The 139,650-nt window shown below is 43.8% G+C and overlaps 7 protein-coding genes and 2 long non-coding RNA genes across 20 annotated transcripts in view; 7 read left to right on the top strand and 2 right to left on the bottom strand.

Moving 5' to 3' along the window:
• The window catches only part of LOC125324512, a 35,492-nt gene extending 16,385 nt beyond the window's left edge, over window positions 1-19,107 (top strand). Inside the window, exons 3-4 of one of the 2 annotated variants that reach the window (XR_007203013.1) lie at window positions 13,789-13,929; window positions 17,944-19,107. This is a non-coding gene — a long non-coding RNA (uncharacterized LOC125324512). Of the gene's footprint in view, window positions 1-13,788; window positions 13,930-17,943 lie in introns of those variants that run through there. The other variant, XR_007203012.1, reaches the window with a different exon arrangement.
• C4H12orf4 (chromosome 4 C12orf4 homolog) lies at window positions 13,656-33,042 on the bottom strand. Of its 3 annotated transcripts, none has more exons than XM_048300457.1 (14): window positions 32,960-33,042; window positions 31,588-31,782; window positions 31,176-31,321; window positions 29,910-30,091; window positions 28,694-28,793; window positions 28,493-28,614; window positions 27,178-27,284; window positions 25,418-25,615; window positions 24,065-24,193; window positions 22,955-23,023; window positions 21,264-21,466; window positions 16,180-16,237; window positions 14,874-14,941; window positions 13,656-13,906 (listed from the first exon to the last, which is right to left on the bottom strand). In XM_048300457.1, the coding sequence occupies exons 2-14, from the start codon at window positions 31,763-31,765 to the stop codon at window positions 13,814-13,816; spliced, it is 1,653 nt and encodes a 550-aa protein (XP_048156414.1). In that variant the 5' UTR covers window positions 31,766-31,782; window positions 32,960-33,042; the 3' UTR covers window positions 13,656-13,813. The 3 variants fall into 3 exon arrangements, with proteins under 3 accessions (XP_048156414.1, XP_048156416.1, XP_048156415.1); XM_048300459.1 differs by lacking the exon at window positions 32,960-33,042 and adding an exon at window positions 32,689-32,914; XM_048300458.1 differs by lacking the exon at window positions 32,960-33,042 and adding an exon at window positions 32,334-32,638.
• LOC125324511 lies at window positions 19,193-23,558 on the top strand. Its single transcript, XR_007203011.1, has 2 exons — window positions 19,193-20,649; window positions 21,288-23,558. It is a non-coding gene; the product is annotated as an uncharacterized LOC125324511 (long non-coding RNA).
• RAD51AP1 (RAD51 associated protein 1) lies at window positions 33,043-41,518 on the top strand. 3 transcript variants are annotated; one of them, XR_007203010.1, is made up of 10 exons: window positions 33,043-33,134; window positions 35,112-35,161; window positions 35,417-35,543; window positions 36,208-36,317; window positions 36,660-36,734; window positions 37,153-37,302; window positions 37,936-38,082; window positions 38,935-39,065; window positions 39,490-39,637; window positions 41,146-41,518. XR_007203010.1 is itself a non-coding variant. In XM_048300461.1 (9 exons), exons 1-8 carry the CDS (start codon window positions 33,115-33,117, stop codon window positions 39,060-39,062), a joined length of 807 nt encoding a protein of 268 aa, XP_048156418.1. In that variant the 5' UTR covers window positions 33,043-33,114; the 3' UTR covers window positions 39,063-39,065; window positions 41,146-41,518. The 3 variants fall into 3 exon arrangements, 2 of the variants coding, with proteins under 2 accessions (XP_048156418.1, XP_048156417.1); XM_048300461.1 differs by lacking the exon at window positions 39,490-39,637; XM_048300460.1 differs by lacking the exons at window positions 39,490-39,637; window positions 41,146-41,518 and having other exon boundaries at window positions 38,935-39,459.
• A 10,571-nt stretch (window positions 41,519-52,089) lies between these two features.
• Window positions 52,090-69,553, top strand: DYRK4 (dual specificity tyrosine phosphorylation regulated kinase 4). 2 transcript variants are annotated; one of them, XM_048300546.1, is made up of 14 exons: window positions 52,090-52,392; window positions 56,041-56,124; window positions 57,458-57,607; window positions 58,714-58,849; window positions 60,012-60,175; window positions 60,535-60,671; window positions 61,521-61,661; window positions 63,285-63,423; window positions 65,490-65,571; window positions 66,295-66,467; window positions 67,046-67,106; window positions 67,653-67,782; window positions 68,493-68,638; window positions 69,077-69,553. In XM_048300546.1, exons 1-14 carry the CDS (start codon window positions 52,369-52,371, stop codon window positions 69,301-69,303), a joined length of 1,794 nt encoding a protein of 597 aa, XP_048156503.1. In that variant the 5' UTR covers window positions 52,090-52,368; the 3' UTR covers window positions 69,304-69,553. The 2 variants fall into 2 exon arrangements, with proteins under 2 accessions (XP_048156503.1, XP_048156504.1); XM_048300547.1 differs by lacking the exon at window positions 56,041-56,124.
• An 11,467-nt stretch (window positions 69,554-81,020) lies between these two features.
• Window positions 81,021-101,287, top strand: LOC125324547 (killer cell lectin-like receptor subfamily B member 1F). Of its 3 annotated transcripts, none has more exons than XM_048300550.1 (10): window positions 81,021-81,549; window positions 83,943-84,011; window positions 92,162-92,260; window positions 93,524-93,589; window positions 95,844-95,930; window positions 97,014-97,109; window positions 98,550-98,609; window positions 99,230-99,318; window positions 99,933-100,042; window positions 100,589-101,287. In XM_048300550.1, exons 1-10 carry the CDS (start codon window positions 81,444-81,446, stop codon window positions 100,737-100,739), a joined length of 933 nt encoding a protein of 310 aa, XP_048156507.1. In that variant the 5' UTR covers window positions 81,021-81,443; the 3' UTR covers window positions 100,740-101,287. The 3 variants fall into 3 exon arrangements, with proteins under 3 accessions (XP_048156507.1, XP_048156505.1, XP_048156508.1); XM_048300548.1 differs by having other exon boundaries at window positions 99,176-99,318; XM_048300551.1 differs by lacking the exons at window positions 81,021-81,549; window positions 83,943-84,011 and adding an exon at window positions 90,232-90,751 and having other exon boundaries at window positions 99,176-99,318.
• On the top strand, window positions 86,416-89,067 carry LOC125324548 (C-type lectin domain family 5 member A-like). The gene is made up of 3 exons (XM_048300552.1): window positions 86,416-86,864; window positions 87,479-87,588; window positions 88,135-89,067. The coding sequence occupies exons 1-3, from the start codon at window positions 86,469-86,471 to the stop codon at window positions 88,283-88,285; spliced, it is 657 nt and encodes a 218-aa protein (XP_048156509.1). The 5' UTR covers window positions 86,416-86,468; the 3' UTR covers window positions 88,286-89,067.
• A 5,492-nt stretch (window positions 101,288-106,779) lies between the features above and the next one.
• LOC125325051 (C-type lectin domain family 2 member L-like) lies at window positions 106,780-115,608 on the top strand. 3 transcript variants are annotated; one of them, XM_048301736.1, is made up of 6 exons: window positions 106,780-106,866; window positions 109,027-109,216; window positions 110,577-110,660; window positions 111,459-111,643; window positions 112,341-112,441; window positions 114,058-115,608. In XM_048301736.1, exons 2-6 carry the CDS (start codon window positions 109,210-109,212, stop codon window positions 114,173-114,175), a joined length of 495 nt encoding a protein of 164 aa, XP_048157693.1. In that variant the 5' UTR covers window positions 106,780-106,866; window positions 109,027-109,209; the 3' UTR covers window positions 114,176-115,608. The 3 variants fall into 3 exon arrangements, with proteins under 3 accessions (XP_048157693.1, XP_048157691.1, XP_048157694.1); XM_048301734.1 differs by lacking the exons at window positions 106,780-106,866; window positions 109,027-109,216 and adding an exon at window positions 109,505-109,842; XM_048301737.1 differs by lacking the exons at window positions 106,780-106,866; window positions 109,027-109,216; window positions 111,459-111,643; window positions 112,341-112,441; window positions 114,058-115,608 and adding an exon at window positions 109,855-110,276.
• Window positions 115,609-115,874: 266 nt separating this feature from the next.
• On the bottom strand, window positions 115,875-125,420 carry LOC125325050 (killer cell lectin-like receptor subfamily F member 1). 2 transcript variants are annotated; one of them, XM_048301732.1, is made up of 7 exons: window positions 125,339-125,420; window positions 121,570-121,647; window positions 120,362-120,460; window positions 119,588-119,728; window positions 119,083-119,234; window positions 118,518-118,630; window positions 115,875-117,906 (listed from the first exon to the last, which is right to left on the bottom strand). In XM_048301732.1, the coding sequence occupies exons 1-7, from the start codon at window positions 125,418-125,420 to the stop codon at window positions 117,771-117,773; spliced, it is 801 nt and encodes a 266-aa protein (XP_048157689.1). In that variant the 3' UTR covers window positions 115,875-117,770. The 2 variants fall into 2 exon arrangements, with proteins under 2 accessions (XP_048157689.1, XP_048157690.1); XM_048301733.1 differs by having other exon boundaries at window positions 115,875-117,903.
• Between the last annotated feature and the right edge of the window lie 14,230 nt (window positions 125,421-139,650).

Genomic DNA, 139,650 nt, shown 5'->3' with positions numbered 1-139,650 from the left:
TATACAAATACTTTTGCCAGTATGTCTGTCAGCTTCTCATAGCACAGGCCTTGCCTGTGTCATTTGAGAAGCCTGCTAATGAGGAGACTACCTGGAAGCATAATTAAACTGAGCACACCCAGTGTGACAGTTTCATGTTAGCAGAGGTGTAATACGAGGCTTGGGACACTGCAGACTCCCCAGCACAAGCCCCTTGTGGTGAAGGGGAGCCCCTGGCAGCCCTGAGGCAGGTGAGCCGTCAGAGTCAGTGATGTATGTGAATATTGATTGCTCTCAGGAGACAGGCTCAGCTATAAAATAATTGGGAACCACAGATCTAGGCCCTGGCTTGTGACAGGTGACATTTCAAGGTCTCTGTGCCTTTGCTGAAGCTGAACTTGGACTATCACAGAATCACAGAATAACCTGAGCTAGAATGGATCCACTAGGATCATGCAAGTCCAACCCCTGGCTCTGCACAGGACACCCCAGCAGTCCCACCCTGTGCCTGAGAGCCTTGTCCAAACACTGCCTGAACTCTGGCAGGCTTGGGGTAATGGCTGAAGGAAGGATATCTTTTGCTGACAAAGAAAATCCTCAGATCCTTTTCTCTCCTGTGTTCTACTTCATTTGATGATTTTTCATCGATGCAAAGCAATATATAACTTTTAGGAAGGAATAATGCTAGTATTTTACACCCTCTTATCATAGCTGCAGTCTTCATGAGAGGCCAGCATCAGTGAGAAGCAAAGCCCAGAGTCCCTGTTACAAGCATGGAGCAATGATTTCCCAGTTTTTCTTATGCTGCAGTCTGAAACCAGCCCATTCCCAATGCACATGACTCCTAGTAACACTGCCTGATCTCAGAGCCATGACTGTCTGTAAAAACATGCATTGTAATATTTTCTTTATTTTCTTTATTCTTTATTTCTTTATTTATCCCCCTAGAGAACTTTATGAGCGTAATGGGTGCAGAGCTGGATTTCCATCCTCAGCTTTAATCACCCTTGCATCTTTATGTCTCATTTATCAGTTTTCTCAGAGCAAAGACAAGCTATGGGCTAAATGAGCTCCTCTAACTTTTGCTGGCACATCTGCCACTGCAGATTTCTCACAAGCTGTCCTGATGGCACATATTAAAGGAACACTTTGTGGGATGCGCTGTGTCTCATCCATTGATCCTAGAAGAAAAACCAAATGGTCAGACCAAAACAAACAAACAAACAAACAAGATAATTTCAGACAAGTCTATGGGATGCATTGTTTTGTCTTTTAGACAGCCCAGCTGGAAAGTGACTGCTGAGAGCCTTTGTGACCCAGGGGACAGCATTGCTCCGGCAGTTTCCTGTTGAGCAAGTCGATCTGACAGCATTCAGTATAGAAAGGGTGCACAGATTACTTGCTTGCAAAAAATCAGAACTTTCCTTGCCTGATCTGTAAACCAAATCAAATAGCTAAAACCTGTGATTTCACTGGGACGCCAGGTCCTTGTAAGACCAGGAGTCCTGGTGTCTGGCCCCAGACCAAATGTGTGCAGCTGGGAGATGAAGTGCATTCTGCAGTCTTGTACTGCTCAGCAATTCTGCATCAGAGCTGAAAAGAGTCTTTAACCATTCTCCAGCTGAATGTGTGGCCAGCAGGTTTCTGAGTTTTGTTTATTAACATCTGAACTGCCATGTAAATTCTGGAGCTTCTGATTCAATTAGGCGAGCCTTGTTTGCTCTAAAAGATGTCTCATTCTGCTTAAACTTGTCCTCTTGGCCCATGAAGTGACTGTTTCTAGAAAACACAATGTAACCTTCTGATTTTCAGGTAGCATGTTGTCCTGGCTTCATGTGCCCAGTGAAATTTGGAAGGGAGACACCAATAGCATTTGCAGTAAAATAAACCCAGTGAACTCCAAAATGGTAAAACTTTGCATCAGCAATCAAACTCTGCTTACTTGAACTCTTAAGACCTGGGATGACAGTGCTCACTGCCTAACTAAAGCAACAAGTTTTCATTGTCAGTATTTCAGCACCATATTAAAATAACCCCTCTTTGGAGCACAGCAGTTCAGATCCACTTTCAGATAGTCTAAGAAAAGTCCTGCAGCTGAGCAGTAACATGATATGGATGCAGAGCACATCTTTCAAAAAATGTGTGATGACTTAGGGTCCTAAGTTACATTTTCAAATCTGTTAAAAGTCTCTCCCTATTTTAAGGCCTGGAAAGAGCAATCCCTCATTCAAACACAGAAGGACGGACTAAAATTGCTCACCTTGCCTGTGAAGACCCAGGCTGGTGGTGGACAGTGGAGAAGGGAGATTTCCAGGTGATAAATCTGCCTGTTGTGGCAGGGCAGGTGTTGCAAACTCTGGACAAATTGCATAAAAATCTGTAAGCCCAGGTATGACCATGGAGCCCCGTCTGATCATCTTTAGGTTAATAGGGTTTGCTGCCCAGCATGGAGAGATTTGTAACACAGACACCACAACTGTTATGAATGAAATATGAATCACAATCTGAAAGCAGCAGAAAAATATAATAGAGCAAGGGTTGCAGGGCTGTATCAACACCCAAGAACCCCACAAAAACTGCAGAACTGGTAACACTGAGGAGGGTGTTGTTGGCATCAGGGCTAATTTGGATAGGGCCACAGAAGAGAAGATTAATCAGCAGAAGACCTGAGCTCTGCTAATAGGAGGATGACAAAAAGGGTTATAGCACACTGTATTTGTTATTTCTCTTCCCATTATCCAACAGAGAGGCAGATTTGTTGTCACACCAATCCCCAAAATGAATAAACGGGACAAGAGACAGCAACCTTGCCTAAGAGCCTTGGCAGCTGATGAGCTCTTGGAAGCAGAATCAAGCAAATTTTTGACCCAAAACTATCCCCTCATTGCAGCTGCTGACTCCTAAAGCATGTACAGGACCTGCTCAAACATGATTTGTCATCATCAGTCATGAGGAAGCCAAGATATTAACAGGGAACCTCCATTTTGTCACACACACAGAGGTCCTGGTTAGGCCACTCAGACACACCGGGGCAGGAGAGTGTGTAAATTTAACAGCTTAGTGTCATCTCAAATAATTATCTTCCCATTTCTGTACAGGGAAATCTCTCACTGAGATTTCACAAGCCAATTTCTTGCCGGCAAGCACAAATCACAGAACAGCTTCCTGCTATTTTCTTTTTGGAGGGAAGTGGGAAAAAGAATCTACTCCCACAGGAAACTTTGGAGGATTTAGGACTAGGTGGATGCTAGCTTGCTTGGAAAAAGATCTTGGTTTACTGCTTATTCATGCTGAACTCATTCTCTGCAGAGGGTACGTCAAGCACAGAGACAGTCAAATATGCCCATCTTTGTCTGCTGAGCTGGCCAGGTCTCCCTCTCCATGTCCCACAGAAATGGGAATGACTGAAAGAAAACAGAGTGGTGACTCCACAACGAACCTGTGGCTTCCCACCTGGTCCTGTGCCCACCAGCCCACATTGCTTCTCTCATCACCTCCTCAGCTGTTCCCACTCCACAGGGACAGGCAGTCCAAGGGTAAAAGGCCAAGCTGAAGAAAACAGAAGTGACAGCCACCACCCCCACAGGGATCTGCTTGGTGCTATTTATTAGAAGAGATGAATGACAAGGGACATGTTTAATTTGGTTTAAGTTTGTTTCATGCACAGTTTTCTCATTACAGGAGGAACAGGGACACTGCAGGAACAGGGATGCTAAATGCCACATTTAAATAACATTTTGAGTAGGAAAGCAAAAAACCCCCTTGTTTTTATTGTTGTTGGTGATGAGATTCTGTCCAATGGCCCAGCTGACCTCTGTGTGATTCCTGACCATAGAACTATTAATTGATTAGATTAAATGATGTAATCCACTAAAGAAGGTTAAAGGCAATTTCTGTCATTTGCCAGGTAACTGTGTCTTCCTTGTGTTGTGCACCATTAGCTCAGTTGAGGACTTTCTTTTGCATGTCAATTCTTCATCCATTGGTCTGGATCCTCCCTCATACTTCAAAGGAGAATTCTGAAACCTTTTGTGCTGTCATCTGAACTTTTTCCTGGGTTTTTCCAGTGTTTTTTTTTTCCTGTATGTCAGGCAACACCTGAAGGTCTAAAGCTTGTAATTCATCTTCGACAGCAGTTGTGATTTGTTGTCTAATTTCCATAGAAAGGATCCTGTTTTTGACATCTCCTCCTTTCTTCTTCTGCAACCCTCTTCCCATTCCCACTGCACTCTGTTCATTCTACGAGACCTTCACAGTTCCTGCAGAGAGCTGTTAGGGTTGCACCCTGTTGGCATCTTCTGTGCTTGAAGAAGGGAGGCATTTATGACACAGTGTTCCGAATTCTCCACAGAAGGATGACAGAATTACTTCCCTGATGATATCCAGGACCTTGTTCAAAAGCCATCCTTCCAAGGCAAACAGAAGTTTTTTCCCTTCGGTCAAAAATGCTCCAAACAGCTGAGCCATCCCTTGATCCTTCAGAAGCTGCTGAGTGATGGGAAATAATCCCTTCTCTCACCTCTTGAGCTCCTGGCCACCTTTGGTCTAATGCAGCCCAGTCTGTGGCTGTCCTGCCTCACCACAACTATGAATTTGGGTTCAGCTCTCTGCACCATGATCCCCAGCCTCTTCTCAAAGCAAAGCTGCTTCCCAATCAGTCAGTGCCCAGCCTGGACTATTGCCAGGAATAATGTATTCCCAGGGTCAAGGCTCTGCATTTCTTAATGCCAGGCTGCACAAGAGACCTGTCAACCCGTTATTTCAGCTTTTCAGGGTTCAGCTGGATGCCAGCCCTACCTTCATTGTATCAGCTTTTCATACAATTTATTGTTGCCAACTGCAGACTTCTGGAGTCCAGGAAAATAAACTAATCTGGGGGTAGTGATGGATCCTTCCTCAAATGCCAGCCACATTCATGCAGCATGTTGTTTCCACCTCTCCAAATGATTGTTCATTGTGATTTTGTTCTGTGTGGTCATTGCACATAGTAAAATACAAAAGTAACATACAATATCAAAAGAATGGATTGGGTGTCTGCCAGCAAAGACCTCATTCTTTAGCCTCATCTTTTAAACACTCATGTTTTTATCTGTGTATGATTTTAGATGTTTTCCTCATAATCCATGACTATACAATACACTTAAACGGACCTGAATATTCTCCCCAAGGCAGAGCCCAAAGACATTGTGAGTAAATCCAGTTTTAATCTGGTTGATTACAATGGTCATTGCATAATATTTCTAAAGCCTGCAAGTCTTATTTTCAGAAAAGAGCCCATCTCTCTGTGTCAAAATATCCTCTGCTTTCAGTGCATTGAGGAGACCTCAATATTGGGGCCATTTTTCTTGCTGGAGTCTGTGATCTGTTGAAGAGCTGACTGTGAGTAACTAGAACATCAGTACAAAAATCATGCAGGTTTGTGAGTTTCTCTGGTTCAAGGCTGTCTCCTTCCTTGCCTTGAAATGATAATTTCCAGTAGTCACTCTGAACAGTAGCAAATCTGAACCCAAAGCAAACATTTTGTATTTAAGGCTGCAGCCACCTTGTTATTTCTTCATCAGGAACCACAGTGTAAGGTATTTGTTGTGATGGTTTTTAACATATGGAAGATCAAGATCAGATTCCTAAAATATTCTGAAAAGCAGTTATAGCTTTAACAGTGACCGTGGTTAAATATAAAGCCTAAGTAATTTGTTCTATTAAAAAGCCCAAGTCTTATTTTTATCAAGTGATGTTATGAGGGCATGTTCTAAATCAGCCAAAAGCTCTTGTAGCTACAAGAGCTTCACTTCTGCAATTTTTAACAGCTCGGTTAAGTTGGTGCAGCTCCTTGTGCGTGTTGTTAGTACAGAATTCCTCCTCTGACACTGACCAGATCAGGCAGACTCCAGAAAATTAAACATTTGAAGAAGACAGGTGAAGAAAATGCAAGAGCTGAATAACAAGGTTGAGTTTGTTGCAAAGATGAGTCTCATTTAGACAGGGTCAGGTTGTGATGGGTGCACAGGACTAGGAAATAAACCCATACATTTCATGCAGTCATGCAACACTTCTGACATCTCTCTCCATGCTGTCCTGCACTTCTCCCTGTGCACAGGCCCAGTTTAGGATTACGCTGCTGCTGCTGCTGCTGCTGTGCAGCTATTCCAAGCATCCTTTCAGCAGAATGCTTATTCCACGCAGGATTAGAGAATGGTTTGTCTGATGCCCACTGGACAGGCGGTGTGGAGCAGGGTCAAGGCAAGCATGCAGCAGAGCTCTGAAATTTCCTTTTTGATCAAGCAAGGAGTGAGCATATGTTGGCAGATGGAATGTGTGCTCAGCTTACTTTAGTGGAGTTTCAGCACTGACCTTTTGCTGCATTCCTCCAGCAGCAGTAAAATGGTTCTGCTTAAGTAAACTGACATAGACCACGTGCAAACCCAGCTGTCTTCTTCAGCCCACCATTTCTCCTACTGTTACAAGAAGCCTGGAGGCTTGGGAATGTTGTAATTTAATGTGTAATAACCTCTCATGGAAATAATGTTGTGAAAATTAATGGTGCTCATGGCACAATAATCTCTACCTCGAGGAGCCAGTTTAAGGACTGGCCACAGGAGTGCACATTAATAGGTCCTGGGTTGCTGTACTTTATATTAAAAATCTTCCTGACACAAACAGGAAGTTAAAGGCTCTTACACCATCCCCAGCTTGGCCCATCCTTCCCTCTCTTTGACTGCTTTATGTTTTCCATCCCTTGTTTCTCTAAGTGTCTGGCAGGTCTGGCCATGTATGACCCCACTATAAAAATTAAGATGGATTATGCAGAAGTAGGTGATCCAGCAGGCCAGTTATTAGTGGGCAGAATGCTTCTCTAAAGAGCTACTTGTGACAGCATCATGAGTAAAAAGAAGAAAATACAAAAAAGACATGGCTCCAGCATGTATTGTACAAAGCATGCCCTTCCAAATTCTTGATGCCTTCATAGAATCATAGAATCCTTTGGGCTGGAAGTGACCTTTAAAGGCCATGTAGCCCAACCCCCCTGCAATGAGCAGGGACATCTTCAACAGATCAGGTTGCTCAGAGCCCTGCCCAGCCTGACCTTGAATGTTTCCAGGAATGGGGCATCCTCCATGTCTCTGGGCAACCTGTGCCAGTGTTTCACCACCCTCACAGCAAAGAATTTCTTCCTTCTATCTAATGTCAATCAACCCTCTTTTAATTTAAACCCACTGCCCTTTGTCCTGTCTCAACAGGCCCTGCTAAGAAATTTGTCCCTATCTCTCTTATAGAGCCCCTTTGAGTACTGAAAGGTCCCCCAAAGCCTTCTCTTCTCCAGGCTGAACAATCCCAGCTCTCTCAGCCTTTCCTGAGCAGAGCTGCTCCATCCTTCTGATTGCCTTGGTGTCCCTGCTCTGGACTGGCTCAACAGCTCCCTGTCCTTCCTGTGCTGTGACCCTGGGGCTGGGCCAGTTCTCGAGCTTGTCCAGGTCCCTCTGGATGGCATCCTGTCCTTCAGATGTGTCACTGCACCCTCAGCTTGGTGTCATCTGCAAACCTGCTGAGTGTGCAATCGATACCACTGTCCATGTCATTGATGATGACGTCAAAAATGACTTAGTCCCATTACAGACCCCTGGGGGACACCACTTCTCAGCCATCAGGATGTGCTGACTCACCTGCTGGGTCTCACACCCAGGCAAGGGGGCTGACTGTCGTCATCCATAAATACCTACCTGCTGTAAAATAATCATGGGGAGAAGAAAAACTAGAAAATGTTGTTATACTCTTGCAGCAAAAGATTTCCTACTGTAAGCAGAAGTAGGATATAAATGTGGTGTGTCCACTTTGCATGTAGCAACATCAGTTTGCATGACTTGCCCGTAATTTATGGACTGCTTGAAAGAAAGAACCACTTCCAATGGGCAGGGAGAAGTGCCCAAAATGGCTAAAAACACTTCCAAGATAACAACTGGTGGTCAGGCAGCGGTTTCCAAACAAGTACTCAACAGAAGCACTCACATCCTCTTGTGTAGCTGGTCAAGCTTGGGGCCAAGCTCCTGCCAATGACCCGCTGCAATTTCCATCTTTGGTTGGTGAGCGGGGAGAGAGATTCATTTCTCAAAAAAGGAGGCTTGGCTGGCCTGTGCTGGTAGGATTTCCGCTGTGGGAACAGGCATGGAGCACTCTGATAACTTGGGTGCTGCACACACGAGGAGTGGCGGAAGGAAGCAGCCCCTGTTTGTGGGGTCAGGCTATTTCTGCTGGGATTTAAAACTGCTCTTTGGAACAGAGTTGAAACAGCCACTATAAATGACTTGCATGAGAGAGTACAGAGCATTTCGGAGGATTATAATTTATGCCAGGCAGGAGCTGTTATGGTTCAGTTTAAGGAGCTTAAAATAAGACTTTTGGGAGACAACCAAACCAGCTTCAACTCTGGTAACTCCCCAGTTCAAGATACTCCTAAATTGATATGTACAGGGTCTGTTCCTGCCTGGGGGCCAAGGGCCTTGAATTCCTGTTGAAACCACTGGATCTCAAAGATGCTCTGATGATATTTGGCACTGTTAAGAATGAGCCAATGCCCATTAGGAAAGAGCTGATCGTGCCTTGGAGCATATGATTCTCTTTACCCCTCATCTAAACCTGAATTAATTGAACTGAAGGATTTCTTCCCCCAAGGCTTTGTCTTTCATGGAAAGTATCTCTTGAAGGAATGTAAAGTTTTTCTCCGTGAGATCCTCCTTTCTGCAGATTTAAAATCAATCAACTTATTAAGCCAATGGGAGATGAAGCACATCTGTCTGGACCCAGATGATCATCCACATGGTTCCCAAAGATGGAACAGAGGGAGGGAGAAATCAATCCATTTCAGCTGACCAAACAGAAAGGCAGACATGAAGCCCCGTCTTGCCATCTCCCAGGCAGCTTAAGAGTACTTTATAACACAAAGGCATAGCTGTATTCTCCTGTTATCCTGGAAATCACACACTGGGTATCAGTCCATTATCAGAGAAATGTTTGTACACTATGAGACTGATTTCTAAGTTTTTAGAAATACTGCTTTTCTAAATCTTCCCTCTTTTCCTTTGTTAGTTTTATCCCTGTTAGTTAAGTTGAAACTCTTATTGGAACATGCAGTCCAAACCCACCTCCTCTTTAGTCTTTACATCCTTTAAATATTCACAGATGGTTTTCATATTCCCTTTCAATTGCCATTTAGCCAGTGTTGCTCTGTGTGTATCTTTTCAAACTTAGCACCTTTGGAAGGGCACACAAGGCCAAATTCTGCTCTCAGTTACATCTCTGTAATTTTGGAGTAACTCAGCAAACTTGGTAGACATTGAATTGACACGAGCAACACACAGAGCAGAAGGTGAATGCCAAAATAAAAACCAGGAAGACAATCAAAACTAACATCACATCCTGCGGGCCACAGACTGCTCAACGTTGGTGCCTTTTCTATCATGGTATTTTTTGTTGCATTCCCAGTGGCTGGAGTGAAGATTAAGAAGCAGCTGTGAACTGCAACAGGCATCAGGAACATTCCAGTACCTACCATGGCTCCTCTGAGAAGGGAGATACAGCACATAATTGTGTGCTGGTCCATGCAGAGTGATTGCATGATTTAACACTGCCAGACTTTGAGGGGTTTTTCTATGTTACACAGAACATTTGATATTAGATACTTCGTATTTCTATGTCTGTGTTACAAACATGACACAATAACCTTGCTTTGTTCAGTGACTTTTTTTTCCTGTGGATATTGATAATTACTCCAGCAGAGAACATTTCTTCACCTTTTCTTAGCCCTGCACAGAGCTGGTTGAAAATACTGCTCTATGTCTGTTCTGAGAGCAGAGAAACTGGCCAATGAGACTGGAACTGAGCATCACATACTGAAGTCCACAGTCCATTTCCCAATTAAAAAAATATGTCACATGGAAAGTGTATGCCCAGAGGAAGTTTTGCTTGCTCAAGCTTTCTCATCTTCTCCAAGCTGCACTTGGCAGAGCTTGCAACACTGACTTCATATCCTAAATTGACTCATTTCCATGGCTTTTCTCTTATGGGGCCTTTATTATAAAGGGTGAACATTGCTTTTCTCCTTTTGTAGGTTATTCTGACAGAAATGTGAATGGAAAGAAAGAACTTTGAATCACCATTCTTTACCCAGAATCTGGCCTAACCTCCAAGAAATAACCTTTAAAAGAACTTGCTTCTAAATGTTGGGCTAAGATTACACCTTAGCATTTAAATGCTATTACATCATAAAGTCAAGCCCTTCAACTTACACAATCAGAAATAAAGCTGTTTGTCCTTATACATAACAATAATAATTTATTCTTCTAATTCTGTGGTCCCACAGGACAACAGTCCTGTGGTTGCTACTGACTTCTACCACATCCAGTATATAGTATGAAGTAATACATTTATTTTTATGCAGCACTGATGGTCTGTCCTGAGAGCTCCATGAGGCAAAGATACAGGAGGAGGACAGGCATCTCTTTACACAGCTGACCTGGTGTGAATACCAGGGAATAGCTCTGTATTTTTGGGTATAGCACTGGCAAAAAATAACAGTAAATGAGGCATGAAAGACTAATGCTCAAAATACTACACAAGCATAAATTAAACTTTCCTCTAATGAGGGGAAAATGAGGCACAGATGCAATAAACTGATCAATTTTTAAGCTCACAGAAATACCAGAACTGGGTTAGAACGTGCAATCTCAATCCTGACAGATGGAACTGGATGTTCTTTAAGGCCCCTTCCAACCCAAACTATTCCATGATAATTTCCTCCTTTACATTATACCCCTTCTCCATAATCACTGTCTGTGGCTTCATTCACCTCTCATACAGCAGGAAAAGTTATAAAATAACTCTTTCATCATTAAGATTTTGCTGTCCAGAGTGAATTGTTGCAGAAGAAAGGACCTTGGGTAGGACTCCCACCTGTTTGGGCAGTGCCACCTTCTAACAGTGACATTTCTGGCATTGCAGCAGGGTAGAGGCACCTGGCCAGGACAAGCTCTCTCCATGTGTTTAACTGCCTGCATTCTTCTCCTCCTGTTTGTCACCAGTTCCCACAGAAGCAGACATGGGTTGTAGAGCTGGTGACAAGAGGTGAAGGGCACCAAGTGATATCCTTGACAAATCCAGACTCTTGGCATTTTTTTCCTTGCAATAACCTCAGTTCAGGCTCTGTAAAGGGCACCTGCAGTTTACAGTGGTCTCCATGAGCAAGTTAAAAAAGGTAAACAATGGCATTTGCTCCTCACCTCTCCCAGTGGCAAGAATTTTTTATTCAATTCAAGCCATGCATATAATTTTGCACGACATTTTCAAGGCATTGAATGCTGTCACCCTTCCAAGGAATCTGCACTGCATATACAAATAGAAAACCTCATGCCCATTAAGTCATTTTCCTCTTAATCTTGAATAGCTTTTCATGACCGAAACAGGATTTCTAAGGCGGCTTTACACCATAAACTGCAGCCTGCATTCTACAGCTGTCAGGCACAGACTAAAGAGAAAGTACAGCTTAGGTCAGCCCATCTCTATATTCTGTTTTTCTCCAGACAGCTAAAAATCTGCTGTTAGCACCACTTCCTTGAGAACAGATATGAAAAAGGGGAATATTAAATGTTCTGTCATGGATCCTCCAGACAAAGATTCCCTTTGGCAGGCTTATTCAGCATTTACAAGGGTCACACTTCACCAAGTAGAATTAATAGTCTTCCCATACCATTCCTTCCACTTTGACTTTCCAAAACCTCATCACGAGAGCTTGTTTGTTCATTTCAGTATCAAAGACCAACTGGTTCTTCCGATGACAAGTTTAGATGCAATCTGCTGAGGATGGAAAACAAACATTCCAAAAATGAAAGGCAAAAAGCTGAGTTATTTTCCTAGAAATTAGTGGCAGTTTCACACAAGTGCTACTAAATTAAATGGAGTCTTCATGCTTTGGCAAACATACCAGACGTAATTTTTATTACCAAAGAGTCTAGAAGTATAAGCAAGATATTTGCTCAAGAATTGTTGGTGTTCCTTGTTGGTAGATTTACTGACTGAAGGAAAATATAAAACTAATATAAGTATGTAACACAGACCTTTTTCACACACAGATAAACCTTACAACTTCTAAAAAGGAATAGTTCTGCCACCACACCTTTCCCAGACAGAATAGTGTTAGAGCACTTGCTTTTCTGGGACCAGAGTTTGATTTCAGTTTAAGGCCAGCAATGTAAAATGAGCTGTAACAGGATTAATCCAGCTCCTTCTAGAGGAATTTACATCCTTCTTTTCTAGAACACCAAATTAGGTCACATTACTTGCATGATTCTTCTTTAGAAGCTGCTGGCAGAGGAAAAGAAAGTATTTGACAATTCAGCAAGAGATGTTTGCTGGGTCACTTACATGGCTTCTTGCAGCATGCAAGACTTGATAAAAATACTGAGTCTGTTAATTACACAGTGACTTTATAATCATCATGAAATGGTGAATATTCCTTAGGTTCTCCGTGAGAATTTTCAATTATGCAGCTTCCCCAAAGCAGAGCATTTCAATCTTCACATTTATTAAGCTAAATAACATTTTAGAAAACCACAATGAAGACAGAAAATAATTTGGGTCTTAATTGACTTCTAGGTTCTCCAATTTCCAAAAGTAGAATTTCAGCAGTACATAGGAAGAGGTTTCTGATTCAAAGCCAGCTCTGCCAGGATCCCCATGATTCCCACACAGAAGAACTGTGGATTTGGAAATCCCACCACCTGGAACCCTCACCCCCACAGCTGCTTTGCTGTGAGCCCAGTGACTCTGGCAATCCCAAGAATCCCAGTTCCAGACAGGACTTTCCCTGTGGCCATGAAAGGGCTGCTTCCAGCTCCCGAGTCCACAGCCGAGTTCCAAGATTGTCCATGATGCGGGAAAACTAGTTCCCACTGTCCCCCTTATCCCCCATCACTGGGATGCAGGGGTGGTTTGGTTGGGGTTTTTTTTTGACTGGATTCAAGTTTGTCCCAAGAAATTTCATAGTTGCATCTTGCGCTGTCTCCCTGGCATTTCTGATTAGTCATAAAATGTTAATAATGAACAAACAGCAAATTTTATCTGTACAACAGGGTCCAGAACACTTTAGTGTTCCTATAAAGTTGTTCATATGATAAACTTGTTAATGTGAAGTCTGGAAATAAAGCAAAAAGCAAACATAGTAAAAAAAAAAAAAAAAAAAACCAACAACTTAAAAATGCTAATTATTGTCAAAAGTGTATATTTTCTTGTAATTTGATTTTTGTTTTAAACACTTCCACGATCTACAAAATACAACAGGGTAAATGTTTGATTCAAGTCTTTCATTTTGTCGCAGTAAATGAGGCAGTAATACATTTTATTCTGTGGTCACTGTGACAAATTCCATTGGTTATTCTAAGGAGATAGCTGACATGCTCTGTATTATTTTAAAAGTCACTGAGAAAATTCAGAAAATGTTTGTAGAAGCCAGAAGACCCTGTTCCTACCATAAGCTCTCATTCCTACTACCTATGGATGAGAATTACTTATATATTTTTGTAGATTTCATACAAGTTACATTGAATGTCTTTCAGATAAAGGTGAGGAATTCAACATCAATCCTGTGCTGAAACAAAGCAAGAGGCAAAAATCAGCTGCTACCACCCAAGTACAAACAGCATTCATGTTTTATTACAACAACACAAGTCTTGAAATTGCAACAAATGCCGCTTTGGGGTTATCAATCCACAGGAAAGAGACATCATGTTCCAGAATCTCCTTAATCTCATCCTCTGCCAACAGGATACAGGTTAGTCCTCCACAGAAATCAGTGCTTGGAGGTCAGAGTCAGTGTGGAGGATACTCTGAAGATCTGTGGCAACATGTTACTCAGCTGGTAAAACATTTCCTCAGAAATTGTCTGGAAAAAAACCCAAAACACAGGTAAGGTTTGGCTTTTTGCTGTAGTTTGGAAGAATTAAGTCTCTCTCAACTTTGTTTCTTGGTATTTAAGATAATTGCTGCTGTTCAGAAGACAACAAAAATAATTTTCAAACTGTGTGTTATAATTCTATTGAATCCAGTTAAAAGGAAAAGATTGACCTAAAAAAATACTGGCTGTGTATTTATGTGACATATCCACGTATCCGTTTCCAGTAGATTTCTTGTTCCAGGGATTGATTATTTCTGCCAAATATAAGCAGGACAATGCTGCTTGTTATCTACAGGACTCCCGCTGTCTGCATTCCAGGATTAGATTCAACTTTGGAACTTATCTGTGGCTTCCTTCTTGCTCAGCAGCTTTCTACTTTGTCAAGAAATACATGTTACTCCTTTCCTAACATAACTCCGCTCTTAACTGCTTTTTAGGACAAACCTAGTGCTGACCCCCTTTGGAAAACTTCCTGTTTCTGAAGATCAGCTAGAACTCCAAATTAAATAATTTCAGAATCTAAATTAGAACCAACTTCAAATACCTGGAGTAATTAATGTTTTTGTGGAAGCATGACTGAACATTCTGCATTGCAGCTTTCCATGTTGTTAAACAATGAGTAATAAAACACCTTAAGTTATGTAATGCAAGGTTAGCCCATCTCCTCTGAGTAATTAACAGCAAAAAAGTCTCTTTTTCAAAGGTGATGCATTCACTATTTTTAAGTGAACTTCCCAGTTTGAAAGTTTAGCATCCTCTCAGAAACTACTACTGGGTATTAAAACATATAAACCCTCCCTTACTCCTCTTTTACAGGCAAGGAAACAAAACCAGATTGATTAATTTAAACTCACTCAAAAGGGCCAGGGAATAGCAAAAAAATCAAAACGAGATCTGCTGACATGACTTTTTACCAGCAGTCTCCTAGGTTGGAAATTACTTTGGTTTCACCTACCTGTGGTACCAGGAATTGTACAGTCCGAGAAATTCCTCCATCCCACGAGGCCATTTCCATCATGAAACCTAAAAAACCAGCACTGACACTGGATTACCTGTGCAATACCCCCCAGCAGTTACAGCATGTGCAAGCAGTGAGGGAGTTTTCACACACAAGTAGGGTTTGAACTGCCTTCATTAGGGATGTCCTCAATTGCCTTTAAATCAGACTTGGGCAATCTGAATGAAATGTAGAAAATCTAAAGAGGAGTTCTGCAGAATATCAACACTGAGGACAGAACAATGAGTCCTACTGTGCAGCCCAGTGAGACCCAGCAGAAGTGAGGGTTTCTCCAAACAGTGTATCAGGAGTTCTTTCCATGGCTTCCTTTCACTGAGAAACAGGGGTGACCTCAGTGTGGCCTTGCAGTGCCTGAAGGGAGCCCACAGGAAAGATACAGAGAGACTCTTGGCAAGGGCCTGGAGTGACAGGATAAGGGGAAATGGCTTCACACTGACAGAGAGCAGGTTTAGATTGGATGTGAGGAAGAAATGGTTCCCTGTGAGGGTGGTGAGGCCCTGGCACAGGTTGCCCAGAGAAGCTGTGGCTGCTCCATCCCTGGCACTGTCCAAGGCCAGGCTGGATGGGGTTCTGAGCAAGCTGGGATGGTGGGAGGTGTCTCTGCCCATGGCAGGGGCTTGGAATCTTTAAGGTGCCTTCCAAACCAAACAATTCTATGATGATTCTATAGGGAAAAAGCTCAGCACTCACTTATTGCTCAAGTGATGAACTACCAAAGGCCACAGGAATCCTCTTGTGGCAAATAAGGACACTCACAAAAATACTTGTGTAATAGAAGTGGATGACATAGATGACACATGCATTGTGAACTATTAAAAGTCAATTACAATAGGAAGAGGTTCTTCAAGCAGGTGGTTGAAAGTGACTGGCTCAACTATTTGAGTGCAGCACACAAAAATGCAGAAAGTAATACAACCACATGGAAAGACAGAAAACTATGCTGAGTCATGAGAACTATTTTTTCCTAATATCCAGCCTAAACGTGCTGTCACTGTGAAGCCATTCCCCCTTGTCCTGTCACTCCAGGCCCTTGCCAAGAGTCTCTCTCCATCGTTCCTGTGGGCTCCCTTCAGGCACTGCAAGGCCACAATGAGGTCACCCCAAAGCCTTCTCTTCTCCAGGCTGAACAATCCCAATTCTCCCAGGCTTTCCTCACAGCAGAGCTGCTTCAGCCCTTTAACGAGTTCATGTCCCTGCTCTGGACTGGCTCCAGCAGATCCCACTGAAGCATCCACTCCCATACCTTTGATGCATTTGAACACGAGCTCTGCCCTCTTCAGGCACCATGGAATGGTCATCTCCTAAAATGAAAAAATGAAAAGCCTTAATGCCCTATAAGATCTAACCAGCAAGAGTAGCAGGGAAATTATTAAAAGCAATACATTTTTTGCCCCAGAACATAATTTTCAAGCAGCATTAGGGACCCAGTTTTCAGAACATTCTAGGCAGGTGTGCACACCTTACAGGTGACTGTAAAAGCATTGCCACTCCTCATTGCTAGGAGAGCCAGTGTCAGGAAAATATTATACATCTTTAAGCTGTTGAATAAAAATGTTGTCGAGCCCACTGGAAACTGGGCTATTCAATTCCCCTGTGGAGCTCCAGAAAAGTCTAATATTCAACGGATAATTGTCAGGTTCATGCTTCAGCAAATCAAAGGCAGGCTCCCAACCATATCTTAACAGCATCATGATGACTCCTAGCTGTTCTTGATTTTGTTTAAGGTTTCTTGGCATACCCACAATCTTCAGTAAAATCTTCTCTCTAATACTGGAACTGGAAGAAGCCCTTCTTCCCTAAAGATGCATTTATGGTAAGAGTGAGAACAAACAAAATTCATCTTCATCTGATGAAGGAGTTTCAGATATCAACAGCCACCAAATCCTTACCTAGACTTAAATAGCAAAACATGACATGAAAACCACGGTGGTTAAAGATATGGCTACAAGCCTGGGCTAAGTAATTTAAGTTTAAAGTTCATGAAGCATTTTTTGGCTGTATGCTACAAAGCCAATAACATCGTGATGATGTAATTCTATCAGAGACAGAATGACTCACTGCAAATACTTCTCAGAAAGAAGAAAACAGTATTTTTTTCTGCTGTACTCTTCAACACGAAGATGAGCACTTTCTACTCTGAATATAGGAATATAGACATGGAAACCAATTTATCATTCTAGGTACCTTTTCCAGTTTAAGCTTTACATAATTTTCTATTCACTAAAGTCAGCCAGTCTCTATTTTGCAATGTCAAACACACAGTGCAATCTGTTCTTATCAAAGAGCTTAATTTCAGGATTAAAGGGAGTTATTTGAGAGGCAAGGTGATCTAAGAATGCCCAGTGATAACACAACTGATAAACTGAATGTGTGGCTTCATTAAACAACTACTGAAAGCCAAAGCTGCTCCTTAGGTGGGGGAACTCCTGCCACACCCCAAAAATATACTGTATGTTAAAAACAGGGTAAGTTGGAAATATCTTTTCTTAAAGCTTTCATTATGTGAATCACTGCACCCCTATGTGCTGCTTTTAGGGTATACACCACCTTAATCAGACAGAACAGTGCTGCTTTGTCCTTTTTTTGTTGTTGTGGTTGCTTTTTGGCTTTTTTAATTTTTAAGCATTCTGGAAGCAACACTTGGTGTTTATTATAAGTCATCTGCCCATGTGTGCTTTCTGTCACAAGTAATGTGTTTATTGTTGGTTCTGATCACTGCTTTGGCTTAGTAAAAAACAAGTGACTAAGAAGAGAAGTTCTCTCTCAGGAGCACCTTGAGCAATCAGTGATGGGAACTGAGCCTTACAAGGACTGATCAACACAGCAGGATATGACACCATTCCTTGGACTATTTTAGAGGAACAGAGAGGTTAAATTTTGTGGGCACTCAGGGAAATAACAGAATGTTGCTCCCTGCAAGCCACAAGAACTGAAGATGACGTAGTAGTGATTCAATTCTAATCCATCTTCACAAACATAAGTTCTCATGAATTCATCATGTTACCAGGAGCTTTCTCTGTTGTGGAAATGATGAAGGATCAGATAAGCACCAATTCAAAATACAGAGAAGGACATAAGAAAGCAAAAAAGCAAACAGCCAACCTCATAGGGTAAGTTTTGGATAACAGCATTCAAGAAAGTTAAAAAAAACCCACCTGGAACCTTGGGTGGTTTTCACTAGCAGAGACACTTCACCCCTTTTTAGGATGCAATCATTTTGTCAAATTAAGATTTCTTCCACTCATTTAGGAAAAATAAGGGGGAGGGGAAGACCAGCTTCACTGGTTAGAAAGATATGCTGCAACCCTTTTGATTTTATTTTCATTTAATTTGTGACAGTCTCACTACATGGGGCTGCTTAGGGCTTGGGCCTTTGCAGACCCATATCATAATCAGGTAATGGAAACAGTAAAGTCCATATATGTCATGTGGGAAAAAGATTTCAAACCAAATTTCAATGGGTAATTCATTAAGAATTAGCAAAGTGTCTAACTCACAGTGCATCTGTGCAAATCCTAAACACTGGATGAGCAGATATAAATTTAAAGGCAGGTAACACAGACGAGAGACATTTGAGTCAATACAGCCATCAATAACCTCTCTAAGGACATAAGCTCTGTTCATAAATATTTGTTACACAGTTTACACTCATTTCTACTTTTTTTAAAAATTATTTTTTCTTAAATTATGGCAATAGAGACAACTGGACTGAGATTACTGAAGGCAAAGAGTCACATTTTTGTCACTGTTGCTGTGTGGACAACAGCAATGGCTTCTAAGTTGAACCTACCAAGGGAGGGTGCCAGCTCTGGGATTTTTAGCAATGCCTTGCTGTTAGAGCCATTTCATTCCCCAGTTTATAGCAGATTCCAGTGATCAGACAGCAATACCTCATTTGTCCTGAATTCAAACTTGCCTGCTTTTGCCTTTCTCAGGTATCAAATCCAGTTTCTTTCCTTCATTTAATTTAATGATCAGAGCAGAGAGGTCCGTTTTGGTTGTTCTTACCATAAGAAAAATGAAGGAAAACAGAATTCCTGATTTTTTTTTTCATAGAAATAATAATGAAATCTAATGGCTTCATTGAGATTGATACAGTCAAACTGACAGAGAGGAGATTTTGATGGGATATAAGGAAGAAATTGTTCCCTGTGAGGGTGGGGAGGCCCTGGCACAGGTTGCCCAGAGAAGCTGTGGCTGCCCCATCCTTGGAAATATTCCAGGAAAGGTTGGATGGGGCTTGGAGCAAACTGGGACAGTGGAAGGTGTCCCTGCCCATGGGAGGGGACATGACTGGATGAGCTTTAAGGTCCCTTCCAACCCAAAGCAGTCTGTGATGCTGTGATTACTTTTGTGAGGTTGTAAACACCACTCTTCCATCTGCAGAAGGAGAAAACCTTTGGGAAAAGCACAGAGAACACTGCTAATGAATGCCTGTCCCAGGGCAGCAGGGAAACATCTCTGCAGCTGGGCTCCTGGTTAACCACCTCACAAAAATGTTCTTCCGTAGGTGGTAAATGCAGAGTCAGAACTGCGGCTGCCAAAGGCACCGAGTTCAGGGTAACTTTCAGAAATCTGTCATTCTTCACTTCTCCCTCAACAAGGAGTTACAGATTTGTGTGTTGCAAATCAGGTCAGCCAGCTGCCAAGCACTGTAATAAGCAACCTGCTAATGCAAGTCACACAAAGCAGTTGTGCCTAAACACACACTTATCCTCCATATCACCTTCCTCTTACTCTGCAAAGACTTACAACTTAATACAAAAGGTAAATTGTTTTACCAGGACCTTTTAAGAATCCAGCACTAGAGAAGATAATTCACTAGTTTCACACATCTCAAAGCATGTTGAACACTTGGTCGTGTGCTTCATTTGTAGTTTAAAATACAGATATGCAAACAGAAGCTAAAACTAACCAGGTTTAAAGGAAACAAAACTAGAAGAATAATATAATCAGGTGGCAACTTCATTAAGAAAAAAGTCAATATATTTAATAAATTTCTGAAACACAGCAACTGGGTCCCACAAGTGATCCAGGCTGCTGTCCTGCATGTTGATTACTTGCATTTGTGCCCCAAAAAAGGTCTCAATACAAAAGATGAAAAATTTCAGAAATCTCATCTGCTCCTAAAAGTCTACCTCTATGTACAGAAATATATCCTTTGGAAGCTTCATTATTGGGTGTTTTTACCTTTTTCATTGCTTGCTTTTCATGATAATAGACCCTGATCCTGCAAAATAGGATCACTTCTACTTTGTGTTCCAGTCAAATTCTGTTATAAAACCAGTCACTGTTAAAGGTAATACACTGGTGAGCCTTTTCCTTGCGGTGAGTCAACCACTTTCCACAAAGGAAAGGCAATATTGAATTTTTAAGTGAAAAATCAAAGGGTTATTTAAAAAAAAAGCCCTCCCACAGACTGTAATTATTACTGATACCCTTGCATGGATGACAGATTTATCTTCTTTTTCTCATTTCTTTAAGTTTACAGACTTTCCAGCTCTTCAGGATATGAGGCATATGGCTGTACTCCCTGCCCATCACTCCTTTCCCTGCCTTTCCACCCCCTTTTCTTCTCTGTAAGCCAGGTGTGCAAGAGAAAGGAGGCAGCCAATAGTTTTAAATTGCTGTGCACTGAGAAATGTTACAGCTAATTGAGAGACAAGCTCTGCATCAGAGTCCCACTACAGAACAGAATACAAAACTCAGCATAGTAAGTAAGAACACAAAGAGCATCAGCAATATGCCTCTTGCCCAGTCAGTATTTGGGGGGAATTAGAGAGGAAACAGGGACAGAAATTAGGCAGTGAAGGAGGAGACAATTCAAAGTAAAGGTGAAATTTGGTTGCTGCTGTGTAGGGCTGAGGTGGTAGAGGATGGTATTTAGATTTACAGAACTCTAAGCCAAGCTTTGCCAGTTCTGCTGCTCTCAAAACTTAGTTTTCATGTTTTATAGCTAATGACAGAAAAAGAGTGGGGATCCGGTATCACTACTGCTTCAGCAACTCTGAAGGTAGAGTTTCTAAGCAAGAGCTTCCAGTTGTGTAGTCCCATCTTTTATTGTACAGCTGCAGTGAGCTGGATCCAGGAAGTGAATGTTCTAAAAGGAGGGGTGGGAATAAAAACTTTGAGTGATACAGCTGGCTGAGATGTTTTTAATTGGTCCAGCTCCTTAATTTGGGTCACCAAGTAGATGCAAGTGCCACGTGGTGTGGCAGAAGCCTGTGAGTGAGAAAAACCACCCCCTTTGGCCTAAATCAGTATGAAACACAGCTTTTGCAAAAATCCAAGGATATTAAACCAGCCCAAATGTTTCTATTTACTTACTTCTGACATTTCATGCACCAGCAGGAGGGGAATGCTGATGGTGGTGATGTCGTGTGTGCAGCAGACCTTGAGGATGTTCCTGAGCCCCATGATGGCCGGGTCCCGGGCAGTCACGTTCACAGACCTGACATTGTCATCCACACACAGGTGAAAGGCAACGTGGATTTCTGAGAGGTTTGAGTGCCGTGTGATGTAGAACTCTCCTGCACAATGAGGCAAACCAGGAAGGTGAGAAATCAGGTAGTGATCTGTACTGAAATCCAATTGTTTGGCAATGTAAGAAAGAGGCAAATGCAAATATACAGCAGAGATGAGAACATACACAAGAGATGCAAAATCTCTTGGACTATCACTGTTTTACAACCACCCCACACTCCCTCCCCTGCTTTGATGGATTCCACTGGCATCATGGCCACATGGTGTAATAAACCATAACAGTGCCAGTACAGGATATGATCCCTATATAGCACAAAATAGAAAAACAAACCCAGAGGAGGTGCAATACTCAAAATACACAATGCAAGCACAGAATTGCAGACAGATGTGGGAGGCGGAAAGGCCAAAAAAGGATGGGTTCAAATAAAGGATGCACAGAGCCTGTGGAAAAAGATAGTGGGTTACATAACAACTGAGATATGGCACTAGAACACAAAGGGATCAGTGACTATTAGAATTTAAAATAATTCAGAGTAGTGGGAAGGTGAATTACAGAGTTGTCTGAAAAAAGTAACTAAGACATCTTATTGGGGGTATTTTTAATTTTGTTATTCATTTATCAAAGGTGAGGGGCAGTAAAATTCACATCTCTTCATCGTTCCTCTGCACTGGAGATTTAAAGTCTACAGTACAGTCAAGGGAAGAGCAGGTCTGCAATGCCCCCACTGTTTCAGTCAACAAATAAACATCTTCCTTCAAACCTATTCCCACTGGCCACTGAAGTTAAGATCTTTTCTTTGAACTGGAAGAGCTAGAGAATGGGTCTGTACTCCTTCTGGATGACTGCTAAGGAGGCAGAAATCCCCAGCAGTGACCATCTACAAGCAGTAACAGGCAGGCCACTGGTGCAAGACACACCTGGATTTGTCTGGTCCAAGATGATTTATAATCCACTGTCACTAACAATATTTAAGACAGTCAGGAAATCAATTTTAAGAAACCCTCATTCAACCACAGGTTGTATGGACTTAATCCCTCCCCCCTCCAACTGCATATACCTCTTCAAATTGCATAGCAGCTTTCCTTACTAAACATCACAATATACACAGAAGATACTTTCCCTGAGAGAGGAATTTCTCAAAGTTAAAAAATCCACTCAAAAATGCTTTTCTGTATCACAACAGTGATGTACATATAGCTATTTTCAAAAATAAAATCAGCTGTTAGTATTGAAGTTTCACCTTTTCCCCAAGATGCTCATAGATTTTTTTTTTCACCCTCAAATTCCAAAAGGAAATTTTAGGCAAAGAGAAGTGATTTGCCCCATGCCATGTGACGCAGTGGCAAAGCTGGGAATAGAAACCAGATGTCCTGACACCCAGTCCTCTGCCTCAGCCACAGGAACATCCTTCTCCTCTGATTGAGGTCAGCTTGGGTTCAGTTTGTAATTTGTGTTCCGACTTTAGAGCTAAAAATGTGCCATGTATGAAACACAATTTGCTTCAAGAAGAGGGGCTCAATGCCACACAACTCACCCGGCAAAATGTTTGACTGGTTCCGTTCGATATTCTTTAATTTATCTTCATTCCCACTGATTTTGTTTTCTGTGTATGAACACATGGAACAAGTATTAATCATATCCTCTATTAATTACACTTGGGCATGAAAAGGTTCATGTACTGATATGTGGCTTGAATTTTGACCATGAAGTTACCATAAAGTCCCCAAAAAGCAGGGGGATGGGTAGCATTGTTTTCTCTGTCTTCAACACATCCCAAACTGAATCTTACCTCAAATCACTGCCTTTCTTACCATCCTGTGATATTTCTTCATTTGGACAAAAGCAAACAAAATATTCTCAGAAATAACACGAAACTTTGGAAATTGCCCCCACAACCACATAGTATCTTGCTATTACTCTTTCAAGAATGTAATAAATTAAAATTAATTTGTTCCTAAGAGATTTACATAAATCAGCAGCATAAAACCAGCTTTCACCATTTCTCTCGAGATGCAGCAATATGCAGGTTCTCAAGGAAACTTGTTTTTCTGTGTACTCATATTTGTTCATGTTCCTGATGCATTTAAATCATGTAAGTAGCTCTTTGCAAGGAAAATAAAGTTTGATAATGTAGAATTGCACTGCCTTAATGTGGTCAGAGCATTTCCCAGCCATCTGTAAACACAACTGCAAGGAAAACCATTCACAAAGCTAAATACACATTTAGGCAATTTGGTATTCAGTTTTCAGCATTCACCTTAAAGGAAGGGAAAAAAACCATAAACTCCTTTTCTGCAATTTTTGAAGATTTACATGTAAATGGCAATAAAAAGGTAAAGACAGATAAAGTCTGTGCTGCTACAGGCAGTTTAGGAAGACAGAATAGCCTGATGTACTTCGCATGCTGTTAAAATGGGACTTTTATATGTTGATCTATTTTAAAGGATGTCTGTTATGGCAGCATAGACACCACCTGAACATCACATTCTCTCTGCGAATTTCATGCAGAGTTTCTTGATGAACCCAAACATTCCATTTCACAGATGAAATAACTGCAGAAGAGTGGCATCAACTTGCCCCTGCCCACAAACATCCAGCTGACCACTGTTCTATTTCAAGGAGGGTAATTTTGGTTGTCACTGACCATGGTGTCTTTTTGTCTTGCTGCTACGCTGTGCTCTGGCCTTAAGTACAACCTTCTGGACAATTTCAAGTTGTTCTTGGATTCCAGGAAAATGGAAATCCGTGCATTCTTGGCAAACGGTTGCGAAATCTAGGAAAAAAATAAGATTGAAATGCACATCCTGAGGTTGTGCTCAGTAACATTATGTAATTCTACTCTACCGATCAAGTAAATCCAGCTATAAAGGCAAACTCCCCAAAAGCAGATAAAGCCCTGCTGGACTTCTCTTCCAAAATTTATTGAGGATTATATTTGACAGATTGTGACATGGTCCCATACTTTCCCCTCTACTGTGGCTGCAGGATCTTGTTGATGGCTAGAAGATGCAATTTTGTGTTTAATGGTATTATTTAAATGTCTGTGTTCTCTCATTACCTAAAATTCAGCATGAAAACAAATCTCCTTTTGTTATTCATTAAAATATTTAAGCAGTTAAAAAAGTAACTGCAAAATAAGTACAAAATAATACTGTTACAATTAAACAACTTGGAAACCATCAACAGCACAAATGTAACTGCAGTTCTTCCTGGTACACTTCCCTCTCCTTCTTGCTACAAGCCTGATTCCAACTGTTTCCAGGAAATCTCAACCACCACAGAATATTTTTTTTATGCAAGCATAATGACAAATAATAGTCAAAAAAAGACATTCCAAGTGTGAGTATTTTGGTATTAAACTTCAGGATGGAGATGGGAAGGTCAAACAGGAATAAACACAAGTTTCATTGCTTAACCTTGATAGAAAACACCATCACAGTGCCCACTTACTCAAAAGACTTAAATGCACTTAAAATGGCTATTAATCAAACTTTCCAGCAGTAGGGAAGTAAAATTCCTATTGTTTATTTTTAATGGGATTCATTGAATCAAAAGTACATGGTATTTTTATACATTTACTTATCACTTTAAAATCTGAGCATATTTCTTTTCCATTTTTGCAAATAGGTTTCAGTGTGATAATCTGGTATTACAAAGTTAGAAGTTCCTATAATAAATTTGTCTCAGGCAGCAATATCAACATTTAATATGTTTGTTACTTATGTAACAACATAAGTATGTTCAATATGTTTGTTACTCAGACACAAAATGTAGGGAAGACATGAGAGATAACAGCAAAACACTGTCCCCCATCCTCACCCATATCTCTTTTTGCATTCGTTACCCTTTTGCAATACCATATCCAAAACATGAGTGTCTCCACTGAATTTTAATTTTACAAGGAATATTTTTCTGTGAGAGAAGACAGGGAGATTTTATTCTTATTTATTATTTTATTCATTTTCCCTGACATGATACATCCCTTTAGAGGGCTCACCTCTTTTGATTCCACTGTATGAGCTGATCCTGTTATCCACCAGTAACACCAGGCCACAGAGGGAAGTTGAGTAGAGGGACATTGCAGTCTGAAGCCTGTGGAGCTTCACCCCACTGCGGTGATTGCGCTTGTGTTTGCAGAAATCCAACATATCAGCTCTCAGCAGCCTCAGGTTGTGCATGGTCTTCAGCTGAGCTCCTGCACAAAGCACACGTGGCTTAATCCCAGTGGAAGACTAAACTCAGGACTCGGATTGAAATGCACAGGCACAAAGTGGTTCCCTAAAGATCTGTAAGGGAGCTGTAACCAGTAACACCCAGAGGAAGTTCTTAGCCACATATTCAGTTTTACAGACACATCAGCGATTTGCAAAGCAGCAATAAAAATGCACTGTTTTCACAAAGTGAGGCTTGTCCGTGCCAGAAACGAGCCTTGTTCCCATTGCAGAATCACTGAATTATTAAGGTTGGAAAAGACTCCCAAAATCAAGTCCAACCTGTGCCCAATCTCTACCTTGTCACCAGCCCAGAGCACTGAGTGCCATGTCCAGGCATTCCCTGGACACCTCCAGGGATGGGGACTCCAAACCTCCCTGGGCAGCCCCTTCCAACCCTTTCTGTGAAGAAATCCTTCCTGAGGAATATTGCAGGGGGCTAGGGATGAAATACTGATGTGTGGTGGTATATCCTTCCCCACCCTCCCCAGAACCACTCCACAAGCTCAGGAACTCTTGCTAGGCCTTGGCACTTGTGCAATGAGTTGGGTGGTGAGGCATCCCTAGGCCATCCCAGGAACTGCTGCATGGCTGAAGTGGGAGCAGTATGGAGGGGAAGGGATCATCAGTCAGCCCCTGACAGCCTGGAAACATCCCCTCCCTGACCCATGGCCCAAAGGGAACGGTACCATTGCTGATGGAGTTTTGGAAACTTCAGCAATTCAACCTGAGGATGAACATTTTCCAAATGACTCACGCCAATCATCTTATGACCCTATGGACAGTGGTCCTAAGGGATGTCCTTGGAGCTTTCCTGCACCACAGCAGGCTGCACCAGCATCTCCCTCTGACAGAGATGCCTCTCAGAGCTTGCAAACTCCCAAGTCGGTGATACTGGGAGGATTGTCACTGCCCATCTCTGCCTAAATCATTTAAATTTGATTATAATCCAATTTTCCTCTGTGTGTTTTATCTACATAATAATAGAGTGAACCTTGCCTTTGAACTTTTTTGCTCTTTTGCAAATTTGTATCAAACCTGCTTTGGCTGATGCCTTTGCTGGCATTTTTTAAGTGACCTAAACCACTTCGCTGGTGATTTTTTAAGTGACCTAAACCACTCCTTCACAACATAATGTGGTCAAAACAGCACAAGAAGACTCTACTGCACAAACAAAAAATATAAATTGCAAGTATCTATTCTGCTGTCAACTGATCGTGGGAAGTGAATTTAGTGAACACATTTTTCTACCAAATGTAAGAAAAGTTGAAGTATCATTTTTAGGCAATGTGTTTTGCTGTGAGTTTTTACATGAGTCACCCCATCAAAATGGATGAAAATTTGCTTCTAGAATGTTTTCCATTAAGCCTATTTCAGATACTGCTTGATACAGTTTATGCTGTTCTCTTACACATGTGAAAAACAAATACAAACCAGTTCCAAACTGTGTATTATACACATTGACAGTTAAATACTGTAAATAATGCATGCCTTGGATACATTATTTTATTACCAGCTGTTATTATGTTTGGTTTACTCCACTTACCTAAGTGAATAGTAAAGCTTTCTTCTAACAGCCTTTGCTCCTCATAGATTCTCCCATTTCCTTCCACAGATTCCCTCAGCTGGCTAGGCTGAACTTTAATTTCATCACTAAAATAATGAGACAAGTACCGAAAAGTTATCCTATTTTTTGTTCAAGACTAGCAACTTCGGGAAAGTTATCCCAAGTTTTCTCAGCTGGTCTGTGGAAACCAGGAGACCAAACCTATGAGCATGAGCTGCACTCATGTGAGGTTTCACCTTTACCTTCCTGGCAGCAGGAAAAGGAGACTCCACTGTTAGATTAGCATTACTTGGCTCATTTGTAAAGCATTCCAAGACTGAGAAATAAAAATAAGTCGCAATAGTTGTAACGTAATAAGAATGTAAGAATAAAAGGAAAACAAAAAGAATAGTCCTCAGCCTATTTACAGCAGCCAAAACCTTGTTTATGAAGTTACTAGATAAAGCATTTCTTTTGTTCTTCCCACACAAAATGGGAGGTTTAAAACCACCTTATCAAATGTTCCCCAGTGTTCAAACTACCAGAAAACATTTCAGATATCAGTTTTAATTTTTTTCCCTAAATTCAACTGTCTGGTAGTGATACAACAAATGTTGTTCCTAATACATGAAAGAACATCAGCATCTCTCCAATTTGTTTCTGCATTAGTGAGAACTTTCTCTGTTTTCAAAGTGCCTCACCTCCAAAGCTCTTTCATAAACTTGCAAGCAATTCTACTGATTGCAAATGCCTAGTAGCAATGTACTAGTGTTGAAAAATAAGGATCCTACCCAATTTACAAATTCTAATTTCCCTGCCATTTCCTCAAACAGAAAGCTTCTCATTCAACTCTCTCCACTAGTGTTCACACACAAAAGAATTCCATTGTTTTAGCTGTCCAGCGATATACACTTAGAAAAAAAAATTGTTACCATTTATTATGGTACCATTATTCTCCAGAACATGCTTAGGTGGTAACAGAATGCCCTGTGAAACAGGGAAAGACAGACATAGGAAATAAAGGCAAAATAGGAGGAAATTCCACTCAACTCAAGCTGTACTTTAGTGCATTACAACACTTTCTGGTACAGAGAGGTTGTAACACCACACAATGAAGAAACTCCTAAATTTAAACATATTTAATAATGATGGTCTATTTGCCTTTGATTTGCTTTGATTATCCTATTTAAATTATTAATAGATATTACCATATTCCTAAGAAATAGAACCATAGTATTCTATTTAAAAGATTATGTAAATACAAATCCATTGAACTATTACAGCTGGAATTAAGCATCACAGAGGAATTAAATACCTGACCGAGCTGTTGTTGGGATTCTTTAGGTCCTGATGAAGCTTTATCACCCACTCCTGATATTCCTGCTTCTGGATAGCAGTAGTCTGTTTTAATTCATTGGTCCATTTGTTCTCCAAATCCTGACAGGAGAGCAGTGATAATTTGAGTGGTGTGGGTGTTCTTTTTAAGGTGATTATGTGCATGACACATTCTAGTTACCTGCTGAGACTCAAAATGCTGAGCTGCTAAGGAATTCACATCCTGGTCAGTCAGTGATTTCCCAAGCTCCTGCATCACCTTATCCATTTCAGCTCCTTGCCTGAAAGAGAAGCAAACACAGATTTCAAAAGACTGGCAGAAGAAAATCCTCTGTTGTGATACAAAAACAAACTTGGTTGTTTGTTACTGATCACAGATTTAACAACGAATATCCACAAAACAAATTGGAATTAAGGGTCAGGGATTCAAGTCAGCTCCCGTGTAAACAGACCACTTACTCTAATTTGGGACAGTCTCAGCTGCCACCAGCATACGTTCCAACAGAGATACGATAAATTCCATCAGAGTCAATACACAGCTACGTCACACCTGAGCTCTACAACAGTACTGCTCTTTCTTCTGTATGCACACTTGAGAAGAGCCAATGAGCAGCAAAATGATTTGCTAACACCGTACTGGCAACATTTACCCCCAAACTAGAAATACGTACAATTCAGTCTGCTATGCACTGTGTAATGTGAGCTTAAACACACACAGCTCAAGAGGAATATTGCACTCAGAATGCTAAACCAGACCTTCTGAAATTACTCTGGCACAAAAAGAAAAATCCACATTCAATGTGTTCCCTCTTGTGGATAAAGGAGTCACCTGCAGCTATCCAAGCTTATTCCAGAACTTGGGATTCAGACTCAACACTTTCTGGAAACCAAAACCTATATTCTCCTCAGTCACTGAAAATAATAAAAGGCCATCAAAGTAATATAAGGTAGCTGATCCTAATGATATCATAGAATCATAGAATGGCTTGGGCTGGAAAGGACAGGAATGTTCATTTCATTCCAACTCCTGCCACAGGCAGGGACACCTTCCACCAGACCAGGTTGCTCCAAACCCCATCCAACCTGGCCTTGGACACTTCCAGGAATGGGGCAGTCACAGCTTCTCTGGGGATCCTGCACCAGGGCCTCACCACCTCTTGAGTAAATAATTTTTTCCTAATAGCCAATATCCAATCTAAATTTCCACTCTTTCAGTTTGAAACCATTCCCCCTCACCCTATCTCTACATGCTCTTGGGCCAGCCAAGTGTTGTATGACTTTGGGTTTACACAGACAAATACAAGCTACACACATCGTCCTATGAGTTTACACATCCAGTGGCAGGCACCCCTATTTAATAAGAGAGAGGAAAACCTAAATAATAAAAAAAGGAATACCTTTCCCGCAGTTTTTTCAGTTCCACATCCCTTTCACTTATTAATTCTGAGATGCTAACAAAATAATTGTGTTCCAAGTTTAACAGCATTTCAGAAGCTGGAGAATGGATCAGATCATGATAAACATCTGCAAAATCTTCATCCCAGCTGGTTTCTTCAGGTTTTGCATGTTCTAACGTTGTCTAAAGAAAATGTAAGAGATTTTAAAGTATAAGGTACCCCTTGGGACATATAAGAATCCCTCATAATGGTGGGGTAAAACCATGGGGGCCCACATTCAGCCTTTACCATACATAAATTATCTTGCCTAATTTAAGCTTTCTGTATTCTATAGCTTTCAATTTTCTCCTCTCCCGTTCTTTCTCTTTCAAAGCAACTAAAATCAGAATCATTAAGGTTTGGATTACAGTGAGGAATTACCAATTTTCACACAACACCAGCTTGGAAAGAACAGCAATGTCCACAACAATATTTGCACCTGATGAATTTTAGATAAAGCCCAAAACACCAGCTGTGCAAACATAAATGCTTTGCTAGAAAGGATGACTAACCTCTGATGTCACTAAACATATAATAAACAACAGTGATTTAAGAAAAGCTATTTTTATTGAACAAAGAATGGCCCAAGAATGCCAGTTTTGCAAGCTCTTTATGTAATTTTTCACATTTTTCTATATTCCATGAGAAGCAAACTCCATTCCTATAATCTTTTCCTTGAATTGTCATTCTTTTTTTTTCTTTGCTAGGACTCTACCAGTTCTTTTGCACTCCACTATTTTAAAGATCCCATGCAAAACTGGAGACACTATTCCAGCTAAAGCCTCATCCTTCCTAAATAATGTGAAATAGTCATATGAACTCAAAAAATGAACTGAAAAGTCTCTCTCAGCTATACACTTTCTCCTTCTAGCCTTAATTGCTATTACTGAGATTTAGGATAGGAGTATCACTTTATTACCTCTTGCTTTAATTGTAAGGCACTATAAGCCTTATGTCTATTTTTTGTTTGAGTATCAACTGTTGAATGAACAAACCATTTGCCTCTCCATTGTCTATCTTTTTACTCTATTAAATTCAAGAAAAACTTGACTAAGAACTTGTAGGATGAAGACTTGATGCTCACTTTCAGATAAAAAGAAAAAGCTGTAAGAATTGATCAGTAAAAGTGAATTTTAGTGTAACTTTTCATCTTCACAACTGTGGTTGTACACACACACACTCTCTCACAAAGCAAGCCTGAATATTAACTTTCCAGCCTCATTTTACCTCTTTATAAGCTTTAGCCCAAGTATCTGCCAGCTGGTTGATGTCTACTTTTCCCGATTTCACTGCTTCCAGAGCCACTTCAGCTTGTCTGTCATAATCTTTTATAGTTTCCTCTTCTACAAACTTGCTAAGAGATTGCTTCAGGTCTATGAAAACAAGAAGAAAATGGTCCATCAACAGAACATATCAGTAGTCACCCAGGAAACCTCTAAGTAAGGTTTTTCACCTGAAAACCTTTTCCTTGCTAGCACTTGCTAGCACTGACAGCAGTTTTCTCTGATGTTTTGCTGTTTAAAAAACAATTTTTTAAACACTGTTCTAGTAAAACACCCTTCTTTTGGTTTCTTAGAGCAAGCTGTAAGGTACTTGTGGACAAGGATTCATGAGATTAATTTAAGAAATCAATTCATACCATTTTCTACAAAGCATGGCAGATTGTGCAGAACCATCAGACGTCCGTGCAAATGACTGATATTCTCTTGCACTGGGAATTTGAGAGGCACAGTAAGCACCAAATGTTCATTTCCAGCACTGAATTTGTACACATAGTCTCTCTCCCTAGTGAAAGTCTTTCCTTTATTAGGCTTCATCCTCTTGAGTTTTTTCCCTACAATGGAAATAAAGTAACAAGAATTACATTCTTGCAAAATCAGCGGTAAAAAATGGTAATGAAAAACCATGGCTTTGGTAATAATTAACAGCCAAGAATACTTGACCTCCCCAAATTTTCATAGATACTCAGTTCTGACTTCCAAACACACGGAGCTGGAACTGAAGCATAAATACCAGTTTCCAAAATACTAAATACTTCTGAAATGCATTTGAGTGTGTCGATATATGAATTACTCTTAAAAATTACAGCATAAATGTCCTGACTTAAAAGCAGAACCAGGGCAGATGGGAACCCTGATAAACAGAAAAGTAACTGAAACACCTTGACTTTTGCCACGATGCCTCAAAAGCAGAAATCCTTCACAGTGCATAGAGGATTTTATTTCCTCCTTTCTGCAGGTGCTAGGCCTGGGGAGTGGGGGAGCAGATGTTTGCAACGATTTTTAGAAAGAGCTGATTTTGTCACGCTGTAACTTGTATTAAAAATAAACCAAGAGATATAAGGGGGCTGTGTAAAGAATGAAAACACAGGCTGGGAGCACATACCGGTGCTGGTATTTTTACCCTCCACTGGGCTCCTCCACTCGTTCACATCCCTCTGTTTTGAACATCACCTGCAAAGCTGGACACATTGCTTCAGCTGAACCCTGCCCCGTGCTGAACACCACAGCCCAGGGAGAAAAGAACCCAACAAAAATAAAAAATTCTATAGCAAAATTCATGGGTTTAGGGTCTGTAGGGTTTTTGGGTGGGTTTTCCTGTGAACAAACCTACATGTTGGGCACAGATGAAACAAGTCAGTCTCAAAAAATAACATCTCAGGACAAACAACATTGATGCGAGGCGGTGTCCCGGCCTCTCTGGGAGTGGGATTCAAAGGGAAATCCTGGGAAATACAAACCCGACCACGCTCTTTCTGCTGCTCCCCGATGCAGCGAGGAGGTGGGGAGGAAAGTGATGGAGAGAGAAAGGGGGACAAACCCCCTGTTCCAAAGTGGCACCTCCTGCTCTAGAAAACGCAGGCTCAAAGCCGGCAGGACACGGCCTGCGGGATCCCATCCGCCCCCTCCCCGCCCCGGGGAGCTCCCGGTGTCCGCGTTCCCTCCGCTGGAAGCGGCAGCACCCGCGGGCACAGGAAACCTCCCGGCCGCGCCCGTCCCGTCCCGGCTCACCTGGCTCCGGGCGGGCAGCCGCGGGTTAACCGGGCCGCGGGGAAGGGGGAGCCGGGATGTTCCGCCTTCCCCGTCATCGCAGCTGCGCGGCCGCAGCGGCGCATTCGGCGCTGCTCCCATGACGAGCGTGCCGAGCGGCGCCGGCGGCGGCGGGGATGGCGCGGCCGGCCAGGAGGTGCGTGTGCCGGGGCTGAGGGACTAGGGGTTCCCTCGATCCCCTCGGGGCCTCTGGGGGGTTCCAAGGTGGCCCCTTTCCCTTCCAGCGGAGCGGTCGTGATCAGTGGCACAGGGCCGCGTTGGAGGCCTGGCATTAGTGGTGTCCCTTAGGGTTCTGTCGTAGAATGGTTTGGGTTGGAAGGGACCTTAAAAACCTTTCAGTCCCAACCCCCTGCCATGGGCAGGGACACCTTCCACCATCCCAGCTTGCTCAGAGCCCCATCCAATCTGGCCTTGGACAGTGCCAGGGATGGGGCAGCCACAGCTTCTCTGGGCAACCTGTGCCAGGGCCTCCCCACCCTCACTGGGAAAAATTTCTTCCTCATATCCAATCTAAACCTGCTCTCTGTCAGTGTGAAGCCATTCCCCCTTGTCCTGTCACTGCAGGTCCTTGCCAAGAGTCTCTCTCCATCTTTCCTGTGGGCTCCCTTCAGGCACTGCAAGGCCACACTGAGGTCATCCCAAAGCCTTCTCTTCTCCAGGCTGAACAATCCCAGTTCCCTCAGCCTTTCCTCCCAGCAGAGCTGCTCCATCCCTCTGCTCCCCTTGGTGTCCCTGCTCTGGACTGGCTCCAGCAGCTCCCTGTCCTTCCTGTGCTGGGATCCCAGGGCTGGATGCAGCCCTGTGGGTGGGGTGATACTCAGCCCAGTGTTGTTTAAATTGCTCATCCCTGATTTGGATGAAGGGGTCAATGTCTCCTTAGCAGTTCACTGATGACACAGAGCAGGGAGGAGTGGCCGATACCCCGGAGTGCTGTGCAGCCCTTCAGAGGAACCTGAACAGGTTGCAGAGATGGGCAGAGAAGAATTGTCTAAAATTCAACAAAGGCAAGTCCTGCACCCGGGGAGGAATAACCCCAGGCACCCAGGGGAACCCCAGGAACCAGGAACCCCAGGCTGGAGGTGACCTGCTGGCCAGCAGCTCTGCTGAGAAGGCCCTGGAGGTCCTCGTGGACAACAGGCTGTCTGTGAGCCAGCAGTGACCTGAGGGACAAGAAGGCCAGGGCTGTCCTGGGGTGCACTGGGAAGAGCAGTGGCAGCAGGTCAGGAAGTGATCCTGCCCCTCTGCCCGGCCCTGGGAGGCACATGTGGAGTGCTGTGTCCAGTCCTGGCATCCTCAGGACAGGAGGGACAGGGAGCCCCTGGAGTGGGACCAGTGGAGGCTGGGGAGATGATTTAGTGCCTGAAACATCCCTGACAGGGAAAGGCTGAGGGAGCTGGGGCTGTTCAGCCTGGAGAGGAGCCCCAGCTGAGAGGGGCCCTCAGCCCTGTGTGTCCCTGTGTGCAGGGAGGGCTCCGAGCAGGGCCCAGGCTCTGCTCTGGGGGGCCCAGCCATGGCACCAGAGGAACGGGCAGGGACTGATCCCAGGAAGTTCCACCTGGACAGGAGGCAGAATTTCTGTCCTGTGCAGTGGCCGAGCACTGAACAGATTGTCCAGAGAGGGTGTGAAGTCTTTTAAAAAAAACCTACAGGCTACTCCTAATAACTCATTGTGTACAGTTGCACTGGTTATAGATTTATCTCTGCTCTGTGTGACCAGGGACAGGACCTGAGGGAACGGCTGGAGCTGTGCCAGAGAAGGGTTAGGGTGGATATCAGGAAAAGGTTCTTGCCCCCGGAGGGTGGTTGGGCACTGGAACAGGGAATGGTCACAGCCCCAAGGCTGCCAGAGCTCCAGGAGTGTTTGGACAAGAGTCTCAGGGATGCACAGAGTGGGATTGTTGGGTTGTCTGTGCAGGGCCAGGAGTTGGAGTGGATGATCCTTGTGGGTCTCCTCCAGCTCAGGATAACCCATGATTCCATGATTCTGTCCACTTTACATGTATTGCTTTTTTTCGTTGTAAAAAAAGATTTACCCAAAAATCAAGTGTTACCAAATCAAGATGCTCAGTCAGAAAGGATTAAGAGTGTATATTTTATGTTTTTTTTGCCACAGGAACAAGAAAGTTGTTGATTATTCTCAGTTTGGGGATTTGGAAGATGATGGTAAGTGGGACGTTCTCGTACAGCAAGAATTTGAAATCATTGCCTCTTACATAAAAGCACATGTAAAGGAGGTGTGTTGAATTTTCATTTTAAATACATTTAAAGATAGTGCAGTTGTAGTTGTTGTGTTCTTTTAAAATAGGATTAATTTCCAAAAAAGGTTATCTTGTTGTATTTTCAGTGTGCAATGGAACTTAAGTATGAAATCTAAGAATATAGGAAAACTCGTGAGAGCTTTTTGCTGTTTTCCAACAGATGAAGACTTTGCACCTTCAAGCAAAAAATCCAGAACACAGCTCAAGGAATCAAAGAAGGAGAAAAAAGAGAAGCAAAAAAAGCCCAAAGAAGTGACTGCATCACAGACCCAGCCACTTAGTAAAAGGTAAGAAATGTTGTGGTCAACTCCGTGTAAAACTGGATTTCAGTGAGAGTATTTGGGTTCAGTTTCTTTTCCCTTAGAGTTTTAAGCAGCTGAGAACAAACAAATAATTCATGACTGTAATAAATATTTTGAGCCTTACTGATGCACTTGCAAATAACTCTAAAAATTCTGAGTTTCTTATGGAGTTTCTTAGGGACTCCTAAACTGAGAAATATAAAGTTAAGTTTTGATTCCTTCCAAAAGAACATATATAAAGGAAGATACAAAGTCAATGTCAAGGATAAAGAGAAATCTAATTTTTATTAGTAGAGTTGTGTTTAAATATTACATTTTGGTGTGGCATTTCAAGCAAATGCAATCACTTTTCTTCCTGTAGTAATGCCAATTGATAGCTCATAGATACAGATATAGATATAGGTACAGATATATACACATACACAATGTTTTGCAATCATAATACTTTAGAATGCTTTAAAAATTAGTGTGTGCTTTGTCTAAATAATTTCAAAATGTAATATTTGTAACACAATATGCTATAAATATGTCTTGAAATATTAATCTCTTCACAAGTATCTGAATTTTAGAAAGTTCAGTGAGCCAGAAATAGGTCTGTAACACTCCTGTAATTGTTTTATTATTTAACATGTCGGCATTTTTTCCCCAGGTTATCCTTGGATGACAAACTTTATAAAAGAGATTTGGAAGTTGCCTTAGCCTTATCTGTCAAAGAAAAATCTGCAAATCCCCAAGAGGTGCAAAATTCAGAAGAACAAGGTTACTTTACATTTCCATGCAACACTCTTTATTTATATGCAGTGAATTTGAACATGGAAATTTATTTAACAGTGAAATAGATTGAAAATCATACTTTATTTCAAGATGTCATGACAAGAAAGTGAGAGTTTCTAGGTATTGCCAGTTTTCTTATGTTCTTGGGGTTTTTTTCCTGTGAGAAAAGTAACTCTTCTATAATATCTTCCAAATACATGCTTGGATTAGAGACAGATAAAAACTTTAGCTATTTTAATTTCTTAATATTTTTGCTTTTTAGGATGTGTTTTTTTTGTATAGTAATATTTCTTATATAGTAATTTTTTTTCCTGAATCTTAAAACAGGTAAGGATATTGAATCAGAAAATACAGAGAGGAGACCCCCTTTTTCCAACTGCAGTGTAGACAGTGAACGTTTAGGTAAGCTGTTCTCACACTCTTTTCAGAAAGAGCATTTAAGTAGCTTATCTCTTCTTTGTTTCCATTGGTTTCTTTTGTTTCCCTGATGTGGAAAAAAGAGTCTTTATCTTAAATAAAGGTTGAAGGACTTGTCAGTTCTTTTCAAAATTTGGTCCCAGTCTTAAAATGAGCAAACCCATGGATTGGTGGATTTTTGGTCTTCTTTTTGTTAGCTTGATTACAGATAAATGTTGATAAATTTGCCAATGAGAAAATAAAATGAGAATCACATGAAAACAAGTGTCAGTGGTATATTTTGGAATAGTATCACTTCAAATCACCAGAATGAATTCTGGGGACTCAAATACCAAGTTTTTTAAGAGGAGGAGAATAGATTTACTGTGAATTTGAGTTGATTGAACCACTTTCTGTTTCTTAGGTCTCAATCAGATTATGGATGATGATGCACCTGAGGGTGGTGGGAGGCAAAGGACAGCAGCATCCAAAGTTCCAGCACATCACAAGTCATTGGTGGTTGACAGTGATGACAGAGAACATGATCCTGACTCTGAGTCAGAGTCTGTACCCAGTAAGTTGTTCTTCACCAACACTCTCTCCTTAGATGTGCTTTGGATTTGATGCCTTATGTTTAGTTTGGATTTTTAGTGAAATTCATGCTGCTTTGAATGCATTTTCCCTTACTCCGCACTTAACTGAAGCGTTGTCCCCTCATACTCGTGACACCTCGGTTGCACGTTCACACTAAATTTAAACAATGGAGCTTATTCATCCCCAAACCAGCAAAATTTCACTGCTTCTCTGCATTTCTATGTCAGGAGAAATTTCTTCTGCCCTCCTTTTCCAGGAAAGTTTCATCTCTTTAAAGATCCTCTGTTCATTTTTCCAGTTGTTATCTGGGGTTTGTGTCAAAACAGTGACTCTGGAGTAGTAATCAGGTGTTGGAGCTTTCACCGTTGGCTTAGTTTAAGCTTATTTTAAAAAGCAGGTAGCCTCCCTTCTTTCCTTCCTCTGGTTCTCATCTCTTGGAAGAGCAATGTCTGTCATTCTGTAACAGGCAAGGTGTCTGTGTGAATATTTACTGCTTGAAGATGGGACAGTCTGGTACCATCCTCATCACTTCTGCTGGAGTCGTCTTTTGTCTTAAGTGGTGATTTCTCTGCTAAAGAGCATCTTTCTAAAGTAGTTTTACTTTCCATCCCAGTATCACCTGTAGCTTCTCCTTCCTGGATAACAGAACACAACTCTGAGCCAAGGCAGAAGGTGATGTCCAGTCCCTCAGAGGCAGCTGGGAGGCCTCTGCATGCATCAAGTCCTGTCACAGACAAAAAGCCTAAATGGACACCACCAGGTATGGGTGAGGTTGCAGCTATAGACACATACATGAGTTGACTTAAGCTTTTAGCAGTCTCTCCTAAAAGCAAACCAAAAAATAAACTATTCCAGGAAAATGTCTGCTCTTTATGTACCTTTTATAAAGATTTTCTTTGGACAGATTTAAAACAAAAAAGAAAGAAAGGAAGAAAAACTGTATCTGTGCTTCTTGCTTCTTTTACAGCATTATCCTTAACTCCTTTATCTGCATGTGGCTTATAAAATATTTCTCAAACTGTGGATCAGACCTTAATCAAAAGATCCTTTCATGTCCATTTCTCTCTTATGTAGAGCTTTCTTTATCTCTGGTATGTGCTAAATTATTATCTCTTCTAAACAAAAAATATTAGAAAAATGCTGGAGTATTTTAGCTGCTCTAGTAAAGCAAATGCTTAGAAGCTTTATTTTCTCAAGGTGTTTGACCATGCTGCTGCTGACTCCTGATTCTTTGATTTTTCTTCATATTTACTCTTCTTTTCTGTACATGGTTCTTTCTGTTTGGCTCCTTTCTCTCAAGTCCTCATTTCCCCGTTGGAGTTGTGTTCAGTGTTTCTCTGTGGAGTGCCTGAAAACGCCCAGGACACTGGGAACAGTTGCCCAGTGTTGCTGCAGTGTGTGAACCTGTGCCCCATTCCTGCTGCATTGGCTCCCAGAGGGATGAATCCCTGGTGACTGATTTCCATGTGCCTCTGTGGTTTGGACCTTCTTGCACTCTCTTTAGAATGCTGCTTCTGTCCTGCTGGGAAAACTATTAGAAGACAGCAGTCATATGATTCTTTTTCCCCTTTAAACTTCTAATACCTTCTTTTTGTTTTAAAATCATCTCCAGCTCCGTCAGGAAGCAGTAATGCCTCTGTGAAATGTGTTCCTGTTAAATCACCTACCCACTGCCTTAGACTTGGCCTCTCCAGACTGGCAAGAGTCAAACCTCTCCATCCCAGTGCTACCAGCAGTTAAATGGTCAGTGACAAAGTGCCACATGGAGGAAAAGACTGTGGAAAGGGTTTCGCTGATAAACAGAGGGTAGGCAGCATCCTGGCATCATCCATTTTGGAGGACTCTTGTTATGGATGTGTCTGATGTTAGGATGAGTTTTTATTCTGCAAATTGCTAGGAATCCTTAAGTGCTACTAAATAATAACATTATTTAATCAAGGTGACATTTTGGATACCAGCTTTTTGATGTATCATATTCAGAGATGTTGGTTTGTGATAATTTTAATTCTCTAGTACCTAAACACTTGGCATTAAAATGGTCTAGACAGCACTATGGCAGTACTCACGACAGGGAAGTGTTTTTTAGAATGTTGTATTTTTAAATAAAAACTAAAATAAAATACTTTATATAATCTAACTGTATTCTTTGAATGTATTAATTTTGAAGGTCACTTTAGATGTTGGTTGCAGTCTGGCAGATATTTTTGCCTGTGTATGCTCTTACTGGAAGTCAGCAGCATTAGTCAGGCTCAGACAGTGAGGAATTTTCCTTGGAGCTCCTGGGGCTTCATTGAGGACCATGATACCATGCTGAGGTAGGGGGTTTTGTAAAGCAGTGAAGTGATTGTTACTGATTAATGAAACTGAGCTGTTACTAATCCACAGTGTCAATAATTTCCTATCTAAGCGTATTGATTAGAGTGGATGGCAGCAGATCCATTTCTGCCCATATTACTCGTGACTCAGAGAATTGCATTAACAAAGGAATATCATAGAATCATGGAATGGCTGGGGTTGGAGGGCACCTGAAAGATCATATTGTTCCACTCCCCTGCCATGGCCAGGGACACCTGCCACTATTCCAGCTTGCTCAGAACCCCATCCAGCCTGGCCTTGGACAGTGCCAGGGATGGGGCAGCCACAGCTTCTCGGGGCAACCTTTGCCAGGGCCTCCCCACCCTCACAGGGAACCATTTCTTCCTCATATCCAATCTAAACCTGCTCTCTGTCAGTGTGAAGCCATTCCCCCTTGCCCTGTCACTCCAGGCCCTTGTCAAGAGTCTCTCTCCATCTTTCCTGTGGGCTCCCTTCAGGCACTGCAAGGCCACACTGAGGTCACCCCAAAGCCTTCTCTTCTCCAGGCTGAACAATCCCAATTCCCTCAGCCTTTCCTCACAGCAGAGCTGCTCCATCCCTCTGCTCCCCTTGGTGTCCCTGCTCTGGACTGGCTCCAGCAGCTCCCTGTCCTTCCTGTGCTGGGATCCCAGGGCTGGATGCAGCCCTGCAGGGGAGTCTCAGCAGAGCGGGGCAGAGGGGCAGAATCCCCCCTCCCCTGCTGCCCACGCTGGGGCTCAGCCCAGCTCAGGGGGTTCTGTCCCAACGCACACAGCCAAGGCAGGGCCAGCTCTCATCCACAGCACCCCTGAGTCCTTCTGCCAGGGCTGCTCCCTCTGCTCATCCCCAGCCTGGATTGATCCCAAGGGCTGTCCTGACCCTAGTGCAGCACCAGCACTTGGTCTTGCTAAATCCCATGAGATTCCCATGGGCCACTTCTGGAGCCTGTCCAGGTCCCTCTGGATGACATCCCACCCTTCAGGTGTAATCTGTGCCTTTGCAAAGCCTTCTGTTAATGGTTTCACTGATTCCTTGCAGGTTGGTTGTCTGTTTGCTCTTGATGCATTATCAATCAGGTTATCATAAGGCAAGGATCACTGTTTCAGCTTTCATTATTTCTGAAGAAAACAGAATTTAGTTTTGATTCAGAAACTCTTAAATGTGTGATTACTTCCTTCTGTAATTCAAAAGGTCCAAAACCTTCGTTTCCCAGGTCTATATTGGTTATTCTCAGATATTCTGTTAATGTGAAAATCTGTATCTCTAAAGTGGCTAAAAAATAAAGATGTATCTTAATGCTTATACAGAGACATGGGATTTAATAAGAGAAACAGATCTTTTCCCGTTATTTTTCTAATAGAAACAAAAATGCACAGATGCCATTTCCTGAGATCAGTTGCATCAGGAATTCCATAAACTGCTCTTTAACTTTTGACAGATAGATTGAGTGTAATTTGCTCTAAGCAGATAAATTTATTCTGTCTTTCAGGTCAGATCACTTTTGTTGTCCCTTCGTTCGTTAACCCAGCAGACTCGAAGTGTATCAGTGCAAACCACAATGATGAAAACAGGATGTTACCACTTCTGGTGACCCTCTGTGCAAAACCCTACTCTTTGCATTTAAAACACTTTGTCCTGCTGCTTACAAAGAATTTCTGGTCTGTGTCCACTCAGGTGTGACATCATTCTCTTGAGAGGAAGCCAAATAGCTGTGATGAAAAAAAAAAAAAGAACTTCTTTGAGTTGAGGCTGTTTCTGCTCTGTCCTCACACCCCCAATATTTACAACACGTGTACATTTAAATGAAGACTTTGAGCATGAGTTGTTCCTGTACATTTGGGATATTAAAAGACTGAAATTTATTTTTACTGCATTTTGTATTTTTCCCCATTGTTTGTTTTTTGTCTAAATTGCTTTTGAATGTAATTCTCTCAAAAGTTTAAGATTATTTTTTTTTCTAGCCTTGACTGAATAAGGAAGGACTTAACTGGCCTTGAATGTAAGTGAATCTGTATGTTCCTCAGTGTATCAAAGCTCTGTTTAATGCTCAGACATCTCAACTCCTCTCACCAAATTCTTTTTCATACTGACAGCCCTTGGGGACAATTACAATACTGCAATGTACAAAGAAATCATAAGAAATTAGAACTGATTGAAACCCAGATGACACTTATCTGCTTGGTGGTAGACCGTCTTGTAGAGCCAAAGATGACAGATTCTGTTTGCCTCCTTGAACAGATGAGAGATTTACTTGGGTGTTACACATTTTTTTACTTCCAGTAAATCTGTGTAAATCTTGCTTTCATTTTATTATCTTTGCAGGATTCATTAACCTGAAGATTCTAAAGAGTTATAATCAGGCAGTTTTTTCAGAAATACCTTGTGAACCCCATCCCAGCATAAAGGTTAGTAGATAGGTGCATATTTTTTAGAATGTTAAAAGCCTGCAACTATGTAGGAAGTCAACATTAGGGGGCATAATAACCTCAAGTTATCATTCCAGTGCAGTAGAGCTATGTGGCTATCACTTGTATTTGCAAAGTGTTTGCGTATCAAAGGGTCAGATGACAAGTGTGAGCAAAATATCAAGAACAGAAAAACAAAAAGAAATTTAATAAGCCTTAACCATCTTAACTTTTGTCAAGTATTATCAACAACACAGCCTCACCCTAATACGTTTTCATAGATCACTGACTTATAATATTAGTAGGTATTTCTTGCATTATTTAATTCAGTTATAAGCTTTAACATGTAGTTCTTTTCCAGATGTTTGCTATAACTTTTCTCGAACGTTAAGTCAGCCCCTTCCTGGGTAAAAGTCATGTTTATGCAATTTGTGAGTGTGGTTCAGCTGCTTCAGAGTCTCTGTCATGGTTTCATAGGAACAGAGTTGCCTGTAAGTCAAAAAATGTAAGAATGGGCAAATCTTACTCAGCCCTGTGAGGCACAGCTGCAGTGCTGTGTCCAGCTCTGGGCTCCTCAGGACAGGAGGGACAGGGAACTCCTGGAGAGGGACCAGAGGAGGCTGGGGAGATGATTTAGGGCCTGGAGCATCCCTGACAGGGAAAGGCTGAGGGAGCTGGGGCTGTCCAGCCTGGAGAGGAGCCCCAGCTGAGAGGGGCCCTCAGCCCTGTGTGTCCCTGTGTGCAGGGAGGGCTCCGAGCAGGGCCCAGGCTCTGCTCTGGGGGGCCCAGCCATGGCACCAGAGGAACGGGCAGGGACTGATCCCAGGAAGTTCCACCTGGACAGGAGGCAGAACTTCTGTCCTGTGCAGTGACCGAGCCTTGAACAGATTATCCAGAGAGGGTGTGGAGTCTCCCTCACTGGGGATATTCCAGGACAGTCTGGACACAATCCTGTGCCCTGTGCTCTGGGATGGCCCTGCTGGAGCAGGGAGGTGGCACCAGCTGCCCCACTGTGGTCCCTTCCAGCCTGACCCTTTCCGTGATTCTGTGGTCTTCCCCAGCGTTCCTAAGTCAGGAAAAGAGCTGCATTCAGGACAACCAAAGTTAGGAGAACTGCATAGACCTCAGAAGCTGGAGGCAGAAATTGAAGTCCCCAGGAACTTAGAATGCCATAGTGCTTCCCTGTATTGAAAATAGGCAGCATTTGGCCACTGTTGTCAGGAAAAATTTCTTCACAGAAAGGATGATTAGACATTGGAATGGGCTGCACAGGGAGGTGGTGGAGTCACTGTCCCTGTGAGGGTGGGGAGGCCCTGGCACAGGCTGCCCCGAGAAGCTGTGGCTGCCCCATCCCTGGCAGTGTCCAAGGCCAGGCTGGATGGGGCTCTGAGCAAGCTGGGATGGTGGAAGGTGTCCCTGCCTATGGCAGGGGGTTGGAACTGGATGGGCTTTAAGATCCCTTCCAACTCAAACCGTTCCATGCTTCTATGATTCTATGATTATTGTGATGAACCTGCTCTGTCCTCACACACATGGATACAGTGTTTTAGTACACATCACCATCCTCACAGGGAGGAGTTTCTTCGTAATATCCAATCTAAGCTCTGTCAGTTTTAAGCCTTTCCCCCTTGTCCTGTCACTCTATGCCCTTGTAAATAATCTTTGATAACATCTAGAAGTCCTGCAGTGATTTTAGGTAGAACTCAATTCCCTTGTAAGAGGTGTTCCCTTTGGCTGTGTTCACATGGCTGTGCAGATGTAACCATGAAGCCACTGCCAGGCTTTGGGAAGGCAAGCCAGCTGTTTTTCTTGAGAGAAAGATCATTAAGTGCAAAATTTTTAGCTCATTTTCCTGCCATGTGGATGGGTTCTGGTGCTCTGGTGCCCCCACCCATTCCACCTGCCCTTTTACCTGCCCAAAGTCTGCTCTAGGAAGACTGAATCTTGCCCATGAATCAAATGCAGATGAGATGTATTTACCCAGAGTTGGCTGCGTTTAGGCTACCTGCAGAGGAACTGCAAATGTGGAGAGCTGCCAAAGGTCCTGGAAACATTCAAATCAGCAAGAGAGTTATGTAGCCCTGAATAGTTTGGAAGTGATCATTTTAAGAAGAATCATGGTCTGTAGGAGATTTGTTTTCCACTTCTGATTTGGAGGGTTGTGCCTAGAATAAAGTCTGATTCTCCTCATCCATAACCTTCGTGCCCTGTATCTTCACTAGCTCCAGTGAGGTTGCAAAAATAAGTGATAATGGAGAATACATTCCCTGCTGAGCTGTGTCCCCTTTGGAACTTGTCTGAGATCAGCTCCTCCTTCCCCTTTCCTCATTTGCTTTGATTCATCTTTCTTGCCAAAGAAATTTGGAGGCAGATTTTTCCAGCTGGTCCCAAAAGAGTGGGGAGGTGTGTTATTGAAGTTGATGGGAAGCATTCTGTTCTCCACACATCACAGCCTGTTCGTGAGTGGGAACACTGCCTAACTCCCAAATTTTCATCCGTATCATTCCTGAGACATGTTATGCAGCACATCCTGCAGTAGCTACTCTCTACACTCTTCATTTCTTCTGTGCAAAGGAAAAGATGGATTTATGAGCAAATTTTGGTTTTGTTAACATGTGATATGATGTATTACTCTCCTGATGATGACATTATTTTGCACTCTGTAGCTGAACATGCAGCGAGGTCTTACACAGAGTGTAAAGTGAGTGTTGTTGTGCAAAGTGTGAGATAAGACTGTGGCAACACACCTGAAAACACAGGGCTGGTGTGGTGAGAGTGACACTGCAGTATCACTGTCACAGAACTGTTTAGATTTGAAGCCACTGCTTGAGATCATCTACTTTAATTCTAATTATTCTTTGTATCGTAATGTGTATGAAACAGTTCTCCTTTGAAATCTCCCTAATATTCTGAGAATTTATAATGCACATTAACAGGGTACTATTAAAGTATTTTTTACAAATAATAGGAAAGCTCTTTTAATAAATACACATTTCTCCTGAGACACTACTGGGGGATGATTTCTGACAAATTCCTCCTCCCCAAAGAGAAAGTGAGGCAAAATATATACTTGAAATCTACTATTTAATTCATGATAGCAATACACATGTGCCAGGCATGGATGTTTTGGCACACTTATCTTCAATACATTGAGATGACTGTATTAAAACTCAGCATATGTAGATACTGAGATAGATACCTGAAAGGTAAGTCCTGTGAGGAGTGGCTGAGGGTGTTTAGCCTGGAGAAAAGGAGGCCAAGCACGTTATTCAAGACATAACATGTGAAGTGCAGACAGCAGCCTGAATCCTAGGGGTTTCCAGTGCTCTCCACTGGCTGGGGATAGGAAGAAGTGGACAGCAGTAAGCCACTGCACCAAGCATGCACCTGCATTCCTGATATGCCCAAGTGCCTGCAGCATTCCTGAAAACTGGCTTTTGGCCTGTGCAGCTAAATGTAGGCATCTTGCAAGAGCTAAAAGTAGATTTCAGCAGAAGGCAGTCCAGCCTCCCTAAATAAAATCCCTGGGCTTCACATACAGCCCTTGCAAGAAGACAGAACCATCCAAAACACTCAGAGCTGGTCTAGAGGAAAATGAAGGCACAGGGATGTGCCTGGAAGTTGCATTCTGCCTTTCCATATTTCCACCTAATCAATAGACCTGTTTTTAATTGTACTCAAAAATTCAGGAATAGTACTGTCCTTAACTTTTTTTTTAGTAGGAGCCTTGTAATTGTAGTTGTGATGACTGAGGTTATAAGTGAAGTGAGGTTTGGAGACAATTAAATGGTTCACTGGCACTTTCATGTCAAATTGATTTTCCTCCTGTGCGGAAAAGCTGAGAGAACTGGGGTTGTTCAGCCTGGAGAAGGGAAGGCTTTGGGGTGACCTCAGTGTGGCCTTGCAGTGCCTGAAGGGAGCCCACAGGAAAGATGGAGAGAGACTCTTGGCAAGGGCCTGGAGTGACAGGACAAGGGGCAATGGCTTCACACTGACAGAGAGCAGGTTTAGATTGGATATGAGGCAGAAACGGTTCCCTGTGAGGGTGGAGAGGCCCTGGCACAGGTTGCCCAGAGAAGCTGTGGCTGCCCCATCCCTGGCAGTGTCCAAGGCCAGGCTGGATGGGGCTCTGAGCAAGCTGGGATGGTGGAAGGTGTCCCTGCCCATGGCAGTGAGGTTGGAACTGGATGATCTGTAAGGTCCCTTCCAACCCAGGCCAATCTATGATTCCCTGATTAAAAAAGAAAAGCCAATTTGAAGATTTGTTTTCTCTTTCTTTTATTCCAGACCCACTGTGGCCTTATTGTTTTAAGGCTGGCATTGCTCTTCTGATTTGTAAAAATTATTCTTTCACTTTAGTAGAGTTTGTGTCTGCATTTTTTCTGCTTTTTTGTTTGAGACATGAATTGCTTTGTTATTCTCATAAGAAAAGTAAAGAAAATAATGAATTGAGACTAAGCATTAGATATATTTCCCGATGGAGTCTGTCTGGAATACTTAAATAAAAGACTGCCGAGGTCTGTTCCTTTAATATTCCAAGCTGCTCCAGCTGCAGGCATTTTGCTGATGGAATATCTAAGGGGTCCATAGAGGATTAGGGTGTAAACAGAGACAGGACTACCTAGAAACACTCATTCCAAGATTGCCAAGAGTTCTGAGTGCTAAGAGGGAGCTGTGAGGGTGGTGCTGAGGGGCACTGTTGGGATTCTCAATAACACTCGAATTACCTTGGATTTACCCTCATTAGACAGTTCACGTTTAGAGCAGGTGAGCTAAAGCTACAGCTGTGTCTTTGAAAAAGAATTAAAAAACAGAAGGAAGGAAAGCAAAGCAAATGAGGCACCCCAAGGGATGGGTTTGCAGTGCTGCTGAGCCTAATTGACAAACATGTTGTTCTGGTGTAAAGTCCTCAAAGATTTCATAGAGCATCAGCTTCCCAGGTCAGCTCAATTTGGTTTCTGTCAGTGCTGGGGAACATGGTAAAACAACCTGGGACTTTATTCCAGCCAGCTCACCCTAAAAATCATCAATCAGCCCCGGCTTTTATTCACAGAGGGGCACAGTTGGATCAGATTAACTGCAGTGTCAGGTTTAAATCACAAAGAGAACAATTTAATGGAGACAGATTTAAAACATGGAGCTCTGTCATTATGGGAAAAGCAAGAAAGGAGCAGTGAGAGCTGCTGTGATTTCAGCTTCTTCAGTAACTCTTGTTTACAAGTGAGAAGAAATAAGAGAGTCCAGCCTAAGGTAATAATGGTTGGCATTTTTTTTTTGTTGTTTGATGTACAAATGTTTGTATTAGGTTGTGACGTACCTGTTGTGAGGAACTGAAAATAAACAGAAAGAAGATAGTTTGGTCCGTTGTAGCATCTGCCATCAATTCCATATGATATTCTTATTGTATTAACCATTATTTAAATTTCTTTGGAGAAGTAGAATTAAGATAGTCTCATTCTTGAGACTGTCCTATGCAGAGCCAGGATTTGGGCTTCAATGATCTTTGTGGGTCCTTTCCACCTCAGGATATTCTATGAATCTATGATTCTATGGTGGCAAATTTTAATGAAAGCAGTATCATTATTATTGCTGCTAAGATAAGAAATTAACATTTCTAAGCTACAGGAGTATCTTACGGATTTCTGCATAAATAGTAAGCAAATAATTAACTTATAGAATCTCAGAGTACCTAGGGTTCTACAGAAGATTTCAGATTAACCTTTTGGTTTAAATGAAAGGCTTTGTGCTATATTAAAAATGTATGTTTATTGTAGACAGCTGGTCTATTTTTTATTTTAGAGAAAAAAAAAAAGATGCTCTGTAGAAATCCCAGTGAGTTGCATTACTCTGAAATCAAAAGTTCTACATTATTAAAGAGTGTGTTTCTAAGCTTAAAACTGCCATTTGATGCTTTTTGTTTTAAATTACTTTCTGGAGAAGAATCACTGAGGGGTCACTCATTGCTGAGCTACTGATTTCATACAGTGTAACCCCTCTGAAGTGATGAGGTTGAGAAATGATTTCCCTGGTTTTCCTCCTCAGAGGGCATTATTTAGGACGCATATCTGAATGCACAGGTGAATGTGTGATGTCAGTAGGATTTGGGGAGGTATTTAGTAACTGTAATTATGAACTCCAGAAGGACTGAGAGGCCTTGGTTCTGCTGGATTGGCCTCTCCAGCTTCCACTCCCAGGCAGCACAGGGATAACCAGGTGCTCCCCGAGTTTCACTTGCAAATGGGTAGAAACGGAGCTCTTTCTTGAATGAAAGTTCTTGCAAAACTTTCAGGGCTTGACAAGCAAGCCAAAAATCCTTTTCCATCATGATAATGATCTTACCAGGCCTAGCATTGCCGGCGGGGCCAGGGAGGGGATTGTCCCACTCTGCTCTGGGCTGAGTTGGTCTCACTTTGAATATTGTGTGTGGTTTTGGGTGCTGCAATATAAGAAAGACCTAAAGCTTTTAGAGAGTGTCCAAAGTAGGGTTTTAGAGATGGTGAAGGGCCTGGAGGGGAAGCCACACGAGGAGCAGCTGAGGGCACTGGGTCTGTTCAGCTGGAGAGGAGGAGACTGAGGTCAGAGCTCACAGCAGTTCTGCAGCTTCCTCACCCGGGGAAGGGGAGGGGCAGGCCCTGATCTCTGCTCTGTGTGACCAGGGACAGGACCTGAGGGAACGGCTGGAGCTGTGTCAGGGGAAGGGTAGGGTGGATATCAGGAAAAGGTCCTTCCCCCAGAGGGTGGTGGGGCATTGAACAGGCTCCCCCAGGAATGGTCAGAGCCCCAAGGCTGCCAGAGCTCCAGGAGTGTTTGGACATGGCTCTCAGGGATGCACAGAGTGGGATTGTTAGGGTGTCTGTGCAGGGCCAGGAGTTGGAGTGGATGATCCTTGTGGGTCCCTTAAAGCTCAGGATATTCGATGATTCTATGATATATTTGCCTATCAAATTTTGGGGGGTTTTTTTGCCTATGACTTTTCATCTGTGCACCCCACTCGATTTAAATCAGCTTATCTGGTTCATGCCCAATTCCTGCTTTTCATGTGATTCCTCTCCAGTTTGTGAATCCAGGAATAACCACATTTCCTGTTCTTGGAATAGTCCTGAGAACAGATTGATGCATTAGAAGAACCAGTTGGAGGACTGATTTCTGGGCTGTCACTTCTTTGCCCAGTCTGTTTTCTAGAAATGATGATGTCGCTGAGGTCCTTTTGGCTTTATACAGTCAGAGAGCTGTTTGGAAAATCCCCATGTACCCAAATTCTATTTGAATTCAGTCAAGGACACTTATTCAGATGTTAGGAACGACCCCAAAAGATTCTGGCAATTACATCCTTAGCAACACAGTGCCTTAATTCCCTCCTAAGTAAAATTGCATTCATGATTCTTACCCAGATTTTGAGCACATTTAGAACAAACAGTGTTGTATTTTTTTTTCTTGTTTGCTAGGAGAAAGAACAGATCTTAACTGTGATAGGAATTGTTAATAAACTTTAAAGAGCCAATTTACTGGCAACTAATTTAAATGTTAGAATCTTGACTTTACCCTATCCCAAGCTTTTGCACTCTTCTGTGGAAGAAACATTCTAAGGGAGCCAGAATCCATGACTGGCTTTTCTATTTCTATCAGGCTTGGACTGATTGGTTCATTGGGTGGGTTCTTTGCCCAAATAAATGTGTGCAAAACCTTAAATCAACCATTCCCTTTGCACTGAGTTTGCAAAAGGCAAAAAACCTAGTTCCTATGCTTTATTAGAGCACATAGAGCAGGAGTGGTTGTCAACACCACTCACATTGCTTCAGGGAATCTGGTATTTATCTTCCCTGGTTCAGCCTGCAGTGGCACCTTTGGACATTCCCTGTGGCACTGCTCGAGCCTGGATGGATGCCACAGCACAGCACTGAGACAGGGCTCAGTTCATTGTTCCTTTGTGTCTTTTGCCCTTGCTCAGATCAAGAAGACTGAAGTGCAGGAGTAGCAGGGTAAATGCTATAAAGAGTAGAATTTAATCTAATCTAATTCTAGGGATGTAAAAGTCTGGGATATCTAGTCTGTGTTATTGGAACAGGCTCCTTCTGAAGACAAACCAAGAAAAAGACAGGGGCACTTCCACAGGGAAATTTGTTTACCTTGAATGTTTAGCTAAGATGGAATTAATCCTCTTCCCACTCCAGGATGCAGGGGGTTTTCTTTGCTGTTTTAATTTCCTTTACCACTAATACTATTCTACTTCGCAGAGATGTTGCCAAACTTACAGAATTTGTTAAAGATGTTGTCTGTGTGATGATCACAGGCAGTGATCACATCCATAAGGAATTTATATACTATTGCACTTAGCTCCTTTAATTAAATATCTTTCAGAAGTGGGTACTTTAAAAAAAAAAAGCTACAAAGATCATAAATCTTTCCTTCAAACTTAAAAAAACTGCTTGAAATTTATAGCTGGAACATTTTATGTACTGCTTTTTACTTCAGTGTAGCATGACTGAAACTTAGTAAGAATCCTGGCAGGTTTCTCTTGCTTTGAGAGTATTGTTGAGAACTGGAAGGAGAAAACTTTATTCAATTTCTTGTGTCGTCAAAAATTAGTTGGTCCTCTTCAGATATGACAAAAGAATGATCCTGAAGGTTGTTTTTATTCCTGTGTGAGTTATCACAGCAAATTTGAATATGTTTACAAGAATGTAATAAAATGAGGAGGAGAGAAAACATCGCAAAGAAGGGAAATAAAGAAAATAAAATAGATTATGTTCTTCTAAATGGGAGATGGCTGAAACATAGGCAGATCTGTATTTCACTCCTTTCTTTGGAGGCTGTCCTGGGAATGCTTGTGGAGAGAGACTATTGACAAGGGCCTGGAGTGACAGGACAGGGGAGAATGGATTCCCACTGAGGATTTAGATGGGATTTTAGGAAGAAATTCTTAGCTGTGAGGGTGGGGAGGCCCTGGCACAGGTTGCCCAGAGAAGCTGTGGCTGCCCCATCCCTGGCAATGTCCAAGGCCAGGTTGGACGAGGCTTGGAGCAACCTGGGATAGTGGAAGGTGCCCCTGCCCACGGCAGGAGGATGGAATGAGATGATTTTTCATGTCCCTTCCAACCCAAACCATTCTAGACCTCCATGATCTGCATGCCTCCCATGCTGGCATGACAGCCTGAGTGGTTATTTGAAAAAATGAGAAGTTTCTCTTGCACGTAAGTTTTATAATGCTGGAGAGGATTTGTTGCCTAGATGGTTGCCAAGCTTGGATGAATGGAAAAGTGGGAGTGATGAAAGTGGGAGCAATATGCCTTTTAGGATGGTGCAGCCCAACAGCTACATCAGGAAAGGCTTTGCAGGGACCACCATGGGTGCAAAGGAATAACTGTTTGTGCCTTTGACTGTTTCAGCAGCACCTGTAAAAGCAGCAGCCTTCAGTGAGTGAGCATGTATTTCCTCCTTGAAAACCCTGGTTTCTGAGTGAAAGCAGAACTATTCTGGGTTGTTGACAGATTTCAGACCAGCAGGGAACATGCCATTCTTTGGCTGTATGAAGGAGACCACACTGTATTTTTGCTTTAGATATTCCCCTAAGACAGCTGGGGAATAGGGACACCTCCATCAGTGCCCCATCACACATGTACAGCATCCAAAGGAGGAAGAGGAAAGACAGGAGGGCAGCTAAGCTCTGTCTCATTATCCACACCAAAATGAGAGCCCCATTATCCCACAGGGCAGAGCAGCTCTGCACCGATGCCCTCAAGTACCATAGACCAAGGTGCCACAGTTTGGTCCTCATTAATTGACATATAATACCCAACGAGAAACCAACCCTTGAGGAATTAATTTATTTTCATTTTCCAGTCTGTCAGTCTTGGTGAAGAGATTTTGCTCACTGTATAGCAAGGTCGCTGTGACAAATTCTGACAAAATCCAAGTTGAAGTGTTTTTTGGTTTCGCAAGCACATGAGCTCAGTGAGAAAGAACAGACTGAGATGACAAGGAGAACAGCCAATCCTGTTATATTTGTCTTTCTTATTACTGACTTGCCATGATAAATATGGAAAATTATATTTGGCTAGAAGGAGGCTGAGAAAGAGAACAGATGGCCACCAAAAGAATACTAGAGCAGCTAATAGTCACTGGCATATTTCCGGGAGAAAAATTTAAATCCGAAGCCAAGCAGAAGCATTATCCATTTTTTTCTGCTCAGGGCACTGTGCATGGAACTGCTCCTGCTATGCTCTGACTAGATGAAGGTGGTCTTCCTGAAATGCCTTCGCCGAATGGAATAAACAGCTCCTATCCTGCACTTAACAGCTCCAGCAGTAATGCTGACAGAAATAGTTGACAAGGTGGGGAAAATGTTTGTGTTCCTACTGTATTTTGAGTGAGTGTGTATTTGCTACGGGTTTTTAATGCATTGCATGATTTAGCACCTGTGTTGTATTCTCTCCATGTATTCTACAGGCTTCATTCAGTTTGGGGAACAGGGGGAAGACAATGCCTGTTCGAATGAGGAGACAGTGGGGTCTTTATTTTATGTAGTTGTGTATTTAAAAATGTCCAAAATTTTAATGCATTTCTGATTTCTATGGTTAACGTGGTACTGAAAAAAATGCTCTAATATTTTGAGAATTATGGAAGTGTGTCACAATGTCTGATTTCACAGAATGCTATAAACTTAGAACTTTGTGGGCTAGGTGATGGATGAGGACCTTGTTCTGTTTTTTTTGGTGGTAACTGGAATGAGCAAGGTGATCCAGGATTTGAAGGGCTGGAATAGCAGGAGATGGTAGTCTGGGCTTGCAACACTGGAGCTGTAGGACAAGGCTGAGTGCCACAGGAGCAGGGAAACCAGGAATGAAATGGAGTGGAATAGCAACAGTTGCTGGAGTTTTTCTTTGGAGTGCATCTGCCAGAATGAACCCAGCCACAACAGCTCAGCTACAGAGTCCATAGGGCAAGTCCAGGGTTTTGCTAGAGCAGCTCTGCTGGGTCACCTGGATCAAGACCATCAAATAAAGCCACTGTGTGGACTGTCCAATAAATCCACCTGCTCCCCATTCAGCAGGACTGGTGTAGGAACACATCAGTTTTTCTACGGATAAAAGTTTGTTATTTACCCATTTGGGGGAATTTTATGAAGGTTGGTCACTTACTGATTTTATTTAATAAATTGCCTAAAGAGCAATAAATCCTTAGTAAGTAGGTTTTGAGAAAGGGGACAAAGAGGACACAGATTTCCATTGTTTAAAAAAGGCATGGACTAGTTTTGCTTTTTCACTGTAAAAGGAGAAATGTCCACCTCAAAATCTTGTTAATCTTTCCCCACTGAATGGAAATTAAATGGATTACAAATTCTGGCAGCACATCTTGGAACCCACTCACCTGCTTCCTTAGCTCTTGCTCATTTTTAAAGACATTTGGGGAATTTTTCATGCTTTATTAGTAAATCTACTTCAAAAAAATGTTCGTAATATAGACATAACTGCCCAGCTTTTTAAAAGTATTGCTAAGAAATAAAATGCCATTTCAGAGTGAAGATTCTGCAGTCTGCACAGGTATGTGAAGTCATTGTTTCCTTGGTTTTCAGTGATAGCTTTTTCTCTATGAAATCCTGGCTTGTATTGACTTGTAGCTAGAAAAGCATGAAGCAGTTAAGGAGCTACCTTTAAATGAAATGTAATATTTTCATCAGCTCCAGTAACTGAAAATTATAGCTAGCTGGGAAAGAAGTATGGATGAAGTATGAGGAAAAAGTATAACACGCACTAAAATTAATAGTCTTACTAAGAGCTGGGCTGATATAATTAGTAGAGTTTTAACTGTGTATCCCAGATTCACCTTCATAACAAATGTAATTCCCCCTTGAAAGGCAAGATACATAGATTGCATGAGAAGTGTTTGTCTGTAAAAATACTCTGGCACGGAGTTTTCCGTGCAATCATCATCTAAAGAAATTCACACAAGGATATTTGGTGTTCTGGGCAAGCTATGTCATGCTCTAGGATGCTCATGTTTGGGATACAGTAGTCCAGTGGCCCTCTTCTGTGGCATTTGCTGTGTTGGCACTGGTAATATTTTGGATTTACAGCATATCATCCCTTATCCCTGGCTGGGTGGTCTCCAGTTCCAAATAGGGGAATTTCTGTGTCCAGCAAAGAGAGGTTTTAGTACTTATCCCTTTCCTGCCATTCTCCTGTGCTTCACAGACACCCATGGCCATTTCTCTCAAGCCAGAGTTGTTGTTCTCAGTTTGTTCTGAATCTGAAGTTTGCCCTTGCATAAGGGTTTATTCATTTGTACTCAGATGAACAGGAAGAGCACACCCAGAGCCCAGTTATCTCAAGGGCAGTTTCCAGCTGGTCTGCCCAGCTTGAGTGGTGTCTTCATGGCTGATGCTGAGACAGCTGAGCCTGTCAAAAGGCAGAATTTCCTTCATGGGGTCAGGTAGATCTGTACACAGAGTTTTATCTCCATATTTAGTTTGGAAAAGTCTTTCAGAGTCTCTAATCTAAGTACATATGCAAGTATGGATATGCCACAGCCTCTGGAGCCAGTCCAGAGCAGGGACACCAAGGGGAGCAGAGGGATGGAGCATCTCTGCTGTGAGGAAAGGCTGAGGGAATTGGGATTGTTCAGCCTGGAGAAGGGAAGGCTTTGGGGTGACCTCAGTGTGGCCTTGCAGTGCCTGAAGGGAGCCCACAGGAAAGATGGAGAGAGACTCTTGACAAGGGCCTGGAGTGACAGGACAAGGGGCAATGGCTTCACACTGACAGAGAGCAGGTTTAGATTGGATGTGAGGAAGAAATTCTTGGCTGTGAGGGTAGTGGGGCCCTGGCACAGGTTGCCCAGAGAAGCTGTGGATGCCTGGAGCCTGGGGCTCTGAGCAACCTGGTCTGGTGGAAGGTGTCCCTGTCCATGGCAGGGGTTGGAACTGGATGGATTTAAGGTCCCTTGCAACCCAAACCAGTCTGTGATTCTGTTCAGGGCTCTGTGCCAGAGCCATTGTCGATGTAGGTTCAGTTTGATCTCCCTGTTTGTAGCAATGCTAATGTGCCCTGGATATATCAAGGTCACAGTGTGCGTGTGGATCAGTTTGCATGCAAGCATTCCTCACCCACTACAGCTCATATATATATTTACATATATTTATCTATATCTGTATATGGATATCTGCAGTGTATTGGCACAGGTGCAGCATCTAATGTGAGTTGTCCCTGCTTCTTCCAGGCTCTGACAGACTCTTTCAGGAGCTCTTTTGACCAAACCCAGTGGGGTTCACTCCAGCCTATAGAGCAGAGCTGCAATCTGCTTTAGCCATGGAGTTTTCAAGGTCGAAATTATCCTAAAGATTTCTTCATTTCATTGCAGTTTACTATTGAGTGGAAATGTACAATGCTACTTACCATGTTTGTTAAAAAACTGCTGAAAGCACCAGCAAACTCCTTAAAATGGTGAGCTGCTTAGCACTTTCCCCCATGGGTTTTTTGTATTTATTGCTAATACTATCTGCCCATTGGAGCCAATGGGGTTTTTTCTATATCTCAGTAAACTTAAACCCTGATTTTGTTTTTATAAAATCTGTACCACAAGCTGAATCAGTTTAATGCAGCTTTTAGGAATGGATGGGCTCACGATCTACCTTGTGAGGCAGTTTAAAGTTGTCCTTTCAAGCAGACTCACTACCTGCTTCCAAGTATATATTTAGGGATGGCAGAGGGCCCCCTTCCCCTTGGCTGAGCACAGGGGCACACCAAGCATCTGAGAGGCATAATAACAAAATAAACTGTCTCTGCCCCAGCCCACAAAACAGCTGCTCAACTGAGAGAGGCACTGACAGAGTGTAACATGTTTTCAGCAGCTTTTGTGGCCCTCTCTCACACCCTGTGTTGGCACAGGCATTGCCACAAAGGAGGGAAACACAGAAACCATGCAGATATTCCATAATTTTTTTCCTCCAGAAAAATTTTTATTAAAGCATCGCTTCATGTTTGCAGTCTTCCCATGTGGATGCTTTTTCTCAATCTCAGCTGGCTGTTCAAGAGAGGGATCATCTGGGCTCTAACAGAGTCTTCCATCAGGTATGTGACTCTTCAGCTGACTTCAAAAATACCTGAATGCTTTTTTATAAAGTGATCTCTTATAATAAATGAACATGGGCAGAGGCAAGTCCTCTATTCCCTGTCCTCTTCCATTTCCTGTGTGGCTGGATGACTGTCCCAAATGCTTGCAGGTGTTCAGTAGCATTTGAGGCATTTCTTCTGCCAAATCACTTTTGTTTCTTGAAGCTTTTGGGAAAAGTCCACTGGAATCCCACATCTAAGGTTTTAAAGGCTTTTCCACAGTATTGGAATAAAAAACGTACTTATTGAAGTTGGTTGGCTTGAGAGCATCGTTCCTTTGCTTTTTGAGAAAATATCAAACCTCACCTGTGTTGCCAAAAGCTTGACAAATACGTTTCTATGCTTCCCTGAGGATAAAAATTTCACAGGTTTATCAGGGTTGTAGCTTTAGCTCTCTGGACCTTATTCTGCATTTCACAGTGTATAGTTGATCTATTTCAGATCTATTTCAAGTAATTTTTTTATTATTTACCAAAGAAACAGTCTACCCGAAAGATTTTTCTTGCTGCTAAGAGTGTGACTTCTCTGACTAGAGGTATTCAAGGCATTGATAAAAGACATACAAGACATTCATAGAACTGCACCCTTAAATGACTGACTGTAATTAACAAATGGTATAGAAATGTTTTGCAAATAATAAATGGGAGAAGTTAGGAAGGACTAGTAATCCTGGATAATTTAAATGACCATAAGCATTTATTTTTAAGGAAAGTTTGCCAAGAGCTTGCCTTTTCCTCACTAATAAGGAGTGCAACAAAGGGGCCCCGTTGAATTGAGCTCCACAGGAAATGAGGGGGAAGGAAATATGGAGAAACCAGTGAAGGAAAGACTTCACAGTGTGTCCACCCCTGGTGTTTGGCAGCAGTCCAGTCCCAGTTTCTCTTTTGCCACTGGGAATAGTTAATGATATTTTCTGCCATTGACACTTCATGCCTACTTATTACCCTACGTGGGCTTTATTTTCCTCACTCGCAGGAGTCCTGCTGCCAGGAATGGCTGCTGGGCTTCCAAACCCAACCACCCTTTGCAGCTGAAGCAGTTGCTGCTCTGATGCTGGATGGAAGTGTTCTTGTGAGGAATCTCATTCCCTAAAATGTGCTGGATTGCCCGGACAATCTCCTGCTGCCCGTTATTACAGCTGGAGCTGCCTTAGCATTTCCCCTTTGCCTTTAGGTGTCAGAAGCGAACCACACACATTTTCCAAGGATTTGAATCCCTCTGGTGTTCACTGGTGTGGCACAGAACTACTTGCTAGGTCGTTATGTGACATTTCCTTGTGCTTTCTATTTAGAGAGTCAGTCGTGGTGTCCTTTCCCTCCCACATCTGGAAGGTCAAGTGAAGCATGGCCTGGCTGCGGACGCTGCAAACCCTCCCCCCTTTGAGAGCAGCCTGCCTCAAATAGCAAATAAGAGCTTGCAGAGTGTCCTCCCCTCTCTTCAGGTGAGTTATAAAGCTCCTGGACATCTTGTTTGCCTGGTGAGCCAGCCTCTCTCTTAGTACCACTGAGAGTGTCAGTGCCAAAGTGTCACAAGTGTAAGTGTGGGGAAAGAGAGAAAAAGTGTCAGAATTAGAGACAAGTATGGGAAGATGCTTCATTTTGAAAAGAACCCATTTTTACTTGCGCACATCCTTAACTCAAACCCACAAGCACCAAGATGCTTATATTGAAGTGGTACCAGTCAGGACTTCTTGCAAGGATGTGGTGGACCAAGCTTGTCCTCTGGATAGTCCATATCCCATCACCTGGGTTCTCCTTGTCTTGGTAATCATGTGCTGGTTTTTGAATATGGCTTTGGTACCCTTCTGACACTGAGAGACACTGAGGTATTTTTGTCTCCATCCTGCCCCACTTTTGTGAGGACTTTCTCAAAGGATGAGAAATAGTAAATAAATTAAGGAATCATTTAGGTTGGAAGGGACCTCTGACGGACATCTGGCCCAACCTCTCACTACAAGCAGAGCAAACTTGGAGCAGGCTGCTCACATTATGATCCATTTATCCAGTTCATCTCCCACTCTTTGGACTCCAGCTATACAGTGGGAGACAGTGTCACAGGCCCTGCTCAAGGCAAAGTCTACAATGCCCACTGCTTTTTTCTCACTGGCCAAGCAAATCACGTCATCAGAGAAGACAACCAAGTTGTTCAGACACCATTTGTTGGCATATCCATACTGGTTATTCCAAATCAACTTCCTGTCTTTCACTTGGTTTGGGATGGTTTCCAAGAGGAATTGTTCCACAGCCCTCCAAGGCTGACCAGCATTGGTATAGGTAACATTTATAGAGAGTCCATATACTGAATGAATCTGGAAGATGAACTTCCTTCTCTCATATAGAGATTTATCTTTCATAGAGGTCCAAGAGCCTTCAGTGCTTTTGGCAGAATTTGCTGTCTGAATAAGCAGGGTGTTCTAGTGCCCAAGCTCGCTTGTTCTGTCTCAGCACAAAATTGACATAGAGATTACTCAAGTAATCCAAAATATATTGCAGCTTTGTCTCTGTGAATATAGCAGGTTTTAATTTTTTTTTTCTTTCTGCTTGGCAGGAAAATGGAACTCAAGGCAATTTTCCCCAATTTGACCTTCCAGACAGTCTTCCTGAGAGTGATACCAGAGTCCAGACAAAACCATCTGAACTGGAGAACACCAGCATTGGGGTCAAACTGCCTATGACAGCTTCAGGTAGAATATCCCTGGATAAACTACCAGGACTGGAGTGACAGGCTGCCTGCACAGATGAGGAGTGTGTACAGTCAGGATACTCAGGGATCAGAAGTGCCATGCTAAATGGCTGCTGAAATATTTAACAATTTAGACCACAGTAATATGGATGGGACTCAGTGATTTCTAACTATCCAGCTTGGGGAGGTACTCAATAGGAGAATGATTTGACTAACACAAATACAGGAGAGAAACATGCAGTATAAAAAAGAATGCATATTTGTCTAAGACTTAGGTAGGGTAGATGACAGCAATATTCTATTACAGGGATAAAACCCTTTCCCACTTGCTTGTGGCTGTGTCCCATTTTATTGATGTGGGCTAAATCACATTTTGGGAGTTCTCAGATCTAGAAAGTTTCTGACAGAGTTAATCTATTTCTAGAAGGAGTCTAGGGAAAAAAAAAAAGCAGTGGCCTCTTGCTTTGAAATGATTTAGCATCCTTGCATTGCTGGATGAAGATCTGCTGCTGTTTAACAAAACACCCACACATGCATGCAACACATTGATTTATAATGCTCCTGTCTGAATATATATCCACATTTAAATGATGGGAGTGGAGGTGTTAGGGCAGCTGAAATTCTATGCAGGAAGAATCAGAACTGGGAGAAAAGCAGATATGGGCTCCATTTAATCCGTAACGTCAGGCATCTGAGTTTGATGATTTTTATCAGAAAAGCAAGTACTTTAAAGCTTTGGTTAACTAGAGATTACTGCCATTTTATAAATATGGTAATCAAACCAATAAAAGTGTAAGTTTTTATGTAAGTTATGGAGCCTGAGAGAACAGATAGACAACAGATGGGATTTTCAAAAACATCTAGATACATAACTGCCCTCACAATTAAATAATTTTAATCTAAGCTCTCTTAAAATCTTGCTGACAGATGTTGAATGTTTTATTGAACTTAATACTGCAAGCCAGAAAAAAAAACCCCAGAAACTCATACAAAAATGTAGAAGCAGAGAAATCTTAGTTGGAAGGGACCTCTAACAGCTTTTCTCAGCATCCTGCTCAAAGTGGTGTGCTCTACTGTGAAATGTTCCATTGTAAAAGCACTTTGCCCTCAGGTTTCTGACATTTTATTGATTTTTGGTTTTACGTTCTTGTTTTCTGATTTAGAAGCCTTGAAAAATTTTAGAAACCAGTTAACAGTCTATGAGCAAAAAGAAATTTTCAATTATACAGAGCTCTGGTTTCTTGGCCTGGAAGCTAAAAAGATTGAAGGTTTGCCTGAAACCCAGAATAATAATTGTTATGATGATGAGCATGGTTCCTACTTAAAGGTAAGTGGAAAAATTATGGTATTCATTTTGAGCTCAATAAGTTTGTAGTGATATTATGCCAGCTCTTGAATGTTGTCTGTGAGATAAATGTTGTTTCTAGAAGATAAAAATTCGCATAGTGAAAACATGCCTTTAAAGCTCAGGGGAGAATCCACTTTGCATGTCAAGCAGGGTTGATGCAAGGTAGGTGGGCTATTGAAGCATCACTTGGGATTTTCCTTGTCACCCTTATTTAATGTAGACTTCACCTGCAGCTAACCCACCATCGTCAAGGACAGCAGACTCAAACACACCCGAGCTACTGGAAACCTGATCTTTGTTGCACTCTTTGAATCTGAACTCTTTGTGTTCTTTTGAAGGTTTTACATGACCACATTGCCTACCGCTATGAAGTCTTGGAGGTCATTGGGAAAGGGTCGTTTGGGCAGGTGGCCAAATGCCTGGATCACAAAACCAATGAGTTGGTGGCATTGAAAATAATAAGGAATAAGAAAAGGTGAGATACCTGCTTACTTTAAACCAGTACAATCACCCCTGTTATATAGAAGCTGAGGCAAACTGACAGTGTGAACAAAATCAAACCTCCTGTACATTCATTAAACACAGTGAGGGCAGAATGAGGAAAGAGGATGCCAGGAATTGGACTGGACCAAGAGGAGACACAGGCTAGGAAAGCAAGTACAGTTTCTCCAGGCTCACAAGGAGGTCTCTCTATCTGTTGCACAGTGAATACACAACCCAGGTAAGCAGCCCAGCAGGACTGAGAGCTGGGAGCATCCCCACAAGGCTCCAAAACCACAGGAATATGCTGGAAGGCTCCCATCACTTGCTTGAGCATGAAAAATTTTACACTGTGGTTCTAAGCAACCTCTTCTTGTTAAGTGGCTGGTTACAAATTTGTGAGCTTGAAGCAGAGTCAATGAAACAGATGTTCAGCTGTTCAATTTTACCCCTCAGTGAACACTAAGTGTAAAGACGCTTTTCAAAACCCGCTGTCTGAGTGTGGTAGGTGTGAATCATGACCCTGTTCAAGGAAACTGAAGCATTCCTATAGACTTGAGAGCACCAGGATTTTAGTCTGGATGCTCATTGGAAACCTTTTCATTTAAAGGTTTTTTCAGACAAGTCAAATTAGGTACCCTGAAGTGTTATGTCAGGCCAGTGTATTTAGACTAGGAATCAACCATAAGAAATCAAAATTACTGTGCTTAACAGAGGTGAATGAAACATTTTAATAATTGTCCCACCTGCTGAGCTTACAGTAAGCTCGTGGTGTTTGTAGCATTTGCAGAAGTACAAATGCTACCGAGTTGATGTCACCGTTCTGTGTCATGTGATATTTCAGGTTTCACAGCCAGGCTATGGTAGAAGTGAAGATCCTTGATGCTCTGCTGAAGAAAGACAAAGATGATACTCACAACATCATCCACATGAAGGAATACTTCTACTTTCGCAATCACTTCTGTATCGCCTTTGAACTGCTGGGGTAAAGTATATTTTCCTTTACACACACTTTGAGGAGAATTGTAGATCTTGTGCCTTACAAGATTTAATTTTTATGTCTTCTTCAGAAGAATTGGCAGCTAGAAAGGAACACTGTCTAAATACAGACTGCATAACTGAGCCTTTGATCACCCAAGGTGAACTGAAAAAGGCCACGTTCAGACTTCACACGGGCAATGACATGATCCATCCCTTATTTTCTGTGCTGGGTATTGAAGTCTTCTTCCCCGAAACACCTGTGAGGAAAAGAGTAAATTCAGGACTGGTAAACTTCAGGGTATATAAACATGAATAATATAAAATAATTTAAAATAAAACTGCTTCTTGATTTTTATGAATCTTTGCTGCAGGCCATCTTAGGAGGAATTCTGGAGGCATTTTGGAGAAGTCAGATCATTTTATTCACCAGCCTTCTTGTAATCAGGGACTCAAACTGGAATTATGGAGGCTACCCACAGTTACCCAGCCCTCAGAGTAAAACCCCCATTGCTGCATGTGTTACAGCCCCTGCTGAAGATTCAGCATCATATGGACAGCTTGATCCCAAAGAAACCTAAATCCCTTGTGTTGCTGCCTGTGAGTCTGTCACTTACAGGCACACAGGGTAAGAGGTGACTCCTCTCCAGGGAAGACACAGACCAGTCTTTTCTGAAAGCTGCTATGGAAACACACAGGGAAATGGGATAGCCACTATCTTTAGCTCTTTACAGAGGAGTTGAAGACTGGTTGTCATAGAAAAATGTTTGTCTGGTAAAATTTTTATTGCCTTTAAAATACAGTAAAAAGCCTTTGATTTGTGATCTTTTCCATTAAGACTTGGCACCTTTAATTCCAAAGGAATGGGCCGTGCCTGCTACCAGTGGACACTCAAGTGGGGAAGGCAGAAAGCTCCAGTTGGTCATGTCCTTGCAGACGTGTGCTAGTGCTGAGGACACCTCTCACAGGGAAGAACTTGTTCCTAATATCCCATTGAAACCTGCTCCTCTTTCAGTTTAAAATCATTGCCCCTTGTCCTTTCGCTATCACTATAAAAATCTCTCTCCCTCCTTTTTATAAGCCCCTTAAAGCACTGGAAAGCTGTAATGAGTTCTTCCAGAACCTTCCCTTCTCCAGGCTAGTGGGCAGGGCTACTGGAAGGAGCTAAGATGTGATGGTCACAGCAGGGATATAAAAACCTAATGAGACCTGAATTGATGGGGGGGTTATCTAGAAATATTTACTGCTGGTTAAAAACCTTTAGACAGAAATTATTTACTCAAGATGCCAAAGTAAAGAGAAATGACAGCAAAAGGAGACAGAAGAAAATTTATTTCAGTTCCTGAATGATTATTGTTCTTGGTGAGAATCAGCACAGCTGCTTAACAGCAGAGAGTTTAGCAAGGAAGTTCACTGATTTTACATCTGCTTTAGATCTGGGAGGTGTTTGTGCATATCACATGCAGAGCAGCATTCTCAGGGAGGAAAATAGCTGTCATTTTCCTCTGCATGGGTCCTCCCTCATGTGGGAAGACAAGCTCTTAATGCACTGGAAACTAATCATGCCTTTAAAAATAAATTCTCCAATCTCTTATCTGCTCCCTATCTGGTGCTTCTTCCTCCCCCACAGAATAAATTTGTATGAGCTGATCAAAAAGAACAATTTCCAAGGCTTCAGCCTGTCTTTGATTCGCCACTTCACTCGATGTGTGCTGAGGTGTTTACAAGTGCTCTACCAGGAAAGAATCATTCACTGTGATCTGAAGCCTGTAAGTGCAATCATTTCATCACCTGCTATTCTGTACAGAATAAATGAGCTTATCCTATTCTATACTGATTGAGAGGAACTGTCGGGAGAAACCCTAAAACCCAGTAAGATGTTTGTACAGAAGCTGTAGTTTATTTCAGATTATATTCATGCTACAGTCAAATGATTATTACAGTCAAATTACCATTGATTCAGTTCATTCACCAAAGCTTTAAATGAGATTATTTGGTTGCCAAAATTCAGGCAATGACTTTTTACTTAGAGAAAAAGAAAAGTACTTGTAAAATTAAGTATTTCAAGATGAAGGACATTGTAATGCAAGGAGTATTCACAAGGCAGCCTGTTTCAGGTTATCCTGTTAAGTCTATTTAATTTCTTAGGCATAACTATAAAATTAAGTAGCCTAGTAAATGGCAAAGGAATTCTGTAGACCAGTATTTAGGGTGTTCACCTGTTTCTGGAGGAACATCTGTCATCCAATTCCTGCTGCTGTATCAGCTAAGCATTCATGATAAGTGAAACGTTTCCATTCTGCTTAAGCCCCAAATATAAATTTTTGCAATTTTCTGAGATTTCTGGAAGTATTTATTCTATTTTCACCTCAGGCAAAAGTTTCTCTTGATTTCCTTTTCAAAAGGGCAAAGGAACCAGTAAAGAAAGAAATAAATTCTCAGGTAAAAATGCTAAGGATAAAATTCTGTTCTCACTTTTCTAAATGTATCTTGGTTTAGAATTCTGAGAAGTCACGTACTATCTGTACCCACTGTCTTGCCAATATCTTTGCCAGACCAATTTGCAGTGAGAAGAGAGGCTTGCAAGATAACCCAAATATCTGAATCAAAAACAATTAGCCCAATGGGAAATCTGTTTCCAGGCAGCCACTGACAAGGAATGACGTTGGCAGCATCAATTAGTGTAGTCTGTATTTAAATAGAGTAACGTATTAGTGAAAATGTAGTGAGTTAACTAGAAGACAGTTTTGTTCTCGTTCAACAATTGTACAGCTTCATTAATTTATGTTGCCTGAAACTCACATCTGTTATCCCATCTGCCTCCTATGATATTTCTCAACATAAGGTAGAATATGGAACTTCTCTGGCCTTTATGCTAGATAATGACTGCTTCCAAAGCCTGGTTTTCCAGCTGATCCTGGTTTTCCAGCTGATCCTGGTTTTCCAGCTCTGATCAGCTCCCTTGCATTGTGAGGGATTCAGTATTAGAGACAGAGTCCTACCATGAGCACGAAGGGATATTGAGCTGCAGAGGGGGGATGCTGGTTCCCTTACCAGAGCCAAGAGCACCGGGATTGTGGAAATCAGTCCTTGCCTTGACTTTCACCAGTAGCAGCTTCTCCTTCCTGCCACATGAAGCATTTCCTTATGAACTAATTACCCAAGAAACCACTTCATCATTGTTTGGCATCCACCTGGGAAGTGTTCATTCCTTCAAAGCCCTGACATATAATCACTGTAAAACTGGTTGGTAAAGGTAACCATCTGTCTGCTGAGGAGTGGAGAAGAAAATCCTTCATTTAGACAGCCTTTTAATGAGGATAAAACTCTTCTCTGCAGAAGAGAGCTGAAGGCCATGTTTGCTCATCAGTGCACATATCGCTGAGCAGGCTGTTTAAGGATCACTTCTCCAGCTGGAACTGCAGGCACCCAGTGCTGTGCCCTCCTGCACCCAGCTAAGAATCCATAGGACCATGCCTTGGCCATTTATCCCTCCCTTGAGACCTGTGCAGCACACAGGTGGAGAGAGGTGAGCTGACACGGAGTCTGGAGCAAGCTGTGCAGGGAGGAACTGTGGAGTGGTTTTGGGGAGCTCGCTGGTGCCCTGTCTGGCTCACCTGCAGCCTGGGTACCTTTCCAAATCTCCCCTCTGCTTTGCCCAACTGCACATTATTGGCTGCTTCCTTGTGTTAGCAAATGCATTCCAAAGGAGGTTGAATTTTGAAGCTCTCACTATGCAGAGAAGTGTAAATGTGATTTGCATTCTGATTTTCCCAAGTGTTCACTAACTTAATATTAAAACCCCTCTTTTCCCTGTAATTTTTTTTCTTTTTAGGAGAACATACTATTATACCACAATGGCCAAGGTTCAGTCAAAGTTATTGATTTTGGATCAAGCTGCTATGAAGACCAAAGAGGTTTGCAGAAAAGTCAAGTTGATGTAATTTTCTTAATAAGCTTTCTTAATTTTAAATAATGTGGAAAAACAATTTCTTTGATTGGGCTAATATATTGACCTATGCCCCTAATTAGAACCTGATGAACTGTTCAGCCAGTGGTGGTGGAGCAAATACTGGTAGAGACAAGTGAGTTATTACCATTCTTTTTCTTTGTCCCAAGCCTGATCAGCTCCTCTACTCCTGTTGCAATCAGAATTACACTTTCAGGAGTGGTTAGCTGAAACAAACTTAAGAGGCTAATCCAAATATTTCGCTTATCAAGAAGTTTGTCAGGTCCAGAGAACCTTTCTCAGTGAGATGGTTAAATTATAATTGGTACTTTTTGTATGAATACTACAGGGAGAGAAACGGGAACTGTGCTTTTAATTTAGGAACTGTTGATTGATGCAAAGGGAACACCTTCAAATAGGAAAATGAGCATGGATATGTTGAATCTCAGCATTAGTAGAAAAATTTCCTTCAGTGAAACTTGTTGAAGAACAATTTCTAAATAGAACAGTGGAAAGTGTATCACCCATTACTTTTAGGATGGGATTAGAAAAAGTTTCCGGAGCCTATGTGAGCAATTCATGGATAGACAGATTTATGATGCCTGAACATATGCCACTCCTCTGTGAAATCTGCAGCTGACATTTCAGTCCCAACTGTGATATTTTGCTTCTTGTCTGATTTTTGACACAGTGTACACCTATGTTCAGAGCCGCTTTTATCGCTCCCCTGAGGTGATTCTTGGTCATCCTTATGCTATGGCTGTTGATATGTGGAGCTTAGGCTGTATCATAGCAGAGCTTTACACAGGCTACCCGCTGTTCCCAGGGGAAAATGAAGCTGACCAACTTGCCTGCATCATGGAGGTAACTTTTGGGATTGATTTGCATACCCATTTGTTAAACTGCACCACCAGCAACAAAGAGAAATCTCAAGCAATAATGAGATATGATTGGCTATGGCCTGGCTTTTCAGAGGGAGGTTTAATGCAGCCAAATGGGTCTTTGAGCCAGAAGGTCCCCCCTGAGCCTCTTTTCCTCCAGGCTGAGCTCCCTCAGCTTCCCCTTATCAGACTTGTGCTCCAGACCCTACCCCAGCTCCATTCCCTTCTCTGGACACACTCCAGTTCCTCACTGTCCATCTTGCAGTGACAGGCCCAGAACCGGACACAGGATTTGAGCTGTGGCCTCACCAGTGCCATGGACAGAGGGACAATCACTGCCCTGGTCCTGCTGCCACACTATTTTTGATATAAAGATGTGTACAGGCAGCACTAAGGGATCCCTTAATTCTCTCCACAATAAGAGGAAATATTTTGTAGACATTTCACAGTAAATTGCAACATTCAACTTCATATGGAGGGCAAAATGCCACATCTCACCTGATGGCTGTTGTGTATCTTTATGAAATAAGGAGTAACTCTATGAATTAATTTTCTATGAAGGTATTGGGTCTTCCACCAGCTGATTTTATCCAGGCTGCATCAAGGAAGAGAACATTCTTTGGTAATTTCTTCTGATTATTTGTCCTTGCTGGATCCCCTCCTGGTAGTTAATCTAATAATTAATCTACTAATTAATAGCACTGGTAGCATAGGGTCAGAGACCTTTAGCTAATTCCTAGCTGATAAAAATACTTCCAGGAAGAGGTATGGAAAAAAGGCAAAAGGACAACATGAGGCCTACAAACGAACCTGGAACTCTGCTCTTCATGTCTTATGGGCCTCTAACTGCCAAAGTGATAGGGAAATTACTCCTTAAAAATATTGTTCCTAAAAGGAATGCAGTGGGCTCTGGGAACTAATTTATATTGCTCATTTCTCTGTGTATAATTTGGGTTTGGAAATTGCTCAAAGCAAACAAATCAACGAAGTGTAGGATGTAGTCTCTAGGATGTAACCAATCCTGCTTGCCACAATTCTGGCAGATTATCACTCCATCAGGGCAAAGCTGGAGTTAGTGGGATGGACATAGATACTGTTTATGCAACTTTTTAAAGTATTTAGTGAAGGTTTTTAACGTAATTTTTTTGAGCATGTCCTTTTTTTTAAGATTCCAAAGGTTTTCCTAAATCCGTGACTAACAGCAAAGGCAAAAAGAGATGCCCAGACTCCAAGGATCTAAGCACAGTGCTGAACACCCATGATGCTGGTTTCTTGGACTTTTTGAAAGGATGCCTAATGTGAGTTCATACCATGTGCAACAAGCTAGTTTTTTCTTTCATTCTCTTGTGCCTTTAAAATCTTTTTATCTTTTGGGTTTGGGTTTTTATTTTTTGGTGAGGTGTTTTGGGTTTGTTTTGTTTTGTTTTCCACGTGGCATCATTTGTATAACTATTGACACTTTACTGTGTCTTCTTTAGCGCTGACTTCAAATGTCTTTCTAGCAGTTCGATAGCACTTTCCTAAAGAAATCTTAAAGGAACTGATAACTTGTGGTTACATTGGAAGGGAAGAAAAAATCATCCCACTCTGTTTCACAAGAAGGCTGCTTTCAGTGCTCTCTGTTTGCCAAGTCTGTGTGAATCATTGATCCATTTTGGTTTGCTGGTTGAATCAGAACCTTCAGAAAATAATTTCACTGGAGCACAAAACCAAACCTTAAACAAGTAATTTTGGGTCTCTACCCTAATAACACCAGGAACTGCATGTTAAAAATGGTTTGATGCTGCAGAGGGTTTGATCAGCACAGTGCTGACGTAAATAGGTTTTGAAGGATGGAGGAGGTCACATAACATTTTTCCGTGATTTTAGGATAAAAAGATAAAATTATTTTGTTTCAAAAAAAATGTCCTCATGACCTGACTTTCAAAAGACAGGGCTGAATCTTCTGCCTTGTACTAATTTTCAGTTAGAAATAGCTGAATAATGATTTGTCTCCCGTGGATTTAAGGTGGGAACCTTCCCTGCGCATGACTCCTGATGAAGCGATGAAACACGCGTGGATCCAGGAGCCAAAAATCTTCCGGAAAACACAGGCTCCAAGGAAGATGAGTGATGGCTCATTCTCTGTACTGGAAAACAGAAGAGAGACAATTCGTAAGCATCTTCTACCTCACAACTGTGTGCATTTATATCAGTGTTTGGCGTTTCTTTGTGTTTAGTGTCATCTGCCTGGAGTAAGGGGAGGTGAAAGTGTGGAGGAAATGGATGGCCACTGAAATGTGGTGGGTAAAGGCACCATTCCTCACTTGTGTAGAACTGCATGCCTTATGTTTTAGCTCCGCTGCCAGCAAGAAGGCTGGAAGTGCTAAAGATTCACATGGAAAGCCCTTTTCCCTGCTGAGAGCAAAATAGTACCTGACACTACACCACAGTGCATCTCACTTTCAGAGCCAAAGAATGCAGCAGTGGGGGTTGTAAGATCCCAAAGAAAAGTTTCACCTGATTTGCTGGGAGTTTGTGTCAATCCTGTGTTTTACCTGCTGTTGAGAGTCTGCAGTCTTACCCTCTCATTTTAATGATTTACTGTTGCAGAGAATCTCTGGAAAAATGCAGCTGACAAAGTGAGAAGTGAACTGGCTGACAGACTGACTCCCTTCACAGGCACAGCAGAAAATGATGTGCAGAACCCAAGGAAGCATGGTATTCCAGAGAAATATTTGGAAAACCACATGGAAAAGCCTATTAAATACAATCAAGTGGAAGACAGTGGCGAAAGAGCTCTTCCAAAAACTTCTCTTTTTTTCCCACCAATTAAGTAACACACAGCACAAGCTATGACTGGCTCAGTTGCATACCTAGTATATTTTGTAGGTATTATTTGTACTCAGGAATATAAGCTATATCTGTCTGTTCATGGGCTGTGCACATTGTAAGTATATTTAATGTTCTTTTTACCCTGAAATCATCTAGCCAACCAAAACAGAATTTGACAACCATTCCTTTTCTTCATCTACATCCTTGTGATCAGAGATTCTTCACAAGCAGCAGCAATAAAATGGAGACCATAGAGGTGGAGAGTCGCTTATTCTTGGTGTTATAACAGACTTCTGAATTCTATATTTTCCTGGATCTAAAAGAACAGATGTGTTGACTGAAGAATCTGAATCCTTTTACTTACAGCAGCATAAGTCAGGAATAATTAATAGATAAGATTACTGGATATATTTACGTATAAAAAAAAAAATAAGAAAAATCAAACCCTGCATCCTCATTTTCCTCCTTCTCCATCTTCCTCTTTTTATAGTGAAGCCACTAGATGGAAACCATTGTCACACCTTCCTAGCAGATTTAGAAATGTAAATTATGCTCTTTAGCTCTCTAGCAACAACAAAGCAGAGTGATATTCTGGGCCCATTTCTGCAGGGGCTCAACAGGAAGAATAGATTAAAGCAAGCTGGTTTGATTTGGGAAAATTGTCCTTCATGGGAAATTTAACTTAATACTCAGAAAAAACCGCAACAAAAACCAAATGGATTTCTATGGGTTAGTGTGTTTAATTTAGATATTTCGCTCTTTGAACAACAGGCTGTCTTTTCACTGCATTTGTAAAGCACCCGCCTCATTACACCTCTTACATTTACTGGAGCTTATAGCTAGAAATTCAGTTTAAAAGGAATAATGAGAAAATTGTCCTACCAAAAGCAGCTGCTACTTTAGCAGTGACACTGCAGCAGCCCCAAGGGAAATAGGTGTTGAGAGGTGTTTAGAGTCACCATAGCAGCACACTCCCACAGGCTCTTTTGCAAAAGGAAAAACCAAAGGATATGGAAACGGTCCTCAAACAGTTCCAAGTGTTACAGGAGTAAGCAAGCTACCTGACAGGGACAGCTGAATCAGTTAATGGTTGAAGTCACCTTGGGGAAAGTGGACTGCTGTGATCATCCCCTCAGCTTCAGGCAAATCCTGGGACTCCTGAAGAAACACCTGGAAAAATGAGTGACCCAGGAAGGGCAATAGCCCATTATTGAGGGTAATTGAGTGGAGAATGACAAGGGTATTTTGGCAGACAGATACCATCCTGTTGTGATGCAGACATTCCTGACAAGTAGGCCAGCTTGTAGTGCCAGAATTATCTGTACCTCTGGTTTCAGAGAGACCCCTTTGCAGTTGAATCCTCCTGGAGACCATAAAATGCTCCCATTCCCATTCTTCAGCAGAATGATGTACTGAGAAAAATGAGTTCTGTTCTGCACCATGTTATGGCACAGTAGAGCCAGGGTGGGTGTACTGCAAAGTGGGGACAGAGCCCTCATCACATTTCTCAGATCCATGGAGCAATCATTTACTGTTTTGGTGCAGTTGCTGTTCATTCTTCACCTGCTGTGTCACATTTCCTTTCATCGCTTAGGCTGCCCTAAGTTACAATATCTGATTCTCACAATTGTGCACTTGGCTATTTGTCTGCTCTACTTCAGGGGCAAAGTTTGGAGTCAATTATATCAAGGTGCCCTTGACACCTGGAATGGATGTCACCCTGATGAAGGTGTAAACCTCATTTGATAAATGGGCTTCCATGCTGTAGGCGTGTTTTCTTCACAATTAGTGTATTTCAGTAGCTCTTTGTAGTCAGCATTACCGTATTATTTCTCATGACATATGCTGATGGGTTTTTTTAAGGCATTCAGCGTTGAGGGAAAAGTGGCAAAGTCATCTGAGCCTGTAATTCAGTTTGATCATCCTTCCATAGAGAAGGCAGACGGATGGCATTTCACTGTAGCTGCCATGAATTTGCTGTCCTCCCTTCCTTGCTGACCTGCTGTTCTGTTTTAATTCCTGCAGTCTTCATGGTGATCTCCATCTTCAACATCTTTCCTAATAAGGGGTCTTGTGGATAACTGTTGGATTTTTTTAGAGATGACAGAAATAAATAGAAATTACTTGGTGGAAATATCTAGCCCCGAGATATCATCACTGCTTTCACATTCCTCTGCAGAAACAAGTAGATCCATCAGACACAGGTAGCATGCTCATCTCTGTGCCATTTGAAAGGAGATAATGAGAAAATTCTCTGTGTAAGAGGACAGCCTACAAAATGCTGAGAAGAATCCTCTGACTCATGCTCAGCTTGAGCCACCGTCAGACTTTTCACGACGCAGACTCTCAGAGAAAAGAAGCACTGATAATTTGCTTTCTTGAAAAGTCCAATCCATGCATCATGTTTTGTTTCTCTGTGTATTGCCATTTTTTAACCACATTTGCCAAGAAAATGAGGTGGCTGCTTTCTTGTCCATGTCTGCACAGTGGCCTGTCTGTCTGGTCTAGTGGAAGGTGTCCCTGCCCATGGCAGGAGAGTTGAAGTGATGATCTTTAAGGCCCCTTCCAACCCAAACCATTCTATGATTTTATGATTCCGTCTTCCAGTTAGGCATTTTTACAGCACAGATAAGTGATTTTGGGTGTAAAGCTGGGAGGGGTATCACAGTATGAAGAAGTTCTAGGAATCCATGTGACTGAGTTCAGGAGAATGTGCAGGGACCAGCACTGTTGCAGCAGTAGGTATTTACAGGATGTCAGATACAGATCTTTAGTTAATCAATGTGAGAACACAAAGACTCAGTGACCAAGCTGTTAGAACACTTCTGTCTCTGAAACATCACCACAAAACCATTGTCCATAAATGACAGGCTTTCTGGAACTGAATGCTTTCTGCATAATTGCACTTCACCGCTGCTCCTGGGAGGCTGTGTGGGTATGACTGAAATACATCAAATGCACAGTCATTGCAGAGCCCACATCGGTGGCCTTCAAAAACAGAGACTCTCCTGATTACTCCTGATCTACTGTGCAAGGTGTTACCAGCAGGCATCAATTTCTGCAGATGCGGGTGTGCCTGTGCCCTCCTATTTGCTGTGTGAGACAAGTAAAGCCAATTTGTCAGCCTGGGAAGTGCTCATCTTTGACCCTCTCTGTGCTCCCAGTGCTCTGAGCTTTCAGATGACAAGTCTGTCCAGAAAATGGCTATGTAGACACTGTTTATATCTGTTCCAAAATGTCTTTATATGTCACCTGGGATGCCCCTGCCCTCAACAGTGTTTTTGGCACCCCTCTGAAGCTTGAAAAGGGAAAAGGGGAAAAAGAACTACAGTCCAACAATTCCCCATTCTGTAAACATCCCTCACATGCTGATGCATCTGTCCCTGCTAACCCATTTTGCAAATTACTTATTATAAAGAGAATATCCTCCTTTCTATCCTCAGAGGTTTTTTGGGCATCCAGGATTTTCAGCCTGTGAAGAAGGAAAGGTCTTTTCACAGTTGCAGTGGGACAACTCCTGGAACAGGAGGATTTGTACAACACAGCTATGGATAAACAAGCCCACAACAGTGAAAGAGCTGAGAAGTTACATTAAGCAAAGGTGAAGTCCTTTTACGAGGTAGCTTGTGAAAAAGTCTCCCTTATGCCACCCCCTTTCCTTCAGGATTGCATGCATTACTCAACAAGGAGCTTTACATCTCCTCTGCTGCTTCCATATGATCCATAGGATTTGGCAGAAATCATCCTGCAGATGTGTGGCAAAAGGTGAGTTAGCTTGGCACCATCTTCCACAAGGGCTATAGTTTTTTGAAATAAAGAGAATCTGGGATAGATTCAAACATGGAAAAGAGGGCTGTCAAAGAAGTGACTAGCTGAATGTAAGGATATTTTTTAGCCTAGTTACCCAAGGTTCAAGTCACCACTCTGTTAAGTATCTATCTGGATATCAGCCTTCAGACATTTTTAAACCCAGTTTCTTTTTCAGTTGAATTTTTTGTTAAAATTTGTCCTAAAAGAACAAGCTGGGGTGTTAAATAACCTCACCAGAATGCAAATATTGTGAAATGATACTGACATTGCTTCAGCTGGTTCTAGATAACAGGATTCTGCCGCTTCCTGCACTGCAACAGGGAGTTGCTGAGCTGGGGAGGTGTGGGGTGGAAGTTGGCTGTGTGTCTGGGACGTGTGTGCTGCCTGCAAAGGATTTCAGCAGTGGAACAATCAGGGCTGTTTTGAGAGTACTGGGCATAGCATTTTCCTCCTTCTACTCCCAAGTTTGTTGCACGTCATCATAACCCCCAGAGAGAAAACTCAGAGAAACTTCACTGCTTTCCTCTCCTGTCTGTCTGTTGCCTGAGGCAGATACTCAGAGGTGCCATTGCATCCTGTGGTTCTGACTCTCCTCCTTCTTTTCACACTTAGCTCCTGTGTGAGCATTTAGTTTTCTAAAGGAAGCAGATTTTATCTTCCTGCCTCTTTTCAAGTCATCTATAATTTTAAAATCTTCCTTGGCATGCTGCTCACTGCCAATCTGTGGTATCTTCCTGCTGCTGCACGTCTCCCACGCCCCTTAGCAGTGCCATGCAAACACCACCACATCCTGTTCCACCCAAGAGACCATGCAATTCCAGTCCTTGTCACACAGCTAAACCACCTCTCCTTGCAATTCCAGGACAGTTACATATTCCAGCAGCATCTCAGTTGCATCCTCCAATCTCTCACATTGCTCTATGTGAGGAAGGGATTTTCTGCTTAAAAGCGGAAGAACAAGAAACAGGGAAAATTCCTCACATGGGCAGCTCTACAAGATGCAGATTCCCTTGCCTTTTTCCCTTCCCACTTCATGATTAATTCTGTCTTTGGTTCATCTCCCAGAGGGGCCAAAGTCTCTCGGTTTTGATATCCCTGTGCTGTCCTAACCTTCAAATATTCACTTTGCATTACTGTATCCTTCAGCCCTGCCTGCTTCCCCCCAAACAGGGTCTTGGGCCTCTCTGGAGCAGACAGTATAAAAAAAGTCAGCATTTTATTAAAGAATTTAAAAAAGAAGCCATAAATATACTTGCTCTCTAAAGCAGGACTGTCAACAACATGACCTGGGATCCAAACAATCTGTGTGCAATTTGATCTCTTTAAACCCTGTCCCTGAGGATCAGAACAGGTAGCTCTCCTTCTCTGTGGTTCATCTGTTTTTCACATGCCTGTCCCAGAAAAATAGTACAAAGGGCTTTTCTACAGTTCCCCTGCAAGTTAATTGAAATAAACCACCATGTCCTCCAAAATCCACAGATCTGGGATAAGTTTTGTAGTGGATTATGCAACTGGGCAAATTGGAGACGGACAAAGCACTTCCTGGCAGAACTGGTCAGAAACCTGCTGAGGGTCTTTGTTTTTATGTCATTACACTGAAAGGTCTCAGGCAGCACAAAAGATGATGCACTTTTCTCCTTTGACTCACTCCCACCAACATTTAACACATGGAGAAGAGGCATTTTTCTTATTCTACTCTTCCAGATTGCTGTCACAAGAGCCCTTTTCATGTGCCATGGCAGCTTCCTCTAATAAGCCGTGGCATTAAGACTTAGGCTGTTTCCAACAAATTTGTCCATAATCATCCCACCAGAGTGGCACAATCAGGGTTCATTTCAGAATATGCAATGGAAAGACAAGTTCGTCAGAAGAGCCCTTTTTCCTTGGTGAGGAGAGCCAACATTCACCTACCCTGAGGAGTACCGGGTAGGAGGTAAACACTTTGCTGCCTTGTTTTGGTTCAGTAGTACAAAACAGCTGTTAAAAATGTTTAAAGATGTATATGAGATGGCTTAGCACAGTTTCACTCAGGCAGGGTGCCAGGGCATGTTATATAAAGTGTTGATCTTTCCTACATTTTAAATTGAATATAGAACAGTCGGGTTCCAGCCCTCCTTCCTGGCAACAGGCCCAGCCTCGGGCACTTCCATATAAACTGGGCCCCTCGTAGCTGCCCGAGGTGTCAGCAAGACTCAGAAACTGCAGTGATGATGGTGATGCTCTTCTCAGGGATCAAGAGAATGCTCTTCCTCTTGTTCCTCCCATGCTTTTGTTCTGGCCAGCTTGCACCTCCACTGCTGCGTTTCCCCACCTTATTGGATCCTTCCAGCATGTTCTACCTCCACTGGGACCATGAGGAACAGGAGCTGATGAGGTTGAGCTGCACATCCACACAACTGGCTGGATGGCATCTGGATTCAGCCCTCATGGAGAGCTGCCTGGATATGACATTGTGACAGGAGGTGCCTCCCCAAATGGCAGCATCTGATTCTCTGTAAGTTGAACAGATTTCCTCTTCATCCCCCTTTGCCAAGGGTTATGCTCCAAGTATGTTGAAAAAAAAAAAGGCATATTAAAAGTCTAAGAGGATTAGGAATCTTCAGCCTGGAAAGGCTGAGTGAATTGGGATTTTTCAGCCTGAAAGACAGAAGGCTTTGGACAGAAGGCTTTGTGGCCTTCCAGCACCTGAAGGGAACCTACGGGAAAGATGGAGAGACTCTTTACAAGGGATGGAGTGACAGGACAAGGGGGAATGGTTTCACACTGACAGAGGGTGGGTTTAGATTGGATATGAGGAAGAAATTGTTCCCTGTGAGGGTGGTGAGGCCCTGGCATACTTAAATATAGCCATAGGCTAGGACATCCTTGCGAATTCTTGTTTTTTCCACTGTCCAGCAACCACTAAGGATAGATGCCTGATGTTATAGCAGCTGGAGTTTAGAGGAGAAAACTGCCACCAAGGCTGCTAAATAAAAACCAGGCTGTTGTTTTGTTTTGCTTTAATTATAAAAGAGAAACAGGCAGCTTAATGTTATCCAGAAATAAAAAGAGTTTAGACCAGTGAAGTGTTTGCCAATTGCAGTGGTTTTATTTTGTTCAGCTGTTTTCAGTTCCTCTTTCACCCAACAGTAAAACATGTTTTTCGTGAAATATGTCACAACATTTTTCTAAAAATGGGTGAACTTTGGAGGGAGTGAGTTAGCAAGCCTTCCTTATGGTCATCAGCTGGTTGCAAAATGATTCTTGTCATACCCACTTTTGAAATCTTCTTTGGATTGTGACCCAGAGAGGGACCTTTAGGATGTGAATCACTGCAAGAAAAAATAGAAGAAACACTTATTCTTGTTTTTTTAATAATTATTTTCAAATAGTGATTTGGGGTAAACCCAAAGCATTTAATTTCTCATAAAAGAACATTTTGAAAGGAAAAACTGAAGTGTTTGATTTCAAAAGTATTAAACGTTGCCTTATTTTCAGAAAATAGATTTAACATTAACCATGTTTTTTTCCTCCTTGCTAGCAGAAATTCTTTGTTTATATTAAAAAATAATTTTGGTCTCACAAAAGTTACAGGTTTTTTCAAATCTTTTACATATCAGAAAATATCTCCCAATTATTTTAGGTCTGGATACAGTAATCAAGCACATTAAATCCAGGAAAATCCACATTTGCTCGGCTGTAAAGCACATCCACTGAACCCAGGGAATAGACAGTTTGAGGGAAAGACATCCTAGTTACTGTAAATGGAATTTAAGTGAAGTTTTCTATTTGAAATCTTCCTTCTAAGCCTCTCTCTCTCACATCCTTGGTTTTTGTTTTAATTTTCCTTTTTACTACAACGAGAAAAGTCATTATCTGAGTATTGTCTAGTGGGTGAAAAACCAGCAAAAAAGGCTTGCTTTCACAAAGGAGGGTTGTTTTTCCAAGTGCTTACTGCATTCCTCTTTCATAATGTATATTTCATTTTAAATATTTTATAAATATTTTATCTCTTTCAGGGTAGTTGATTTGCAGACTATTTACCTTTGAATTTGGATCTTGTGATGACATCTTTACCAATTCTGTTTTCTTGATGAGGTACAGAGACCCATCTGACTCAACTGACCCCAAAAGATTCTTTACCTCTGACCTGAGGCTGCATGATGTAAGTATTGGACAAGACCCTGGTATGTTAAAAATCCGCCCTTCTTCTGTCTCTCTTGGTCATGGCCACACTGGGTTTGGGGTTGCACAGGCCAAAAGATGGACATGACTGGTCTTGGAACATGGAAATAGAGCTGGCAAGAGTAGGAGTGAAGTGGGAGTGTGGAGGGTTATTTGTTAGGAAAAGGCTATCACCCATGCCCTCAGCTGGAGCTTAGGAAGTCAAACACAGACTGGTGCTAATGAATTGCAACAGAAATATTAACACAGACATCTCATCATTAACACAGACATACAAGGCCGTTGTCCCACCCCTATAGACCCACAGTAAAATATTTTTAATTTACTGAAGATATTTACTGCTCCCCATCACAGTTTTGTGGGAAATACACAATACCACTGAGAAATAATGAGTATACATTTAAATGCTGAAAAGTGTGGCTAAGAGCACAGAAATTACAATACGAACTACCCTGTGTGCTATCTCCAGTATTAAGTTATGCAGCATCCCAGTACCACATAAAAGGATTTACAAGGGGAGCTGGAGTCCCCTTTAACTTCCCCCTGTGGTATTTGCACCATCCTTGTCAAATGGAGTTCAAAAGCACCAACTCAGTGTGGTATTGCACCTTCCTTCTACAAACAGCATGGGCCCACACAGCACTCCCTCAAGACACAGCAGAACCTGCTGATCAGCGTAGGCAATATTCCACAGGAAAGAGGGGCACTATTTTTATGGCAAAATTTGTGGGATTAGTGCTATCATGTGCTTGTCACTCCAGAAAGCCAGGAATAAAAACTGAAAAAGTTGATTGAACTGGATGGATGTTTCCTACACTCAGTTCACGTTACAATCGGCAAATCAGTAATGCAATTCCCTAATAGAAAAAAACTGTGGGTGAAAAAAAAATTAATTGGTGGAGCTGAAAAATCACAAAATACTTCGGGTTGCCCAGAGAAGCTGTGGCTGCTCATGCCTGGAAGTGTCCAAGGCCAGGTTGGATGGGGCTCTGAGCAAGCTGGGATAGTGGAAGGTGTCCCTGCCCGTGGCAGGGGGTTGGAACAAGATGATCTATGACATCCCTTTCAACACATTCCACTTTGTGGAGACGTGAAATGGCTTCCTGATTTTGCTGTGACAGTAGCCCAGCTTTTATACTCCTAAACAAGCTGACATAATTTCTAGTTTCATTCCCCTGATGGATTTCTCCCAAAGCCTGGCCAGGGCTCAAGGAGGAACCAAGGGAGTTGTCTTTGATCCTGTACCCCCCTAATTAGCCCAGATCGAGTTCCTAGATATAGAAAGGTAAATACGTGTTTTGCCAATTATTGAACACATATAACAATAGTTCATTAATGATCAAAGATATATAGATATAGATACAGATATAGATATGATATAAATATAGATATAGATATAGATATAGATACAGATATATATAACATTTGTAAGGTTCATCTAGAGCCCAACTTTGGCTTGGGGTCTGTTGTTCAGACCTTAGTCAGGGCCTGTTGTTTAGGCCTCAGTACTTCAGCTGCCTGTCACAAAATTTCTGGACACATCTCCCTGTCAGGTCTGAGGGCAAATCTTCATTTGACCGCAGTACAAACTTCTGAGTCATCAACCACCACAGAAACTGCTTATTTCCTCTTCTTTCTCTCACAGAGCTGGTGTTTCCTTGGCTTCTCTGGGCCTGTGATTATGGAAAGTGAGGCACAGAATACCAGAACACATAAGTGGCCCTCTGAAGAAGCCTCTGCCATTACTGTTGGCAGCAGAGGGTGTTCCAGATCTGATGGCCCTGAGAGGGTATTTCCATAATAGAAAATTGTCTCTCTGTGGAAGAAATAGGTTCAATCAGAATCGGTATTTATTTTATTAGAAAACCACTCAACTTTCTACTATAGTTTGTTCTAAATCAGAAAAGGAATGTTTAATAGTGCTGTAAAGACAGGAATAGTTATCACAAAATCATGGAATGGTTTGAGTTGGAAGGGACCTTGGGATCTTCTCATTCCACCTTCTCTGTCATGGGCAGGGACACCTTCCACTATCCCAGATTGCTCAGAGCCCCGTCCAGTCTGGCCTTGGACACTGCCAGGGACGGGGCAGCCACAGCTTCTCTGGGCAACCTGTGCCAGGGCCTCCCCACCCTCACAGGGAACAATTTCTGCCTCATATCCAATCTAAACCTGCTCTCTGTCAGTGTGAAGCCACTGCCCCTTGTCCTGTCACTCCAGGCCCTTGTAAAGTGTCTGTCTCCATCTTTCTTGTAGTTCCCTTCAAGCACTGCAAGGCCACAATTAAATCACCCCAAAGCCTTCTCTTCTCCAGGCTGAAAAATCTCATTGTCTCTGCCCTTCCTCACAGCAGAGCTGCTCCAGCCTCTCAACACTTTGGTGGCCTCCTCTGGACTCTCTCCGACAGTTCCATGTCTTTCCTGTACTGGGGACCCCAGAGAGAAAAGAGGTCACCCCTCAGCCTCTTTTTCTCCAAACTGGACAAACCAGGATCCTCAGCCACTCCTCACAGGACATTCCTTTCAGCCCTTCCACCAGCTTTGTTCCCTTCCTCTGGACCTCCATTCAAGGACCTTCACATCCTTCTTAAATTGTAGGGCCCTGGGCTGGTTTTGTTCGGGATAGAGTTGATTTCCTTCGTAGCAACTGGTATGGGTTACATTTTGGATTTGTGCTGGGAACAATGTTGAGAACACAGGGATGTTTTAGTTCTTGCTTGTCCGTTTCTTGCACTTTCACGTGTCGGAGGAAAATAACTTTAAGGGATGGGACTATACAATTACACGAATTTATTGTTTAAAATAACAAACGCATCAGTCCAGGTGTGAGATTTTACAACACCTCCAAGTAATGGCGACTAGTCACAAGATTTAGGGTTACATCTTAATTTATAACTTTCTAATCCAATAGACACTTATAACGACACTTTGTTTTAGATTTATGACCTATCACCTGTGGCACTTCTCACTGCAATGCAGCTGCATCTTGACCAATAACTTCTCATGTCACGTACACACAGATGTCTCTCTTATACCATCTACATTCTTAACTTAAACTATATAAAATCACACTATTATATTTTAAAACCCTTCACCAAAACACCCAGTGTACAATTTTACTTATAATGGTAGGAACACAAGTTTGTAGTCCTTTTGCTTAAAGTCTATAAATCTCTGTCAATTAAGCCAGACCTGGTCTCTTCCAGGGTTGTAAATCAAAGCCTCCTTTAATTGCAGGAGTTTCTACTCCTTTGTCTCCCACACTTGCTGAGCAGAGATTAAACAGAGTCAGAGCCCTCTGCTTGTCATCCCATCCCACCACGGAGGAGGCTGAGGGTGCACAAGGAGTTGAGAGCAGACACAATGGACCCCAACTGCCCAGAGGGATATTACAAACCTGGAAAGCCAAGGGATTGTCTTGTTTAGGCTGCACTGTTCCAGTTGCTGCCTTTGCATATTAAGCACCTTTTGCGCTTCTCAAAACAGCCTGGACAAATCCCCCTTTCTGTATCCCCATTTGCCACCAGAATTTCTCTGCAGAGAGGCAGACCATGTCTGTGAGCTGCACAGAGCCCACGTTGCTCAGGACACAGCAGGGCAGCCTGGTGCTGCTTCCCAAGAGCTACCGCCACGGGCCTGCCCCAGTGCATGGCAGGGTCCTGTTCCAGAAGTGCTGAGGGTATTTCCTGATGGATCAGGGGAATATGTCCTGTTCCAGAGGTGCTTTTGGGAGCACGGCCTTCTGGAGCGCACAGGGCTGGTCTCCTGATGTGCCCTGGGTGCCCCCAGAGAGCTCCACTCTGCTGCCTGGAATGCCTGTTGGGCCTCTGTACAATTGCTCCTCTTTCCATTGCATGGAATAAAACTTTTCTTTGCAAAACACACAGGGGTGTCTCTGTGTGGGGGTGTGAAGCTTTGCGAACTCACTTAGGGAAGACACTTCCAATGCCAGAACCACTTCCCAACACAGGCGACCTCACGGAGGCCATGACCTTACATTTCCTCATGTTCCTGATGTAAAACCCTCTGCCATCAAAAGATGAAGTAGAAATAGACTTCTCATTAGAAGTTTATGCATGACCGGAAGAGTTGAGAACTTCCTCCTGAAGGTTAGAAAGGGGAGGGAGCTCTGAGTCCTACCCAGCCCAGAGCCGGGTCACAAGAGCACAGGAATGAAAGAAGAGAGTGGAACAAGAATGGCAGAAAATGTCCTTTATGCTGACTTGAACTTGCCTGAATCAACCAGACCCAGAATCCTGAAGGTCCCTGATGTCCCAGGTAGGTCCATTGCTGAGCACGGAGCTTTCTTTGCATTCTCCAGACTCTCCCCCACATACGATGAGAGATGTTTCTTGGAGCATTACAGTCCCGAAGAACACGAGGGAAATGTGAGGGCCGGGGCTGGGAAAATGTGTAGGTGGAGTGTCCAGACAGGACAAAATACAAACTATTATTTGTATAATACAAATATATTTTATTTGTATGTATATATGTATATGTATATATGTATATGTATATATATATATATGTATATATATATACATACATATATATATATGTATGTATATATGTATATGTATATATATGTATATATATTTGTATTATATATGTATAATACAAACTATTATTTGTATAATACAAATATATTTTATTTGTATGTATATATGTATATGTATATATGTATATGTGTATATATATATATGTATATATATATACATACATATATATATATGTATGTATATATGTATATGTATATATATGTATATATATTTGTATTATATATGTATAATACAAATATATTATTTGTATAATACAAAAATACAAAAATACAAATAAATTGTTTATATTTACAAAGGGGAGTTGTGAGGAGGTCTACTTTTCTCTTGCTAAGGTGCAAGTGTGAGGGAGCACCTCTGGTGGTGTGATATTAAGAGTAGTTTTTCCAATTTTGGAGACTATTCCAGAGCTGAACATCCATTGCTCCTGCCCCAGGCCTGTTGTCCCCCAGCAGACTGGGACTCCTGCAGCTGTTGCTGCTGTTTGCAGCAGTCTCCTGCACAGCTGCTCCTGCTCCCTGAGCACAGCAGGCATTGCCTGGGGACTTCTCCTCCTGCTCTGTCTGTACAAACTGCTTGTTTAATGCACAGGTGTGAAATGTTTCATGGACAGGTTTAGTCTGATTTAGGATCAAAGACTTAGCAAAATTCTAACCTAGGATTTATCTTTCTTTAATGGATTTAGAATTATTGTGTTAACTTTTGCACTGGTTTTGTAATATCTGCATCAAAGTACATTCTAAAAAAATAGCACACTTCATACAGTGTGCCTCTGTATTTCATTCTCATTTTTCTTCCCTTTCTTTCTAACCTTCCTTTCACTCTGACAGAAATTATTTCTTGCCATCCGGTGCTTGTCTTTTGTGGAAAGTGCGAGTCCTCTGCATGCCTTTTCAGATGGGTGGAGTTATTAACACCCCAGGAAATAGGGTTTTTTCACCCCTTTCTACAGATGAATTCACAGCTCAGTTGAACACAATGGATGCCATGTGATTACAAGTTCCATTTTCCTTATAAATTAACCCATGCATTCCTATTCAAAATTTTGATAGATTTCTAATAACATTTTTATGCTTCTCTGCTTGTGCCTTTCAGGGAAACCCCTACCAACTCTTCTGTGTGTTCACTTAATTTATGCACAAGATTTCCCAGATATTGGCTTTGTCTTCTGAAAAGAGCTCAAATCCCTGACTTCTGTCTTAGCTCTGCACAGTGATAGAAGCCAGGGAGTTCAGTGTTGTATATCATGATGACTTTGAGCGTTTCATAACATCCTATTTTTGACTTTCTACCCACTTTTTACCAGTCTCTGACCTTTCTTTCCTTTCTGTATGTTTTCTTCCCTGATGTTTTATATTTATTATCTGCAGATGTTAGAAGAGATTTCACTATTCTCTATGTTATTTTGTTAACTGTGATAAGATCTCAAACCCCTCCAAATTTAGCACAATCTGCAGTTTTCAAGCTTTGATGTTTTAGTCATTCTCACCGTTCCTGTCTGGATGAACAACCTTAGGCTACCCTTGGCACTTTCCTCCCCTTTTGTCAAGATTGGCAATGTGTGTGTGTGCCCCTGTCCCCTCTGGGATTGTCTGCCCTGAAGAGAAACCAGATCTGTTCCTGCCTATAACAAGTGCTCCAACGGTGAAAGTATCATCATGGAACATGGAATCAGAATATCCTGAGCTTGAAGGGACCCACAGGATCATCCAGTCCAGCTCCTGGCCCTGCACAGACATCCCAACAGACCCACCTGTGCATCCCTGAGAGTGTTGTCCAAATGCCCCTGGAGCTCTGGCAGCCTTGGGGCTGTGACCATTCCCTGGGGAGCCTGTTCAGTGCCCCACCACCCTCTGGGAGAAGAAGCTTTCCCTGATATCCAACCTAAACCTCCCTGATACAGCTCCAGCTGTTCCCTCAGGTCCTGTCCCTGGTCACCACAGAGCACAGATCAGTGTCTGTAATGGAGAAAAATATAATTTGTGCATAGTTAAACACAGTCACATAAACCAGTTATTGTCCTGTGCTCAGCATTTCTCACAGTTTCAGTCATTTTTGTTCTGTTTAAGTTGATTCTCAGTTCTCTCTGTGCTCTATTCTTTTTCCCTGGCTCAGGTTGTACCTATGCAGAAGTGAAAGTGAAATCCCAAGATGCAAATGATACAACAAACTTCGAATCATCTCGTGAGTTTAACTGTCTGATAAAGTGATGGGAATTTAAACAAGGTGGGGAGAGGGGCTGATCCCAATGTCCCAAACATGCAGTGACACAAAACTATGAGGAGGCAGGAGGACACAATTGTCTGCTTTCCACACTCAGAGCAGGGGCAGCTGAGGTGGTGCATTCTGTGCCTCTAAACACCTGTTGGTTTCCATGGCAAAGGAATAGAAGGATATCAGGGGGCACACCCAGACACCCCTGAGCCCAGCCTTCTGTCCCCAGCAGCAGTGAAAAATGAACACTGGAGATGGGGAAGCAGAGGGTGGGCACTGATTGCTAGGAGTACTCTCCTTTGCACCTCTCCCCAAACCCATGGCAGGTTGGGATCTGTTCAGTTCCCTGAGCACAGGGGTCCAGAGCTAGCAGGGAAGCACCAGGACATTCAGCCTGGCTCCAGCATGGAAACCTGGAAGGCCCCAGATGCCCAGTGTGAGCCTGGAAAGGCATCCTGGAATGCACAGGAAAGGGTTCTTTTTTCCAGCTGCTCCCCACATCTTTATTTTTCTGTCCCTCTGTAGGTAAAAGCTGTCGTTCCAGAAGACTCCTTGCTGTGCTGGCTGCTGTCCTGGTTGTGGCTGTGCTGGCCCTAACACTGTGTTGGACACTCCTCTGTAAGTCCTGCTAAAACTGTAACACCAGCAGTTAATTTGTGATTCTCTCCCACTGACTGAGGTCCAGGCCATGACATCCAAAGCCAGGAGGAACAGAAGTCTGCTGTGAAGGCCAAAGACAGCAGTATTTAGCCAACCATGGCTGTAGGAGGAAATCTGTAAAAAAGCGAAATGGTTTGAAAGTTCAAAATTCCAGCAGAAAAAAAAGCCACAACAAAATTGGAAACTGACAAGGTTCAAACACTAAGGAATTTATTGTACAAATGTTTTGAAGAAACCAGTAAAGATCAAATAATGCCTATTGGTTATATGATTGCAATCCTTGAGAATATTTCAAGGTGATGATGTTGTCCTATGACACCAAGATGTGACATCAAAAATCTTAAAATAATTATGAATTAAAGATCATTTGAAAGAAGCACTGAATTCAGAATTAAAAGGCATTTATTTGCAGCTTATTTAAATAAAAACCTTGTGCTCAGTCTCTGCACTGAGTTCGTAACAATTTTTAAGCTACATAAACTGATACATGATATTTTGTAGAAAAAAGCACTCTTATCACTACCAGAAAAGAAAATACCCATTTGCTACTTCCTTTGATTGTTTTCAAGGAATCATTTTTAAATTTCAGATGTTTCTTCTTTCCATCCTTTGACAGCTGAGAAAACTTGAGAAGCTTCCACAGCCAGGCACTCTCAGGTCCCAGAGTTTGCTACTGCTCAGAGATGCACATGGGGAAGACAAGGCAAAGCCTTTGATCCATGGAACTTAAAACATTGGGCTGGGGGAGCCAATTTGCTCTTCTTTTTCAAGACAAAGACTTAAGGACAGATATCTGACAGAGCTCTGATACTTATAAAATGTCAAACACCAAAGGATGGGCCAAATTCTAAACCAGCACAAAGTAACAAGGTGTAATTAGCATTCAGTGCAGCTTTAAGTCTAACATTGAAAGAGGAGTTCTTAGACTTGGATCCAGGCCTGGCTTTGGTTATAGCTCCTTTGTGGGTTCAGTACCACCTCAGTGACCTGAAAAAAATCTACTAAGAAACTTGCCATCTAGATCAAACTGGAGAAACTAAATCAAGGGGGCTTTTAAGAGCACACAGATTTCACTTGTGCTCCAAATAAAAACTGTTGCCATTTTGAGGAGTTTCTTCTAAGTTTTAGTTTAGTATGAATTGTCCATGTTGTCTTCTTATGCCAAATCCACTGGTATTAGGATATAACTTGTTTAAATGAACAAAAGCATTGCCTTTTACTCAGTGCAACCTGACCTGACCATTTTAGGATTTTTATAGCAGAATCATGAGCAAAGAGGCAGAGTTTGCATTCTGTGTTGGGTGATGGGGGGTCAGAGAGGTCCAGCAGAGCTCTGACAGTGTGTGGCACAGTGGTCATTCCTTGCAAGCAGAAATTGCTTTCTTATTTCCAGATGGTGCAACTGCAGGCAGCCAAGAGGACTCAACAATAACCATCCCTGAGAAGGCACTAGGTAGGTGATCCTCCATCATTCCAAAGGGGCTTTCCAGAAGCCTGTGGGATTGATGGTTAAGGGGGACAGGAAAGGGGCTGTGTCTGGATTTTGTTCAGAAGGGAAGCAAAGAAAGAAAACCTCTGCTATCTCAGGAATACAAACCTTACCCTGGACACTCCCAGGATGAGCTCAGGGGAAGGCACAGGAAGAACAATCCCTCTGGTACCCCGGCACTGCAGGGAGCAGGATGGACAATGCGCCTGTGCTGCTTTTCCAAGGCCCTCCATTCCCAGCCTTTGACCTCAGTGCAATTCCATTTTGCTGTTTAGGAGATGCTGAGCAAAGATGAGAAAGGCTGGGTCGTGTTTGCTGTGCTGCTCTGTCTGGCTGGCTCCTGCCTGGTGATTCTGGGCTGGTATCACCTCCAGAGCCTGTGGGGGAATCCCTGGAGCTCTGGTGACAATTCTCAGCAGGGGCACTCAGGCACTTCTGTGGCTTTGACTGCCTCTCTGACCTCTTTTTTGTTGTGGCATCCTCTGGGCAGTGTGAACGTGGATTTTCCACACCTGTTCTTCCCTCATGCAGGCTGCCCCCCAAAATGGAAAAAACATGGGAGAAAATGCTACTTCTTTTCTCCAGAAATGAAACTGAAGGACTGGAATGCCTCCAGGGATGAATGCGCTGCCCTGGGCTCAGAGCTGGTGATCATTGACAGCACGGAAGAGCTGGTGAGACCCAAATCCCTGGGGCAGCTGCCTGGCTGAGGGCTGAGCAGTGACACTTGTGCCAGCTCCTGCCACATGTCCTTGGGCTCTGGGACCTGCTGCCAGCCATGGACACCCCAGTCCTGGCAATGGGAACAAAGGCCTGCTCAGGGAGAGGCCTCCTGGGGCTTGGAGTCCTGCCCCTGGAAGCTTCTGTGCCCAGGCTTGATCCCATGGGAAGGAGCAAACTCCCTGCCCGGCTGGCTGGGGTTTTACAGGGATTTAGCACACAGGCCAGGGAGGTTGAACAGACACTTCTTTGTGAGAGCCATGACTCTGACAAAACCTGAAAAGGCTTTGCCACCCCCATCAGAACAGGAAAGTGTCCCCAGGTATCCAGTCACACCTGTCAAACTACAAATTACACCAGCAATGGCACCACAGGTGTGTCATTACATTTGTTATATTCATAGGGGGCCTCCAAAATGGAGGAATCCATCCTCTGGAGCTGTGGGAAGAGGTGCTGTGGCTGGGTGCACGCTTCACTCTCTGTGCTGGCTGTTTAGCACTGAGCTTTCTGTGCCTCTTGTGAAGAAAATGTCATTTTCATGTATTCCCATTGCTGGATTTCTTTCCAGAATTACCTTCTCTCACGATCAAAACATAATTACTACTTACTGGGTCTCAGATTCTCTCAAGAGGAGAAGAAGTGGAAGTGGCCCAACAACGTGGAACATGACCCAGCCATGTGAGCTCATTCCAGCAAGTCCCTGCCATGCAATGTCTGGGAACGGGAAAACCCAAAGGCAGAGCAAAGAGCAGAGAGCCCAAGGGAGATCAGGGACTGTGGTTTGGGGGAAGCTGATTCCTTGAGATCCAGGTGCTTCAGCACATGCCTGTGCCAAGGAAAGGGAGCCTTTCAGTGCCATGGGACACAGGCCTGTCCCATCAGGGTGGCAGGAGAGGACGCAGCTGTAGTTCTGCTGGGGAAGGAAGGATCTGACTGGGTGCAGTTCCCTGGGGAAAGGAAGCAGCCAGGAGGCAAGGACAAGAGAGAGGGTGATGTCAGCACCATTGGCTGGAGGGGACCAAAGCAGGGAAGGTCTCTGAATGGGAAAGCATTGCCCAGAAACTTTTGTGGAGATGTGGGGAACAAAAGTGAGGAGTGGGAGGGAGATTCCAGCAAGGCAGTTCCTGATCCCAGTGACACAGCTTAGCAGCCAGGACAGGTGCCACTCTGCCTTTCACTGCATGTCAGGAATGTGATCAAATCTGACTTTTTTCCCCTGTTCAGGTTTAATATAACTGGAAAATATCGCGACTATCTCTGCACGGCCATTGGATTTGATCAAGTACACACTGCACCTTGTTATGGATCCCCAACAACACAAAATATGTGTGAAAAAGCTGCAACAGTTTCAGCCAGGCTTCAGAAGGAGAGCTAAGAACAAGAGGTCCAGGCTGGAATGTTATCCCTGGTTTCCTGTAGGAAGTGTGGATGGGATGTGTCTCATTTCTCTTTAACTACCCAATCTCTGCTCCCAGGGTCTCCTGCAGCCTCCCTTCAGACACGTGGCCGAGCTCAGCCCACCCTTTCCCCGATGCTGTCTGAGCCTGGATGGATCCCCCCTGGAGGAGCTGGCACTGGCACACAGGAGGATCTGGGACAGACTCGTGCCAGAGGTGGCACTTCAAGGCAGGCACTGCCCGGGGAGAGGAGTCCAGCCTGGGGACGGGGTGATCCCAAAGAGATCCTGTCTCTCCCAGACACATCCATCCACAGCCCTGTGTTCCCAGCCCTGCCTGGGCACAAGGAGACCCTTCCCAGCCTGGCCACAGCCTGGCCTCACCTGCAGCCACAAGGGAAGGGCAGCACAGATTTCCGGTTGGATCCTGTAGGAAAGGGCAACCCCACACCATTGCCAGGTCTCATGGGCAGGATGGACAGGACAAGTCAGGTGTGGGTGTGGATAAACCTTCCCCTGCCCCTGACTGTCTGTTCCAAGAGCACACAGGATCCCAGAGCCTGTGGGGGGAATGGGAATCAGCACAAGGGAAAAGATCCTACAGCAGCACAGCTCTGGGCATAAAATCAGCCCCAGTCCTGTGTAGGGTGGGGAAGGAGTATCAGATTTAGGATCTGCTTGGGAAGGGCACGAGAGGATGGAGCCCAGCAGAGACCAGCAAGGCCTGAAGAACAGAGTCCCAGCAGAAGCTGAAGTGGGCAGAAAAGAGGACAACTGTCACTGTTGTACCGGGGACGGCGAAAAGAGCAGCATAACTCTACCATAGTACTTGTGCTCAATGCACGAGCTCTGGCGAGCCCCAGGTCAGAGACAGTCCAACTGCGTTACTTCTGTGCGTCGCTGAAGCGACTTTGGCATCAAGAAAGGTGCTGCTGGCTGGGCTGGCTAGCTGGCTTCATTGCAGAGGGAACATGGCAGGAACAGATGGGATCGGCTCACTTTAGCTCGGAGACAGAGGAAGAGAGAGGCTGTTCTGGTCTGGCTCCTAACAGGTTTATTGTTAGAAGTTTCGAAACCCGAACAAGCTGGGAAGGGATGGTATGCAATGGGATCCTCCCCTGAGGCTTGTCCTCAGTTTTATAGGGAGTTTGAAAAGTGCGATGAAAGGGGAAAATAACCAATGAGTTACAAGCCAGAGCGAAGATACAACTTAACAAGAGCCACTGGGGGAAACCGAGAGACGGGAGCTATAACAGAGAACCAATGAACAACCGAGTGACCGAGAACTTTCCCGAACCGGGGGAGGTGGCTTGTACCCAGGTGCCGCCCAGGGGGGTTGCGGCTTAGGCTTCTGAGCCACCCATTGACCCACCCTCTGAGTCTGCCTCTTCGGGAAACTCGATCCAGGGGATGGGCTGGGATTGATTGGCATCTCGCTGCCCCAGCCCCGCAGTGGGCTGGGTCATAGCAACATCAGTCCAGAAGAAGGGAATGGAATTATTTATTAATTTCCAAACTCGTTTATATAACCTGGTTCGTTGGAATGGCATAAGGTTATTGGTCCTTTGACCATCCACCTCTTAGAATGATTGGTTAAACCCTACAACACAATCTTTCTCCAGGCAGTAACATAACGACATTGCAGCTGCAAGATAAAAATACTAGTTTACAAAAACTAGTTTACAAAAACCTTAAAAATACTAGTTTACAAAAACCTTGCTTGTTCCCAGCAAGCGTGCATGTGAAAGCAAACTTTGACATGGATGCTGGCAGAAAGCTGGAAAATTTCTCATCAAGCATCAGGCTTTCAGCATCCACAGACAACAAAACCCACAGTGACCCGTGAAGGAGCTGGTGAGACTTATGAGAGTGACCCACAGGGAATGGCAACACTGTGCTCTGCCCTCTTTTCATTGTAGATTGATCAAAGGGCAAGGAAGCTCTCCTGATGTAGCCTGGGTGCCCCCAGAGAGCTCCACTCTGCTGCCTGGAGTGACTGCTGGGCCTCTGTACAATTGCTCCCCTTTCCATTGCATGGAATAAAACTTTTCAAAACACAAAGAGGTGTCTGTGTGTGGGGGTGTGAAACTTTGGGAACTCAAGACTCTTTCAATGTCAGAACCACTTCCCAACACAGGCGACCTCACGGAGGCCATGACCTTACATTTCCTCATGTTCCTGATGTAAAACCCTCTGCCATCAAAAGATGAAGTAGAAATAGACTTCTCATTAGAAGTTTATGCATGATCGGAAGAGTTGAGAACTTCCTCCTGAAGGTTAGAAAGGGGAGGGAGCTCTGAGTCCTACCCAGCCCAGAGCCGGGTCACAAGAGCACAGGAATGAAAGAAGAGAGTGGAACAAGAATGGCAGAAAATGTCCTTCATGCTGACTTGAACTTGCCTGAATCAACCAGACCCAGAATCCTGAAGGTCCCTGATGTCCCAGGTAGGTCCATTGCTGAGCACGGAGCTTTCTTTGCATTCTCCAGACTCTCCCCCACATACGGTGAGAGATGTTTCTTGGAGCATTACAGTCCCGAAGAACACGAGGGAAATGTGAGGGCCGGGGCTGGGAAAATGTGCAGGTGGAGTGTCCAGACAGGGCTGTTTATATTTACAAAGGGGAGTTGTGAGGAGGTCTACTTTTCTCTTGCTAAGGTGCAAGTGTGAGGGAGCACCTCTGGTGGTGTGATATTAAGAGTAGTTTTTCCAATTTTGGAGACTATTCCAGAGCTGAACATCCATTGCTCCTGCCCCAGGCCTGTTGTCCCCCAGCAGACTGGGATTCCTGCAGCTGTTGCTGCTGTTTGCAGCAGTCTCCTGCACAGCTGCTCCTGCTCCCTGAGCACAGCAGGCATTGCCTGGGGACTTCTCCTCCTGCTCTGTCTGTACAAACTGCTTGTTTAATGCACAGGTGTGAAATGTTTCATGGACAGGTTTAGTCTGATTTAGGATCAAAGACTTAGCAAAATTCTAACCTAGGATTTATCTTTCTTTAATGGATTTAGAATTATTGTGTTAACTTTTGCACTGGTTTTGTAATATCTGCATCAAAGTACATTCTAAAAAAATAGCACACTTCATACAGTGTGCCTCTGTATTTCATTCTCATTTTTCTTCCCTTTCTTTCTAACCTTCCTTTCACTCTGACAGAAATTAGTTCTTGCCATCCGGTGCTTGTCTTTTGCACAAGCACCGGATGCATCTCTTTTCTTAAGGATGCAGTTTTTAACACCCCAAAACCCAGGGTTTATCACCTCTATCAATAGATGAATTCACAGCTCCCTTGACAGGGAACCACAATAGATGACACATGATCCCAAGGTTGTTTCATTATAATTTCAAGTTTTTGTACAGTTTCTAATACCCTTTTAATGTTTCTCTGTTTGTGTCTTTCTGGGAAATGCCTAACAACTCTTTCCTTATTTTAGGCACAAATCTTCCCAGATACTATTGCTATCTTTCAGAAAAGAGCTTAATACACTGGTTTCCTGCCTGGATCCCATTGTCTCTGAGCAGCCCTTTTGAGCTCCTCTTTACTGAGCCCCCTCTCCTTCAGGCAGCTCCCTCTCTCGCCCACCCACCCTCTGTGTGTCCTTGTGCAATCCAGGGCTAGGAAGACTCTCCTGCTTTTCACCTCTCCTCAAACCCTTGGCAGGTTGGAATCTGTTCAGGTCGCTGAGCACAGGGGTCCAGACCTAGCGGGGAAGCACCAGGACATTCAGCCTGGCTCCAGCATGGAAATCTGGGAGGCTCCAGAGTCCCAGTGGGAGCCTGAAAAGGCATCTTGGAATGCAGAGAAAAGGGGCTTTTTTCCAGCTGCTCCCCACATCTTTATTTTTCTGTCCCTCTGTAGGTAAAAGCCGTTGCTCCAGAACACGAGTTCCTGTCCTGCTTGCTGTCCTGGTTGTGATAATCCTCATAATGGTCATACCACTGTATCTGACACTCACAAGTAAGTCCTGCTAAAATTGTAACACTGGCAAGTAATTTGTGTTTCTCTCCCACTGACTGATGCCCAGGCCATGACAAAGGCAGGAGGAACAGAAGTCTGCTGTGAAGGCCAAGGACAGCAGTTTTCAGCCAACTGCAGCTGTAAGAGAAAATCTGTAAAAAAGCCAAGTGGTTTGGAAGTTGTAAAATCCAACAGATAAAAAGCCAAAACCCAGTTGAAAACTGTCAAAGTTCAAATGCTGCAGAATTTATTAGACAAATGTTTTGAAGAAACAAGTCAAGATCAGATAATGTCTATCCTTATTATGATTGCAATCCTTGAGACTATTTCAAGATTATGATATTCTATCATGGCATCCAGGTGTGACACCAAAAATCTTAAAATAATTAGGAATAAAAGCTCCTTTGAAAGAGATAGCAAAGTTACACCTTAAAGGAATTTTTGTTACCTTACTGAAATAAAAGCCTTGTGCTCAGTCTCTGCATAGATATCACTGAGTCCATAACAATCTCTGAGCTACCTAGAAAGACACATTGTATTCTCTAGAAAGAAAACATTCTTATCTCCAGGAAAAAAAATCATTAGAGCCATGAGGTACTTCCTTTGAAAGTTTGCAAGGAATCAATTTAAATTTCAGATGTTGTTGTCTCTTTCCATATTTTGAGAATTGAGTAAGTCTGAAAGGTTTCCACAACCAGTCATGCTCAAATCCCAGACTTTCCCAACTACTCAGAGCTACCCATGGTGAAAAAATGCCAAAACCTTTAATGCATTTGGCATAAAACATAAGCTTAGGTGAGGTAATTGCTTTTTGTTTTTCAAGGCAAAGAGTATAGGGAACATATCTGATGGTGCTCTGATGTGTATAAAATGCGAAATACCAGAGAAAAGACAAATTAAAAAACAAATAATAAACCAAGACAACCTAAGGAGGTGAAATTAGCTGCATTTAATAGAGCACAAAATCTGGAGTTGATGTCACTTGTCTCTCACTGCTGTGGTTCTGTGTGTGCTGTGCCTCACATTCACCTCTGCTCTGAGAAGGGTTGGAGCAGTTCTGGGTCAGTTCCAGAGTTTGGCCCTTTGGAAAGCGACTCCTTGGTGTGTGCTGCAGCTTTGAGGGTTGTTTGCAATGGATGAACAAAGAGGCAGAGTTTGCATTCTGTGTTGGGTGATGGGGGGTCAGAGAGGTCCAGCAGAGCTCTGACAGTGTGTGGCACAGTGGTCATTCCTTGCAAGCAAAAACCGTATTCTTATTTCCAGATGGTGCAACTGCAGGCAGCCAACAAAATTCAACAAAAATACCACCCAGCCACGAAGGGGCACCAGGTAGGCAATCCTCTGTCATTGCAAAAGGAGGTTTCCAGAAGCCTGTGGAACTGACTGTTAAGGGGGACAGAAAAGGGGCCATGTCAGGATTTTGTTCAGAAGGAAAACAAACAACCCCTCTGCCATGTCAGGAATACAAACCTTACCCTGGACACTCCCAGGATGAGCTCTGTAGCCCATGGAAGGTTTGCATTTGCACCTCCTTTGGAACCAGTGCTGGCTCAGCTCTGCATTCCTGTTCCACAGGGAAGAACTGATGCCCCTCTGCTGCCAGAGCAGAGCAGTCTGAGGCTGGGGAAGGGACAGGAGAAACAATCCCTCTGGCACCCCAGCACTGCAGGGAGCAGGATGGACAATGTGCCTGTGCTGCTTTCCCAATGCCCCTCCATTCCCAGCCTTTCACCTCAGTGCAATTCCATGCTGCTCCTTAGGAGCTGCTGGATCCCCAACCAACTTTTCTCCTGCAGGCCCTGTCTCCCTGAATCTCATCCCTCTTTCCATCTGCCCCTCTCTGCTCCTCCCACTGCCCTGCAATGCATACAAATGTTGGTGCTTTCTGTAGCCTGGCCGATTCTGCATCAGGCAAATCAGACTTCAGGAATCTGAGAGCTGTTTTTGTGCCCTGAGCATTTCTCTGTGTGCCCTGAGCAAAGATGGGAAAGGCTTGGTCGTGTTTGCTGTGCTGCTCCCTGTCTGCCTCCTGCCTGGTGATTCTGGACTGGTATCAGCTCCAGAGCCTGTGGGGGATCCCTGGAGCCCCCGTGACAATTCTCAGCAGGGGCACACAGGCATTTCTGTGGCTGTGACTGCCTCTCTGACCTCTCTTTTGTCATGGCATCCTTTTGCCATCTCTATTCTTCTTCTAATTTGCTCTTTTTACTTTGACAGTGGGTCCAATGCAGTGTTCACAAAGTACTGACATTAATTCCATAAGCCAGCAGATCGCACTTAAACTGACAGAAAACCTTATCTCTGTGTGGAGATAGAACCAAGGGGGCTCAGTGCTGGACATCAGGATGGCTTTGAGTGTTTCATAAACATGGAACATCCTATGTCTTACTTTGTACCCACATCTTTCAACTTTACACTTGTCTACATACATCCTTCCCTGCTGGCTTGTATTTCCTACATAACTATGTTACACCTCCACATTTAGCATGATCTGCAGTTTTCAGGCTTCCAGATTTTAACCATTTTCCCCATTTGTGTATGGATGTGAACTGAATGAGACAATCAGGGACCAGCAGTGAAAAGGGAATAGCAGGAGATGAGGAAGAAGAGAGAGGGCATTGATGATACCTTCTTGTCATAGTTTCACATGTAATACTCCCACATTTCCCTCAGGGATTTCCTGAGATTTCACTTAGGGAATTCCTCATGTCAGGGTCTGTAGAGTCACCATCCCAGAGCTATTCAAAGCCTGCCTGTGCATGGTCCTGGACACCCTGCTCTGGTCAACACCTGAGGAGGGTTTTGGACTCGGGGATGTGAAAAGGTCAATTCAAACCTAAACTGTTCTGTGGATGTGTGCTCAGGACAGAAGAGCTGACGTGCCCAGAGATCCACTAGAACTTTCTTTTTATTTTCTTAACTTTGAATTCATGTTAGATCTGTTACCTCCTAGTGCCTGGGTGGAAAGAGAGCTCTAAGAGCGAGATTAAAAAACAGCCTTAGCAATCCAGCTATCTCCCAGCAGATATCCCTTGGGATTTGTTAGTATATCCATGTTATATTTAGGCCATATATCTTCCAGTTCTTGCGGCTCCTCACAAGGAACTGCCCTGAACTGAAAGATCTGCCCAGTTCTTACTCAGTCAATCCTGACACAAGGGATTAATTCAGCTTCTCTACCATGACCTTCTCTGCTGAATGTTTCCTGCAGAGCCAACCATCCTGCCTGGATCCCATTGCCTCTGAGCAGCCCTTTTGAGCTCCTCTTTACTGAGCCCCCTCTCCTTCAGGCAGCTCCTTCTCTTACCCACCCACCCTCTGTGTGTCCTTGTGCAATCCAGGGCTAGGCGGACTCTCCTGCTTTTCACCTCTCCTCAAACCCATGGCAGGTTGGGATCAGGTCCCTGAGCACAGGGGTCCAGAGCCAGTGGGGAAGCACCAGGACATTCAGCCTGGCTCCAGCCTGCAGATCTGGAAGGCTCCAGAGTCCCAGTGTGAGCCTGAAAAGGCATCCTGGAATGCAGGGGAAAGGGACTTTTTCCAGCTGTTCCCCTAATGTTTACTTTTTTCTGTCTCTCTCTAGGAAAAAGATGTTCCAGAACACGAGTTGCTGTCCTGGTTACTGAGATAATCCTGCTCCTGCTCACTGTTGTGTGTCAGATACTCCCAGGTAAGTGCTATGAAATAATAACAGTAATTAATTTGTGACTCTTTCCCACTGACTGACGTCCAGGTCAGGACATCCAAGGCCAGGAGGAACAGAAGTCTGGTTTGAAGGCAAAGGGCAGCAGGTTTTAGCCAACCATGACTATAAGCAGAAATGTGTAAGAGAGTTGAGTGGTTTGAAAGTTTAAAATTCCAAAAGAAAAAAAAAGCCAAAACCTAATTGAAAACTGACAATGTTTATCCCAGCCCAGGAGTTTTCCTACTTTCACCCTTCCCCATCTCCCTTCTCCTCTCCCCATCCCATGGAGGGGGCAGAGAGCCAGTGGCTTTATGGGGATTATTTGCCAGCTGGGGCCCAATCCCAACAGGCCCAGAGCTGCCCCCAGGGCTCCAGGAGATCCCACACAACGCTGAGCCCAGCAGGATGATCCCCTCTCCCAGGGGCTGCTGAGGCTGTTTGATGTCCCCAGGACGGGCTTTGCCCTCTGAGCTGCCAGGGCAGTGCTGGCTCCCCCTGAGCCTGGTGCTGACCAGCACATCAGGCTGAGGACGGGGCTGCTCCTGGGAGATTCAATCTGCCATCGGCACCAAAGCCAAATAAAGCTGGCATCTTCAACTGGGAATCGCTGCTGAGAGATAGGATGTGTCCCCCCACAATTATTGCCAGCATAATGTCCACAGAGCTGCCACCTCCTGCTCTAGGAAAGCATTAATCCTGTGGGAATTACAAACCTGGAAAGTCAAGGACTTGTCTTGTTTAGGCTGAACTATTCCAGCTGAAATTTTTGCATATTAAGCACCTTCTGCACTTCCTGGAACAGAATGGACCAATCCCCCTTCCTGAATGATGACTCTCTACCTTTTCACCTCTGCCCAAACCCATGGCAGGTTGGGATCTTTTCAGTTCCCTGAGCACAGGGGTCCAGAGCTAGCAGGGAAGCACCAGGACATTCAGCCTGGCTCCAGCATGGAAACCTGGAAGGCCCCAGATGCCCAGTGTGAGCCTGGAAAGGCATCCTGGAATGCACAGGAAAGGGTTCTTTTTTCCAGCTGCTCCCCACATCTTTATTTTTCTGTCCCTCTGTAGGTAAAAGCTGTCGTTGTTCCAGAAGACTCCTTGCTGTGCTGGCTGCTGTCCTGGTTGTGGCTGTGCTGGCCCTAACACTGTGTTGGACACTCCTCTGTAAGTCCTGCTAAAACTGTAACACCAGCAGTTAATTTGTGATTCTCTCCCACTGACTGAGGTCCAGGCCATGACATCCAAAGCCAGGAGGAACAGAAGTCTGCTGTGAAGGCCAAAGACAGCAGTATTTAGCCAACCATGGCTGTAGGAGGAAATCTGTAAAAAAGCGAAATGGTTTGAAAGTTCAAAATTCCAGCAGAAAAAAAAGCCACAACAAAATTGGAAACTGACAAGGTTCAAACACTAAGGAATTTATTGTACAAATGTTTTGAAGAAACCAGTAAAGATCAAATAATGCCTATTGGTTATATGATTGCAATCCTTGAGAATATTTCAAGGTGATGATGTTGTCTTATGACACCAAGATGTGACATCAAAAATCTTAAAAAAATTATGAATTAAAGATCATTTGAAAGAAGCACTGAATTCAGAATTAAAAGGCATTTATTTGCAGCTTATTTAAATAAAAACCTTGTGCTCAGTCTCTGCACTGAGTTCGTAACAATTTTTAAGCTACATAAACTGATAAATGATATTTTGTAGAAAAAAGCCCTCTTATCACTACCAGAAAGGAAAATACCCATTTGCTACTTCCTTTGATTGTTTTCAAGGAATCATTTTTAAATTTCAGATGTTTCTTCTTTCCATCCTTTGATAGCTGAGAAAGCTTGAGAAGCTTCCACAGTCAGGCACTCTCAGGTCCCAGAGTTTGCTACTGCTCAGAGATGCACATGGGGAAGACAAGGCAAAGCCTTTGATCCATGGAACTTAAAACATTGGGCTGGGGGAGCCAATTTGCTCTTCTTTTTCAAGACAAAGACTTAAGGACAGATATCTGACAGAGCTCTGATACTTATAAAATGTCAAACACCAAAGGATGGGCCAAATTCTAAACCAGCACAAAGTAACAAGGTGTAATTAGCATTCAGTGCAGCTTTAAGTCTAACATTGAAAGAGGAGTTCTTAGACTTGGATCCAGGCCTGGCTTTGGTTATAGCTCCTTTGTGGGTTCAGTACCACCTCAGTGACCTGAAAAAATCTACTAAGAAACTTGCCATCTAGATCAAACTGGAGAAACTAAATCAAGGGGGCTTCTAAACTTAAGAGCACACAGATTTCACTTGTGCTCCAAATAAAAACTGTTGCCATTTTGAGGAGTTTCTTCTAAGTTTTAGTTTAGTATGAATTGTCCATGTTGTCTTCTTATGCCAAATCCACTGGTATTAGGATATAACTTGTTTAAATGAACAAAAGCATTGCCTTTTACTCAGTGCAACCTGACCTGACCATTTTAGGATTTTTATAGCAGAATCATGAGCAAAGAGGCAGAGTTTGCATTCTGTATTGGGTGATGGGGGGTCAGAGAGGTCCAGCAGAGCTCTGACAGTGTGTGGCACAGTGGTCATTCCTTGCAAGCAGAAATTGCTTTCTTATTTCCAGATGGTGCAACTGCAGGCAGCCAAGAGGACTCAACAATAACCATCCCTGAGAAGGCACTAGGTAGGTGATCCTCATCATTCCAAAGGGGCTTTCCAGAATCCTGTGGGATTGATGGTTAAGGGGAACAGGAACGGGGCTGTGTCTGGATTTTGTTCAGAAGGGAAGCAAAGAAAGAAAGCCTCTGCTATCTCAGGAATACAAACCTTACCCTGGACACTCCCAGGATGAGCTCAGGGGAAGGCACAGGAAGAACAATCCCTCTGGTACCCCGGCACTGCAGGGAGCAGGATGGACAATGTGCCTGTGCTGCTTTTCCAAGGCCCTCCATTCCCAGCCTTTGACCTCAGTGCAATTCCATTTTGCTGTTTAGGAGATGCTGAGCAAAGATGAGAAAGGCTGGGTCGTGTTTGCTGTGCTGCTCTGTCTGGCTGGCTCCTGCCTGGTGATTCTGGGCTGGTATCACCTCCAGAGCCTGTGGGGGAATCCCTGGAGCTCTGGTGACAATTCTCAGCAGGGGCACTCAGGCACTTCTGTGGCTTTGACTGCCTCTCTGACCTCTTTTTTGTTGTGGCATCCTCTGGGCAGTGTGAACGTGGATTTTCCACACCTGTTCTTCCCTCATGCAGGCTGCCCCCCAAAATGGAAAAAACATGGGAGGAAATGCTACTTCTTTTCTCCAGAAATGAAACTGAAGGACTGGAATGCCTCCAGGGATGAATGCGCTGCCCTGGGCTCAGAGCTGGTGATCATTGACAGCACGGAAGAGCTGGTGAGACCCAAATCCCTGGGGCAGCTGCCTGGCTGAGGGCTGAGCAGTGACACTTGTGCCAGCTCCTGCCACATGTCCTTGGGCTCTGGGACCTGCTGCCAGCCATGGACACCCCAGTCCTGGCAATGGGAACAAAGGCCTGCTCAGGGAGAGGCCTCCTGGGGCTTGGAGTCCTGCCCCTGGAAGCTTCTGTGCCCAGGCCTGATCCCATGGGAAGGAGCAAACTCCCTGCCCGGCTGGCTGGGGTTTTACAGGGATTTAGCACACAGGCCAGGGAGGTTGAACAGACACTTCTTTGTGAGAGCCATGACTCTGACAAAACCTGAAAAGGCTTTGCCACCCCCATCAGAACAGGAAAGTGTCCCCAGGTATCCAGTCACACCTGTCAAACTACAAATTACACCAGCAATGGCACCACAGGTGTGTCATTACATTTGTTATATTCATAGGGGGCCTCCAAAATGGAGGAATCCATCCTCTGGAGCTGTGGGAAGAGGTGCTGTGGCTGGGTGCACGCTTCACTCTCTGTGCTGGCTGTTTAGCACTGAGCTTTCTGTGCCTCTTGTGAAGAAAATGTCATTTTCATGTATTCCCATTGCTGGATTTCTTTCCAGAATTACCTTCTCTCACGATCAAAACATAATTACTACTTACTGGGTCTCAGATTCTCTCAAGAGGAGAAGAAGTGGAAGTGGCCCAACAACGTGGAACATGACCCAGCCATGTGAGCTCATTCCAGCAAGTCCCTGCCATGCAATGTCTGGGAACGGGAAAACCCAAAGGCAGAGCAAAGAGCAGAGAGCCCAAGGGAGATCAGGGACTGTGGTTTGGGGGAAGCTGATTCCTTGAGATCCAGGTGCTTCAGCACATGCCTGTGCCAAGGAAAGGGAGCCTTTCAGTGCCATGGGACACAGGCCTGTCCCATCAGGGTGGCAGGAGAGGACGCAGCTGTAGTTCTGCTGGGGAAGGAAGGATCTGACTGGGTGCAGTTCCCTGGGGAAAGGAAGCAGCCAGGAGGCAAGGACAAGAGAGAGGGTGATGTCAGCACCATTGGCTGGAGGGGACCAAAGCAGGGAAGGTCTCTGAATGGGAAAGCATTGCCCAGAAACTTTTGTGGAGATGTGGGGAACAAAAGTGAGGAGTGGGAGGGAGATTCCAGCAAGGCAGTTCCTGATCCCAGTGACACAGCTTAGCAGCCAGGCCAGGTGCCACTCTGCCTTTCACTGCATGTCAGGAATGTGATCAAATCTGACTTTTTTCCCCTGTTCAGGTTTAATATAACTGGAAAATATCGCGACTATCTCTGCACGGCCATTGGATTTGGTCAAGTACTCACTGCACCTTGTTATGGAACCTCAACAACACAAAATATGTGTGAAAAAGCTGCAACAGTTTCAGCCAGGCTTCAGAAGGAGAGCTAAGAACAAGAGGTCCAGGCTGGAATGTTATCCCTGGTTTCCTGTAGGAAGTGTGGATGGGATGTGTCTCATTTCTCTTTAACTACCCAATCTCTGCTCCCAGGGTCTCCTGCAGCCTCCCTTCAGACACGTGGCCGAGCTCAGCCCACCCTTTCCCCGATGCTGTCTGAGCCTGGATGGATCCCCCCTGGAGGAGCTGGCACTGGCACACAGGAGGATCTGGGACTGTAGAGAAATGGCTGAGTGAACAGGGACATGTATACATGCACAATCCAAGCTGTATTAGTGAACTGTCCTTGACTAGAGAAAAAAGAGAGGAGCAATGCTGATGTGGCAAGCCAACAGGATGTTGGGGAGGGGGATGCTGACCATAGAAAAAGAAAGACTTATGATAGTTAGTAGTGTGCATATTAATCTGTAACCAATTGCTTGCTATTAAAGGCCGTGTGAACAGTAGCTGTAATCCAATAGTATGGAGCTTGCTTATGTGTGCTTGGGGAATTAGGGTATAACTGTGGGTCTGACAATAGAATAAATGGAGTTCCATCATATCTCTGTGAGAAGCGTGGTTCATCCTGGCAGATCTCTGGCTATTTGGGACAGCCTTGTGCCAGAGGTGGCACTTCAAGGCAGGCACTGCCCGGGGAGAGGAGTCCAGCCTGGGGACGGGGTGATCCCAAAGAGATCCTGTCTCTCCCAGACACATCCATCCACAGCCCTGTGTTCCCAGCCCTGCCTGGGCACAAGGAGACCCTTCCCAGCCTGGCCACAGCCTGGCCTCACCTGCAGCCACAAGGGAAGGGCAGCACAGATTTCCGGTTGGATCCTTTAGGGAAGGGCAACCCCACACCATTGCCAGGTCTCATGGGCAGGATGGACAGGACAAGTCAGGTGTGGGTGTGGATAAACCTTCCCCTGCCCCTGACTGTCTGTTCCAAGAGCACACAGGATCCCAGAGCCTGTGGGGGGAATGGGAATCAGCACAAGGGAAAGGATCCTACAGCAGCACAGCTCTGGGCATAAAACCAGCCCCAGTCCTGTGTAGGGCAGGGAAGGAGTGTCAGATTTAGGATCTGCTTGGAAAGGGCACGAGAGGATGAGACCAGCAAGGCCTGAAGAACGAGTCCCGGCAGAAGCTGAAGTGGGCAGAAAAGAGGACAATGAAACCCACAGTGACCTGTGAAGGAGCTCGTGAGAATTATGAGAGTGACCCACAGGGAATGGCAACACCGTGCTCTGCCCTCTTTTCCTTGGAGATTGATCACAGGAGGGAACGATGCCTGAGGGCATTTCCTGCTCAGAAATCTTGGCACCAGCACCAGAAACAGGTGGCACCAGGAAAACAGAGCTGTGATCAGGAAACAGGGAATGTCACCAAAGCTCTGCCCATGTCCTTTGGGGAGCTCTTGTACCCTGGTCCTTGTGTGACTCCAAGGATTTTCCTTCTTACTGTCTCCTTTGAAGCAGAATCATTCCTCCTTAAAATGGTGCCATTCATGGCTCTCTCCTTCAGCTGCAGGATGAAGAAAGCTCTGTGAAGCCCTGGGTGAAGTGGCACTGATGGCCTGGTTTATCACTGGGAAAAAACTGCTTAATCAAAAAATCTATACACAGTATGTCATGGCCATTGGAAGGGAAATTGGAATCCTACAGGATAAACTGTCTCTTTCTGACTTGAAAGCACATTTTGATGTCCCTCACACCAGCCATCCTCCCCAATGACTGCTCTCATCAAGATGCTTTGGAAACATTTGCAGTTCTTTCCCTGACTTTCAATCCCCAAAGAACAGAGCTAGAACATGGAGCTGTAGCAGGACAATGTCAATGTCAGACCCCAGAATCTGTACTGTTATTCCAGAAGGAAGCTGAGCTAGAAGGGCTCTTTGGACTCATTTTACTGGAGAGGATGGGAGAGCATTCTGTGTTGTGTTACAGACTTCTGCCCTTCTTTCATATTCCAGCTGCTGGAATGTGCCCCCTTGGATCATGTGGGCTCTCCTGAAGGCAGGGCCAGGAAAAAGCCTCTTCCCTGGGAGCCACTGGCCCTAGGTTGGAGCCTTCAGCAGGCAGCAGAGGCAGCAGCTGTGCACCAGAGGGACGGGAAGGAGAAGCCATCCTGGGGCCAGTGTGGAACTGCACAAACCCCATCAAACCCAGAAAGCCATAGGAAGTCTCAGGAGCAACTACTGCTTGCAAGGAAATCCCTGCCAAGGGCAGAAGTTTGATTGAAAGTGCTTTGTTTCCTCTGCCTCTGTGTTGTTCTTGTTTATGGTTCTCTGATCTTGTGATCTAAGTTTTACAATAAACTTTCCCTTTACAGCTTGTGATTCTTGGATTACCTCTGGCATCTCTACTGCAAGGGAAGGGTGAAACATTTCCTCCTCACTCTGGTGTGGTCGGGGTCTCACCCTGATGCCAAGGCTGGGCAATCCCTAAGCAATCCCAACCTGACCTCTCGCTGCTTCTGTGCTCGATGCTCCAGAGGATTCCAGGCTGGTTTAATTCTTGCTGCAGTTGGGCAATGGGTGACACTCCCTGGGACAGGCCAGGCTGGCAGCACCAGCCCCACAGGGGCACATCCTGGACACAGGACTGGCTCCATTAGTGACCTTTATCAAGGAGAACCTGTGACAGGGACACGTCCAAGATCTGATCCTCAGAGCTCATCCTATTTTCACATACCTGTATTCCAACTGTGTCTCAAGCCAGCTGTGGTACTTAGGATACATGTTAGGGACCGAGTTTGGAGAGCTGGCTGGATAAACGACACGTACACCAATACGATTAAGCATCGTTCTCCCTTTATTGTTCAACTATGCCAACTTTTATCTACTTTTGCAAAGATTCATGCCCAGTCCCTCTAGACAGCCTCTAATCAGCAGGGGAGCCAGCCAGTGTATAGCGTTGCCAAGGACTCTCAGGGCTGCCTGCAGCCAAGGGCCTGTTCAGGGGCTTTTCCTCAGCAACCCTGGGTTGTCCAATCTTTCCAGGGGTATCATATGCCCCTGTTCCATAAGGAATCCCTCTACACATCCCCCGTTTTCTTTTTGGGCAACCCAGGCCTGGTCGATGATCTTTCACAGCCCTGCTTTGACACAGGAAAAAATGCACCCAAATACTATTAAGCCTATTATAACTACAAATAGCAATCGGCAGCTTTCTACTACCAAGGTACACAGCCATCCGGTGATACCCAGACCCTTAAGCCAATCTCCAATAGGGTCACAGGCCTCTCTTCACCGCACTGGAAACAGGCTGCTCTGCCCGTGTGGGGACCAGGAGATGGGCCAGCAGCCCTCGCCCCCTTTTTACTTTGCACCCCTCCCGTCAGTGCTGTGGCGATGACTTGTCCCTGTTGTTGCAGGACATTCTGCAGTGTTGCAGTAAAAGCAGCTGTTTGAGATTACTGTTCTGCATGGCTAGCACATACGAGCATCTCGTCTACTCCTGCTCCCTGGGGCAGCGTGGCAAGAATTGTCTTAGTTTGCCTGGTACCATTTTCAAAGGCAAGGCTCCGGAACATTTGCTCCTGGAGCTCTTCAGAGAGCTCAGTTGCGTCCTTCAAGGCTGCTGAGAAACGGTCGATGAACTGACCACATGGCTCCGACAGCCCCTGTCGGACTGCTGCATACGGAGGAGACTTCTTCTTTTCAGGTACTGACAACAAGGCTTTGTGGGCAAGAGTCTGTGACAAGTGACGAATGATTGTGGGCAGGGTCAGCTGCGTCACTGTCACTCCATAAGCCCCATTCCCAGTTAGCATGTTGGCTTGGATTGCATACAGTGGGTCTTGTGTGTCACCTTGGTGTTTGCTAGCTTCTTCTTGTGCTAGCCGCTTCCATGCTCGCTCCCAGAGCAGGAACTGTGAAGGGGTCAACAACAACTGTGTGATGCTGATGCAATCATTAGGACACAGGACATCTGCTGTAAAGATAAACTGCAGGATGCTCCGTGTAGCTTCAGACCGGAGGCCGTGCATGGTGACCGTTTGCTTCGCTTGCTGCGAGATCTTCCAGTCATGGGGTTCCCACTTTGAAGTGTCCTGTACCCTGTATCAGTACAGAGCAGGTCAGGGCATCTATGGCTTGCCAATCTCCTTCAATGTTTGCATTACAGACAACTCCGTTCCATCTCCTTCACAATGGATCAGTCCTCGCCGTCAGGGCTGATGGAGGCAATGGCTGCACCTCCTCTTGCCGGGAGGGAAGCGCCATAGGCCCTGTGCCCGGTTCTCCCAATGGGAACGCAGGAGTTCTGGTGGCCGTCTTGACCGGTGGGTCCATGGGACGCCACGGTGCTGATGGTGTGGTTTCGCAAGCCTTAGACTCCAGCGCATCCTGACGCATAGACAATTCAGCAAGCTTCTTCATTAATCCATGCATCATCTCTCGGTGCTTCTCCTCCTCTTGGGGCTGACCCCCGGCAGCCCTGGCTGGCTCTGGTTCTGTGGACGACAAAGTCGTGGAGGCTGCTTTGCAGTCAGACGATGATCTGCTGTCCGGCAGAGGGGGATGGAGCGATGCTGTTTTCGGCCGGGAGCTGGGACCGCTTGCTTCTCCTCTGCTTGCCTGCACCCCACCCCCAGAGTCAGGAGGTTCTACTTCCGCCTTCGCTACCAGCTCTCCCTCAGGCTTCTGCGGGGTAACTTCCTTCTCCGCTGGCTGCTGAAGTTCCCTTCATCGGTCAACCCGCGGTCAGCCCAAAGAATGGCGCAACCCTGGACTCCGCCCTGGCCTCTGGCTGCTGCTCCATGAGACCCTCCCTCTTTCTTTTCCGGGGCCGCCACCCCCCAGCGCCTCCATGGCTGCTGTGACCACCTTCCTCTCTGCTTTCATTTCTGTGAGGGTATTAGTCACAGCTCTCCAAGTTAATCCCAGAGCTTTAGCTTCTTTACCTTCCTTTCCACCCTCAATTGTGAACCACCACAGTCTGTTTCCAACTTCCCATCACTCTTCGGTCGAAAACAAAAGCGAAGTGCATTTCAAAAACCCTCGTTCCTGGGCCCACGTAATTAGGGCATAGAGATGTCGATCTTTTACAGTCTCGCCTCTCTTAGAGAGGATACTGGCTAGGAGACGAGTGGCAGCCTCGTATTCCATAGCTTCTTACCTGCGGGGGCTCGCTCGGCTGCACGAGCTCCGGTCTCCAGCACCACTCAGCTTTTTGCCGGGACACTCTGGCTCCAGCTCTCCAGGCTCCTCACCCTCGGTGCGATGATTCGGAGTCTTGCCGCCTTTAGGAGAACCGCATTTAAGCGAAAACAAACCGCATTTAAGCGAGTAAGATCACTCGAATCCCTGCTCAGGCGCCAGGTGTTAGGGACCAAGTCCGCAGAGCTGGCCAGAGTAACGACATGTACACCGATATGATTTGAGCATCGTTCTCCCTTTATTGTTCAACTATGCCAACTTTTATCTACTTTTGCAAAGATTCATGCCCAGTCCCTCTAGACAGCCTCTAATCAGCAGGGGAGACGACCAGTGTAGACCTTGCCAAGGACTCTCAGGGCTGCCTGCAGCCAGGGGCCTGTTCAGGGGCTTTTCCTCAGCAACCCTGGGTTGTCCAATCTTGCCAGGGGTATCATATGCCCTTGTTCCATAAGGAATCCCTCTACAGATACACTTAGTGGAAAAAATGCTCTGAGTATCTTGGCAAAAATCACAACCAAGGGATTTTGATTTTTTTTTTTTTTAGGAGAAAACAGTGAATGAAGGCAAGGTTCTTAAGAAAACCACCTCAAACCATTACAAAGCCCAGAAACTGTTGCATAGAAGTAACTAAGCAGAGACAGGCATGAACAGACATTTCAGAGACAAGTGAAATTTTCGTAAAAAAAGAAGTTCATGCACTGTTGCACATGCAAACAATTTTATGTGGTTCTAAATGACAAAGGTATCAACACAAGAAAAAAACCTCGCTGCCAAATGGGCAGTTCAGTGAGGATGCACTGCCAACTCAGATCTGCTGTCAGAACAGCAAGCAGGCTTCAGGACACACAAAGAACACCCTAAAGGTAGCACTAACTGTGTTGCAGAGCTCACAGCGATCACTGGCTGAGTGTGTCCTTTTTAGCACACGCAATGGACTTTCTGGAACCCTTTTGGGTTTGTGGGTGCAAAGGCTTGAAATGGTGAGTGACTTTTCAAGGTGCTAACTGTGATGTTTTCTCTGTGGTGAGTCACAAATTATCTATAGAGAAATCCTGTTCTTTCTTGGGAAGTGGCCCATGGGAATTTCACAGGGTTTAACAAGACCAAGTGCTGGTGCTGCACTAGGGTCAGGACAACCCCTGGGATCAATCCAGGCTGGGGATGAGCAGAGGGAGCAGCCCTGGCAGAAGGACTTGGGGGTGCTGTGGATGAGAGCTGGCCCTGCCCCGGCCGTGTGCGCTGGGACAGAACCCCCTGAGCTGGGCTGAGCCCCAGCGTGGGCAGCAGGGGAGGGGGGATTCTGCCCCTCTGCCCCGCTCTGCTGAGACCCCCCTGCAGGGCTGCATCCAGCCCTGGGATCCCAGCACAAGAAGGACAGGGAGCTGCCAGAGCCAGTCCAGAGCAGGGACACCAAGGGGAGCAGAGGGATGGAGCAGCTCTGCTGTGAGGAAAGGCTGAGGGAATTGGGATTGTTCAGCCTGGAGAAGGGAAGGCTTTGGGGTGACCTCACTGTGGCCTTGCGGTGCCTGAAAGGAGATTATAAAAAAAGAGGGAGAGTGACTTTTTACATGAGCAGATAGTGACAAGTTCACAAGAGTGAAAGTTTTGAACTAAGAGAGAAAAGATTTAGAGCAGATATCAGGAAAAAGTTCTATACTCAGGGGGTAGTAAGGCCCTGGCACAGGTTGCTCCAAAAGAGAGTCTTTAAAACCATTAATGGTTTTAATCGTGACCACTTGATCTGCCTCCTTGGCTGCTTTTTCACAGTTTCATGGTCCCAGTCAGCACAGGTTGCTCAGAGAAGCTGTGGCTGCCCCATCCCTGGAAGTGTCCTAGGCCGGGCTTGATGGGGCTTGGAGCAAACTGGGATTGTGGACAGCATCCCTGCCCACGGCAGAGGGATTGGAATTAGATAGTCTTTAAAGTCTATTCCAATCCATACCATTCCATGATTTTATGATTGGTGAGTGATAAAAGGTAATCAAAGACTATTTGGGGTAGCAGCAAGTAAGAGGCAGCACCACAGGAACTAACTCTGACCTTTCAAGTCAGTCCCATGAGAGCCCTCCTGTAAAATGCCATACTTTTTCCTTAGAATGTTTGTGTTTATCTCCCTACACTATGGCAGTATTTTAAAGTAATTTTACAGTGATTCAGTTTGGAGGGTATTTTTGCCTTTAGCCTTCAAGAAATTCCTATCTTGTTTATCAGCTTCCATTGTAGGAATTGTCTGGAGGCCTCTTAGCCAAACACATCAGGGAAAGTGAAGGTGAGCATCTCAGTTACAAGCATCTGGGGTTTATAGCAGTAGTTTTGGAGGATCAGATGATTCACAGCGGTGTGACAGGGTTTCTCAGGGCTTTTTGCTAGCCTGGAGAATCTCCTGCAGCTGTCAGAATTACCTTCTGTACTCATGGGTGAGCATGAAGAGAGTACTCACTTGTGAATGCTCTGTGGTTAAAAGCCACAGTGCTACTTTTGACCTCAGTGAGAGGCAGGACTGAATGGCAGGAGCTCAAGCCACCCCTGCAGAGTGAATAAATGCTGAATAAGCTGTTCTCAGAATACCGGCTGTGCACACACTCATGTTCCATTGTCTCCTCGTATGTAGAACATGCTCTGCATGAAACAGGTACTGAACCTCCCTGCTGCCCTAATTCCACATCCCACTCTCATCCTCTGCCCCTCTGGATTCATGTCTTGCAAAACCTCTGGAAAAGTCTCCAGCTTGTGCTCTCTGGACCCATCACTTCTTCCATCTCCTGGGAATCCTCAGTTCCCTAACCCCCCTGAAGCCACCATACTTTAAGCCGTGTCACAAAAAACATTCAGATTCTTCTTCACCCTTTTGTCTTTCCTTTTCTTCCCCAATGCCTTCCTGGGAATTTTGACCAGTCCAGCTCTCCCAATTCACTGCTTAAATGACCTCCTGCTGCAGGCAAAGGCTAAAATCAGCTGCAATTTGAAATATATTTATGGAAGTAGAAAGTTTATATGGCTCTTTATAAGCTGTAAATATAAACACCTGGAGATATTTTCAGCAACTCACCACTGCTCAGAGTCCTTGACAATGAAAGTAATTGGAGACTGGAGTGAAAGCTTAAAGCGTAACCCCCCATTCCCATGGTTTTCTGTTTGAGGTTTCCTCCCCAGGTGCAGAAGGATGCTTATTTTGGATAAACCACTGCTGAATTCCTCCCCAGCCTCACACAGAGCCCACACGGTGACTTGGAGAGAGCTGTGTTCCTCAGGCTGTTTGAACACGCAACACAGCCCAGATCTGTTGTAAGTGCAGCAGTTACTGTGCAAAACCACCAGATGCAATGTATGGTATGTATGGCTCTGTCTTCCAAGCAGTGCTCAAATTTCTATTGCACCTTCATCCCCACCGCTGGCAAGCCAGCATCATCAGGCTTTATGCTCTTCTAGGTAAAGCAAATCACTGGCCAGGTTTTCCGAAGAGGTTTAAGTAATCAACGTTTAAATACTTGATTTTACTCTCCTCCTCCATACAAAAGAAGAAAATAAATAAGTATGAAATAAATAAGATTAAAAAAAAAAACAACAACTCCACAACAAACAAACAAACCCAAAACAAACAAAAAAACCCGACCAGACAAAACCAAACCAAACCAGAGCCTTCTGCCTTTGTGTTAGTTCCTGGAATTTTCCAGACGATCCCAGCGAGATATTGTAGAGGCCGACTTCTTGAAAGCCTCCCCATTTCCTATTTCTCCGGAGCTGTGGAGTGACTGTTCCCGGCCCAAAGGCCCCGCTCGGCACCGAACCCACCCTCCGTGGCCGTGCCCCGAGGGGCCGGCGCATCTCGGGGCCGGCAGCGGCGGAAGCGGCCTCAGCGCGGCCGGGCGGCTGCAGCCCCGTGAGCTCCGCGCCCATGGGGAGCGGCGGCGGCGAGCGCGGGGGCTCCGCGGGGCGCGGCACCGCCCACAGCAGAGGTGACGGGCGGGGGACACCGAGGGGCCGCGCTGGGATGCGGGGAGCAGCCGGGACTCCTCTCCGGAGCGCGGGGCTGAGCGGCGGTGCGGGCCCGGGAGCGCATCCCGTGGTATGGGGAGCCGGGGATGCCGGCCGGGAGCCGCCGCGCCCCTGGAAACCCCCTGTGCTGGCAGCGGAGCGACTGCCAGGAGACGGGACTGTCCTCTGGAGCCTCTCGGGACACTTCGTGCCCGCTACCGCCCGAACAGCCGGATACAAACAGGGCAGTGGCAGGGCAGTGTGTGCTTCCAAAGGCCTGGAAGGGACAGGGGAACAAAAGGAGACTCTGAAAAGCTGTGGCTGTGGGATAAGGCTGGATGTTTGTCAGAAGTTTTGGGCTCCAGAGCTGATGGCTTTTCTTATTTCTTTTATCCATGCCACGTTTAGGCACCAGGTCAATATCAAACTCACTGTCCACTGTCATTTTTTCCATGCTCATTTCTTTCTCTTTTGATCACTTTAAATTCTGGATGATGTAACTAAAATTTACAATAACTCAGAGTTCTTGTTAGCTGAGTAGCTTTGTGAAGATAAGCTAAATGTCTCTGCTCCCAGTTTGCTCTCCACAGAGAGCTACTTTTTTTTCTTGAACAGCTTTGTGGGTCCTGGACTCTACTCCCTTATCAGTTGGTTCTGATTTGTTGTTTTTGTTTTTGTTTTGTTTTTTTTTAATTCCTGACATTTATTTTTTCAGGTCTGTTCTCAAACATCTGGCTGTGGCGAGCTGTCGCTGGAGTCCTTACAGCTGCAGTCATTTTGATTTCATGTATTCAGTTTGGTAAGCAAGGAATTCTAAAAGAAAATATAATTAGCAACAGAAATTACCAGAGTTTTGGGTTCTATACTCAGAGGGCAGTGAGGTCCTGGCACAGGCTGCTCAGAGAAGCTGTGGCTGCCCCATCCCTGGCAGTGTCCAAGGCCAGGCTGGATGGGGCTCTGAGCAAACTGGTCTGGTGGAGTCTGTCCCTGCCCATGGCAGCAGGGTGAAACAAAATGATCTTTAAAGTCACTCTCAACCCAAGCCACTCTGTGATTCTGTGTTGTTTGAAATTGTGGGCCAGCGCTGGAGAAACGACTCCATGCGCTGCAGTGGGGTTAGGGAGGGCTCAGTTTAGCCTTAGTGTACTTTTGGTATCAAGTTTGTAACATCACTGTCGGTCTTAATCCAAGTTCAAGAAAACAATTAACAGCTGGGAGATTATCCTATCAATCTGCAGTCCTTCAAAATGACACTATAATAAACAAAGTTATTAATTCAGCTGTGAGGAAGTGACATATGCAAAAACTGCAGTTGTTGGAATTTTTAAGCTGTAGAAGAGTTTTTGGGGGATACTTTATTATCACCTTCTCAGCTACTTCTACCAGCCTGTCCCTGGCCATCCAGTTAAGGATATGTCAAGAGGCAGAAGGGTGCAGGATCCAGAATATACCGTTAGTTTACAATAATTATTTCTGCTGGGCAGAAGTAACAATGCTGTGGCTAGACTGAGATTATTTTAGATGATGCAGTCAGAAAGCAAACTAAACCATTTTCCAGCTGGAAGAAATGGATAGATTGTTTTTTGTCTTTTCCCAGTAAACTCTTCTCTGGCCAAAGACTCTCCTGAGTGTCCTCCCCTGGACCTGTGTCCAACAGGCTGGCTGTACTTCCAGAGGAAGTGTTACTTCCTCTCAGAGAACGAAGCCGCCTGGAACTTCAGCCAGAGCCACTGCTCCTCCCACAGCGCTTCCCTCCTGGTCATCGAAAATCATCAGGAACTGGTAAGGGAACAAAGGGGGATCCTGTTTTCCCCACAGTTCACTTCCAGGGAACCGTTCCTCCAGCCTCCTCAGCTGAGCAGTTAGGAAGCTGATGTAAGACCACAATGAGTCACAGCCTGCAGAAAACTTCATTCCTCTGCTCCCTGAAAACATCATCAGAAAATGTCCAAGGAGACTTGTCTGAGTTAAATTTGGTGCTTCTCACAGCTGTAAGTACTCATATTAAAGGCATCTATCAGGGTAAACACTGTTGCATCTCATTTATCTTTAATTAAACAACTGTTTTCTCATATTGAGATAGGTTAATTACACACAAGTTGGTAAATATGTTAATTGTGACCTTTGGAGTTAGGAGAGAGTTACCCAAAGTGCAGCTTGGAGCATTTTTTTTCTATATTATACCACAATATTAGGAAAGATTCCACTCTGCACAAAGGCCTAGGAGAATATATTCTTCTGTATCAGTTCCAGACCTTGATAGCAGACCTTGATATTTTAGAATGGCCTCTCTCTAGGTCAGTCAACCCTATCCCAGTCACCTCACTAAACCTATATTTAGGTTTTAATATTGTTTCGTCTGCAGGAAAGGCTAGATTGTCCTTTCACTTTTGCTTTTGCCCTGGATCAAGGGCTTTGTATTTTGATAGCTGGACTGAACATGCAAAACTTCTTTTCTCATGTGGGTTTATTCCTACAGAGCTTTATGATGAGAATAACAAAGCAAGACCCATGGATCGGACTCTATAAAAGAAATGAAGAGTTCTTTTGGGTAAATGGAAAAGCATTAGACAATGAACTGTAAGTTGATGTGGAGGGATTTTTCTGATGATACTCGATTATAGGGGAATAAGACAAGATAAATAATACAGAAATGGACAGTGACTTGTAGGAAATATCTGTAATTATGTTGAAGGGATGATTATGGAGGGGGTATGGAATGCAATGAAGATTTCACATGGCATTGTTAAAACTGTGGCAAATGAAAGTTAGGGGATAAATTTGTAATGTTGAGAAGCAACATGAGGCAGGCTCATGGTAACAAACAGGAGAGAAAGTGGGAGTTTAACCAAGAGACACCAAGATACCAAAGCAATGAGGGGAGGAAGGGAAGATTACAGTAACACAAATTCCTCATTGTAGAATATATTTTGTAAAAGTGTCAACCTGCATGTAACCTGTGTGAGGTTCATAGCAAAGAGATTTGGGAGACTGCTAAGACATGTTTTCATTTTTATAGAATGTTACTCCGAAAGAGGCTGCTGGAGGGAAAGGAAGCTGTGAATTTATGTTGCATGAGCTGCTCTGTGGCCAGGGTCCTGTGTTCTGTGCCACCAGTGCCAGGTGTGGGGCAGTTTGTTCCTCTCCCTGGCAGCTGTCCCATCTCCTCAGAGGCTGCTGCAGCTCGTCCTGGAGCAGCTGCTGGCAGGAGTTGGCAGATTTACCAGTGATAGGAAGAAGCACTGAGATTTCACAAGTCTGAAATTACCTTAAAAAGTGGAAAATTTAAATACTTTTAAGTCTGTGACATTACTGGTGATGTGTGACTATATTTCACTTCATCCCCGAGCCCTGAGGTCTTGATCTGACAAACACATTTAATGTGAGAGGTGAGGAGCACGTGGGTATCTCAGATGGAAAACTGCAGCCCTTCCCACTCTTTTATCCTGTCTGCAACACAAACATCCACTGATGCTTTCATTTTCAGTGAGGTTCTTCCCATTCTTAGACTTCTGCCTCACTGCTTGCCTCAAACTGCCCCTCCTGAAGCGAGGGGCAAACACCTTGATGTCTAAGCTCAGGGGTTATGACACTGGTGGGGATTTGCTCCTTGGCTTTTCCAGAGACCATTCCAGTTTGGTCAGCCTATCCACAGAACTTTATAGCACTTCGTTTGAAAACAGAGTTGCTGAAGGAGTCCCTTAACCTCTTACATAGGGACACCTACGGTGTGGAAACTGAGGTTTGCCTCCTGTTTCCCCCACCCCCTTAACCATGGTGCCTGTTGGGTTCTGAGGAAGGGAGAAATGAGAGATGCATTTGCTTCACAGCTTCTGCTGGAACCTTTTAGCTGTATAGGAGGATGTGGAAATGCATGGTGGTGGTGCTCATCTCGATGGCACAGCATCCCTGAGAAGGGCAAACCTGAATTTCAGTGTCTAATCTAAGGTTGTATTTAGTGACCACTAAACAGGATACAGGAGTACTACAAGTCCTGGACTTTGTATTCTGGGCACAAGATCCCATTAAGAAAAGACAATCTCCATGGTGTTCTCTTCAAGGCACAAAACATCATCCTTCTATGGTAAATCAGGCTTTATTCAAAGAGAACCTGAGCTGCCCATTACTGCCTTTGCTCTATTGCAGTATTTGATTATGGGTGTCCAAGTAATCCTGTCTTCCCTTCTTCCTGACAGGTTTGAAGTAAAAGGCTCTGGAAACTGTGCCTATCTGGAGTCCAAAGGAGTCTCAGCCTCAGGATGTTACTTAACCAGGAAGTGGGTCTGTAGCTTGAATATCAACTCAGCGCAATAAGGGTGGGGAAAGCCACCACCCCTGACACTCAGAGCTCTGATATGATGCCTAGAGAGGCTATGTCTATACTTTGGGACCTGGGAATGTGTCCCAGCTCCTACCTTGAGGTGAATGACTTTTCTGGTAGCCAGAATTCTCCAGAAGAGGCCTCTGATTTCTAAAGATACCATTTAAAAGGCTCTCTTCAGCATCTTGATAAGTCATTTCCTTGCCCCATTTTTCCAGCTACTGCCCAGCCTGTAGTTTCTTTTTGTTGTGTCATCAGCATTTACTCTTCTCTTGTTGGAGCAGCTGCTCTTCCTTTCGGTTTTGGGTGTGCACTTGGGGGTTTTTGTTTTGCTTTTCCTTTAACCAGGCTCTGTGTGCAGGGATGGGTGGTGAAGTGGGTCTGTTTGGAGGACTGCCAGTGCCTCATGGATACAGGGTAATGCAGAAGTGAACACTGTTGTTTTAGACAGGATCACAGCAAATTCCTCTCTCCCCATTTGATGGGATGCACCCTGCATTGTATTCCATGTTTTGTTAATGTTATGTTACATTAATCTTGTTAAATCCCAGTTATAATGCTGTCAAGCTAATCTATGTAGCTGCACTGCACCTGAAGTTATCCTCACGGCACTTTCTTTAGCCAAAAAATGGTCACAGTAGATAAGAATATTTATTTACCTGCACATTTGCACTGATGGGGGGAGAAGAGTTGGAACTGTAGGAGTGGTAGTGAAGCTGCAGACATTAATGTGTAAAGGCAGAAATAGTCCTCAGTGCAAGGAGGCAACATCAGGAGAAGGGAATGAGAGAATTATCAGCAAGGGATGTTTCTCTGTGTTTTCCTTGTGCCCTGTGCCTGCCACAGTGTGAGGCTTCTGAGCAAGGGGGACATTTCCAGATGGACAATCAGTGTTTCCTTGTGTGGGTGACATTTTCAGTGCAACTCCAGCACAGTTGAATTGCTGCGAGCCTGAACAGAATTAGGGCACAATCCCTCTGATTGTCTGAGTCCCACTCATGTCTAGCAGGTTATCCAAAGATTAAAAGTGTCATTTGACCCAGAGGAAGCAAATTTTCCTGGAAGGAATATACCTATCAAGTTTCTAGAGAAGGAAGAATAGGAAATTCACCTTCATTATCTTCTGTGACAGAAGGACTTGACTGTAGAAGGACCATGCACATGGATATTGTCAGCAGCTTGTGACTCTCAGCTGTTTATTTAAACATAATCACTAATTTTGCTGGATTGCACTTTTCTTAATTGCTTGTATTCTTTATAGGCACAGTAACAGCACTCTACAGTATGAAAAGCCTAACTATGTATTAATTTATATGTTGGGGGGAGGTGTTATTCTGCAATGTTTTTAAATTAACCCGGTTCTGAAGGATACGGTATGTGCAATAGTCCTGAAAGACTCAATAAATATCTTTACAGAGCCCCTGAATTACAGTGGTTTGTATCTTAATATTGGGACACTAAAAGTATTTTTCATCTCAGGTACCATTTGGGTGAAAAAAACCCAATCTGAAGTAAAATATTCAGGTTTTGAATATGAAAAAAATCTTTAATCATAACGTTAGGGCTGACATGAAACAGGACATTTGATCAAAAAAATAATGCATTTCCCTTTCTAACACTTCATAATATGTCAGACTTTTAACAAAAGATTACAGTGAAAGCTCTTCGGGAATCTGACTCCTCAGGGATGCAAGGAACATCTCTTCTTCTGTGATGTTAAGAAAAGAAGGGTCAAGCTGCAAACTCTGCCAACGTGCTTTACCCAGAGTGGGGTTTGATAAAGTACTACAATGGTAATTTCTTTTTCTTTTTAAATCAGTGACTGCCTAAATTGTAGGTAAGAGCTTCAGTAGGGCCCTGCAAAAAACTTGTTTAATTACATGAATAATAGCGAGAAGGCCCAAATAGCAGATGTTTCATGAATATTGTTAAAACCTTAACACCACAACTAATTTGAGAGAAGCAGCACGCGGAAGTTTGCTTTTCTTGTTAAATTCAGCATGAATCAAGAAAGATCTGCCATAAAACCAGCAATTGTCAACTCCACTGCATGGGGAAGGGTGTGCTGTGAGTAAGTGATGCTGAAGTTAGAATTTCTCAGCAGTGAGAACTTATCTCTCTATAAAGCATGTATTTTATAGGTATAGATAGTTATTTTACTCATTTCAGACTCCTTCCTTTTCTTTGCTTCTCTGTCTAGAGTGAAAAAATCAATCCTCCTCCCCTCACGTGCTGTGCTGAGTTTGGGGGATTTTTGTTGTTGTTGTTTCCTCTTACATAACAGCAGTTTCTCATATGAGTCTTGAGCTGCTGGTGCTGCATTCTACAGGGTAAATCTGTGTTTGGACTTTTTTTGTTGTTGTTGTTTGAAGGGAAGTCTCTGAGGGTACAGTTCACTTTTTTAATCTGCAACCCCAAAGTGCTGGACATTAACCCTCCCCAGGCATGTTCAAGTGTGAAAAAACATCTCTCTGAAACTGCAGCTGCCTTTATTTGTGCATATCACAGCAAAAATGAGCTTAAAGGCTCTACATCTCAAAAGCCATGTTAGACTTGTTTCTCTTTCTCATTGCTATAAGGACTTAAATTCCAATCTGTGCCATTTTTGTTAGAGTACAACTTCAATTCATGACATTTCTTCATTCTTTTCAAATATCTGAATCTAACAAAGGCACTAGGTCAGAATGCTCTTAGCATTTTTGTATTCCAGACCCAGAAATAGCATTTATTCATGACCCTTCAATGCCTAAGCAATACATTTACTGAGTGCACTCACAGGTATTAATTTCATCAGTCTTTGGCTTTGGTACCTCATCATACCATAACTGTGGTTCCGCATTAGAACTTGAAATGTAGGGGGACGAAATATAGGTGGAGAGGAAGGTTATCAACTTTACTTCCTTGCACTGCAATGTTGTCTTACAGTCCAAGCCCCTTCCCTAGTTAATCCCTCCAGATTCCAAGGTTCAGCGTCAGAAGAGGATGGGAGCAATCAGCACATTAACCACAAGTGTTACAAGTCACTCCATGCCTGGTCTGCTGTCTACACCCAGTAGCTGTGCAGCAGCTTTGAATAAGACATTGTCCAATAAATGCATTTTTTTCCAGCCCTCACATGGCTTCTGTGAGTCACAGTTAGATCCCAGGGGAAAAAAACCAAAATCACAAACTTCAGAAAACACAAAACTCCTGAAACCAAGATAAGAAGTCCTCAGCTCGGCAGCTGCCTGAGGCAGGGGTGACAGCAGTGGACCCAGCATCGCCTTCATTCCCCACAGGGGCCATAATTCCTGCACATCACACAGTTCATGTGCACAGTGCTCCTCCTCAGGAGTATCTCTTCTCCTGTGCCCTTTCCTGAGACAGCTGCTGCCACAGTCTGTCCATGTGAAGGCTCAGCACCCCCAAATCCACATGTGCCAGCTTGCAGCCCTGTTGCAGGACCTGTCTTCTAACTTCTTCGGGAGCACAGCACAGCAAAGTGCAAATCTCCCTGCAAGTCTGATAAAATTTGTTTACATCACAAGTTGGTTTATGAGCAAACGGGTCTTCTGACAAGAAGCTCTGCCTGTGTTCTGGAAATGTAGCTCAGAGCACCAGCAAAGTTGCGTTCTTCTTACAGATCCACTTCTTTAACGTCTGGCAGTTGTCTGCCTGGATCACATTTTTCCTTCTGTAAACAGGACAGTTCTTGTCAGCCTCGATTCCTTTTAGAGCTGTCCTGCTGAGAGACCAGAAGGAATGCAGTTGTCAGCTTTAAACTCAGCTTTAAACTCAGCACTGGTTAAAAATCCTGGTGGTGCTCCGAGTAAGGGGGGCGCGTGATGTTCACTCGATCACCCCCTTGAAGCACAGCAGCCGTGCAGGGATGGGATGGGCACCCCCAGCAGGGACTGCTGGCTCCTGAGGGATGGATGCTTGGGAGTGTCACAAGGATAAGGATCCTCCCCATGCAGCCACAATGCTGAAGAAAGCTACACAGATCCCAGCCCATGCTATGTGAACAGGCACATGGTCTGTAAACAGACCTTTAACAGAGGCACATGGTCTGTAAAGTGAGAGAGTTTGTTGGCAGGGATTTCAGCAGAATTCTCTGCATTAATAAATACATGAGCTGTAGCTGTGGTTGGTCCTAGAGGCAGAAAACAGTTTCCACAAGTGCCCAGCAGGAACCGGTTGACCTGGAACTGGCCATGGAATGACTCTGAATATGTGCCTGAGGCTGAGGGTTGGATCTGTGCTTTGGGTAATTAGCTCAGATTCAGAGTTGTATTTCCAAGCAGAGATACCACGCTTTGCTTTTCCCAAAGATATCCTCCCCCCACAAATCATCACCTATTTTCTTTTACTCTGTGATCTTCCACTGAACTCCGTTGTTTCCCCATGACTTCACTGTTCCAGCCAATCCAGATATATTTGGTATCTTTCTCTTTGTTGTCTATAAATTCCTGTGGAGCAATCAGAAGGATGTTACCTGACAGAAGATCTTTCCTGCTATGCCCAGCTCACTGTCCTGCCTCATGCACAGCTTTTGTTCCCTCATGGAGAGCAAGGACAGTGATGCAGCCATAGCAGAGCAGCCCCTTACATCAGCCCATATACATGACCAGGCTCCTCTCTTCCCAGAGCCACGTGCTGGAAACCGGTGGAAAGTCCCCAGCATTTCCTCTTCCCACTCAAAACTACTTTGGCTTCCACACTTGGCACCTCTTGTGCTTCTCCTCTTCAGCTCTACTCTGCTGACATTCCCAAACCCAGCTCCTGTGCAGGGAGAGTCAGATGCTCTCCCTGGTGGGGCTCTTGCTTGTCTATGCGTACACTTGACATCCAGGCCATTTTCCCTTGGAGAAATGTTTGCCTGTGGCCTGTGACACACTTGCACTTGTGCTGCAAGACTCACCATCTCAATTTCATTCTCAGTGACAAGCAGCTGGGATTTCCTGGCCAGGCAGTTTTTCCGGCTGTCCTCCCAGCTCCTGGCCTCCTCAGAGAAGAAGTAACATCTGCCCCCGTGCAGCTGCCACCCAGGGGGACACAGCTCGCATGTTGTCCCTGTGGGTGGACAGGGGGAACCTTTAGCTCCTACCATGAATGGAATTCCTCCCCCTGTTTATGAACCATTATTGGGAAAGTGTTTTCCAGGACAAGAGGAGGATCTACAATATATGGCATTTCTGACAGCAGCTCCTGGCAGAAAAAAATGTAACAAAAGTACTGGAAACTTTATACCAAAAGAGGAGCAAGACTATTATGATTAAAATGTTAGTTTCTGTTATCACTGCTCTGCAGGAACATCACACTTCCTGGCTAGCACCAGTGAGTTCCCATAAACTGCAGGGTGTCGGAGAAATGGGAACAGAGACAACAGAACATCCTCCATGCTGGAAAGGACTAATGTGCCTCACCCTGTCCATCTTCACACAGCTCCTCCATGAGCCATTTCAGGAGCGCTGCTGAGACGGTCCTCTCTGAAGAAATGTCACTGCTGTTGCTGTTCAGACCATACTGGGGCAAACTTTCTGATTTTCCTGCTCTGCCCTTTGAAACTTGAACAGCCCAAAGTAAAAAAAAAAAAAAAAAAAAAGAAAAAAAAAAAAAAAGAGAGAGATCATGGTTAACAAGAAGGATAAGGAAATGCAGCCTTTGTACCCAGAGCTGTACTGTGAATGTGAGGATGTCTCTGTGTACGTTGCCTGGTACAGACACAGTTATGAGCAAACTCAGTGAGTAAAGCTCAGTGAGCAAAGCCCTGCTGAGAAGGTGTTCATGGAATGGCCTGGCTTGGAAAGGTTCTTAAAGATCATCTGGTTCCAAACCCTTGCCATGGGCAGGGACACCTTCCACTACCCCAGGTTGCTCCAAGCCCCATCCAACCTGGCCTTGGACACTGCCAGGGATGGGGCAGCCACAGCTTCTCTGGGCAACCTGTGCCAGGGCCTCTCCACCCTCACAGGGAACAATTTCTGCCTCATATCCAATCTAAACCTGCTCTCTGTCAGTGTGAAGCCATTCCCCCTTGCCCTGTCACTCCAAGACCTGTACACAGACTCTAATTTCCTGTATTTTTGTATAAATTGACACCTTTTAGTGAGACACCAGGGGAAATTTTCTCTCAGCTCTTTCAGAGGTTTAACCATGTCTGCAATGAAGGGATGAAGCAGGAGGTAGAATCTACTCACATTGCTTGGCTTGTATGACCACGACTCCCAGGAAAATGAGCATGAGGACACCCAGGACCAGTGCCACGTAGAACCAGGCTGAGCACCTCTGCCGGCAGCCTGGAGGGAGGCAGGAGGAAGAGCAGCTTAAGGTCCCGGCACTGTTAAAATTAACATTGGGGAAACAACAGAGAAATCATCTGCCTAAAATCAGTCTGCTGTCAGAAGGGTGCAATGGCATTTTACTTATTAAAAATCTGCGTTCATTTTGCATACGTAGAAGTGAAATCAAAACATTTGGTCACATAGAGCAAGTGATTTTCTAAGAATTTGCTTTTTCTCCTTTGAGTTGTTCTTCTGCAGCATTGCCTCCTCCCACCCACCCACACACCCCCTGCAGGACCTTTCAGAGCAATTCAGGGAAAGTTTGGGGGATGGCTGTGGTGTCTGTCAGGGACGGGCTGTGGTGTCAGGGATGGCTGCGGGGTGTTCCTCCTCTGCTCCCAAGCATCAGATGCCTGTCCCACGGCTCAGATACCTCCCCTAAATGCACAGGAAAAAAAGCCCCATACTGACACCGCCTGGAACAGGGAAGTACATCAAACCAAGCATCTCCATCTGTTTGGCATTCACCCTGTGTCAGAGTGAAACACTCAGGAAGCCGCAGAACCTGACGAAATTTGGGGTTAAAGTGCCAGTTCTGCAAGACACAGACTTGCACCATTACAACCTCTGTTTCCCGGACCTTGTCTGCATGAGATGAGCAACTGCTCCATCCTCTGGCTGCCTGAGCTATCTGGTGTAATGTTCCCTTTCCCTGGCAGGCAGGTCCTTCGGTGCAGGGAAGGTGACAATCGCCAGGGCACTAATGGCACATAGAGACCTGGGCATTACCTGCTTCCAAAGCCAAATGTGTCCCTGGGGCTCTTCCTTCAGAGACAGTTACAGGAGGGTTCGTAAAAAAGCCATGGAATTTTACTTTGCTTTACTACATTGTCATGTAGGGCACAAAGGTATTTTTAGAAATTATTTTTAAAACGTCTCTCAATATTATTTTTTAAAGGAAAGTGTGTAATCTGAGAAGGCAGCAGAAAAAAAGCAGCAGATGAAATGATAGATCAGTCCTTCATTGAGAGAGTGCACGTAAAGGCTCTTGATAACAGGTTTCACTGTTGGGCAATAGGAAAAACTGCATCTATAATTAGTAACCAAACAAAATTGCACAGTACCAGCTGCGGAAGTCTCTGCTCTGCTGTTCCCTTGGGGTTGAGGCTTCACATGCAGCTCAGCATATGTGATCATGTTTCCTGTAGGGAGAGGGAAACGCTGACATTTGTGGCTGTGCAAATCACCAAGGGGAGGAACAATAAAGGCTGAGTCTGTATGAAAAGGGGTGTGTGTTTCCAGGGCTGCTTGTTCAGCATTTTCCTTTTCCTAGGCAATGACAGGCAAGATGATGATTTTGCTGTCAGGCAGGAAAAGCCTCCTCCATAAGCTTCGAACTGTTGGGTGCTGTGTGGCTGGAGCAGGAGGCAGGCAAACAGGTGGAAGGATGGGAAAGACCTGGATACTATCCATGGCAAGCATCTCAGCTGTTGCTAAGCCATCTCAGAAGGTACCACAGGGGCTGGAGGGGCACCAGAGCCGTGACTGCTTTGTAGGGCAGAGAGATGCCAAAAGGAAAACCAGCACTCAGAGAAATGCTGCTGCAGCAAGGTAATTCCTGGGGCCGTTCCTGACTTGTGAGTGTTTATCCCAGGATATTTCAGGTGGTGCCTGTAGCAGCAGAGGAGTGGACCTGATGATTGAAGACATCCTTTTCCAGAAGCACGTTGCCAAAACAAAACCAAAAATGGCATTAAAATTGCACGGTGTGGGTTAAAAGTGTGTGGTTTCTTTCTGAACATGTTTTCAGTATCATTTACCTGAGTATTTTGTAGAGCTACTGGTTAGTGTTATGGAAGATGTTTGGACCTTTGGGACACTGCTTTTGGTTCCATAAAAGGAGAGATTTTATCCATCTGTATCAAGAATAAGCATCTGGGCTACCGCCTTGGTTTGTAACCACTGGGGCTTTTAAAAAGAACTGTTGAATTAAATTTCACTGATCAGGGAAAAACTTGGCAGAAGAAGAGAGTCTCATTAAGCTAAAATGAGGCATTTCATATGAGAATTGCTGAAGTTTGGAGAGGTTTTACAGTAAAAAAAAAAAAAAAACCACTGAGCACCTGATTGGCAAATGAGGGTTATTCATATAGGGGAGACAGTCTATGCTTTAGAGAATCTGACCTAATAAAGTGGTTGTTTGCTTTACTTCAATTTATTAGTTTAATGAACTACAGAAAAATTGCAAATTACATTTAATTGTACCCAAATCAAGTGCCCTAAAAGTTTTTCTTCTTAGAATGCAAATGATTTTCCAAAACCACTCAGGACTTTTAAACTGTTAGATCCACTAGCCCTATAAATGGAGGCACTTCTAAAATATGTACTTTAGACAGTCTGCTAGGGTTGTGAAATAATTTGTCTCTCAAATTAACATTCATTCCTTTAAAGAATATCTCTAAGTCTGTAAGAAAAAAAAATATCCATGCAACCTGAATATTTAAACAAAATGATTCCTTCTATTACAGTGTGTATGGGCACATGATTATTGGAATGTGAAGTCCTCAGAAGTCAGCAGGGGATTTTAAACTACCACATAATCCTCATTGTGCCGGATGCTTTCACACCCTCACCTAATTCAACAACAAGGTGGAGATCTCTGTCAGTCACTAAAACTGAAATTTCATGTCACTTCTCTGTGCCTGCTGTCAGGTGCAGAAAAACATCTCTGCTTATTGGAAGCTTCTGCTTGGTGAATGTGCAGACTGGGAGTGCTCCTTGGGGGTTGTCCATGAGGGAATGTTGTGTCCAGATGTGGGGTGGCCCATCCAGGGATCTGGGGGAAGCTGGAGAGGCTCCAGGTGGACCTGGTCAACACCTGGAGCAGCTCAGGAGGTTAAGGAGGGGAACAAGAAGTTAAGGGCACAACCAATAGCAGGCTACAACTACTTGTGGGTTAGTTTGATGATGGACTTGAACTCTCCTTGGTTTGTTCTTCTCCCAAGGAAAGCTCTGTGTAGCCACTCATGATTCATAATCAGGCAACTCTCAAATTATCTGTGAGGGAACCAGGACACAAAAACTGCCAGAATCTTTTGCTGGAAAATGGATTCCCAGGTGGTATTTATCCTTGCTGGGATTTGGGAACCCTTTTCTACTTTTGAACACCTGTTTCGAAGCACAGGCACAGTAATAGCACCTGCACCTACCAAAGCCTGTGCACAGATAGTGCCATTACTAAATGCTCCTCAACACACTCTGGCAGAGCATCCAAGAATCCCCTCGTCCTTGTTATTCAGAGCCCCTGAGTGACAGCTGAAGTCCACCTGTACATTCAAGCCCAATCAAACAAAACGTATTTGAGTATAATCAGACATAAGAGTGGGGGAGACTGGGAGCTATAAACAGCGAGGAAAAGATTATTTAAGAGATTTTGGTCCCTGTATAAGTGAGACACCATAACAAAGACATGTAGAAATACTGTGTGAATCTCTGGTGCCCATTTTTTAAAGAAGATGGAAGCACTGCAGTATGAACAGGAGAACATCCACAAAAATGACAAGCATTTTTGAGAAGTTAAGTATTTAAAGACGAAAGAGCATTGAGAAATCACTTAATTACCATGGCCAGTAGCTTCATGTGGGAAAATATCAAGAGTTAAAATCATTTCAACAAAAAATTAATAAGAACCATCCAGATGTTAATGATAAATTTCATTGAAACTGGCCTGTCCAAAATTGAGCCTTTCCTTTAGGCAGCATGATCAAGGAATAGTTTTGGATGTCTTCTAATCAAGATTTGATGTCCATCTCCCTTCACAAATAAATTTTATCACTTTGGATACTGGCGAAAATTCCAGGCAAGCCTTCTTTGTGTTGCACAGGTTACAGCAGTGCAAGCAACATCCATGGGTGCATGAACACACAGTCTAAGGTAGCATTTCATGTCATAGATATAATAAAGTGAAATCACTTTTATCTTTTGGATACCAGCCTTGTAAAAATATAGAAAAGATATTATTTTCTGTCATTTAAGTGGATGTATTCAGAGCATCATCATCATTATTAATCTCCATTGTAAGTAGAACATCTAAAAATGCTCATTACACAATGTTGTTTCCTTAAGGGATTAATTACTAACGAAAGCATGAAAATACCCTTAGTCTGATGCCACAAGCATTTCCTATTTGCTCATAATGAGAAGCTCTCATTCACATTAGCTGTGATCCAGGATTTTGTCCAAAAGCTTTCATGAATGAATTACATTTTTTTTCCAAGTAGTAGAAATGTTACTTCTTCAGAAAATTTAGTTTAAATCATCTCACCCTTAATACTGGCTTAATCCTTTGGGGTTTTTTTACAAATATGTGAAGTGATCACAGATTGATAATTTGGTTCTGGAAAATCACCACTGGAAAATTAAAGAGAAAGAGAAGGAAGTTTTTAGGAGTCATTCAGTACTTCCTTCAGTGACAGCGATTGCACTTTTGACTGCCACTAGTCTTCTGATTTACTGGTTAATTTACTACTCCTTTCCCATGAACATAAACATTTATCTGATTTGTGGGCTAGGTAGTAATTCAGTGGAGCATTGTCTTGATCATGAGTCATTTAAAAAGAAATATTATGCTCTTTATTCAAACCAGAAACACTTTTTCTTTCTTGTTCTGTTACTTAAATCCTGGGACCAGACCTGAGCTGCTGCTCCTCGGCTGTTCTGATTTGGGAGCAGCTTGGCTGATTTGTACGGTGAGGATCTCATCCACTATTTCCAACTTCTCACCCTTCCCATACAGTGTTTTATGGCATTCTTCTAGTTTTACCCAATTCAAAAGGTGAGAGAGAAAGAGAGAGAGTACAAGAGAGCCAGCAGTGCGTGCTCAAGATGTTTTACCTGGGTTTGATGTCCCAGAGGGAGCGTGCAGCCTTTCCCTCGGCAGCATCGCCACGGCCGCATAGGTGACATCCCCTGCCATCTGTGAGCCTGTCCCTCAGAGCTATGGAAAGAGCAGCTTTAATGCAGTCATTTGCATCCTGTCTCAGCTTTTCCTGCCTCCAGAGCAGTTACACACCGTGCTATGGCTCTGACGAAGGCTGAGAAACACAACAAAGGAAGTCACTAAGTTACCTCTTTCAGAGCAGCTTCAATGGTGTTTTCAGCCACCATTCTGTCTCTTCTTGCCCTTCAGAATACAGGAGAAAATGAAGATTAAAACCCATCATTTTTACTAATAGAAAAAAACCTTGTTGGTCAAAGCCCAAAAATGGACTTACACAGGTATGAAAGGTTTGCTGGTTCTCATGAGACTAGAGAGTACAATTTGTATTGTGGCTGTTTTGTGCTCCTGTGCGTGATCTTGCACAGCCTATCCACCTGAAAGAAAGAGAAACAAGAAGTACATGTATCAGTATAAGATGTTTTGGGGTTAATGTAACTGCAACCACACAGCTTCAAAAAGGTAACTCAAATTCTAACCTGCTCCACCCACAAAGTACTTTAATGGTTTAACAGACAAATTTAGGTGATATTGAGGATGCCTTAACACTAACTAAAACTAAAATTAAAAAAAATACGATCAATTTTTTTTACAAGAATGTTTCAATACTTTACTGTAACAGTAGTTACAAGGAGCTGCTGTTCCTACATTGCTTGAACTATTCCCTGCTTGAGCCAACAACTCCACAGATGGAAAACCTGAGTTGCCTGTATTACCTTTAACTCCTCTTTCATTACCCACGTGTTTGCTACAGGATAGTTTGGTGACAGTGTTTTTGTCCTCTATTTCAGGCCAGGGGGAAGCCTCACAGATTTTAATTGAAACATAAACACCTTCTAAAACCTAAAAATACATTTAGAACACTCAGACATGGAGTCCTGTGCTTGACATTTCCTGCTAAGAGCTACGCTCTTGGTTTTGTGCCTTATTCCCACTTAGAAAATTCCCTCCAAGTTCAACACAGAAAACGTCTGCAAATCTACATGGGTCTGTTGAAAATAATGTTTATACAGGCTTTTGCAGGTTTTTGTTACATTAAAAGGGACCTGAAAAAAGTTTGGGGCTGTAAACTTACATTACTGATGTGTTCCCTTCTGATGTTCAATGCTGGTAACGGTGTTAAGTGCAGAAACAGAAAGGTTTAGGGGGAAAAAAAAAAAAGAAGAACCTTTGATAGTCATGGAACAGATTAGTCAGAAGTGCTGCTCGAGTATGATTTATAAGCAACGTATCTAAATCATTATGGGTTTATTATCTGATAATAAATGACAAATCGATACTGCGAACTGGAGCCCGAATAAAGTTTATTTCACGGACACCTACATACCAGCCATATCGCCAGGCCTCACATGAAACAGAACTTTGTCCTCTGAATCAGTTTTCCCCTGAACTTGTCAGCATCCTTTACAGCAGGATATTTAGACTCTGAAATGGAAAAAAAAAAAAAAAAAGAACAGAAACCAACCCTGAACCAAACCCCACACTCCTTATTTGGGTTTCTTTTTAAACTTTAGTCCATAAAGGAGAGCTAGAAGGCCAAACTCTCAGTCTCTTTCCATCACTGCACACACACCTCAGCAGTCTTTTCCCTCCTAAAGCAGTCACAACCACCCAGAGGTAACCGTGTACAATCTCGAGGCCATTTCCTCTCATCCTGTCCCTGTTCCCCGGGAGCAGAGCCTGAGTTCCCCTGGCTGCCCCCTCCTGTCAGGGAGCTGTGCAGAGCCAGAAGGTCCCCCCTGAGCCTCCTTTTCTCCAGGCTGAACCCCCCCCAGCTCCCTCAGCTTCCTCTTCACAAACTGTAATCTGGGTTGAGTTTAATTTATTGTGTAACCCACTCTTTCCTTGTGTCTTTTGGGTTCTCCAGGTAGAGCCTTGCCTCAGCCTCTTCTTTCCTCCCAGGAGATATGGATTAATATGCAGAGCTTACAGAACCCTACTGCTGCTGAGGCCCATAAAGCACCAGGGCTTGCTGTGTATCAAACATCCCTATGTCTGGGGATGGGGGAGTGGTGTTTTAGCCTGGAGTTTTCAGACTTTTTGGCAGAACATGGAGATATCTGAGGGTCCAGACTCTCTCACATCACCTGCAAGGAAAGACGGTGGGACTGTTGTGTAGGATTTCCCTGCACATCATGTAGAGCTTGGCAGCCTGGAGCTTCAGGGGCTCCGTGGGGGTAGGCAAAGGGATGTGAGCTCATGTCACTCCCCATCCTGACGTGCTCCTGGGTGCACACAGACTCCCCCCTTCTAACTGCCAAGCCTGAGTAATGTCACTTGGTGATGTTCTGGTGCCTGCACAGTTACCAGCTCCAGCGCCCAGTGGTGACAACTGCAGATGCCACCCCTTCTTGTGGGTGTGACAGCACCACCTTCATTGCGTGTGGAGGCAAAGGCAGACTGAAAACAGCGACGTGGGCTGCAAAGCAGAACTCAGCTCCTCCTGCCACAGAACAGGCAGCTCAGCCCAGGACTCCAGCTGCCTCATAGTGCACATTTGAAAGAACTTGAACTGCTGGTCTGACAACAAAATGCACTTTCTAAAGGCTGAGCTGCAACACAGAGGCTTCCAGGTTAAACCGAGGGAGTTCCATGAGTAAATCTCCAGCTTAGGTTTCAATTCTAAGCCTCTGCTGTGTCACAGCAGAGCCTGTTTGTATGATGAGGTGCAAAAGCAGCACCCAGAAGGCATGATCAGAGCTAGGGCTGAAACAAAGACACCTATTGACATAAATGAATGTCTGTGAGTGGTTATCCCACACTGCAGCAGGAAAAAAGATGTCATTGAAACATTTAAACTCACAGGCTGAAATTTATTTATCTATTTGTTTAGTCCTTCCCTGTTGTGCTCTATTCTGCCATACAGACATAGCCTACCTTCCTTCAGGTCTAGTAGAGCTCCTGTCTCTTACCCTCATGTCTGAAAAGTCTGGGGTTTTGGGTATCATTTTAAACTATGGGTCTGTGAGCACATAGCAAAGGAGGACACCAATTCCAGGATGCAGTTGGAAGGGTAAAAATAAAAGGACTTGCCCAAGCCCATCAGCAGGCCAGGGGCAGGGGCTGGAAGACTGCTCAGCACTTCTATCCCTCAGCACAACACCGTTTTCTGTAGGTGTGTGGGTTTGGGCTGGGACAGAGCTCATTTCATTCACAGGAGCTACCATGGATTCGTGCTGGAAACAGTGTAGATAACAGGGATGTTTTAGCTATTGTTGAGCAGTGATTACACAGCATCTTTTCTGCTTCTCACCTCATCCCAGCAGCCAGCAGGGTGCACAGGAATTGGGAGGGGACACAGCTGGGACAGCTGACCCCAATTGACCAAAGGGATTTCCCATATGGCATCATGCTCAGTGTACAAAGCTGGGGGAAGAGGGAAGGGGGGATGTTTGGAGTGCTGGTGTTTCCCAGGTCACAGTTACATGTGATGGAGCCCTGCTCTCCTGGAGATGGCTGAGCACCTGCTGCCCAGGGGAAGCTGTGAGTTAAATCCTTATTTTGGCTTTTCTTGTGTGTGCAGCTTTTGCTTTGTCTATTAGAGTGTTGTTATCTCAGCCCACAAGTTTTCTCAGTCTTACTCTTCTGGTTCTCTTCCCCATCCTCCAGGTGTGAGGGAGTGAGTGGCTCTGCGGGGCTGAGCTGCTAATGGGGTTAACCATGACAACAGGCTGATTGCTGATACCTCATGGATTTGCCGGATGTTGCTTCACAAACTGTCAAACCTGAATCCAGATTCATCAGTTCCCTTTTTTCCATGTATTCCAGAGCTCTTTCTGTAAATACACACACATGTAGAGTTAGGCATCCCTTGGCCATTAATGCATTTATTTAACGTCACAGTGCCTTTGGATAAAGATTTTCTTTCTGCTTATGAAATTGGAAGCGAAGCTGTTGTAAAAGTGTGACCATCTGTAAGTTCTGTAGATTGAACGGACAAAAGGTGGCTTTGATCACACTCGTTACAATTCTTCCAGAAGATAATTTGAATTAATATGAAATGGCAGGAATAAACTACAATGAGCACTCCCTTCCACAAAACTCCAGTGCTCTCTGGCCTTATTTCTTTACAAGTATGTGACATCTTTATATTTTTCCCCAGGAGGCAGAAATGCAACTATGAATGAATTTTTCTTGAAAATTTCAAGATTCAGAAACTCTTATCACATTGGCCTCAGGACAGATTAGTATAACAATGCAGATGATACAGCCCTTAAATTATGATGTTTGCATAGAGGGGGTGTTAAACTAAAGAAAAGCTTGATGTACAAGGATCCAGCTTGAGCAACAAACAGTGAATCAGAGTGAGCAGTAAGACCAAATATTGCTTGGATGGAATTAACACACTGGAATTAGTCCAGCCTGGAACATTTGCTACCAGTGAACTGCAGCAGTGGAACTAGAGAAAGAGGGTTAAGTGTGAGGCAGGGTGTTAACAGGAGTGCCCTGTGTTGTGTGGATCTTGAATGTGGAAAGACAAGGAAGTAGAAATAAGAGCAGTATAGAAGAACAAGAAGTCCTTTTCAATCCTAAGTGTATCATCACTGAGAGATTTCAGTAAAGAATCCCAGGATGGGTCAGGCTGGAAGGGACCACAGTGGGGCAGCTGGTGCCACCTCCCTGCTCCAGCATCCCAGAGTACAGGGCACAGGATTGTGTCCAGACTGGAGTATCTCCCGTGAGGAGACTCCACACCCTCCCTGGACATTCTGTTCAGGGCTCGGTCACTGCACAGGACAGAAGTTCTGCCTCCTGTCCAGGGGGAACTTCCTGGGATCAGTCCCTGCCCGTTCCTCTGGTGCCATGGCTGGGCCCCCCAGAGCAGAGCCTGGGCCCTGCTCGGAGCCCTCCCTGCACACAGGGACACACAGGGCTGAGGGCCCCTCTCAGCTGGGGCTCCTCTCCAGGCTGAACAGCCCCAGCTCCCTCAGCCTTTCCCTGTCAGGGATGCTCCAGGCCCTAAATCATCTCCCCAGCCTCCTCTGGCCCTCCTGTCAGGTAAATTGTAATAATAGACAAACTTGCACCATTTACATCAATAACAGTGCACACAGTTTATCCTGCTATGCTGAGTAATTGACGTTGGCTCTTGATTTTTCTTCTGTTAAAAATTGTTCTTACATAAAAGTGCAGCTAGTATTGCTCATGAACTGAGCATCAGAGCCAATTAACTGTCTGGAAACTGGATGTCTAAGTTCTCTGAGGGCTGGGATTTTATGATCTGAGAAGCTCTTCCCTGGGACATTTCAAAGAAATAGTGTTTAGCAAGAGAAGCTTGAAAGCCTTCCAGCACAAATCTTTGTGCTTTGTCCCTTGCACACACACACACACACGAAACACCCACCCCCCCAAACCCTAAAAGAAAACCCCAACTAAAACTGAAATGGTCTCTAAGAACCCTTCCATCCTAAGGGTTCTAAGTGTGATTTTAAGTGTGCTGAACAAGAAGGGGACAGCAGATGGCCATTGTGCTTTGAACCAAAGCCATGCACTAGCAGGACTAGGAAAGAAACTGAGCAGTGTAAATTACACAGACAACTGAACTGTTTTTCTCTCCCTTCTCTCTTCCTCTGTCTTGCTCTGACAAACCCCAGACCCTTCTAACAGGTAGTGCTAACACTGCACTTTCTCCTGTGCAACGTCACAGTCCTCAAAACCACTCTTTCAACACACACACACTCCTTCCCACAGGGAGAACTGATTTGAGCCCCTCAGGCCTCTTTTACTGGATTGATGGACTTATTTTCATTTATCTTACATTAAAATCAGCTGTCTCAACTTCTGGGGTTTTTTTCAAATCCTGAAAATTGCTTCTTACTTTATGAAAAGAGGATGGTGTGCATATGTCTCCTTAAACAGCTGGAAAGGACATTTGAATACATGTATTGGTCCTTAGTTCTGCTTTGTTCCTGTCCACTTGAGGAACTGTTGGCACATTTGAGCAGCTAAATGCCGTTATTTAAATGGAGACTTGTGTGGCCTGGAACTACGGAAGCAGCTCTGTTGAAACCTTACAGTTTGCAGTATTTCTGTTGCACTCCAACAGGACAAGCCTGGGCTTTTTGTAACAGCAAAGATTTGTTTACTTGGAAATTCACAAGCAAGGTCTTTTCCACATAAGTGGGCAGTCTAGCAAGCCCTTGGTGATCTTTTAAGGGCTTATCTGGAATATTTCTTTCTGGAAATTGAGGGTTTAGTAGCTGGCTTTTTTTTCTTCATTCTAAAATGGTTCTAATGATTTCTGCCTGCTGTCAGATTCAGCAAGGTTCCACCAGGATTTTTTTGGGGTCAGGATTACATCCTGGCTTCACCTTTAATGTGCCTGCAGAGTGTCTAGTGGTGATTAATGGGAGTGCAGTCCATGGAGGATCAGCCCTCGAGCAGGGGAACAGTGTGGGGTGAAAAAGACACAGAGAGGAGCTGTTATGGGCTGACCCCATTGCCCCCATCCCCCTGTGCCTCTGGGGTGGTGGGTGAGGAGAGGACTGAAGCTAGGAATAAAGGAGTGAAATTGAGGGAAGAAGGAGCAGGAGCAAGGTGTTGCTTGGATCTTTTTGTCTTCATTTCTCACTATCCAAATCTATTTTAATTTGCAAAAGTAATTCAGTTTCCCTAAGTCAAGTCTGTTTTGTGCATGATGGTAACTGTGATTTATCTGCTTTTATCATGACCCATTACCTTTTCCCTCTTATCTTCTCCCCTGTCCTACTGAAGAGCAGGAATGAGAGAGAGGTTGGATAGGTGTCTGGCTGCCAGCTAAGGTCAATCCATCACAACCATCTTACCAGCCTATATTACTTTACCATTTTCTTTTTTTTCTTATATATCTTTGCTAAGCTGTGTGAAGTTCTAGTAAAACAAAGGCAGTGGATCCTGTGGTTATCTCAAGAAGCTCTTAAAAATATTAGCAAGAGACCACCCATGAGAATACTGACAGAAATTGACTCCTAAGTGGATTATCCTCCTGAATAGGAACAAACCAGTTTTAAAAAGTCAGGCACCTGGTAAATAAGCTGTTCCACTAAATCCCCTTTACATTCTCAAATTAGTTTTTGCAAGTTTGGAGTAGAAGTGAAAATATTGTCATGTAATGACACATAAAGATAGCAGAAAGCCCAACCTGGGAAAGGAAAACCACTCTTTTAGTCTGGCAAGAGTAACACCCCTCTTTTCTCCCTCCAAGCTAAGCTCAAGGCTGCTCACAGGTTGCCAGCAGAATTTGCAAGGTGCAAGGTGCAGTCCCAAGCCTTGACAATGCAGAGCACTGTCTCAACAGAAGGATGAAGATCCCAAAGGGGAGCAATCCAGGAAAACATAGGCATGCTTACATTTAAACATAATGTTCCCCTGGAATTTTCTGAGAAGGTGTGTACCTGCAGCAGGTGTGCAGTGTTTTTAGAGAGCACAAACCTTGTTCCTCTTAGTTTTGCACATTCAGAGAACTGGCTTCATTTTCCATCCTGCTTCTTGTTACTCAAACACACTTCACACACCAGATTTTATTTCACCAGAAAGAAAATTTCAAAGCCGTTCACACATATATATAAAATTCTGTATCACTTCCTTTTCTTTTGTGAAGTGCAGTACATGCTTTAACTGAATAAACAGAGAGCAATTCTGAGAAATGCAAATCCTTTCTTGGCAACGTGGTGTTGTGGATCCAAGGCAAAAACTTTGGGATTTTTCCTTTATTTCAGAAGGATATTCATATTGCTTTTACTGAGATGATAGAGCCAGAGAATAACAGTACAGATAAGCAACCAGGCAGGAATAGCAAGAAGCCAGCCTACAAAAAGGCAGGTGTTGAAAGGAAGCAAAAAGAGAGAACTGTAATTTCTATCAGGCTGGCAACCTGTCACTAGTGGGGTTCCACAGGGCTCCATCCTTGGCCCTGTTCTCTTCAACTTCTTTGTAAACAACTTGGGCTCAGGACTGGAAGGGATCCTAAGGAAGTCTGCAGATGATCCTAAATTGGCAGTGTTAGCACAATGTATAAATGCATTGTTCCTTTTGACATCCTATTTTGTTCTCCTAGCTAGGAAGCATCCAATTCCTAAATGCTATAATATTCTGTTAGGTCAGTGGTGTTCCCCATAAAATATAAAAATGCTATGAAAATCCTGAACCACAAGAACTCAGAGTTTCTGGTCACACAGCTGGTGAAGACTTTTTGCAATGTTTGGGGTCTATGTCTGAGAAATCTCTTTACATGGGTAAAAGCAGCCATGGTTTTAGCAGGTCTCAGTGGTTCGTTATCACTCAAATGTGTTGGGGAAATCAACCTGTTTAACTCTGGAATGTAATAACATTTACTTTCATGAACATCCTTACAGTACAACATGTAATAACACCCCACTTCTCAAAATTCCACTTCCAAACATGTTTCATGTAAATGGAGATCAAAATTCCTGTACGTGGCTTTGGCACCATGTAAAGAAGCAAGAAGCTGCCTTGAGGTTTTATGCTACAGATCAAAGGACACTAAAGGCGCTTTAATAGAATGTAGATACTCTCATATAGTCAGAACAAAAATAAAAGGAACTAAATTTTGCAAACCTTTCACTTTTCTAGTTCCCAGGGAAGCTCTTATCAGGCTACGGATGTTCACAAGTTCAAAAACACTCTTATCTGATATCACTGTAGTCACAAAGCTGGCACCCTCTTTTTCCACCCTGTACTCTGCCTTTGGATTTCTTCTGCAACTTCCATCTTAATTTTGCCTTCTGCAGAGCAGCCTGAAGCAATGTGTTATGTTGTAGAATCATGGAATGGTTTGGGTTGGAAGGGACCTTAAAGCTCATCTCGTTCCACCCCCCCTGCCATGGGCAGGGGCACCTTCCACTGTCCCAGGCTGTTCCAAGCCCCACCCAACCTGGCCTTGGACACTGCCAGGGATGGGGCAGCCACAGCTTCTCTGGGCAACCTGTGCCAGGGCCTCCCCCCCTCACAGGGAAGAATTTCTTCCTAATATTCAACCTAAATCTACCCTCCTTCAGTTAAAAGCCATTCCCCTTGTCCTGTCACTAACTTTCCCTCTCCAGCTTTCTTGTAGGCCTCCTTCAGGCACTGGAAGGTGTCCAGCTCTGAGGTCTCCACACCTTCTCTTTTCCAGGCTGAACAGCCCCAGTTGTCTCAGCCTGTCCTTGTAGAAGAGATGCTCCAGTCCTCAGAGCATCTCCGTGACCTCCTCCAGACCCACCCCCACAGGTCCATGTCCTGTGCAGATCCCCAGAGCTGCACACAGGCTCATTTCCTAAGTACCTCCTTGTAAAGCTCTCTTCCTGGGAAATAGGTCCCCATTCTGCAGACACCTCTTATTCATGGATGATGTTAAGAAAAAGAATGCAAATAGAGTGTGAGGAAGCTCTTGGATGGCCTGATTTGAGCCACCAGCAAATGGTACTGTGCTTTCAGCAACCTTTAAGCCTCTGAGTAATATGAAAACGGTTGCTGCAGGAAGTGGAGGTAACTTCTACACATGGGCAGCTTCTCTTATCTCCTTGCCAGGGCTGAGGTGAGCCCTGCCTGTCTCATCCATGGTCTTCCAGCTGTATCAAGGCTGGATGGCACATCCATTGGTACAAAGTCAGAGGGGAAGCCTTGAGAGCGGAGATAAAAGTGTCTCTAGTCTTGATAAATACCCACCTCTTCTCTCTACTCAGACTTTCCATTTGCAGCACCTTCTGTGTCACAGTCAGCACAAGTTCTTTAACTTGCCATTTATTTCCAGTTGGTGCTCTCTTTGTTGCAGGAGGAATCCCTACAAAGGGGATAGGAAGTTGGAATGTGAGACCCCAGGCACAGTTTTCACCGTATTTGTTCCTGCACTGTTATATGACCCCCCCACACCCTGGGGGATTGCCAGGGGATCCTCCAGGAATCCTCAGGGGTGTTGGGGTTAACAGGGGAAGGAAGGAATGTGTTGGTGCAAATAGCCCTGACACAGGGGGAAAAAAGCTGCTGCTTATGTCAGAGCCCTGCCCCAGCAGCCACCATCAGTGTGTTCTGCCATGGGGCAGCCCGGCTGCTGAGGTGATACCCATGAGACAGCTTCTACCTCACCACCTCCCCTTCCCCTCCGTGAATGAGGGGCTGGGAGTCCTGGAGACCTGGTCAGGAGGGTTGTGAGGTTCACCCTTCTGGGTTTGAGAGCATCAAAACCTCAGAGGTTGTGGGCAGCATTCACTGCAGTTTCTGCACCCTAAAACCTCTGGACACAGTAGATCTCTAGAACCAAACTTTTAGAGAGTTTTCAGTTAGTGCCAGCAGGAACAGGATTATGTCCAGCTGACACTGAACCATGCCGTAAATCAAGTCCCTCCTGATGGGAGAGAATTTGCTGAAAGTCCTTGCAAGGAGAAAGATAAACTGAGACTTTTCCTTGAGTTTCAATGCTTCCAGATAGTTGTTTATTAAGTCTTGTCAGAGGAACAGAGCCACTAGCATGACCCAGGTACAGCATAGAAGGAAGAAAAGTAGGAGTGAGAGCTAATTATCAAGATTTACACAGCCTTTTAAAGATATTTTAACCAATAGTTACTAAAAACGTACATTATTTTCACTTTCCTACCAATTATTCAGTAACACGACTAGGAACTGTGGAATTTTCTATCCAGTCATTCCAAACTACTTTTAGTGCAGAACATGGAGTAGTAGAAGAAGGAGAAGAAGGTTTAGAGAACAACAACAATCCTCCATTTTGATATTTTTTACTCTTATCTATGTACTACAAAGAGAAGCCCAAAACCTCTAAATTTTTCACCCTGTGACAATCTTACATAGTAGTCTATCACCTAATTCACACCACTGTATTCTCTAGTTCTTGTCTGACTGTTGGTAATTTTTTCCAAGGTTTGAAGCTAAAACAGTGTTGTTCAGGGGGGTAAGAACCCTTAAAAACAGGCAGAGAAATATTCTCAGCACTCTGGGTTCCTGCATCCAGCGACCTGTGAATAGAAATAACTGGCAACTGAAGACGTAATTTGAATGACTGTGGGCTTTGAGATTGACATCTCTCAGGAGTGAGTTCTATTTTTTAGGTTTACCTTGCATGGCTGGAAAATAGCTGCAATGGGGTATTTGCAAGAACGAAGGGGTCTGTTTGAGTTCTTATGCAACTTACAAGAAAAATGACAATTCTGCTGGACTTCAAGGAATCACACATGACTTCCCATCTCCCTTTAGGAATGTTTGGATCAGTTATTGCAATGGTTGTTTATTTAAAGCAGGCTTGTGCCTGTGTGTCACTGCTGCTGTATCAGTCACTCTTGCATAACTCCCTCCCCTTGTAGCTTTCTGTGCACGGCATTCTGTGTCCTCAGCACCTGATCCTGAGCAGCAATTTCAAGCAGAAGGAGAGTGTGTGCAAATATCACTCATGGCCAAACAGCTGCTTGTGCTGCCTGAAGACTGCTGAGCTCAAGTGAAACCTCTCTTGTAACAATAAAAATGATCCCTGAAAAATGCCAGCATGGGGAAGGTAACAGAAAATAGCTCAGTTTGGCCCAGACAAACACAAACCAAGATCTGTAGTTGTACTTAAGTGCAGTTTACTCAAGACAGTTCTTGACTGTCTTTTTGTCTCAGAATCCCAGAGGGAACATCCAAGGTGCAACAGCTAAAAGCCCCAAACTGCCTTACACCTCCTCCTCTCTCAAAGAGCCTCTTCCCAGGAACTCAGGGAGTGAGTTTCCACACTGCAAGTCTTTGAGACTCACTGCATTCCTCTTAGCATTCTGTTTGCATCAAAATCAATTATTTACGTACGTCATAAACCACCTGCACAGCTCTTGAAATGCAGAGCATGAGCTCTGATTTCAGCTGCACCAGTGGAAAGCAGGGATAACCTGAGTGCAATTGACTGTGGAAATTCCTGGGGGTGAAGCTGGCATCAGTGCATCAGACATTCAGAACTTTCTCAGCAGGTTCACCTCCAGTGTTTCCTGCCACTAATGGAACACCCCCCACCCTTATCTGAGTGCTCTCCTGTGAGCTATCGGAGCCAGTCAGGCTTTAATTGACTGAAAAACTCCTGAAAAAAAATAGGGGACTTTATTCCTTGTAGAATTACAATTTATATGTCTTTCCATTCCTTAATATGCAAATAATATTAGTTCAGAATTATGCAATTATGCAATCAAAAATAAACTTGTAAATGACAGTTTAGGTCAGCTGTGCAAGGGACAGAGCAGAATTCAGTAGTTTACTTTTTAAAATCCATATTCAAGCTAGGACAGCATGGATTAAGAATAGGAGTAAGGAAAAAAAAAAAGAACAAAGTGCTATGATGTTTCCTGCAAGAATATGATGTTTCCTGCAGTATTAGAACTTCCAGTTTGTCCACCCAAAATTTCATTAACCTATTTTCACAGGAAATACGTCTGAAGTACCACTGCTTCTAGTACTTCTGCTTCACAACCATTCTGAGTTTATCTTAATGCATCATAAAAATTTTTAAATCAACGTTTTTTGAACACTGTGCATAAAATACTGCATTACTTTTTGGCAGACACAGATGATTATTAATTTCAACCCAGCATCCCACCTTGTTATTATTGCTGTTTATGATATACACTATAGATTGATCTGCTCAGACTCAGGAAAATCTTCAAATAGTTGAAATAAGGGTATCAGAGGAAATCTTGAATGTACAGCATCCAGTACTCTTGAATTTGCAGTATTTTTCTATACCTCTTCTAGGAAAACATATAAGGGAAAAGGTGGTTAATTATCAGATGGGAAGGCCTCCACCCTCCTGAAAATACAGGATTTCTTACCCAGGGATACTAAGCTTGCATCTGTCACCTCACAGAGATTGCTTAATAGGAAAAAAAAAAGGGGGAAAAAAAGAAAATACTTTTTAGATATTATTCTTGGTGGCTTTTATTCTGCTTGTTCAGCTTTAGTCAGCTTGTCAGTTTATGCTCAAAAGCAGAAAACTTAAAGTGAAACAGTGGCCTATATCCGTGGAGATTTATAGACATAAATTGTGCTTATATTTTTATTCTCCATAGTGGAGAGTTCAAAACCATGAAGTAAAGAAAGGTTTTCCCCTTCCTACTCTGCCCAGTGCAGGAATAACAACCTGCTATTATCTATTTCAGGGAGGGAAAATGTTGGGTTTTTTAGCCTAAGCCAGAGGATTTCCTTTAACTGGGAACTGTAGCAGAGCTTTAGGTGCTGGGACAGAGCAGGTTTATCTGCAGAACTGAAAGAATCAAACAGGTCAGTGTTTTACAACTCATACTTTTGAAGAAAAAGGCTACATAAGCACTTCAAATTTTCATCTGTTTAAATGGAAGAGAAATTCTGATGTATTTAATGGTGAAGTAGAGACATCTAGTGACTATTTCATGTTATTCACATGCAAAGGATTAATGTAGGAGGGAAAAACTTCTTCCAAATTCTTGAAATATCCTTCTAATGATAGGTACAACTTTATATGCTCTCCCCAATTCCACTGACAAAATAATTTTTCCAATTCTGTGCAATTATTAATACACAGGATGGAATACAGCAAGCCTCCAGAGGTTCTTTCCTCCTTTCCCCATGTGTTTCCAAAAGCTTTGGATGCTGCAATAAATAAATTTAGTCTGGCTTTGCATCACTGGCACTGAGAACACCGTTTAGTGCCTAAGCACTAATACAAATCCCTTCCTCAGACTGTTTTGTTAAAGAATCTTCCTCAGAACAAGTTGGCTGCAAACTCAAGCAAGAAATGTCTTTTTCCATCGAACCATCACCTGCATGCTAAGGGAAGGGGAGGATGCTGGGATTAGAAGGGGAAGGATGCTGGAGCTGGAAGTGGGCTGGAATTAGATGGTCTTTAAGGTCTCTTCCAACCCAAACCATTCTGGGATTGATTCTATGCTGCTTTGCACAGAAATGCTTTAACCTTGTGATCTTCTGCTCACCCACTTAGGTGCTTGAATCTCAGGTGTTCACAAATTCTGCTTTCCAGCTGGTACCTCCACAGTCCTCCCACCTCCTCCTGAAAGGTCAGTCAGATACTGCAGCACTGTGGGACACTTCACATTCTCTCATTACATTTCAGCAGCCAAAAAGCACATTTTTCCAGAGAGGGAGAGTATCACTTTGTCTCTGCTGTCCTTTCCATGAAAGAAAAGGACATTGTGGTTCTGCCCTGCTCTGCTGAGACCCCCCTGCAGGGCTGCATCCAGCCCTGGGATCCCAGCACAGGAAGGACAGG

The sequence above is a fragment of the Corvus hawaiiensis genome, chromosome 4 (genome assembly GCF_020740725.1).
Source record: "Corvus hawaiiensis isolate bCorHaw1 chromosome 4, bCorHaw1.pri.cur, whole genome shotgun sequence".
Lineage (NCBI taxonomy): Eukaryota > Metazoa > Chordata > Aves > Passeriformes > Corvidae > Corvus > Corvus hawaiiensis.
This window is presented reverse-complemented; position numbering and strand designations above follow the sequence as displayed.

Coding starts and splice junctions, on each gene's coding strand:
- C4H12orf4 (XM_048300457.1), bottom strand. CDS start 31,765: ATGAAGCCTAATAAAGGAAAGACTTTCACTAGGGAGAGAGACTATGTG. Junction 23,024..24,064: donor CAAGACAAAAAGACACCATG/GTCAGTGACAAC, acceptor GTTCATACACAG/AAAACAAAATCAGTGGGAAT. Junction 16,238..21,263: donor TGGTGCATGAAATGTCAGAA/GTAAGTAAATAG, acceptor TTTTCATTTTAG/GAGATGACCATTCCATGGTG.
- RAD51AP1 (XM_048300461.1), top strand. CDS start 33,115: ATGGCGCGGCCGGCCAGGAG. Junction 33,135..35,111: donor ATGGCGCGGCCGGCCAGGAG/GTGCGTGTGCCG, acceptor TTTTTGCCACAG/GAACAAGAAAGTTGTTGATT. Junction 35,544..36,207: donor ACCCAGCCACTTAGTAAAAG/GTAAGAAATGTT, acceptor TTTTTTCCCCAG/GTTATCCTTGGATGACAAAC.
- DYRK4 (XM_048300546.1), top strand. CDS start 52,369: ATGCTGACAGAAATAGTTGACAAG. Junction 52,393..56,040: donor TGACAGAAATAGTTGACAAG/GTGGGGAAAATG, acceptor TCATGTTTGCAG/TCTTCCCATGTGGATGCTTT. Junction 60,672..61,520: donor ATAATAAGGAATAAGAAAAG/GTGAGATACCTG, acceptor GTGATATTTCAG/GTTTCACAGCCAGGCTATGG.
- LOC125324547 (XM_048300548.1), top strand. CDS start 81,444: ATGAAAGAAGAGAGTGGAACAAGAATGGCAGAAAATGTCCTTTATGCT. Junction 97,110..98,549: donor ACTGTGTTGGACACTCCTCT/GTAAGTCCTGCT, acceptor TCTTATTTCCAG/ATGGTGCAACTGCAGGCAGC. Junction 99,319..99,932: donor TTGACAGCACGGAAGAGCTG/GTGAGACCCAAA, acceptor ATTTCTTTCCAG/AATTACCTTCTCTCACGATC.
- LOC125324548 (XM_048300552.1), top strand. CDS start 86,469: ATGCTGAGCAAAGATGAGAAAGGCTGGGTCGTGTTTGCTGTGCTGCTC. Junction 86,865..87,478: donor TTGACAGCACGGAAGAGCTG/GTGAGACCCAAA, acceptor ATTTCTTTCCAG/AATTACCTTCTCTCACGATC. Junction 87,589..88,134: donor GTGGAACATGACCCAGCCAT/GTGAGCTCATTC, acceptor TCCCCTGTTCAG/GTTTAATATAACTGGAAAAT.
- LOC125325051 (XM_048301734.1), top strand. CDS start 109,782: ATGGGGAGCGGCGGCGGCGAGCGCGGGGGCTCCGCGGGGCGCGGCACC. Junction 109,843..110,576: donor CGGCACCGCCCACAGCAGAG/GTGACGGGCGGG, acceptor TTATTTTTTCAG/GTCTGTTCTCAAACATCTGG. Junction 111,644..112,340: donor TCGAAAATCATCAGGAACTG/GTAAGGGAACAA, acceptor TTATTCCTACAG/AGCTTTATGATGAGAATAAC.
- LOC125325050 (XM_048301732.1), bottom strand. CDS start 125,420: ATGGCAGGGGATGTCACCTATGCGGCCGTGGCGATGCTGCCGAGGGAA. Junction 120,461..121,569: donor AGCAGAGACTTCCGCAGCTG/GTACTGTGCAAT, acceptor GCCTCCCTCCAG/GCTGCCGGCAGAGGTGCTCA. Junction 119,235..119,587: donor GCTGTGTGAAGATGGACAGG/GTGAGGCACATT, acceptor GTCCACCCACAG/GGACAACATGCGAGCTGTGT.